The 132,791-nt window shown below is 40.4% G+C and overlaps 1 protein-coding gene across 2 annotated transcripts; it reads left to right on the forward strand.

Annotated features, from left to right (window-relative positions):
* Positions 1 to 35,038: 35,038 nt before the first annotated feature.
* Positions 35,039 to 116,180, forward strand: LOC134538557 (suppressor APC domain-containing protein 2). Of its 2 annotated transcripts, none has more exons than XM_063379979.1 (7): positions 35,039 to 35,116; positions 56,404 to 56,528; positions 66,697 to 67,335; positions 67,950 to 68,047; positions 70,076 to 70,222; positions 75,703 to 75,906; positions 115,838 to 116,180. In XM_063379979.1, the coding sequence occupies exons 2-7, from the start codon at positions 56,414 to 56,416 to the stop codon at positions 115,967 to 115,969; spliced, it is 1,335 nt and encodes a 444-aa protein (XP_063236049.1). In that variant the 5' UTR covers positions 35,039 to 35,116; positions 56,404 to 56,413; the 3' UTR covers positions 115,970 to 116,180. The 2 variants fall into 2 exon arrangements, with proteins under 2 accessions (XP_063236049.1, XP_063236048.1); XM_063379978.1 differs by having other exon boundaries at positions 35,045 to 35,156.
* The last annotated feature ends 16,611 nt before the right edge of the window (positions 116,181 to 132,791 follow it).

Below are 132,791 nucleotides of genomic sequence, written 5' to 3' on the forward strand. Positions count from 1 at the left end.
GCCACCAAAAGATAGCGCCTCAGTCGCGCAGTCACTCCAGTAAGATCTGATATTTTTTATGCCGGACACCTTCGGGTGGGCTCGGTAATTTTCGGCTCAGAGCCTAGCCCCCCTCCCATTCTCTAGAGATCCCGCGCTTATTATATACTGATGATATCCCGCTCTGAAGGGACTTCGATACGAGCCTCCTGACTGGCTGGTACCGTTTGTAACTGCGAACTTCGGCAAATCATCGACATCGCATCGTATATTATGTAGTCTTCTCAGACTAGAGGGATGAAGTCCCTATCTAAAATTAAGAGTAACCAGTCAGTAGTTTAGTTAAAAGTAGAGAAACTTAGTTTTTTTTTTATTAAATCATGAAAACTTCCGTGTCTACCGCAAATCGTGGTTCGGGTTTTCGGAGACGAGACGCCTTCTCCTGAGCGCCAGGACCAACACCCTGTTTTGGTAAGTCTTGACGTCATCCCCCCCTTTAATTTCCCTCGATTGGCCTTTTGCGCCATTTAAGTATACTGTCTGGAAACAGGTCTGATTATTTGTAATTTGGACTTCTGTTTCAGACAGAGTTCCAAGTTTGGGGCAACCAAAATCCTCTGCCAGAACATCTAGAGTCGGATCCTGAGCAGAATCCACCATCTTTAGGCCTACTACCTCGATCACCGTCAACCTACAACCCCAGGTGATACCCGCTTCATACCATTATTTTCTTTGCGAACTCAAAAATAGTGTAACAGCGGACAGTTAAAGCAGTTCGAGGAGAGGAAATTTATATAATGTTTTGCAAGGACTATATGTACAACATGCAAAGTTAGCGATGTTAATTTCATTCATGTTTTTAAATATTGTTATTTTTGTTAAACATTCAGGGCCGGCCCGATAGTAAATAAGTTCAAAGAATATAATATAATAAGTGTAATTGTGAGGAATTTAAGTAAGATCACTTATCCATGAAAAACAGATGTTACTAAGGAATATTTAATCTATAAAAAAGAAAGAACAATGATTAATTAAATAAGGAAGTCTATAGATGTAACAGTTGTTTTTATTTAAGTAATCTATAATAACGATCCCGTTTTCACCTTAGTGTTCGTAGGGAGTCTCTAAATTTGCTTTGTTTACTCCTAGTGTCGCCTCTGTTGTTGACTTTTTATAGCTATTTATTGAGGGCCCCAGTATTCAGAGTTTCCAAATCTTTTTACCTTATTATTTAATTATTCTTTAAGACACTTGGGGTATTACATAGGCAACTGTTTAAATATGCACACTGTATATCCCAGAATTCATTTTTCCAATTGTTTTCAATCCCTAATGCAATGAGAATTCTGATAGTTCTAAGTTTAACAACTGGGCTGTAAGTATCATGGAAATCTACACCTAAGGTCTGAGTAAAACCTCTTGCCACAAGCCTGGTCTTAAGTCTCTCAATTTCCCCGTTTGAGTAGCGTTTCACTTTCAAAACCCACTTACAGCTAATAACATTCTTATCATCAGGCCTTCTTACTATAGTCCATACATTTTGTGCCTTTAGACTTTCAATCTCTGACTCCATAGCTTGCAGCCAAAAATATTTATGTTTACCACTTACAGCATCAGGCACATCTACAGGATTGTTTACATCTGATAATTCACAATTATTTGCGTTACAACATATGAATTCACTGGACATCGTGTTCCAGACATGCCTGTCAATATTACCCACCTTTGATTACCTCCAGGGCACTTACATAAGTTACAACAAGCACACTTTGTGACCTTACGCACCCTTGAGGATCGCCTTGGCAGATGCACATATGCACTCTCTGCAACATTGGTTTCATTTCCCACATCACCTGTATTATTTGCCTGGTTACTAGTGGTAGTGTTTGAGCTGGAACTGTCTAAGAGTACAATGTCAGAATTTACACTCTCTTTCTTTGGTATGTCAATACAATCTGTACATTCACCTGAACATTGCAACAGATCAATGTTCCTTAAAACATTTTCACCTTCTCTAGCACTACTGCTAGCGAACTCTGCATCTGATTGTGCACTGATCTTATCATCACTTGCATCTGCAGCCTCAAAACTATTCAGCAACACAAACATTTCATTTTCAGTTACATTCACCATATTTACTGGGTTAGAAAATTTAATTCTCTTCAAATATCACATTATAGGCAATATTTACTTTCCTTTCATCTGTAATCCAAATTCTGTAACCTTTCCTATGGGATTAATAACCCAAAAACATGCCCGCAATGGCTCTCTGATCTAATATATCAGTATTTTCAACCCTAATCCAAACCCTAAATCCAAACACTTTAATCCTCTGCAACAATTCATTAGTGACTTTTTCACCTGACCATAACTCCCATGGAATTTTGTTAGAGATGGCCTTGCTGGGGCATAAATTTCTTATGAAGCATTCTGTGTTTATGGCCTCTGCCCACAAATACATGGGGGCACCTGACTGTATCAGCATGCACCTTGCAATTTCAGCTAAATAAAAGTCCTATTTTGCATCTCGGCTACACCATTTTATTGAGGGCACCTAGCAACAGTCTTTCTGTGAACAATACCACTAGTTTGCAATACATTTTTGAATGCATTATTATAGTACTCCCCCCCACCGTCTGATTGAATTGCCTTTATCTTAACACCTTGTAGGTTTTCTGCTTCAGTTTTAAGCAAAACAAACTCCTTAAGTGCATCACTCTTTCTAACTAGAAACCCAACAGTTACAAATCTGGAATAGTCATCTATAATAGTTAATATATACTGTTCACCACCTACTTAACATGGTCGGATCTCACCCATTAGGTTACTGTGAATCAGCTCCAATGATTTTACAGTACACCTGTTACTTTTCTTCGGAAAAGGAATTTTAGTCATCTTACCTTTTATGCACACCTCGCACCTCACAATATCACCTGCATCTGTTGATTTGAGAATTTGAAGATCTAGAATTTTTGCCAGTGCTGCCTCATGGAGATGACCAAACCTTTCGTGCCACAATGTGGCTACTCGTAATGCAACTGCGTCCTTCACTCCTTGTTCCTGCTGTTGTTTCTTTGTTGCTACCACATTCCTCGGCTCCCGTTGGCAGACACTCTTAAGTAGGTAGATTCCACCACTTTCTTCAGCATAGAATACTCTTGTCATTTCTTCTGTGTTAGTGTCAATGCCGACTGCACCATTACTGTCAAATTTATATTTACACCCTTACTTGCCAGACATTTTACAGATAGCAAGTTGTACTCTAGGTCAGGTACATACAAGACATCACTTAGTCCTATGGTCCACCCACAACATTCATCTGTCATAGTAATGTGCACTGATCCAACATCCTTTACAGCTACCTCGCCCTTTCCCAGTCCAACACTCCCATTCAATTTATTAAATGTGATGAACGCTGAGCGCAGAGGTGTCATGTGATCTGAAGAACCAGAGTCCAATACCCACATTGTTTGATCAGACTTACCGAATAAAGCTCTGCTGGCAACGCAAACCCTAAACTTGTTCTGGTCACTCATGCCGCCATCCTTCTTTTCTTCGTCTTTCTTTATTGTCGTCAACCTTGATGCTTCATATATTTTCCGTTCTTTGCAGTTGAATGATTTATGCCAAAGTTTACCGCACGAGTACCATTTTACCCAAATTTTCACTTCGACTAGATTTGCATTGTTTAGAGGCGTGTCCCCAAGTTCCACAACTATAGCACTTAAGGTCTAACCTAGGGTATTTAATTTGGGATCACTGTCTTTCATTCGTGGATTACCACATCCATGTACTTCTTAGTGTTTTCTTTATCTCTTGATTGTCCCAGGGTGAATGTTCTTGCATTCAGAGCTCTATCCTCACTTTCCGCTGCTTCCTTTTCTAGCTTCAGCCTCTTCTCTTCCAACAATAATTTGCCTTTCACATTTCTCACATTTATTGCCTCTTCATTCTGCTCTAGACTCCTCACTAGAATTTCATATTTTTCTCTCGGAAAACTTCGTAACATGAACGCAGCAACTGTTTTTTCTGTGAAGGGCATTCCCCCTTCAGCCAGCATGAAGCACCAATTTTCTATTTTATCCATGTATTCTCGCATCGATGTATCATCCCTTTTTTTATAATTACAAAGTTCTTCAAGAACTGTAACTAAATGCATTAATCCCACATTGCAATGAATCTCCTTTATAAGTTCCCATGTTTCTTTTGCCGTCATGCAGAACTTGATGTCGTTTAAAGATGCGTCATCCACCACAGTTTTTATAAAGTACAAAGCATCTTGGTTCTTGTTATACTGTTTGGCTGTCCACGTATCCGCATCTTCTGGGAATTCGTCACTGATGGCTTATAGTATGCTTCTCTGCCCTAAATGAGCTTTCACTCGTTCACTCCAATAAGGGTAATTCGTCTCTCTAAGGATTGGAACAATATTTTGCTCTCTTCCAATTCCAACCGCCATCTTGAATCACACTGATTTACCAACGCCGCGTCACACCATGAAAATACCGAGCACTAATGCATTCACCTCGCCTGTACTTCCCTTATCTTCTGCCGTCAGCACATGCCTGGGCCCATAACCTGTAGTTTTGTAAATGAAGGAAGTACATATACTTCTTGTACTTATTTATTAACCACCGTCATACACAACACAATACAACATTGCTGCTTCCTACATATGGTATATACAATTTATAACACTTGAGACTGCGAAAACATTTTTACAAAAAATAATCATCTGTTAAACCAACAGTAGTACAAAGCAATTCTCAACACATTAAATTTCCCATCTCAACAGTTACAAGCATCAGGCATGTTAATAATTTCTGGTGTTTGCATTCCATAATGAGATTCTTGACTTCATTGTTGCGGTTCTGTCTTTCGAATCGACTTGATATTTCCACTTTTGATAACTTATTTATTTTGTAGAAGCAACAGTTACACAAATTTTCAGTTGGGATGGAATCTAGTTAAAATTTCTTGCATTTCTTGTTGCATTAGAATTTGATGACATCTCTCATGGAAATTAACTGAACTTAAACCAGCTGAAATTAAATCATTATCACACTTATTAAGATCACAATAAAAAAATTACATCAAAACCTTGTTTTAAACACATAGTACAATTTTAACTGGTAGCTGAAGTACTGTTTGCATTATTTTAAAAATTTGGATAGTAAGATATTGTCGAAAACAAAGTTTAATAATTTGGATTAAAAAACAGCTTGTTTTTTTATGTATTGTCGTGTCCTGCATTTGGCCTCGGCCCCCATGTGCGAGTGCTACATGTTCATCCCTGAAACAAACATGGCTGCCCCGACACCGCAGGGTATTTTTTAACTAATCTCTATGCCTAAGCTAGTATCCTGTAAGATGGTGATGCACTCGGCGCCAATAGATGGCGCCTGCTGCAGAATGTAAATAAGTGGGATTCATTGCATTGTTACTCAGGGAAGGAGTTGCCGACCTCCGTAGCATAGTCGGATGCACACCGGCTTACGGTGCGATGGGTCCTGGGTTCGAGTCCCGGGTAAGGCATGGGTGTACTATATATATTCTGATATTTGGTGACAAGTTTAAATTGAGATTCACACTGAAAATAATGACTCTTTGGCCGTTGGCGAAAGCTGTAGGCCACATAATGTATAAAAAAAACTCAGGGAAGGAGAGGGCTTCCCCTCGTGTTGGGAGCATCCCGAGTGTCAGAAATTAGAATATGATGAGGACAGTCAGTAACATCTTAAAGAACATGCTACAAAGATTAAATCTGTAAATATTGATTTTAATGCTAATGACATGTAACTGACTTGTATATAAGCTTAGCTTGCACCAGAGAAATCTGGGGAAATGCATCAGGAATTTGGAAATAGGTGTATTATCCTCTGCTCTCATCTTCCCCGCCTTTGATTCTTTCGACCGAGCAAAAATTGTCTATGCTGCAATGTCCTGGTTTTATGAAACAACTAACAAGTCATTGAACTAGCATATTACCTAGAGGTGGGTTGTTACAGCAATTTTCGGTATCTGTTCCAACCTGATACTGATACAGTAATGTACTAGTTACAAGTATCTGATACTTCTGTATCAGTTAGAGCAGTAGCGATCCCAGGAAGCGACAAGCATTCTCGTTACAGGTTACACATCCCCCGTGCCGTCATCACCAGCGTAAAAAGGTATTGGTGTTTCTGATACATTATTTATAAAAGCCCGGTAATTCTCTACCTCTGTTACTCTCATGCCCGCCTAATACAGCCAGTATCAATCAGTTCAACATTCACTGCAGTTCGTCCTGGCCGTGTATTATTACCATGTACATTGTTGCGGGCTGTCATGCTTTGTAGTTAGTATCTTTATAGTAAAATTAGGAATTGATAAGTGCAGGAAAAAGACCTTATTTGTGTAGAAATTTTTCACGGAAAATAATGAGTTTGCTAATTGTAATTTGTGTAAACAAAAACTGAGTTATAAATCATCATCGACTAATCTGAAGAAACATTTGAAACATAAACATCCAACTGTACAGTTACCTGATCAGAATCAAGATAGTTTAACATCACTATCACTTGTAATACCCCAAGTGTCTTAAAGAATAATTAAGTAATTAGATAAAAAGATTTGGAAACTCTTAAAACTGGGGCCCTCAATTAATAACAATAAAAAGTCAACAACAGAGGCGACACTAGGAGTAAACAAAGCAAATTTAGAGACTCCCTACGAACACTAGGGAGAAAAAGGGATCGTTATTATAGATTAATTAAATAAAAACAACAGTTATGTCTATAGACTTCCTTATTTTATTAATCTTTGTTCTTTCTTTTTTTTATAGATTAAATATTCCTTTGTAACGTATTTACTATCGGGCCGGCCCTGAATTTTTAGCAAAAATAACAATATTTAAAAACATGAATGTAATTAACATTGCTAACTTTACAGGTTGTACATATAGTCCTTGCAAAACATTATATAAATTTCGATTCCTCGAACAAATTTTACTGACCGCTGTCTTAACTGGGTTACACTATTTTTTGAGTTCGTAAATAAAATTATAGAATTATGCGGGTATCACCCGGGGCTGTAGGTAGACGGTGATCGAGGTAGTAGGCCTAAAGATGGTGGATTCTGCTCAGGAACCGATTCCAGAGGTTCTGGCAGAGGAATTTGGCTGCCCCAAACTTGGAACCCTGTCAAAACAGGGTGTTGGTCCTGGCGCTCAGGAGCGGGCGTCTCGTCTCCGAAAACCCGAACCACGATTCGCGGTAGACACGGAAGTCATCATGATTAATTAAAAATATATATAAAAAAATACTAAGTTTCTCTACTCATAACTAAACTACTGACTAGTTAATATTAATTTTAGATAGGGACTTCATCCCTCTAGTCTGAGAAGACTACATAATTCGAGGTGCGATGCCGATGATTCGCCGAAGATCGCAGTTACAAACGGTACCAGTCAGTCAGGAGGCGCGCACCGAAGTAACTTCAGCACGGGATATCGTCAGTACATCATAAGCGCGGGGTCTCTAGAGAATGGGAGGGGGGTAGGCTCTGAGCCGAAAATTACCGAGCCCACCTGAAGGTGTCCGGCATAAAAAAAAATTAGATCTTACTGGAGTGACTGCGCTACTGAGGCGCTATATTTTGGTGGCGAGAAGAAGTACTAATAAATCGACTAGTGACCGACGAGAGCGTCAAGCTAGGGGGTAATGGAGTAACCAGAGGTGCCACCTAGCGGCCTGAGACATAAGGGGGAGAAAGGATGTCATTACCTCCGCACGAGCGCGGTAGTGTCGGCGCTGCCGACGCCCACAAGTGTCGTTAGTGACCACAGCCGTCGCTAGATGTCGTTAAAGTCCAGAATCGTCTCTGCGGCTGTCCAGCCTGAGATGGCCTTGAATTCGGTTAACGTCCCCGTGCGGTCGTCGCTCCTTGCTTCACTTCTGAGAAGAAAGGGTGGTGAATCAGGGGGGGGGGGGTGGCTTCAAAAAACGCATGGTCTGTGGGACGCAAGGCCCACGGAATCCTCCTGTCGTGTCTTGCTGCTAGTGAACCTTATACCGATTCGTGACAGAGTTAGCAGGGCTCAGCACTGCTTCACAAGCTGCTGTAGGCAAAAGTAGTCACACAAAGAAATAAAGTTACCGGCCCCCGACGTGCCTGGAGGCGGGAGAAATATTAGCCAGAATGCTAAGCTAGCATTAGGCTGGGAAAGAAAATCATCTCGCCTGTGAGAACAGAGGCTGAGGACCTGGCCGTAAAGAAAATAAGATGAGAAAAAAAAAAATTTCCAAAAATATTTAAGATTACAAAATTTTAAATAAAACGTGCCTAAATCCCTAATACACGGCACACACTGTCCAGAAGTAGGAGCGATGATCCAGCATCGCAAATACGACACCGTACCTCAGCCGAAAAAAGATTCATCCAGATATAGGAATTCCTTCTACAAGCAGTTCGTTGGTCTCAAACAAGCTGTGTTAGAAAGAACCAATGTGCATGACTGTAAAGTAAGTGATTTTGTTGTAAGAAAACTTGACTTATTGTGTCTGACCGATGTTCCCGAACATCAAACGTGTAAGTTAAGAAAATAATGCAATACTTATTTGTTAAATAGTAACTTAACTTGCAAAGTGTTTTTTTTTATTGATATTGGCACTGCTATCTGCCTGATGTACCTCACTCAAATGTCTATTGATATAGTATGCTCACTAATGTACCTATCTGTTTTTTTTTTAATTTTTAATTTTTGATAAAATCGTAATCTTTTAATGTATTAAAACACTAGTTATTAATTGTTTTCGAAAAAAGAAAGTCCATATGTTGATTACATCTGTTATTAGTGTCAACTGAGAATTTATTTGCATTTTCATAGCTGTTAGGTGCACAAATATAAATATTATATCTTGTATTAATGTACTTTTTAATATTAAAATTTCATTAGTTTTATTATTGAACGAGACGGTGCACGCACTGCGCACTGAGCGTACTTTGATGTGGGACAATAAACAAAACGACTCGTAACAATTTCGCTCTGCGCCTCTCCTTCAACGCCTTCCCCTGCGCTTCCTCCCCTAAATTCTTTCCCTTCTTTATCCCTTATTCGTCGTGCCGCTCCCTCCCCTTTCACAAGCTCCGCCCAAGTGACCGTCATCTGCGATCGGGTTCTGCGCACGCGCATATTGGCCGTGGTGTTGTTCCAGGCGAATTCTAAACTGATACTAAAGTACTTGATACTTGAATAGTGTATTCGTTTGCAGTACCTGATACAGGTGTGTATCAGTTACAAAGTAGCAGGTTGATACTTTGCGACCCACCTCTAATATTACCACATATGCCAGCCCTGCAGACAACTTCTGGTGGAGAAGAAGCCAACAGTTCCAGCTCCTCGGCGCTGCTTTGCGCCGAACTGCCCGGGGACAGCCCTATTACTCGTCACCTGCCAGGCCTACTATCGCGACTACCATCTCGCCTGTCTAGGCTGTGAATAAACACCACTGGACCTCGCTGGGATGTCATTTACCTACACCCAGTGTAGAGTTAATCCCACTGCACCTTCAAGTACAAGATCTGCCAGTGCACCTCGGCCCTTTAGAGGCCAGGATCATGAGGACCCTGTGCAATCTGTCCACTAATGGGAGCAAGCCCTACGGTCATATGCAATCCACCCCCACCGAATGGGTGGACCGGATAGGTCCATTACTACTTGGGGAAGCCTCTAGATGGTGGAATAACCATGAAGGGCTGTATGACACCTGGGAAGAGTTCACAGGGGGCTTCCTGAACCATTTTGGAAACCAGCCAAGACTGGCAAAGCTTACCGTGCAATTATATGGTACCAAACAAAAGGAAGGAGAAGATGTCGAAAGTTTCGTACTACAGAAAAGGAAAATTTATGAGAGGCTACACCCAGAGAGAGACCCAAATTAATTTCTCCCTACCTTTTTGGAGCTGGTGCGGCCCAACCTATGGCCATTTCTGCAGTATCCACCTCCCGAGAATTTATCCGAACTTATGGTTCGAGCCACTGCCATGCAGCGAGACTGTCTCGAAACTAGGGGCACTGTAACATGTAAACCTTGTTCACCACCAACCCCGGTACAAGAATATGCTACCCCCAACAAAAGATTGCCGAAGTGTTGGCACTGCCCTGAACAACACTTTCACCAAGACTGCCCAGTGCTCCGCTACAAACAGTCTGAAAGGAACAGCCTCAACAAAAGTAGGCCCCTGGAGGAAAAAAGTGGTGCCAACGAGCCCTACCCCTACACCGAAGGTAGAAGACCTCAACTCCCAAGCTCGGCTCGAAAGTCGACCGACCCCGAGCATTATGTGCGTACAGCACCACCCACAACAAGAACTGCCAAGAGTCAAGGTGCAACTGGACTCACAGCCCATTCAGACCCTTATCGACTCGGCCGCCACCACTAATTTTGTGTGCGAGAGTGTTGTTCAGATAACAAGGACCCCTATTAAATCCCAACCCCAAATGGCCCAGTTTGCCACCCAAGGATCCACCATGACCTTACTGGGCAATGCTGTGGTTCAATGCTGCATAGCCGATGTGGAGATGGAGATCCCATGTCTAGTCGCAAAGGACCTTCGAGAAGAACTCGTGCTGGGCCAAGATTGGCTCACGCAGCAGCAGGCGACATTGGACTTCTAAGATAAAACTATATGCTTCGAACGAACGTCCCGCCGAACTCTTAACTGGGGCACCACAGTAATGTGTCACTCGAACGCCCCTAATCCAAGTGGTGTTAACCCTAATCCTAGAAGCTGCATGGAACAACAAAGAGACCACGCTATGGTTGTGTTGGCGCAAGGGGACCAGCAGCCCCAAGAAACTCCTTCCCCATGCTCTGCCACAACCAAGCTGAGCCAAACTAACTCAGGCAGTGGTTTTCAGTGGTGCCAGAAAGGAGGAACCCCAAAGGGGAAATCGACAATGCAGTCATGGAGACAGCCACTGAGTGGTGCCTTCATACAGGCAAGATGCAACCAGAATAAAGATCCTTTCCAGACCGAGGAATATGGATTCCCCAGAACAGGATTCGCCTGCAGCCATGGAGACAGAAAACAGATCTGTCAAAAAACCCCGAACCCCAGGAACCTACTAGCCCCTCTCCACCAGGGACTGAAGCCCAGGTTACTGACCTCTGGCAGGTGCGACGATCCAGGCCGAGGCCACAGAGGGAGGGGGCGAATTGTCGTGTCCTGCATTTGGCCTCGGCCCCCTTGTGCGAGTGCTACATGCTCATCCCTGAAACAAACATGGCTGCCCCGACACCGCAGGGTATTTTTTACCTAATTTCTATGCCTAAGCTAGTATCCTGTAAGATGGTGATGCACTCGGCGCCAATAGATGGCACCTGCTGCAGAATGTAAATAAGTGGGATTCATTTCATTGTTACTCAGGGAAGGAACGGGCTTCCGCTCGTGTTGGGAGCATCCCGAGTGTCAGAAATTAGCATATGATCAGGACAGTCAGTAACATCTTATAGAACATGCTGCAAAGGCTAAATCTGTAAATATTGACTGTAATGATAGTGTAACCGACTTGTATATAATCTTGGCTTGTACTATACCCTACTCATATTGGCCTTACTCGCACCGAGCACCCTTCTCGTCCTGGCCCTATTAGCACCGAGCACCATCCTTCTCAGCCACCGAAAATTCCCTCGATCTACTGTCGCGGGTCACTGAGCGACAAGCCCATGGTTTTCCTTCGCTCTCTGGAGCAATAGTCGGGAACTTTTAAGGTGCACCAAGCAGGGCACAAGATCCGATTCGACCCGTCCACACCTGCAGTTCACACAAAACTTCTTCAGCTTCTTATTGATAAGGAGATGGAACCCTTTACCTATCCAATGATGTCGGCCCGAAATGCGAAGACATTATTTCGGCTGCCCCAAGGACTCGACACTCAAGACATTGCGGATAGTCTGGCCTCCCAGGGCTTCCGCGATGCCAAGATCCGGAAACTGGGTGACCTCAAAATCACCCGATCACCGGGATACATGCCGCACTAATTAATAACCCTTAAGGGCAGCACACAGGAATGGGAACTACACACCATTCGCCATATCGGCCCCTTTCTGGTGAAAGCGGAGCGCTACACCCCAAACGGCCCTACTCAATGCTTCAACTGTCAGCGGTATAGTCACTCAGCCCGGGCCTCCTACAGGATGCCTCAATATATTAAGTGTGCCGAATCCCACCTAACCAAGGACTGTCCTCATCCACCGGACTGCACCCCTAAGTGTCCTAACTGCGAGGGCCCTCATGTGGGTGGTTCACAGTTGTGCCCTCGAAGACAAGCTTGGAAACAGGCAAGCATTAAGGCACCGCCACTTGCGTCGAGCTCCCAAGCTCCTATCTTTAAGACCTCAGATTTTCCGGCCATACCATCAGCTTCATTCCCTGGCGAGGCACCTCTGCCACCTCGCACTTCATCGCGTTCTCGAACCACCGTCAAGGGACCTCCACCACCTTAGTCTCCTGTGGTGCACCGACCTCTGTCGACTTCCGGTCTCGAGGCTCCAAAGACATTTGCCGCCAACTTTCGACAAACCAGCAACGTACCTACTCTTGACACTACTCACTTGACTACTGCTCCGATCTCCGACATGTTTACCTTCATGCAGGAACTGCGTCAACTACTAGACTCTTTCCATGTGTTCTTACCCATTGTGAGGGCGGCAGTCCACCGCCTGCACGGTGCATGTACCACCGGTGAGAAATTCCAGATCTTGTTCGAAGTTCTGTGTTCGTTCTTTCATGGACAACACGGCTTAAGGTCGCCACCTGGAACATGTGCTATCTCGCTTGTAAGATGGAGGATCTTCTCGAACTGTTACAAACTCGTCACCCCGACATCGTAGCCCTCACCGAGACATGGCTCACCCCACAACATCGACTGTCACTTCCCGGCTACACCATTTATCGCAAGGACTGTATTGACCAAGGGGGTGGGGTCGCACTACTCGTGCGTTCCTCTCTCCAGCGCCATGCCATTCGGCTGCCTCTTAGGGACACCGTCGAGGCTTTTGCCAACCGCCTGCAGGATGTGTACACTCCGACCACCGTCGTCGCAGCCTACATACCACCTGGGCATCGGTTTCCCATCACAGACATGGTATCCATCCGGCACCTGGACCAGCGTGTTCTTTGGATGGGGGATTTTAAATGCCACTCACCGCCACTGGGGCTGTCCCACAACTATCCGGAGAGGCGCCCATTTCTACTCCTACCTACGTCTCACGCCGCTGTGCATATTTCCCCCGCAAAAGCACACATACTATCCAGCGGCTGCCAACTGCCTACCGATTATTCTTGACCTTTTCATTACCACCAGCAACCTCACGATCACTGATGTTACCATTGCGCGTGTTGGTACTTCGGATCACTATCCAGTTTTCGGCCACATCCACCTTCAACCTCTTTTTCGTCCTACGCCCCCCAGGTTCAACTTCCAGCAAGCTAACTGGCGCCAATTCCAGCAGCTCATAACGGGCGATATAATCCTGGACTTCTCCATCCGTACTCCCCGAGATCTGGACCTTCGGGTCGAACAGTTAGTGTCAGTGATCAAATCTGCGGCAGCAGCCTCCATCTCCCTGAAGGACTCTGCGGTGAGCGACAACCCCCTCCCGCCTTATTTGCAATCACTACTGGACATTCGTAACCGCATTCGCAGACTCTGGCAATGCACACGAGACCCGCTCCACCAGCGTGGCTACAAGATTTTGCGGTCACGCGGTCGAACTCTGTATAAGCGGTGGTGCGCTCTCGAAGAAGAACGCCGACTTCGTGCTATCGCTCGCAGGGGCGATACAGTTTGGGCCTTCGTTCGCCGCCTCAAGGCCTCCATGCCACCTCTGGTGAGCGCACTGCAAACACTGCAGAAGAGAGTGCAGATGCGATTGCAGAGCAACTTGCAACCACCTTTCGTGCTGCTTCCATGTCGCTTTTATCATCCTCCTCATCATCATCGGATGATACACTGCATGCTGCTGAACCCAGGCTCTCACTTGCGCTTCCGCCATTGGCCCCTACACCGGACATTAAGCTTGTCACCCCGCGCGAAGTTCAGATGGTCATTTCGGGCCTACGCACTTCGACGGCCCCAGGTCGGAATGTTATTCCCAATGCTGTTCTGGTGCATCTTCCGCGGGTTGGGATTGTGTACCTCACGAAACTCTTGAACAGCATGATAGTGCTCGCAGTGTTTCCCGCTGCGTGGAAGACTGCCATCGTTGTGCCAATCCCCAAACCGGGCAAACCCCGGAACTACCGGACTCTTATAGACCGATATCTCTTCTCTCGTGTCTCTCGAAGATTGCCGAACGGATTCTCTACAATCGTCTTTCCACCGTGGTGCAAGAGAAACAGTTACTGCCAAACTTTCAGTTTGTCTTCAGGCCTAACCACTCCACGACCCATGCTCTCGCTCGTGATGGCGGCAGACATTCCCCACCACCTCCTAAGGCTTCTTCATTCTTTCCTCTACGGCCGCACCTTTTGCGTTCGTGTAGAGGACTGCGTCTCTCAACTGCGCCGCATTGCGGCCAGGGTCCCACAAGGATCACTGCTCAGCACACTCCTAATTGCTCTTTTCATTCGCCTCATCCCTGTCCCGAGGTTCACGACAATCACGTATGCAGACGACACCGCCTTGATTGCGCACAGCTATACAGATGAGCAACTCAGTCATCGCCTATGTACCGCCTTCGGGACCATCAGTCGCTTCTTTACATCCATCGGCATCGCACTCAACACCAGCAAGACTCTACCTGTGTATTTCTGTCGCCTACAGGATGACCACATGCAACAGATTTCACTCGGTGGTGCTGACATTCTTTGGCAGTCTACTGCCAAATACTTAGGAGTCATGCTGGACTCCCACCTACTCTACCACAACCGCATCAGGATTGCAAGTGGTAAGGTGAAGGGCGCCCTTCACTCCCTCGCCCCGGTACTCAAGCCTGGCACACCACTACCGTTGCCACTGCATGTGAACCTTCTTCTGCTGTACTTTGTACTGCTTCTCACTTATGCTGCCCCCATTTGGACTACCGCAAGGCGAACTGCCTTTCGCCCTCTCTACGTTGCTTTCTACCTGGCACTTTGGCTTCTCCTCGGACTGCCCCGGCGAACTCCTCAGCGCATTTTGTTAGAAGAGGCGAACATCCAGTGCCTCCCCTACTACCTTCGTCGTCAAGTTGGCCATTTCGCCCTCCGACTTCCTGCCCACCACAATCCCCTCATCCGGGCTTAAGCCGTACCTATACCCAGCAGTATCATTGCTCCATTTACAGCGGACCACCTCCAAGAATATTACCCTGTTCAACTCCACGACTAGACGATTGGCGCTCAACAAGCCTCCAAGAACTCGTCAGTGGGTTTTTTACACTGGGACCTCCAATTTTTCCCACTCATCAAGACACCTGACACACAGGAATGTAGTGTTTACCCATGCCACCTAAAAAAGGGTGAACACTGGAACCAATGAAAAATGGCCCCAATGAATTAATAAAGGATTTCCCCAACACTTTTTACAGTCAGTAGCACCATACCTGGTGGGAATGACTCACAATCCTATTAACCTTTAGTCTTAGAGATAACACGCCTCGGACTAATGAAGGCAGACCAAAACAAAAAAAAATTACCTTCTGCTCTCCTCTTCTCCCCTCTGATTCTTTCTCTTTCTCCTTCCTCCAGAGCGGCCTTCGGGATTACGCTCTGGAATCCTTCGCTGGAGCGGCCTTCGGGATTACGCTTTAGCATCCCTATTCCCCTGGAGCGGCCTTTCGAGGATTACGCTCTAGGATCCTCCTCCTGGAGCGGCCTTCTGAGGATTACAATCTAGGACCTTTCCCCTTCCTTGTTCCCCTTCCCAGCAATAGGGCAGGCCACAGTCCCTCTCTGCACGGCCGACTGCCGACTTCCGACTACGGGAGCTGTTCAAGTGACGACTGAGGACGTCACACCCCACCTCAAGCCACCCCAACACTGGACGCTGTTGCCGGGACACGTCAGTATATTATGTGACCACGACTTTATTTATACAATTTTTATGTACATATTTTTTTGGTGTAATACATGTATTTTATTGTAATCTATTTCAATAACATCGACTAGTTTTTCCTATTTGTATTTAAAATGTAACTTGATCTCGACCAGGGATTGGCCTTTAAAGCCTGGTTGGACTAAAGGGGACGATAGAATTGTACCCCCTTGGAAAGGGTACCTTTCATACTTTTGGTGGTGGTAGTGTAGCTGTGGTGACACTGGAAAGGTAACCTTTCATATTTTTTTAAAATGTTTCGGTTTTAATGCCAATATGCACTGGAAAGGTATCTCCTCGGAAAGTGTACCTTTCAGGAGGATTGTCTGTACAATGACACAGCAGAAAATAAACAGGAAAGGTACACTTTTCGATTTCATAAAATGCATAGTATTTTCTGCTTTAAATTCGTGAAAGTTATCCCCTCTAACCTAACCTAACCTAACCTAACCTAACATAACCTAACCTAATCTAATCTAACCTAACCTTTCCTAACTAAAACATGATGGGCCACGAACTACCGAAAGATGGTGTTTTAAGCTCAGTGCTTCGGTACAAAAATAATGCCATAGCAGACTGGAACTGAACTAACCTGGATCCTGTTTATATGTTAGTTTAGTAATAACTGCCTATTTGCATGTAGCTATGTAACGATTGTGCATGCATTTTTTTATATGTTAGTATTTTAAGAGTGCTTTTCTTGTTTACACGACACATAACTAAACCAGTGTAATGATTCTCTGGTTCGGCAGAAGATGCCATTTCGTTGGTGGGAGCATGCTCTTCCAGTCCAGTCTACAACTAGCAATGGTCGAGGTGAGATGCATACACACCCCGGGTACATCATCCAGTTGCATCACCGAAATGAACTTAGCTCTGTTAATGTAATTCAATCTCAATCAATTTTATATTACCCTTGGGGCTTACCTCAGCCGGCAGACTGTTCAATTCAGTATTATTTAACCCTTAGCACAACTTTGCCAGACAGCTAAGCGGTATCACCTTGTGCGAACACTGCGTGGTAAGGTTTCACCTAGCTCAGATCGTGCCGTGGACACTGTGTAACCTAAGGTCGAAGTATAATAAAAAAAACCCGTACTGAGTTCACCATGTTATTTTCTGACCACATGCCATCTCTCTCAGGTATCAGGCATGTGGATCACCTTTAAGAGCACACTGGAGTGTGCAATCATTTTCGTCATGTGTAAGTGTATCCGACGCTGAGAGTGAGCCAGGTCTGTGCGATAATTGAAGGCCCACACGGGTGATGTCGCGCCCTGAGGCAAGTCTCTGCCGGGTCCATGTGCCCTTATCATATGTTAGCGCTCAAATTCACGACTGTTGACAATTTACACCCTCCAGAACCACGACTATTTTAATAGTAGTTATTAATTTTTGTATGTATGTGTGTATGTATATATTTATAACATTCTTTGTACTGGAGTATTTGACTACATAATGAATCCACAGAACAAAGAACAAAAATAAAAAATAAAAAATTGTAATTTTTATTTTTCTTCAGTCCTTCAATCCCATAGTTTGCCTAAAAGTATGTTAAACAATTCATAATATTAATATGCTTTAGTGTGTGTTTCAGCATAATGTTATTTCATAGCTGTACTTTGGTGGCCATGTATTTATTGGGCATGCATAAGTGGTTTCAGGATTATACATTAATTAATGGCTTAACTCAAAAATCCATGCATAAACCCATCATTGGTTGCGTGTTACATTGTTATACCATTGGTCTTGCATGGGAATTTTTCTCGCATTAGCTTCTTTAGTTATAAAAGCATAAATTTGAGAAAATAAAATAATATATATTAATTAGGTACTTGTTATATATACTGTAATTATTTTGTGCTTGAAAATTATTTTATAATACATTAACATTAACATAAGTGTCAAAAGGCAACAGAACCTAAATAAATATAAAAATTTGCTTTTAACTTTTCAGAATTGTGACTAAGAAATGATTTAATATGTTGAAAAAATTAGATTTTACATAATATTAACATATAATATGTGATGTTTTTTTAAAAACACAATATTTATGTTTTGGTTATTTGGGCATGTATAAGTAGAAATTTCTGAGCAGATGGGTGCCACACATTTTGTGTACCCTTACCCTTTTGTGATTTTTAGTTTTTTTCCTCTAAGAGACATTTCAATAGCTCTAATTTAAGGAAATACAGTTCAGCTCTTTGGTAAAAAAAACTAAACTCAATCTGCAGTGTTGCAGTGTTAATATTCATAACTGTTTTCTCAGGTTTCACAAATGGGACTGGTTGTGAAATGAGAAAGTTCTTGCATACTATGCACAATAGTAAACAGAAAGCTTTCTCAAGGTCAACACTGCATCATTCATCGCAACCAATTGGCTGTTGGCCAATGAAAGTTGAAAACTCAGCTATACGAGAACACAAGGTGCTCCAACTAGTCTACAAAAATAAAATAAAACATATTTTAGTGTGAGAAAAATGCTCATAGCATGACCAATGACTGGTTAAGTAGATAATTAATTAAAAAATAAAAAAATATTTTCACTGGTTTAACACTAATTATACATAACGTATCTTTTCTGTACTTAGTTTTCGATTTATTGTGGCTTGTACACATCATACACAACACAACAACCCCTGTCCATCTTCACTCGGCAGTGGTACCAACAAAGGCTATGCACATTTACCATTCTACCATACATAACACTCCTTTCCCCTACATCAGGTTCCCACACTCTACTATACATAATAACACACAGCACATGACACACAATATCACATCACAAAGTCCTTAGTCCATGCTGGTTTCACTGATGCCCTGAGTGGCCTGCCTCCATCATACAAAAAGTCTCCACTTGGATTCTTCCCCTGATGCACCCATGGTGGGCTGAATCCTTTGAACCAAGCCTCCTCGTCCTGGACTGGAAGTGGTGGCAGCAGCCCTGGCGGCCGTGACAACTCTCGAGGCTGGCTGATGTCTTTGACTCCAGCCTCCTCCCCACTGACTGGAAATGGTTATGCCTGTGCATTTCCCTTTTCAGAACTCCTTGTCGGTTCCCACTGATCTGCCCTCTTTTCTTGTGTTTCCTGGGAGCCCCTCGCATCTGGAAGGAAATCCCTCTCACATTCCACTGCTGATGGATACCTCGTTTGCAGATGGTTGACATGCCATTGCAGCCTTTCTCCACCACTTGTTAACACAACATATGATACTGGCATTGTTACCGCCACAATGGTGGCAGCTAACCATTTTTGTCCTTGTCTTGTGTGCAGGGCATATACCAAATGGTTTCGCGCGAAATATCGTGGTTTCGCAGTCAATTTCTTGCTCTTGTCCATCATCTCTTGTACAAAGTCGGGGTGACCTCTATCCAAGCACATCCACAGATGCCTACCCATAAGTAGTTCCGCCGGGCTGGATCCTGTTGTGGAACTGGGCGTTAGGTGTTGAGTCAGGAACAGTCTTGCTATTCGTTGGTGCATATCACTACCCTCTATTCGTTTAAGCATCTCCTTGGGGGTCTGAACCACTCTCTCTGCCTGACCATTCGAGGATGGGTGGTACGGTGCTACTGTGACCAATCGAATACCATTATTGCTGGCAAAGGACTTAAATGCTCCTGACGTAAATGCAGTGCCGTTGTCACTGACCAGCACATCTGGAATTCCATGTGTGGCAAATAGGGTACGTAATGCTGTAATGATACTTCTCGCATCTGTGGAAGAGATCGGTATGACCTCGAGCCATTTGGAAAACGAATCAACAACGACCAGGAACACCTGGTCATGCAGCAGACCAGCAAAATCGAGGTTCAGGTGAGACCAAGGCTGCTTGGCCCACTCCCATTGTTGGTTGGGTGCATTGGGTGGTGCGTGACTTGATGTCTGGCATGTGTCACACTGCTGTACTGTGTGCTCCACATCTGCATCGAGACCAAGCCACCACACATAACTCATAGCTAATGCCTTTGTATTAACCATACCCTGATGACCCACATACAATATTGTCAAAATCTCAGGTCGCCCGGCTGGCGGAATGACGACCCAGGAGCCCCACAAGAGGCACCCCCGGTGTACGGTCATTGTGGTTGCCTCCTGAAGAAGGGAACATATTCCTCCGGTTTGTCATGCGGCCAACCCGTCAAAGCCCAAGGACAGACATGTGATAGGATCGGATCAGCTCGAGTCATCGCAGCTATGTGACATCCGGTCAAAGGTGGCACATTTAATGCTTCGAGAAGAAGGACCTCCATCGGAGCCGGAACATCTACATCAGGGGTAGGCCATGGGATACGGCTGAGTCCATCAGCATTTGCGATGCTGGAACCAGGACTATAGCGAAGCTCAAAATCATAACCACTGAGGATGATACTCCAACGCAGCATGATGTTTGGACTTACCCGGTCTGTCGTAAATAATCCAAGCAACGGCTTGTGGTCTGTGTGGATCGCAAACCACCTACCATATAAGAAGTCATGGAAATACTTGACACCAGCAATGATACTCAGTGCCTCTTTGTCAATCTGAGCATAATGGCGCTCGGTGAAAGTCATTGTACAGGAGTAAAAAGAAATAGGAATATCTTCACCCTGTGTGCTCGTCTGACTTAGACACTCCTAATTGAGATGCATCACACATTAGAATTAGTGGTAAGTCAGGGTCATAATGAGCCAACAAGTAATTCGACGACATGAAGTGCTTGGTCGCGGCAAAAGCTGCTTCATTTCGCTGTGTCCACTCCCACTTTGCTGAACTGCGCAATAGATCATTCAAGGGTTCCACTACATCAGCTTTATCCTTCAAGAAGGAATGATAAAAATTTAAGAATCCAAAGTAGGCTTATAGCTCTTCCTTCTTTGACAGAGTTGGTGCGTTGTGAATTGGCACGAACCTTGTCTGGCGTGGGTCGTAACACACTTTGGTCCACTTTAAACCCTAAGAACGTTACCTCTGGTACTCCAAACTGACACTTTTCTGGTTTAACATGAATCCCAGCTTCCTGGAAACGCTGCAGTACCTGTCGAACCTTGCTACTCAAATCTTCTGCTGATGCACCCTTTACCAAAACGTCATCGAAATATGGAACCACTCCATCTAGGCCAGATAATAACCCTTCCATAAACCGCTGGAAAATTCCAGGGGCGACACGTATGCGAACTGCAGCAGATTAACCTGAAAAAAATTCTGTGTGTGATGATTATCTGAGCCTTTGCAGCATCTTCATCAACTACAAGCTGCTAAAATGTCTGTGGAAGATCGATCTTCACAAAAGTGGTGCCCCCATTCAATTTGGTTAGCAGCTGGTGCACAGGGGGAATGGGATACAAGTCCCGCTGTAATGCCTTGTTCAAGGTGCTCTTGTAGTCCCCACAAATTCTGACCTCCCCATTGTGCTTCATAACAACAACAATCGGTGTTGCCCACTCTGCATGCTTAATGGGTGTATATACACCCTGGGAGACTAGCTTTTCTAACTCCTTTTACACCCTTGGAAGTAGTGCAAATGGAACTGAACGAGGCTTAAGCTGTATAGGTCTGACTCCTGGGTCAAGCTGAAATGATATAGGTGGCCCCTTGAACTTACCCAAATTTTTGCTGAACACCTCTGGAAATTCCTTGATAACATTGTTAGACGCTTCTGAGATATGTAATACACCAATAACTTATATAACCATGGTGTGCATACAATTATTTCCAAGAAGGGAACACTTTAATCCCTTAGCAATGATGAGGGGAAGTGTGCACTGTTGTGACCCATATTGTACCTGGACATTGCAAGAGCCCATCATCTCAATTTCATTCTTACTGAAAACATGAAGTACACATGCTGCCTTACTAAGTGTGGTAGGTGGGCAAGGTAATATCATCTGATAGGCACTGATGCCACTCCCGCTGCCTGTCTAAGTTTTTAAATTGATTATTAATGTTGAAAGTGATCTCAGGGGTTTTAACGGGGGTTCGGCCTCGTGGCTGCATGCAGGAGCGCATCTCTGTTCGAAACCTACCCGGGCTGTTCAGGCCACCCAAGACGCCTTATAAATAACTGGTAAACGATTTTCACGACACTGCACTTTATTCAGAACCGATACACTTATTGGTCCAGGTACTGGCCGCTTCTGTTGTCTAACCGCTGCGACACGCGTATTTCTCTATGTAAACGGTACGCGCGACCAGGATAGGTTGCCAAGTGGTGTACACAGACTTATACAGTGGCCGATTATAAATGTGAATGGCGCGGCGGATAGCCACAGATCTCCTGTGCTGCAAGAACTTCTACAGACAGTTACGTTAACATGGAAAACAGCACATACAAACAGACGTTCCAAAGTTATTTGCAATCTAACCTATGGCGAAATATTAAGGTCCCGAAAAGTACGTAACCCGGTACGCTGGAATCATACACGTTACAGTCACTTATGAATCAGAAAATACTCGGTTAGATTGCATGTTACAAGTTACACATTTACAGACGATGAAAGTTAAAAGGCGAAAGTTAGCGAGTAAGAACTCGACACACGTTGCTAAAAGTCTCCGATGATAACAATTAAGTGGCTGTGAAGCCGAAACTGCGTAACTCAATTACGCTGTCCTTAATCTCTGAACACGATATTACGTAGAAAATGTAAAGTTCCCTGTTGGGATAGAATTAATTAGTTACGAGTCGCACGAAATATCGTGCGACTGGGTGGGGTCGGCGCAGAGCTGGTAAAAGGATTTTAAAACTTACACTATTGCCGATATGTGGATGTAGCGCGAAAGTTGATGGCTCTGCGTTTGCGGAGTGTCCGACCCCTGCGAGCTCCCGACGGTAACTGAGTTCGAGACTGCCCTGCGGCCTCGTGCCTAAACGCGTGGAGCGCGGGAAAACAGATCCGGCCAGTTTTGGGCTTAAAAGACATGTTACACAATATATGATTATAAAACAATTTGACATGATTTCCCTTGAATTAATTATGTTTTAAATTGTTATTAAATTGGTTGTTTTTGATTTGAACAGAATAATTACGTAATTAATTCGGCGCATTGCCACACCCGGCCGGGCGCTGTCGTCGCTTTGGTGTTCGTCGCGGCGCATTTTTACACACTCGGCGGAAATCACGCTCGGGCGTGTTCGATGCACTTAAGAGGTGTTGTTATGACATAACGGCCTGTGCGAACCAGAGGGAACACCGGCGGTCGGCGTCAGTACATTCATCCACTATTGATAGACCCGCACCAGTGTCCTTCCATGTCAATTAACTGATCATTTATAGTTATGGTAGTACTGGAATCCGATGCTTCCGACACTCCTAGATTCCACAGGAGATACACATGGTTCGAACATGTCGTTGGCTATCGCGGGCTGTGGCGCATCCTGTACAGCATTTACCTTGACATTAGATTGCAATTGTGCTGCTTTGGTTCGACAGATTCTCTCGATGTGCCCTTCCTCTTGCAGTAAAAACAATCACTATTCTTAAACCTACACGGAGGTTTGTGACTATTTCCACAGCTTGAGCAAGGGACTACATGCTTAATAAGATGTGCTTTGTTTCCACCAACTTGATCCGGTGCAGCTTGAAGAGACATACGACTTAATTTATCTGTATTTACCACAGATGCAGAAGCCCCTCTGATTTCTCTGGATTTCTGGTAGGCAGCTTCCGCAGCTAGGGCCTTTTCTTGCGCTTGCGCAAACGACAACGTGACTTCAGCTAACAGTCTGCGCTGCACTGCTTCATCGCCTAACCCCCACATAAAACGGTCCCACAAGGTTAAGTCTAATCCTTCACCGAAATTGCAGTGTTCAGCCAAACTGCGCAGCTCCACCACAAATTCAGCAATACTTTCACTGGTATGCTGACATCGCTGATGAAACTTAAACCTTTGAAAAATTTCGGAAGGTTTTGGCGAAAAATGGTGCTTCAAAAACGCGATGATTTCTGAATATGTTTTCATTGCTGGGTTCTCAGGTGACACGAGCGACCGTATTATTGCTTACATTTTTTGCCCACACACACTCAAAAACACTGCTCGTTTCTTCCCGGCTGCTGTTATCTCGTTCGCCTCGAAATAGAATTACAAACGTTCTGCATACACACCCCATCCCTGCGGCCGACTCACATCGAAATTGTCAATGTGGCCTAACAGGTTAGCCATGCCGATATTGCCCCTTGATGAATTATTTTCACTTTCCTCGTCGCCAGTGTTCTATATTTAGTTTTCGATTTATTGTGGCTTGTACACATCATACACAACACACAACCCCTGTCCATTTTGACTTGGCAGTGGTACCAACAGAGGCTATGCACATTTACCATTCTAGGCAATTATCCCTACTACCATACATTACAGCATCTAATACATATCTACTTAAAATCGTAAAAAATAAAATGTCTACTGCACTTTGGTTTAAGACATAGAAATGGTTCCTTAGACACCTTATAAGACACCCACCCAAAAATATCAGCTCTGGCTATGGAAAATTTTAATAATTTATTAAATGCATTAAAATGAATTATTTGTTTCACAGAATGTGTAAATGGGATGTGGAATATTAAGCAGAACAAGAAAAATTACACATTTCAGGTACACATTTGAAATAGTATATGTGGTACCCCTTAATTCTTGTTGGGTAGACTGCTTACGTTAAGTTATTTACTAGCAAAGCGAGGCAGCACCAAGAGAATGAAAGAAGTGTACACCTCGAGTGTCCGTTCTCTTCTACATGTAAGATAGTGAATTGGTGTGCTTTCAATAGTGTTGCATGTAACAAGGAGCTTCAAGTAGTGACTATCATTTCGTGACACACACACACACAAATGAAATGGCGCTTCCTATGTAATTAAGATATTAATTGTACAGCAGTTTACATTACAGACAGTTATTTTTAAAATAACTGTTTTACCCACTTAAATAGTAAACAATTATACTTCAAGATTTTATGGAATGTGTTTTAGTAAAAGAAACTACTAAGATATCTTCAGCAGTTTTAAAAATTTTGCTCACTTGAAAGACTATTTAATATGTAAGGTAAATAGATTTCGTCGATTTTGCCATATTTGCCATAACATAGTGGAGTTATGGTGGTGAAGCAATCAGATCACTTGCTGTTCAAAGCGAAGTACGAACCATGGTGGATTTTATCATGTATCCTCCGATTGGTCATCTCCCCTCATCACACATTTTTACTTCTAACAAAGGCCTAATAGTTATAACTATTCAATAATGGAAAATTTCCTTCCTGAAGGATAAAGTTGTGTTGTCCTTTATTCTGTCGAAGGTAAAGGTAAATCATTTAAGGATCAATCTTCCATGGGAACATTGTGTGGTCTGTGGCTTTCTCATCATGCCACTACATGGCATCACTCTGTATGTTACCGAAGGTCTAGGTGACAAGTTTTCTCAGCGAATGTAGGTCATAATATTGAAAATATTTTCTATTAAAATTGTATTTTATATTTAAGACTTGTCCAATTTCTTTTCAAAATTGTGAAACAATAAATATCTACTGGATTCATCACTAGACAAAAAAAATGTATGTGTTTTTTTTTATGCTGACATCATATATAATAATAAAGACCAGTCTCCACCCCGCCAGTATCAGTCCCTGCTGGCGGTACACACCCTTGAAAAAGTCAAGTTAGTAATTCTGTCCCCAACTTATTAAGTGCTCCGTGCAGTGTGTTAGGCACCTGTATGAGTACCAGTGTATTTAATTTCCGTAAGAATTTAAAGTAAGGTCATAATCTTCACAAAAGAAAGTGTGTCAAATATGTGTGTGACCCCTTTATAGTACCTGATGGTTTGACGAATGCCCTAACATATTTTACAGCCCCGAGCCAGATTTAATATTTAGTGCTCACTGAGTGTATTTAACAATATATAAATAGTCTAGCTTCAGGTAACAGAGTAGCCCACAAACGACGAACAATCTCTGGTTTAACTGGTGATCTTCAAATAAAAAACTACCATATATGTAGATAATACACACATATTTATAACTTCTGTCAGTCGTTTCCCACACAGGTAATTTAACTAAGTAAATTGTAAGATGTTTAGGCATTAAATTTAATGTACGTAAAGCATTTATTAGTGCTTAATGGATGTATAACTCAAGGGCTCTGTCCCCCCCTATCCCGCGCTCACCTCTGGCGAAAGTCTTCAGGAATTCGCGGTACAAGACGGTGAATGTGGTGTGTTGAAGCTGTAATGCTTATATCATTGAGTTCTGTGTGTCGGTAAATCTTATTAATCAATCAAAATCTTTGGGACTAAATTTAACACGAATACCTATACCAGTTTGAGATGCAAGACGTGACCCTCCAGCCATAACTTCTCCACCATGCGACCGCTCCATGGAGTTTTAAAAGAGTACAGAGCTGACTGATTCGAATCGCAATCTTTCTATAGCGGGACGGCCGCCAGAGGGCGTAGACGAGTAACATGAAATTAAACATGTGTTAACAGTGTTTTCAATTTAATTTGTAGATTACCGACTCAGAACATTAAACGTTTGTTTTATTCAGTAGTACTCCACCCAACTTGGGAATCAACCACCTACGTGGAGATGGGAATGCTCAAGGATGCAGTTAGTAGGGCTTCACCACCGAGCTTAGTGAGCCACACTGGGGCTGGGAACCCACACCAACCCTCAGGCTAGAAGTTTGGGCTAACCTGGCATCCTCCTGGACCAATCTCAAATTTAAATTATTTTAAATTACTTCCGTTTCACTAATTTCAACGCTGTTCTTACTCACGAGACTACTGGGCGGTGGCAATGCAAATAAATTCTTTATTAAGCTCACTGAGCTTAAGAAATTATTTGTTAAAAATTTATATTTTCATTTAACTTGTCTTATCATTGCTTTTATTAATTTTCGTTTTTCAAAATTGGATGTAGGCCTACCTGTTAGTTGAAGCGTTAAGGATAAGTAAAGTAACAATTAAGGAGTCGTCTTAATCTTTGAATATATTAAACTTTGTTTTTAATTTGGAAGTGGCAACATTACAAAAGGTAAAATAAATCTGTGGTAAATCAAATGAAATAAGTAATTATGATACATTCGCCTATATTTTAGCCCATACTTATTATGTTTTTTAAGGGCTTATAAATATACTATTTCATCTACTGAGCACATAAAAGATAAAAGTAGGATTTTGCTTGATTTTTTAAAAGGGAAGTAAAAACTTTAAAGGTAATTTTGGGTTCTAATCCACCAAGGCACCGAATGAGTTTCCAGAATCCGAGTTATGCTGTTTTTTTTTTAAATATAAAACCTGTATTTGCCTAATTAATGTGATGTATTAGTGGGTACTTATACTAAGGATTCCTTTTGGTGCATATAAATTTATGTAACAAAGGTACATACAATGGTGGCTCCATGAATTAATTTTGGGAGGGGCTTAACCCAGCAGAGTTCATTCTTATAGAAATTTAAAATTTGATAACATATACAATAACTACTAAAAATCGGTTAAATAAGCAAAAGTTATGAAAATAGTACTTTCGTTAGTATAGTACCAAGAAAGTAGGATAATATTAAATGTTATTTGAGATTTCTCTGGGGAGGACTCTGAAGTTTTGGAGTGGGGCCCGCCCTTGTGCCCCTAGACATTCGCCCCCCCCCCCCCCCCCCCCCTTATCGACCCCTGGATACATCATTGGTTACATCACCATCACTTAAAAAAAAAACGTATGAGGAATCATTCAGTTTGATTGGTATAAATAAATTATTACATTAAGACATTTTTAGCTTGTTGCAAATGTTTTGTTTAGAGTGTCATAGATTCATTTTGGAAACATGGCTCTATTTATTACTAGCGACAAACTGAGATAATAAACCTATTAAGGAGAAATTTGTTTCTGAAAGTGTCATGTTATTCAACCCACTATTTTTTGCTTAAAAATAGACTATTATCTGGAATGACATACCCGACACGTGGAAAAGGTTTTTTTTTTTTTTTTTTTTTTTTTTTTGCATTTTCTACATACAAACACACCAATGCAGTAATCTTTAATATTTTCAATTTTTGCATATCTTCAGAATATTTCAGTTAGTGAAACAAATAAGTGTAGGGAATGCACGTTTCTAACTTACAAGTTGCAAAATAATATTGGAAAGGCTAGGATATTGCTTAAAACTATTCGAGTTGACGCCACCTGTCTATGCTCCTCTAGTCGCACAGACCTTTATGAAACATCAACACCTGCCTAGAAGCGTGTGCGACGAACGCGCACATGCGCGCAGTGTAGTGCATGTGTAAGCAGTGCGCGAACGCTAGAAAGATAGCACTGCTACCGGCTATATTGGCAGTATCACTGTGCTGGGTGTGGTAAGATGCTTCCGCCATACTAGACAAAAGTGTTTATGTATTTATCTTCAAGGGCAAACTAAAACTTGTAACAGTTTTCAGTTACTTTTCTGATAAATACAAATTGTTCAACGTGCAACTGTCGTAAAATTGGCTGCTTCTGTTTTTCCACACTCTGCGCTTTTTAGCGGGAGGCAGCGTCTCCCTCCGGCCCGGCGCTGGGGAGACAGATAGTCAATGTCAAGTGCTCACAGAGGCCGGCAACCTCCACGAAATGCAGAATCAGCACTTTCGCGCGCAATCGGGCATGTAGTAGAGATATCCGCCATGTCAGTATAGTACTGCACACGTTCACAGTCAGCACGACGACATCTATCCCATGAGTAAAGTGTCATGGTTTCATGTATGTACTTTAGTAATAGCTTCAGAGTCTTTGTTCAACACATGAATGTCTGCCACTGTAGAATTGTGCCGCACATCACGTGCACATTCAGTACAATAGAGTTTATGTCTTAGTAAAGTGTTTGGGTATCATGTATGTGCTTTAGCATTAGCTGCGGGGACTTAGTTCCACACGGAAATATCCGCCGCATCATTCGTCGGGAAGAGACCGTCACTAGCAACGTAATAAGTACTGCTACTGGAAGGGGCTGCTTTAGTGCAGAGACATCTATCTGATAACAAAATAGGTCAGGGGCACGATAGCACCACGTATCTCGTGCCAGTGTTAATAAACCACCACATGTTTTGTCCGCCCATTCTTCTCTTTCATTTAAAATGGCATCCTGTGTAGCCTGAATAACCCACAACCAGCACAGGGAGGCAGACAAAGCAGTGTAAAAATGGTGCCGAACTAGTGTGGCCAACCATACGAAAAAAAACAACAGAATAAACCAGTTTCTAATTTTTTTCCCTTAGCAAACAATGACTTGTGTAGGAACAGTCGTCAGAGCGATGTGAAACCGGAGCGAACGCGCATATAAGAATGCCTCAAGTTCCATGCCGGATGCAGCGTGACCGTGGGACCCTCCACCCGCGCACCCGTCACAGCCACGAGATGTCAGCTGACAGCCGTGACACGTCAGACCACCGGGTTTCCATACAGGCTTCTGCAAGACAGGCATGGGGCACAAACTCAGGGGTGAGTGGAGGCGGTCCTCTCTACCCACTCACGCCCTGTCAATGATGTCCCGACCCGTCGCGCGGGCCGGTTGACCGTAATAGCGATGCAGAACCCGGAGGTAACGAATGACATGGACAAGCTGTGGGACACATGTCTACTGTCCAGAGTGCCCATGAGCAATGCAATCACCGAAATGTATACAGGGGTCAGTGCAGAGTGGAGGTCAACCCGGAAAAGTATAAGGGACAGATGAAAGCCATGCCAGCAGGTGAAATGCTGTGGAGTGTCATCAACAACCCGACGAAGTGGCATACTATCACCAGTATGGCAACATGAGGCACCATGTGTTGACAAAGGCATGCGAGTTCTTGAATTTTACGGGATGGTATATTCATGTGTACTGCATGTGAGGACAGAGTGATGTGACTAGCACAAGTTACCATCGTGAATGACCCTCGGCGAGTTAGTGCCTGTGTCAAGCTACCTGAATTCGTAGGGCAGGTGCATGAGGAGCACCAACGACTCCGGTGCCGTATGCAGGGCCAGATCAAGCACCACCACCCATTAGACCAAGCAGCAGTGCCACGCACCATCCATCTAAGCTCCACACTGGGTCATTGGTGAGCAACGCCGAGCACCGGGTGCTACATACAATCCTGGTGCCACCTGAAGAGTTGTACCAAGCACCACCACCACCCATCATACCAGGCGGTGGTGCCACACACCATCCATCCCAGCTCTGCACCAGGAGGATGTGTTGTAACCGCTTGGCCAAAAATGCAGTTCCATTGGACAAATGGACGGAATGTGTCAGCGACCAACTCAAGGGGAGCGTTCAGGACTGGTGGGTCATAATTGGCGAATGTGGAATGGAGTGGGACAACTTCGCAGCACGCCTCGGGGGGTGGTTCAATGATGCGCGTACACATGCACAATGTAAATTCTCCCTGTTCTGCGAGACAGACGACAGATAAAGACACAGAGACCTTCATAAAAACCAAGGTTCAACTGCACCGATGCCTGGCCAATAGAGAAGACATCAGCATGGACATTGTGGTGAAGCTGCGATGGGAGCTGTGCCCGCACTTGCAAGTAATTGTTGACAGAGGCCTATAGGACTTTGTCCAGCTTGTCAAGGAAGTCAAACGACACCTCCGCCTGTCTCCTCGACCATGAGATGCCCCAGACTGACGTCAGGAGACCTTGCTCACAGGGGTTTTGGCAGCTGAGGATGCCCTGGTGGTGGTACCATATGTGGTGTCTGCAGCCTCAGACACCACCATACAGGCAGAAGAGATGCAGGGCCGTGGCGATGTAGCATTGGTCATCCTGAGTCAGCGAGTCAAAGAGACCAGAGGGACAATAGAGGAAAACCCTCACTCAAACGAACAGTGGGACAGAGCCTCGTGCTGCAGGTATTGCAGGGAGGAGACATACCATTGGCATGATGTATGCCCAACCTGGGCCGCACTGAGGCAGACATGCCGACCAGGAGAACCTCTGGTGGTAAATGCCAACTATGGAGAAGAATACCAGTGGGCGACTATTCCTGGATCACGGCACTGGCAATACCAGCAGGGCCTGCACCCACACAACCCAGTCACCGGTCAGACTAGGTGGCAGTGCCACACACCACCTGTCCCAGCCCCGCACTGGGTCATCTGCGAGCGACACCGATCATCGGGCACCACAGAAAACCCTGGCACCACCTGCAGGGCTGGACTAAACACCACCACCTATCAGACCAGATGGTGGTGCCATGCAACATCGGTTCCAGCTCCACACTTGGTCATCAGCAAGCAATGCTGAGCACTGGGTGCCACAAACAACCCCGGTACCATGTGCGGGGACAGACCAAGCACCACTGTCACCCATCATACCAGGTGGTGTTGCCAAGCACCATCTCTTTCCCAGCTCCGCACCAGGTCGTCAGTGAGTGATGCCGAACACCAGACACTACCTGCGACCCCCGCACCTCCTGCGGGACTGGGCGATGCCCTTCTTGTCTGGGACAGGTGGGCGACATGGGGGGACTGCTCATCCAGGTGCCAGTCATGCTAAATGGCCGGCCAGTCCATGCCCTGGTAGACACTGTAGTGAGTCACACATCGTGGCCCATCTGGTACTGGAGGTGTAACTGGAGCATGGCGAGGAATTTGCCTAGCTGGCCACCCAGATGACTTCTTTTCTCATGTCTGGGCATGCTCAAGTAACAATCACTGTTCGAGACATGTCCAGTCAACAGCACTGCTGTTACGGAATCTGAGGGACGCCCTAATCCTGGACCTACCCTGGCTCAAATGGGATGCATCTATAGATGTTAGTGAGGGTAAGCTGCATGTGGGGCGCCATGGTTGCAGGATGCTGTACATAATCGGCCGAGGGTGACGCCCCTACTCACACCTGCTGTCACTTTAAATGACCTTCACAAGGAGGTTTCCCTGAATACGCAATCTTGTTCCATGATTTCTTGGCACAGCATCCCCAGACAAGCTGTGATGCAAACCAGTGATCCAGCACACCATCACAACACATCCCCATGAGCCTCCTTGTCAAGCCGTTCAGTATCGGACCTCATGAACGAGAGGCGATCCAAACACAGATCGCAGAGATGCTGCACCATGGAGTAATCGAGCCGAGCGAGTCTCCATACAACTGCTTGGTGGTGTTGGCAAAGAAGAAGGATGGCTCGCTTCGGTTCTGTGTAAATTTTAGGCCAATAAATTCAATCACCATCCCCCTCCACCACTCATCAACATTATAGACATACTGGCAGGGTTGGTATTTGCCCGCATTTTCTGCTCCCTCGACCTCAAGTCTGGGTACTGGCAGGTGCCCTTCTGCCTCGAGGACCAACCAAAGACTGTTTCACAACGCCCATTGGCCACATGTTCCCATTCTGTGCCATGCAGATCGGGATGATGGATGCCCCCGCGACTTTTCAAGCTATTATGGTGCATGTCCTAGATGGGTTTGTGGGCCAGTTTGCCACAGCCTATCTGGATGACGTGATTGTATGGTAGCCGATGTGGGAGGAGTATGCCCAACACCTTGCCTTCGTCCTCGAGTGGCTGGCCAGACACAGACTAACCTGCGCGCCCCACAAGTGTCATGTCGACATGGTGGAACCGGAGTTCTTGGGGCACATGGTGAACGCGGATGGCTGTCGTTCACTGCCGAACCAGCTTGACTTAATAGAATCTTAATCTGCCCCTCATACCTGCAAACAGCTGCAACAACTAGTGGGCCTGCTGAAATGGCTCAAGAGCTTCATACCAAAATTTTCCATAGCCCCAATGACCGACCTGCTGTCCCCGAAATTGAAATTCAAATGGACCCCAGAATTGGACCGAGCACTGAGTGCTGTCAAACGCTTGTGCCGTGAGTGCCTCACCCTGGCTTGTTTACAGCTCATGGACTACATTTACCTACAGATGGACACCAGCCAGTAGGGCATGGGTGCGGTCCTGTACCAGTTGGGGCCAGAGGGCGAGCAGTGTGTTGTGGAGTAGGCCAGTGCCAAGTTCGGTCTGGCGGCACACTGCTACCATGTGAACGAGCATAAGTGCCTCGTGGTTGTGTGGTTGGTGGGAAGGTATTGGCATCATTTGGAAGGCAGAGCATTCACACTTAGGACTGACAGCCAGTGCCTAGACTCAGTGCAGGGGCGTAAATCGAAATTTACCTGGTGGGCCCTCACACTAAAGAATTTTAACTTCCATGTAGAACATGTGCCATGGTGCGAGGATTAATTGGTCGATGAGCTACCTCATCACCACGATTCCGAGATCGTGTACTACGATGAGGGCAGCTGGGAGAACCTAGTACCACCACCAGGGAATCTGCCTGCTCTGCAGGGGATTGAAATACCCTCAATACTGTTTACCACTCTGCCTTCTGAAACCTCAAACTGCAACCTACCCGACACTCTAGCCGATCTCGCCGAGATCATACAGAAGACACAGCAGGCTGAAAAGGCATTGCATGCAGAGATAGTTGCATGTAAGATGCAACACCATCTGTTCCGAAGGTGCTTTGATGGGGAAATTTACACTGGGTACCAGGGGACATGGACACCTGGTGGATATACATGCCAGACTCTGCCAGGCTGATCAAACTCCATTTTTTCACGACCACGAACTCGCAGAGCACCTAGGCGCTGAGCAGACCCATTAAGTTAACTGCGCGAGAAACTTCACTGGCCCAGGGTCGCCCGAGACATGCGAGATAACTATTCAAGTTGACACCACCTGTCGGTGCTCCTCTCGTCGCACAGGCTGTTATGCTTTATCAATACCTGTATAGAAGCGTGTGCGACGAATGCGCCTCTATGCGCAGCATAGTGCAGGTGTGAACAGTACGTGAACGCTATAAAGATAGCGTCACTACCGGCCATGTTGACAGTATCACTCTGCTGTGACTAGCAAGATGCTTCCGCCGAACTAGTCAAAAGGGTTTATATATTTATTTTCAGGGACAAACTAAAACTTGTAACAGTTTTCAATTACTTTTATGATAAATACAAATTGTTAAATGTGCGACTATGTCGTAATTCTGGCCGCTTCTGCTTTCCCACACTCTGCGTATTTTAGCGGGATGCAGCACCTCTCTCCTGCTCGGCACTGGGGAGACAGGCAGTCACCGTCAGGCCAACAGCCTTAACCCAACATGAAAACAACACCTTCGCATGTAATCGAGCATGTTTTGGAGACATCTGCCACATCACGTGCACAGTCAGCATGACGACATCTACACCTCGAATAAAGTGTCGGAGTTTCATGTATGTACTTTATTATTAGCTGCGAGGTCTTAGTTCCACACGGAAACATCCGCCGCATCACTCGTCGGGAAGTTTCCCTCACTAGCAATGTAATCAGAACCGCCACTGGAAGGGGCCGCGTTCAGAGATGTCTATCTGATAACAGAAATGGCCAGGGGTACTATAGCACTGTGCACCACGTGCCAGTGCTAATAAACCACCACCACCACAAGTTTTAGCAGTGCATTCTTTTCTTTCAATTAATACGGCATCCTGGGTAGCTTGAACAACCCAGTGAGTCCTTCAGTCGGCACGTCTCTGCCTCCAGTCAGATGGCTGGACTGAACCCTGGGACCCACTTTCTTTCCTTTCGGACTCAACCAGCATAGGGATGTAGACGAAGCGGTGTCAAAGTTTCCCTGACATATACAATGCAGATGATCGTTAAGTAATACGATGCAAACATCAAATAATTATAAATGTTTGCTTAGGCCTATAATATTCTGATCTTGCCTAACAGTAAAGTTTGTGTACAAACTACTCAGCAATAAAACCGAAGTATATTTTTTTTTTGTTCCCTTTCGATCTTCTTTTTTGATTCTGGCAACTAAATACCACACAATTTGGCTTTTTTACTTTTCAAATATTCAAATTGCCGTTAGATATCATGCTAATCCAGTGCCAAAATCGTTTGCAGAATCTCAGCGACATACATGCGCATTACGAGAAAAAAAATGGATGTGGATCTGGCTAGCCTGTTTTACCTAAGTTATGATTACGTAACACATAGCAACAAACGACGTAATCTATGCTTTTGGTAAAACAAAATAAGAGCTTGTTTTGTTCCATGTATAATGTTGACAACGTAAGAAAAAAGTGACACTTGTTGCTTGTTGCCGGTAAATGTGATTTTTGTTAGAGTTGTAATTATCATCTTATGTAAGTAGTTTTCGCATCAATTGATAATGTTTTCGAGCTGGAACATATATTTGACCATTCAACTTGTCAATTAGCTGTTTTAGTTTGGTCCAGCTGTTCGTAAATGTAGCATTATTTGCTCAAATAAACAGAAATTACTTGCTATATTGAGATTGTTCTATGAAATTGGCTGCAAATAACAAGTTTATGGTTGTTATTACCTACATGTTAATTTTTAATCCAACCTATTGATGAAATTTGCTACCGGGCTGATGCTCTGTCGCAAGATATTCATTTTAACTCATTGTTTGGTAAACAGACATCTTTCTTGACCACAAATGTGAACACATTTTCGCTCAATTATTACGTTGTGGCTTTTCCATTAATTGAATAATAAATTTGCAAAAGTTGATGTTCTGTGTTTGACCCTGAAAACAGCATTAATAAATTCACACTGGTTTATGAGAGATTACTATTTATAGGTTGCATTACAATATCTGTGCATGGATGCGGCCACCACAATTCTTTGCTTTGATTGCGTTGCTGATCCTGTGATGTTTAGTGTTTGGATATTGTAATGCAGTGGACAGTAAATAAAAATTTAAAACATTGTTAGGCCCTACTGTGCATCCAAATCCCCTAGTGTCAACATTTGACATGAATGTACGTAAGATCAACCATTTTTATTAATATAATACCTCTATTGACTAAAGTAATCCTAAACATGCACACAAGCCCACACAGGAAACCTAAGATTCACAACAGTTAATTCCAAGGCAGCATTCTTACATGTTGAGTTTTTTCACCCTAGTTTTTTTCTCTCTGTTTACATACATACACATAAAATTTTTATTTAAAATTCCATTTACAGGGTATTTGGTTATACGTTGTATGCTGGTTAGTTAAAACAATTGGTAATTTTGAAGGAAAACCACATTTCTGAAAATTAAAAAATTTTAGGAGTTGACCATTTTAAGGTAATATTGTGAGAGTAGTCGGTTCGGATAGGTTAAATACATAATAATACTTTAAAATAGTGGTTGGTAGGTTAGGTAACTTTATCTACATTATTTTATAGTATTTGTAATGTAGCTATACTAACCTAACCAAACCAACCATTCACATGATTTGACAGTATTTTTGTTGTTGTTAAACCAACCAACTATTTAAAAAATTTTATTGTAGCTTGACAATTCTCTAATTTCTCTGTCACAAGCGAGCTGCAAAATTCTGTGAACTTCGGAACGAACTGTTTGGGCTTCCGAATGGACTTGTGTGAATCTTAAGTTTCCCAACTTTCTATGCTAAAGCACGAAGACAGCAGCCACGTCACAGCACAGGCTACCAACTGTAATTTCTCTGAAACCATTAGGGAGTTGCAAACGCTGTGTTGAAAGTAAATAGAGGAACGTCTGTAGTACTGAAAAACACTAGCCTATGTTTAGTTTTATTATTTTATTTACAGGAAAGTCGCTATGTAAGAATTTTTGCAGGATCACTTTATTTCCAAGTCTTTGAGTAGATGTGCAGTCTTCCCACAAAATGTAAACCATATGAAAGTTCATTAGTTTTTAAAGTGGTGATTATCTAGGAGAGCAGTGGATCTGTCAGAAGCAAGTCAAAATTAAATTTTTTTTGTGAAATTTATGGCATTTTTTATAAATCTTTTGGGAAAAAGCATTGCAATATTTCAAAAGTTTAGTGGTACGGTAGGTACCTAGTTTTATCATATTAATAGTTGGTTATGTCAGCTAAATTAATTACATATTTGGTGACTTGATGTAAGTTTTTGGACATACACCATTGCTAAGAACTTTTTCTGTTGAAGAAAAACTAAAAACTAAAAAAATAAATAAAAAAACAAAGAAATAAATAAATAAAACCCCCAAAAAGACAAAAAACACAAAATTAGGCAAAAAATTGCTGTAGTCAACAAGGATATAAACACCACAAAATATTTTGTAACAGGAATATGGTCAACAAAACAAAGAAAAATGTACTAAGAGAACGAAAAAAAAAAAAAAAAAACCAAATGATGACGACACAGAAATAATGAACCCAAGGGTCATTCCATGTCAAATCAACACACCCATTTTACATGACCACTTTGGAATCTCCTCAAATTTTGTATAGTGGTAGTAGGTACTAAAAATAAGAAAAATATTTAATTTTAATTTTTTATCTCAAACGGTTTCCAAAATACAGCTATGTAAAGTTTTCAAAAAAGCGCCCAAAAACGCTGGACGAGCGTTTTTCAAATTGCTCTAGAACCTGTTCTAATTAAGTTAGACAGGTGGGAGTGGTGTCATTTTACTCCATTTTTTATGGGCTTTTTTTGACACATAACACACCATAGGTTGTAATAAAGTTTTTTTTTCTAAACTCAAAATCAAAATTTTGATTTTGAATATATCAAAAAGTGCGTCCCAAAAAATTTTGAAAAAATTCCTACAAGTAGGCTATATTAATGGTAAGCATAAGTTAAAATTTCAAAATGGGCAGATTATGGCTTCATGGTTAAATATTATCTGCAAAAAGGTGAGATTTTGGGAATTTTAATTTGGTAAAGATATTTTACTATGTTCTATTTTACCAACATCAGTAATGCTAATAATTTTACTATCTATAATAAATCTACACAAACATAGGTGTTGGTAGTTATGGCTATGGTTATGGTTATAATAAAACGTTTCAGAAGTTTTCTTTCACTTCGCACAGTTTGCAGAGTCTCTTCTTGAAAAATAACTACATGAAAACTGTAAACTGGAAACTAGAATTAGTTTAAAAATTAATAAACTTTGTTTACGCGGCAATGTAGCGATAATCGAGGGTCGCCATGATGGTATGGTCGTATTTATCCCGACAACAACATCGTGTACCTTCGGGAAAGTTCGTATTGATATTAATTTATTATTGAGGTGACTGTTTATTAGTTAATGTCTTTATATAAGTGGATTTTAAAATATGTAGGTATCATTCAAGTAATTTTTAAAAAACAGTAAAGAATAAGCTAGAAAGTTTTAAGACTAACATTCAGACTGTAATCAATCTGCTCCAGCAGGCAGGAAGGAGAGGGCCTGTGGGGGGAGGGGGCAAGCTTTGCTGACAAGTTGAGACCTACACCTCACAAGAATAGCTCACATAGCAGTTCGTCTGAGTCTGGTGCTCTTGTCAGTAGAATCAGTAGTTATGCTGAGAACAGTGATGTGATAAAGTATTAGTGAGTGTAACTACTAGTAATGTGTGACAGTAGTGAGTACTAATGATAATACAGTTATGTAATGTACATTATACATGTCAATATTTTTATTCAATTAATTATTATTTAAAGACAATTTTTTGTTGAAACTTGTAAATTGCAAAACGGTTTTAATCAATTTTAAATTTTAGACTTTAAAAAATGGAGAAAAAAGTTGTGTTTATTAGATTACAATGTTTTAATTCCTTAAAAAAAGAAAATCATACAGTCAGGGATAAAAAGACATTAAGAAATGTCACATCATGGATGTGCAGTTTATATCCTGAAATTCCAAAGGAAGCTAAAATTTGCAATAAATGTAGGAAAGAAATTACAGCTTTGAAGACAAACTTAAATGCCAATCAACCTGGCCCTTCAGCTAAGCCTTGCTTAGTGGCATTGAATGATGAAATGTCCAGTTCGGATTCAGACAGGGACCCTAACTTTTCTATTTCGAAAATAATAGTAGATCAAATGAATACTTCTCTTTTGGAGCTAGAAGAGTCTCCTATTGACAAAAGGAAAATCCAATCCAAGCAGTATGCAACAACCAAAGCAAGAAAAATTCACTCTGCAATGAAACGAAAACTTTTTGTAGCAGCAGATCCATCATCGTCCAGTCAAGAGGACGATCTTGACCAATCAGTTTTACAAAACCTCAAAGATCAATTTTCCGTTTCAAACAATCGTGTTAAGAAATTAATGATACTTACTTGCCTCCCAGAGGGTTGGGGGATAAGGAAGATTATGAGGGAATTTAATGCGCCAAACTATATGGTAAGACAAGCAAAAAAAATTTTAAAAGAGAAAGGTATATTAGAGACTCCCAATCCCAAGCCTGGTAAGACGCTCTCAGAAGATGTTGTAAATACTATTCATTCCTTTTATCTAAATGATGAAATCAGCAGAGCAATGCCCGGCATAAAAGATTGTGTATCAGTTGTTGAGGCAAATGGAAATAAAACCAAAATATCAAAACGTCTTATCTTGTGTAATCTGAAGGAAGCTTATACTCTGTTCAAGGAGAAATCCCCCCACATTAAAGTAGGATTCTCTAAATTTGCTGAACTAAGACCAAAACAATGTATTTTAGCAGGCAAAAGTGGCACGCATGCAGTGTGCATATGTACTATCCACCAAAATGTGAAGTTGATTATAGAAAATGCCCGATTAGGAACTCTAACTAATGGTGAATTGAAGTCGTACAAGCAGTGTATGGTCAAAATGCAATGCAATCCACCAGCAATAACATGTGTCATGGGTGAATGTGCCGATTGTCCTGGGGTTACACCTATACAAACAATTCTTGAAGATGCCTTTGAAGAAAATTTGATAGAAAATGTCACCTTTCGTCAATGGGTGTCTGTAGATCGTTGCACTCTTGAGACTTTAAACAAATCTTCAGAAGACTTTATCACTTTCTGTTTGGAAAAACTTTCACCTCTAATAAATCATGATTTTATTGCTAAAATGCAGTCTGCTTTCATCAATGATAAAAAAGAAAATTTAAATGAATCAGAGTTTGTGATAAACCTAGACTTTTCCGAAAACTACACAATTGTGGTACAAGACGAGGCTCAGAGCTACCACTGGGCTAATGAACATGTAACTCTTCACCCTTTTGTAATTTATTACAAAAGTGAAGACAAACTTAAACATGTCAGTTTTGTTGTGGTATCAGATTGCTTGGAGCACAATACCGTGTCTGTTTATACGTTTCAAAAGAAACTTATTGAATTCGTGACAAAACATTTCCAGGCATTACCAAAGAAGATTTTCTATTACTCTGACGGGTGTGCTGGGCAATATAAAAACAAAAAAAACTTCATAAACTTGTGCTACCATAAAGAGGATTTTGATGTTGAAGCTGAATGGCATTTCTCAGCTACGGCTCATGGAAAGGGCCCTTGTGATGGGATTGGTGGCACGGTCAAGAGACTAGCCGCTAAAGCTAGTCTACAGCGGCCATATGACAGTCAAATCCTGACAGCCATTCAACTTTATGAATGGGCAAAACAAAATATCAATGGAATACATTTTACCTTTTCAACCCAAGAAGATCATATTGAATCTGAAAAGTTTCTCGAGGAGCGTTTCAACCAGGCTATTACTATTAAGGGTACTCAAAAATTCCACTGTTTTATACCTGAACCATTGAGTCTCTCAAAACTAAGAGTTAAAGTTTTTTCGGAAAGTCAAACTGAAGACACTGTAGCTGTTCAAAAATCACCAGATAAATTGCAAATAAGTGATGTAAATGGCTACATAACGGCAGTGTATGATGAAAAGTGGTGGGTTGCTTATGTTTTGGAGAAGAAGGAAGAAGATGATGAATTAAAAGTAACATTTTTACACCCTCCTGGACCGGCAGCTTCATTTTCATATCCAAGGAAGCCTGATGTGTTGTGGATATCAGTAATGGACGTCCTCTGCAAAGTTGATCCTACAACTCCTACTGGAAGGATTTATACACTTACAGCTGAAGAGACACTAAAAATAACTCAGGCAATGTCAAGTCACAAGTGAATTTGTACTCAGTAAGTAAATGGAATGCCTATTTGTTCATGTACAAACAATTAATACTACCATACACTACATAAACCGTACTGATTTTAGAAATCAACTCTCATTTCAAATATGTTTTACCTATTGAACCCATTGCATGCCCATTTTGAAATTTTGACACATGCTTCCCATAAGTACAACCTACTTTTAAGAATTTTTTCAAAATTTTTTGGGACGCACTTTTTGTTTTAATCAAAATCAAAATTTTGATTTTAAGTTTAGAAAAAAAATTTTTATGACAACCTATGGTGTGTTATATTTCATAAGAAAGCCCATTAAAAATGGAGTAAAATGACACCACTCCCACCTTTCTAGCTTAATTAGAACAGCTTCTAGAGCAATTTCAAAAACGCTCGTCCAGCGTTTTTGAGCGCTTTTTTGAAAACTTTACATAGCTGTATTTTGGAAACCGTTAGAGATAAAAAATTAAAATTTAATATTTTTCTTATTCTTAGTACATACTACCACTATACAAAATTTGAAGAAGTTCTAAAATGGTGAGGTAAAATTTTAATTCAAAGTGTGTTGATCTGACATGGAATGTCCCCCAAAAAAATTCAGCACAGTGGTTAAAACGAAACAAAAACACGACAAAACGAAAAGACGAAACAAACACAATAGTTTTCCAAAACAGAATAGAACGATAAATAAAAAAACCACAAATGATGACAGCACAAAAATATTGAACCCAAAATAATTCAGCACAACAGTTGAAACGAGATAAAAACACGACCAAACGAAAAGACGAAACAATCACAATAGTCCCATTGCACAAATCTTTCAAAGATAATACATATTTGGTATTCATTACTTAGTACAAATGTTTTATTTCAGTAATGTAGCTGACCTAATCCAACAAAACATTTTTTGCAAGAATCAGCAACATGTGCGAACATCTAAATTGGAAAACATGAATAATGAAACCACGAGTTCTAAGAAATACGAATAGTTATTAATTAACTCACCTCAGCAACAACTTCCAACTGTTTGCAACATCAACATTTCAAATGACATGTGAATGTCTTGTTTCAAGTATGCAATGTGGCGAAAATCATATCCTTTCATAAACATGCCACTGGAAGATATTTATGTCTCTTAGATAATGAAATAATACATTTATAGCTTTGCAGTTTTTCAAATTATTACAAAAACTTTCAGTGAGTTACAAAAATTAATTTTCACCTTTTATTACCTTTTTTTAATGTATCCCTCACATATTTAATTACCTTTCAAACAAAAGTGGTTGGTATAAACATAGCTTTTGAGACATTATTTGCCATGAAGGCACACAAGTGGACACACAAAAAGAAAGAATAAACTAAATGATAAACATTGTTACTAATTGTAATTTATTGAAATCATTTACCAGGGCAATTCAATTGTTATGGATGTAACAATTGCACATGTTATACTGTTTTCAATTCATAATAGAAACCTAGTGTAACCCCTCATATTTTTTTTGTACAATAGTCTAGCCTTGCTAGTTATTTATTTAAATTTATAGAATTTTAGCATTGCATAGATAATTGTTATGAATTATTAAGTGGCTGTTACGGACATAACTCAAAGAAATAAGGGAAACACGCTTTGTTTTGGAAACTTTTTAATTTCTGCGAGTTATGGTACTATTTTAGAAAAAAGAAAACATAAACACATTAAGGGCAAGCTTCAAGGTCGCGGTTGTGAATCGTGGTCACCAGATAGTGCTGGGGTGGAGCTGAGAGCGAGAGATCGCAGACAGAGATAAGACCGTGGCAGCGAGTGGGCCGAAGGGTGGAAGGGGGGCGCCGGCGGGATCACGTGTTCATCCGGTGTTGCCAACTCTGTGTCCCACTGAGGAGCACAGGCGCGTGCCTGGCTAGGGGTGGACCGTTAGGCGAGCGACACCCACTCAGCAAAGTTTCAGCACTAGAAGCCCGGGACAGCCGGAATCTTCATTGGGCATCTTATAGAGCAGGATTTTTTTGGAGATGAATTCAGATAATACGACATTGATAACGTTTTTTTTTTAAATTATAATCCTACAACCAATGGTCAGTTAAACTGAAATCTATCGCATGTCACGTTCAAGGATGACGTGCACTTACACGTCCCATAACATAAGCCCCGTCACTCTGGCGGGTTTTCCTACACACACATTTTATTTTAAAAAAATTACAGTAGTCTAGATGCGTTTCTTGAAATAAATAAATATATTATTTTATTTTTATATATTTATTTATTTCAAGACACAAATATTTCTTAAGAAATAAAACACAATGTACATACATATATATATATATATACTTGCTACACATTGGCAATGTAACGAAATGTAAAAAATGAGGACCTAATACAAGGTATTAAAACTTAAGTTTATAAAAGAATTTCCAAGTGCAAGTACAATAGGCAAATCAAGTATTCCGTATCGTTGCAAACTTGTAAACTGAAGTAATCTGTTAATTAGTAGTATAAAAATAATTTATTATAATTAAATATCGTATTCCTTACACAGAAAAAAAAATGTTTTTGGACATTTACACAAAATTCCTTTAGAAATCGGTTGCCAAGAAATATTTCGTAATATTACAAGAGAAAATATAGTAAATTTCTACAAAACATTGTTATGGTTATTTTTGAATTTATGATTTGCGTTTTTCGAAACAAAGCTGGATATTTACTGTCGCGCTTACGAATATTGCAATATAATATTAAAAATCGACTTTTTTGTACAAGAGTAAATTTTTGAACCCTTGGAAAATATAATAATATTTAGCAATTGGACTTCATAATTGTTTATTGTGCTTTTGTATGTGCGCATTTAGTCGTGGAAAGCTATACAGGGAAAAGTTTACAAATAACTTTAACTAATTCAGGTACTGGGACAACCGAAAGCATAAATGCCCAGGCAATAATACAATCCCACATTTGCAGCGATTTGCTTTCGTGCAAATGTGCAGATTTACAAATACTATCTGTAATTTTGTGTGCATGAATATTTCAGTTTGATTGAAAAAAAATTACAGAGTACTGTCTAAGCTTTCCAGTATAAGAATCAATAGTGTTTCAGTCATATATTAGCTGTAACCACGGTAAAGTTAATATGCTTGACGAGCTGTCAACTTTGCAGATGCAGCGTTCCTAAAGAACTATATAATATGTGAACATGGAAATTTTTATAGTTTGTCTTTTATGATCTACAAGCCAGTGCGGACAAGACCTACAAGCAAATGTGGACTGACAAATGACCATATTAGACAAAACAAGGTTGGTTACCAAATCTGTTAGACCTTTTACCTGAAACAGGGACGGAAAGGTAAAAAGAGGCGAAAGAAGTATAGGAATGTATGTCCGGGCACAGGCGCCAGGCGCTGGTGCCGGTGCCTGGTCAATGACCGACTGACCTCTGACGTCACGGCGGTCATCTTGGACTCAAGAATTCCTCAAAATAACTCAACATTCCTCAAAAATGACTCAAAATTTCTAAAAAATTCCCGTTTTTCATGGAAAAATTCCCGTCTTGAGGGAAAATTTACCGTTTTTAGACATTAAAAATACCAGCGGCTAGAAATATCCATATTGAGGCTTAAGCATCCATGTCTACAGCTTCCGATAAGAGCCCGTCTACAATAGTCCGAACCTGTGCGTGGTCCGTGTCCTTATCCGAATGTGAGTGACGTCACATGGTCTCCCCGAAAACTGCCCTGTCCACAATTGCGATGTCCGATGTCCGAATGTATTGATTTCTAAAGTTGTCACCAGAGCGCAGTAAATGTGCCAAACCAAATGTATTTCTTTATTGTTTTGATGCTTTGTAGTTTGAGATTGAACTTATGAAAGTTGTGGGAGTTCAATATTATATATTTATTCGGTAAGGCAAAGTGGCAAATGTAAATGCTAAAAAATCACATTTCAAACGGGAACCGGAAATTCAAATATTGTGAGTGTTCTGTTCTTTTTCTGTGTCCGCAGTACACAGGTTGGGGCAAAAAGTTCAAATTGACGAATGTCTTCGGACCAGGTAGGTTTGGACCTTCGCCTACTTTACGCATAACGTCAGAGGGTCACATGGACCAATCAGCGACGAGTGTCCTTCGGACACAGTTTAGGACATTGCTATTGTAGACGGGCCTTATGCCTCTGACATCATCATTGAATATTTCATCATGTAATATGACGTCACCGTTGCAATTTCCGTTACGGCAGCCATCTTGAAAATCATTATTTATTATCCGATTATAATGAAAAAATTAAATTTTTTTATAAACATAACTTTTTATAACTTTTTAAAATTTTTCATTAAAATTGGATAATAAATAATGATTTTCAAGATGGCTGCCGTAACGGAAATTGCAACTGTGACGTTATTACATGATGACATATTCAATTATGACGTCAGAGGCTTATCGAAAGCTGTAGACATGGATGCTTAAGCCTCAATATGGATATTTCTAGCCGCTGGTATTTTTAAGATCTAAAAACGGTAAGTGGGAAATTTTGAGTCATTTTGAGTAATTTTTGAGAAATGTTAAGGAATTTTTGAGTCCAAGATGGCCGCCGTGACGTCAGAGGTCGGTCGGTCACTGACCCGGCACCGGCACCAGCGCCTGGCGCCTGTGCCCGGACATACATTCCTATACTCCTGGCGAATCGAATCACAGCCAGTATTATCAGCCTGGATAGGCCTATAAATAGAGATAGGTAAATTTCGCGCATTCATTTTGTCGCAAGCTAGTATGAAAACATTTATACTGTTCCACTGAGTTCATTTTTGGGCGATAGTTATTTGGCTACCCCTCTGCGATTCCCAACTAGGAGAAAAAAAAGCAAATCAGGTAGTGGTGATCAACTAGGATAAGAAATCAGCCAAAGGAAAAGCAAACATGGAATGAGCACATGTAAGACATTTAATTCTATCCTGATTCCAGGTTAATTCACGAAATTTCCGAGTCCCTACATAGAAGTAACGTGAAATCAGTACGTTTGTACGAAGGTTCGTATTCACTTAGTCATTTTATCAATTTTCTAGAAGTGGCCATCCAAACCTCATTAAAAAAATTATATTTCCTTTCAGTTTCCCATTACCAAGGAAATAATGATAAATCAGCATTTATTAATACACACAGAGATTTTCAGTAGAGTAAAATTGTGCTTAATGCATAAAAAATAATTATATATATACATATATATACATATATATATAATTACAATTACATAATATATATAAATATATATATAATTATATATAATTAATAATGTATATGTGTGTGTGTTTGTGTGTGTCATTGAAATATAACTTTACTTTGAAAACGATTTTTTTGCGAAACTGAGATCTCACCAAGATAAAGAACTTCGTTTTAAGTTAGTAAGAACTACACATTAACGTAGTTATATGTTTTAATCATTAATTTCAGTTAAGTGTAGGGCATTCTTAGCTGAAACCGATTTACGTTTTTAATATTCAATTGCTGCAAGGAAAAAAAATCTCATAATAATAAAACTTTAATAAAACCTGCCAGAATTTGAATAACTTTCATCCACATATAACTTCACAGCTAAAGTATTACATAATAATTAAAGGTGTTTGCATTGATTTTTAAAAATTATATTCAGGCAATTAATATCAGCTGAGAGTGTGTCAAAATAATTACAAGAAATGTTTTATGTATTTGTGAAACATAAATACGGTTCCATACGTTTCAAAGCTGTAAATTTTACAAATATTTTTCTTTATTGATCAGTAAATGCAGCGATATGAGTTAATCTTTATGAAGGATTTTATCAGAGGATGTGGCTATGACAATGCTCAAAAAATTGGTATTGTGAAAAATGTGTCTAAATCAGAATTAACACAATATTAGATTAACTTTTCTTTAAAAAATGTATTTACCCTCTGCCATAATGTTTAATGCTAATGATTGTACAACTATTGGTAACCGTGTATTAATTATTACATTTACCGGTACTACAAATAGTTATTACGTAGAATGACCACTTCTTAAGTTTCTGCGAAATGTGAACCACAGTTAAAGAAAATACATTAGGTTTGAAAATCATGTTTTATATTTCTTATTTTACAAAGAATTTAAAATAATAGTGACATTAACTCATGCAGTATAATATATCATACAAAATAGAAAAATGAAAAGAAAAATCACATAACTGATAGTAGAAACGCAGTTTATATCAGCATAGAGACCAAAAGACACGTATATTACTGGAACATACAAAACAAATAAATAACTATAATCAAAATAAACAACTATAATCAGTCTTTCGGAATTCATTGTAAACAATATTTTAAAAGGTATGTCTCTACAGAATTAAAATATAAACTTCAGATAAAATTATAACCTTATACAAAACTCATGGACAGTTACTTCCAAAAAATTTTTTTCTTCTCTCGTTTAACTTAATGTTTTCGATGTTAGATCAAATTTGAACACAACAGAACATTTTATGGCAATCGTCCAGAGTTTCAAAGAACAAAAATATCTTACTTCAATTATATTTACATTCATTTATCCCTTGCTTTTTCCGGGTCAGTTTTGACGTCTTGATTGCTTTTTCTCTGCCAAGCTTCTTTCAGCTTCCAAAATGTAGCCTGGTTCTCTAATGTCTCTGTCTATGCTTTGATTTTGCACCACTATCTCAGGCAGAAAACACCTACGATAAAATCTAGTCAGGTTCGGCAACATTTCTGTTTCCCGCATGAGCTCATCTCTTTCTACTCTTTCTACTTGTAAATTCTTACTAACAACAGACATTACCATGAAATAACAGTATTCGCGCTATGTATGTTTAAAGTCCCTTGCAGCTGATAAAAATAGAGGTGTGAACGTTTAAGAATTAAACTTCCGTTTCATTCACACGTAGAAAAAACTTTCTTTTTCTTATTGCAGTTTCTTGGAGCCCTTGGTCAACTGCAGAAGGCACACACTTGATTTCAACAATCGCATTTTCTTCGACCACAAGTCCGTCAGGGCTAGCACTGAAATATCCGTATTAGAGATCCAAAAATAAAACACACTTCTGTACAACTAATCCGGTTTGTGCTTGAAACCTCTGAAAGGCAATATGCTCATTGCGACCACCGTACTCCATGGCCAGTGTCAAAAACGGGGGCGTGTAAAGTAGGTAACTGTTTAACATGATTTGAACAGGACATAGATTCTTTCCGGCGACAAACAACGCCGAAATTACTGACTTTTAACCGCACACGTCTCATTTTGTGCCTTAGCTCACAATCAGCTAGCATTTTGTTCGTTCCACGATATTAGTTCTTTCTCCAAAAGTGACTTGCAGTGATTCGATGTAATCAACATTAATTACATAAGTTGTTTTGTCACAGAAATAATACTTCTAAATATACTAACTTGTGCACCTGTTAGATGTCAGACATGCAATTATAACATGACAATAATATACATTTTTAATACTATTCATTACTATTAAATAAAAATAAACGTTAATTATATAACGTTTTTCAGTCACATTATAGTAAATATAAGACGTGTGTATAATCACAATGGCAGACCATCGGTGAGTGGACAAAAGCGTCACCGAAACTCAGAAATTCTAATTTAGTACTACTTTTAACGTAAATTGATTTTTACATTAAATTAAAATTTTTAATAAAATTTTTGTTTTACATAGACGTCTAAAATAATTTATACATGGTAAAATTTAAAAATGGAATTTCATTAAGCATATTTTACAGAAATATTTCTGGATTAATTTCTCAGTTTCTGTTTTATAATCTATTGTCGCTGACAATAAGTGCCAGCACGTGAAATTGACAGTAAATATTACAAAAAATTATAGACAAAATTGCATCCTAATAAAAATGGTATTTATAGTTGCATATAAAATCAAAACTGTCCCGCATGCATCCGCAATTTTACGGCTAACATTGTCACTAGCACACCAGTGTAATGTATCATTAATAAATTTTCAAACTATAGGCTTATTTTTACGCATAAAAGGAAACGTTAAATTCGTTTGAAATTTTTTTAGAGCAAATATATTTATCAACTCTTACAAATGTTAAAAATTAATTTCCAGGAGTCAGTTTTCAATATTATTTTAAAAGTTTTACAGTAGTTCACATATAAATGTCTCATATCCGCGTATGTATAATAATATATATAACATGTACGTACTTATTATTTTTAGCAGTACGTGCCAGAAGCATTTTCTTTTTTAGCGGATTTCTTTCGCTTTGATAATTGTGGCCGTTTCTTGAGACATTTTGTGCTGCCGATAATCGCACACTGCGTACCAACACTTGATAAACTTCGTTGAATAAGTCACACGTAGTCGAGCGTTCCGAACACTAATACTACACAAGAGAGAATGAGTGACCTTGGTGAGACGCTGGCGTCAATCACCTTTCCCCATCCCTTCCCATCGTGCTCGGTAGCCGAGGGCGCAGCTAGCCACGGGCCTCAACGCCATAAAAAAAATTTCTTACAAAAAGTTATAATTGACAGAATGTGAGTATCGCTAGATTTTTTTTATCTACTCAGCTCTACCAATAATATCAAAGTTTGAAGCAAACAATCATAATGTAATAGTTTGTGCGTCTTCAGAAACATTTCCATTTTCAGGAGAAGCCTAAACCGAAAGATAGCAAAAGCTATTCTGTTATTTTTTAAACTCGTTATTAAAATAAAATGTTATCAAGTATGTGTAGATATTCAGATAGGAATTTGAGATCTGTGTCACAATAAATGTGAAGTTAAAAATTTTAATAAACATTTGGTTTAGACAGGATTGTTTCTATGATGCGTCGGTGTGCATAACAGTGTGGCATAAAATCCTCCTAAATTATATTCGAAAAAACGACCACAGAAAAAGCTATTTAAAATAATGAACAGATTTAATTTGTGAAGACGAACTGCGCGAGCACAATTTATAATGTTTTTAATAAATGCCATCATGCTATCTGTTTTTTCTTTTTATTTGCTGTCCTGTAAAGAGTTAAACACTAACCAGTGAAGTTGTAAACGCAGAACTGTCACTACTTCGCGCGCGCGCGAGGCGTGACAGATGACTAGCCCATGTCCGTCTCCCTGGCTCACAGTCGCGAGGGGTGGGTGACCTTCCAGGAAGGAGCTGGCAACATGGCAGCCTGTCTCCGCGACCTCGCGCGTTATCCTCACCCCCCTGCCACCCCTCGTCCACAACCACGTGCTAGAGCCCCGCGGCCTCAATGTTTCCATTACAAATAACCATCCTGTGACTTTGTTTTTAGAGATAGAGTATCAGCCCGCTGACTTTTTTAAAGAATTCAACTCAGTCAAGGTTTCAGTACAGCTGTTTAAGCGATTAAATGAATAGCCTGAAAACTATGATACTTTGAATATTATATCACATGATATCACCATCTTGAAATAAAAAATTAAAACTTTTGAAGCTATAGCGCTGTTAAAGTCTTCAAAATCTACAACATGGTTTTTGTTTGACGCAGTTATCACAAAAATTGTGGAAATCGCGCGGGAATTTGTTTTGCATGTAAATGCCTATCCCGCGGCCGGAGTGAATTTGGTTGAAGCCCGGCCTTAAGAAAGTTCCAGACTTCAAAATAACATTCTTAAAGTTTAAGTAGTTTCCCTACATTTTTTATTAAAATTTTATTTTTATTTGCTACGGACGTAACATGTGTCACGGACGTAACATTTGTAATCTGACCTCTTATAGATTAAAAATTAACCAAGAAAATCTTATGAATACATAAAAAACAGTGTTACTAAAAATTTATAAAACAATTGTTACTAACATTAAGCAAACCAACGATAAAAAAAAATATTTACTAACACATGTTTAATATCTTAACTTCCTAAGCACATTTTTTTTTAGTTCTCAAATAAAGGAAATAGTTCAGTAAATGTTAAAGTTGCTTATTTTTTCTCTCCAGAGAAATTTGTAATTTCAGTAATTACACTTATCTTGCACATACAACCTTATTTATAGGATTTTAAATTTAAAATAAAGTGGGATGATCTGGAAAGAGTAGCCTTTCTCGAATATCTAGTGAAGGTTCTTTTAGAACACACACAATTTCTGAAATGTCAACATCACATAAATCATGTTTTTCTGGCCATACATACTGCTTGTTTCTAATTTTCTTAAAAATTTAACAGATACAGTTTCTTCAGATTCACCAACAACCTGTCAAACAAAGTTATGTTTAATTCCCCGCTCTGATTGAAATTTTACATTAACCCACTGTCCAAATGACACTGACACAATAGCACTTGAAGTAGTTTCATTTTCTTCATTTGCAGCACTTGCTTCCTCTTCAATTATTCTGAAATTGAAGGTTTTGCCATCTTCTTCCGACAACATTCCACTTGTTACTTTGTATTTATCTACAGTACGAACACAATGCACTCCGTGAGTATTTGGAATTGCTTGAATGGACTTCCAGCGTTCCTCCAACTTTGCACAATGACTAAGAACTTCTGTTGCTGGGACATATATCAAATTAACTTTTAACGTAACAGATTGCGCACACTTCATAAATGATTCACAGTCAGTTACAAATGCCTTTCTAGATTTTACCTTTTGCCACACATGATGTTTCAGCATTCCTCCCACACCATCAACTGCACCTTTACCGTGTGATGTGCAGAAGAAATGCCAATTCAACAATAAGTCGCAGTCTTCTTTTCCAAATGTGATATTTGCAAGTGTGTACATTTGCTTGAAATGCTGACTTGCTCCAACAGAGAAAATATGGACCTGATCCAAGCTGCAGAGATTGGATTTGCCGTCTGCCGCGGTCTCGTGTTCGAGGTCGGGCGCAGGTCCTAGCGGGGTGGCTGGCTTTCTTAGAGATTTCTGTTCCGGGAGGGCTCCAGGCTAGCTCGGTGTCTAACCGTGTGATGGTCGTGGGTTCGTTGTCCCAGCGTGGTCCGCTAGAACCGTCGGCGGTGATGGAATTTGTTTCCTGATTAGGTTGGGTTGTTTAGGTTAATTTACATACACTGTTCGGGTTGTTCTACAGGTCGCACGTCGCGCACGGGAGGTGCGGGGTGGACGTTTTATTGTTCACGATTTACACTGGTTCATTACATTGGGCGCGAGGTCTACTCGGCGGTACATGACTGCCAATGAGGCGTCGGAACACCTAGAAGTTTTGATTACACTATTTTTACAATTACACTTGACAAAACAGCACTCTGTGGTGCTTTTACGTACACGATTACACTGCACACGTTATCTGAGAGGGACACCTGCGTGCCTCTACGTGTGTTTACTTATTAAGTCCTCACGCCAGTCGCAGAGCGTTCGATTAGCATCGGCTAATCTCGTAATCGGTAACTTGCGATGCGCGGGCCCACCTGTGTGGACCGCGGCTCGCTACTAAATTAAAAACACGTTTAAGCTTCGATGTAGCCTGTGCCTGTGCACTGGGCGATTAACTAAAGTTCTGGGGTGGCGGGAGACGGCCCGTACCGTATACTGCACGGCCCCACGTAATGCTTTGTGTGGGGCGTGTTAAATTGACGCGGCTGGGTTAGGCCCTACACCGGAAAAGGACCGGGCGCACACGGGGAGTATTTAAAAAAAAGGTTTTGGTTGTGACTATAATTACCAGATGGACGTTCGGTGAAACAAAGAGATGCTGGCTCCCCGTGGGACGTGCGTCCGTCCCGGTCCGCGAGTCGCGCTGTACTGGTGTCTTGCCCTGGCGCGAGGGGAGGGGTGAGCTCCCTGTCGCGCCAGAGTTTCTAAAGTTCCCTTATTCGTAAAAATCTATATAATTAACTAATTTTAAGTGGCTCTAAATTCACATAATAAAACTTAATGATTAACTTAATATCTATATATGTTTTAGAATTGACATTTAATAAGTTTGTCTAAAATAAGTTTGAATATTAGAGTCAAGCTGGAGACTGTCTGTTTCTTGATAACTACTCCAGTGGCGAATGATAATGCTAATTTGGGGCGGTTTGCGTTACGTCACACGTTTCACTACTGAATCTAGGCTGAAGGCCGCAAGGGTTGCACTCACAGCTGTTTTAGTAGAAAACTACACGTGAGTGACCCGGGCACTCCTACGTCGCACTCTACTAATTAGGGGCTTTTGTTTGTTTTTGATTACTTTATTATTGTGTGGGGAAATTTGTAGGCACGGGGAGTGCATTGCATGCGTAATTAAAATGGTTCGCTATTCTCTACCTTGGGCTGCGGTCCGCTCACTTGATCGGGTGGGCCATGGCTAGGGGTGCTTTCCATTAGCGGAGCCGAGTACTGGCGGGTGCAGGTCGGGCATTTAGGGGGGGCCTTCGGCCGTACGATGTCAGATTTCAAATCTGCAAATATTGTTTGGTTGAAAGCGTGAACTGCTACTTTATCATGATGCATGAAATCTGAAATAATTGCATATGATATTACTCCTGCTTGAGTGTATGCCACTGCTGTGTAGATACTGATTTGACTGTTATTCCAGTGTGCTGTTTGTATCTCATCTTGATGACAAATACTGAAATTTTCACTAAAATCTACTTGTAGAACACAAACAGATTCATTTACTAAATCAGATTTAGCATGTTCAAAGTACATACCCTGCTTTTCCTTCACAAAACAGTGGCTCAGAAATGTTGGAAGTTTCTTCTCCAGCTCAACCAAAGCATCTAGTACAGTACCTTCCCGAAGTTCTTTAACTGTATGCCCTGATGAATCACTAGTCCACTGATACCATTTTGTATTTTTTGTAACAAATTTTCATCAGTTTTTTCAATTGCTTCTTCGTATTACTTCAAATTTCCACACTGCTGGCATGTGCCCAGCATACACGGCTTGTTTTGACGATTACAAACCAATGTCTCAACAAGTTTTCTGCTTTATTGTGGAATATTAGGAATACACTTATTTATGGCACTGAGAAGAAAGTCAATATTAGCATGGTAACTGCATACACAAACATTAGCTGGTGTTTGTGATGAAAGTAGCACATGTTGAGGCCGAAGAGAAGCAAAAGTCGACAGACTTCAGGATATTCGTTTTGAAAGTTTCATACTTCTGACACATTCATGTATAGATACTTCTTTTGTTGCTTTTCTTTATGGATCCCAACTTTTACAGTGATGCTGTCTTTTCTACCACATGCTTGATAAGACATGTCATCTCGCTCATAGTAACCTGTTATTAAATTTCTCGCTGTGTCAGATAAAACATTTGAACCTTGTGGAACTTTGTTTTTTGCCAGCAATCCATGCCTTTTAGCAAATGTTGCCACTACTACTCTCTCTTTCGTAGTGCTTCTAGGTAGTGACCGTTGCACTTTGGCAACTGCTTTTCCCAGGACTGGAGGAGATTTATAAACCTTCATTGGTTATTCCAGTTCGAAATGTGTGACCTTTTTACGGTTATGCTGTTTTCTTACTCTTCTAGAAGATTTGACTGACTCTTCTTTCCTTTGGCTGAGAGATATTTTTTGGCGAGCTGCTCTTTTCCTTAATTTATCTTTTTCCTTAGCATAAGCTTTTTGCTCCTCTGTTTGGTTTTGACGGTGTTTTCTAACACACTCTTTCACAGGTGCAATTTCATTGAAAACCCCTTGAATCTGTAACTAATCAAAAGACTCAAGTTCACATCTTAATAATTAAGTTTTATTAAATTAAATCAGGCCCCATCCAGAATAAGTTGTCAGCAGTTCACAGTCAATTAAATATCATTCATAATGAGCAGCTGTCAACATAATCGTAGCACAGTGATTGTACCAGACATAATAAATATTTTTTCAATTGAAGAAAAGTGTAAAGAGTGGTGGACATGTCTTTAACTGTAAATTTTTTATATGATAAAGGAGTTTGGTAACAGAGAGTACTGTCCAGGATGATTCATTTTAGGTTATGTTGATATGCACATTCTTAATTCTGGATGGTGCTGGATGGGGCCTAATTAATTCTAACAACATTAATACAACATTCTTTAATAACATTTTAAAAATATTTACCTGTGGGTTTTTGTAGGTGAAATCAAACACAAGATTCACTATCAGAAAACGAGGAGAGAACTTGGCACCAAAGAGATCAATCTTCCCTCCAAATTAATAAAAAGCATTGCTGCCAAAATAGATAGTCAAAATATTCCTTCAGTACAGTTTAAATATCCCTGTAATACATGGTTGTCAACATAAGTTATAAAAATTCTTCCTTTTGTGGGATGAAAATATCCTTTTTTTCTTTACTTTAAAAATACTTGTGGAATAATATGTTACATCTGTAACACTGTTTTTTGCAAAAACAAAATTTATTAAATTAAAAATAAAAATTAAGGGATGCTATTAAACTTAAGCCAAAAGAGCAGCATATACCTATTATTAAAATATTTTACTTAATTCAACTGCTATTCAAAGTTATTTAAAAATTATGTTACAGACGTAACATTAAGCACACTGTGTAAGAATATTTCATCTTGACCATATAAAAAATAACATAACTATATAAAAGGTACAAATATAATTAAATAACATCTATCCATAGTGAATTAACCAAGTTCTATTACTACAAACATAATGTTAATATAATTTTTTAATTTATTTATTTATTTTAATTTTTAGGAATTTTTTACCACACATGACATACACTCAAAGTTAACAAACATTTTGCCAACATGAAACATAAAACATTGATGTTGTGCACATTATGGTATATTACAAGTAGGGTTTATTAAAAATTAGGATTTTCTTGTTTTGGTTTCAATTTGGGTGAAATTACCCACCAACAAATTTTATTGTCAACTGAAATTCTGTTTATTTTAGGCCTGTGCGAAGCTTTGACTAAGTGAATCAATTAAAAATCTTTTTAATATTTGATTTGACCTGGCCAGGAAATTTGCTATTCATTTTTTTTAAGCTTCATTTGTGATGCAAAGCTTCGCGTCTGATGTGAAGCTTCATTTTTGTTGCAAAGCTTTAAAACATCGGAAGTCTTAAGATTCATTCATGAAAATATTTAGGTTTTTTGTGTTGTATATGTTTTGCTTGGTTAAAGTTGGTCACTTAAAAAATTAAAAAGTGACAGTTTACTTTTATTATTATTATACATGGTTATTTTTCAATTTTTATTGTATTATATTATATAGGGCCCAACATTCAGTTCAAACATTACAAATGCTAGACTTTTTTTTAATTTCAATCCTCCATTTTTTGAAATAAGATTAATACAGCTTAGCCAAAAACAATAGGTATTCGGAATTTGATTCAACTTCGCAAATATTTCAATCATTCTGTTTGATATTCGCCTATTTTTTTAAAAGTTGTTTCTAAAAATGTTCTTTCACAAGAAGTATTGGTTGGAAATTATGTCAATAAAAGTTTTTGGAAATATACGCCTGATAACATTTATAATTTTTTATTTTCTGATGATGTCAGTTATTAGAACCCAGTTTGTTAACACCTCAGTAAATATCTGTGATTTTTTTCTGAAATACCTTCCATTATGAAAATTATCTTGCTTTTTTTTTTTGCAGAAAAGGAGACATGTCACAAGCTCAGCCTGCAACTCTGGATGGCTTGCCGAAACAGTTTGTGGTGGCAATGCGAACTTTGTTTGATATAATGGACGATAAGAAGACAGGCTACGTAGAGTTTTCCGGTGAGTCATCTATTGCTTTGTCTAAATGTTATGACACAAAAGTTATAAGTAGAAGAAAGTTTTTTTTTTTGACGTGATAATGTCTTATAAATTAATGAATGCCGGCTGCACGCACAAAAAAGCATGACTCATTGTCACATTCCACCTGAGCCGAGCGTGCTAGAACCGGCGAACAACCGTGCGAGAAAATCTTCTATAATATCAAACAGGTTAAGGCGGGCTTTTTAACTAATTGTTCGTGATTATATTTAAACAAATTATTTAAATTAAATTTGCAAAAACTGTAAATAATATTTGAAAATTAAAAAGTATGCAATTTTTCATCAATGTTTTCTTATGACGTTACCTATCACGTAAAATTATTGTCCGTAAACCGACTTTACAGACAACCCCCGTTTTAATGAACATTCTTTACCCTGCTTTTGTTTGTATTTTTATTAGCTTATAACTTATTCAAACCTGGTAAAGAGATAAAATTACACAGTCTATTGTTGATGGGCACCACTCATCAGCTGCATGTATGAAAAACAGTTACCTCTGTGTTAACCTGTTAATGTGGTACATTTAGTTCACTTTTTGATGTCTTTCCAGTGTAGTTTCTGTAAGAAAATTTTTTATCAGTGGTGGAATTTAAATGTTTCTTGCTACTTCCTTACAATTATTTTCACTTGAGAAGTTTTTAACATTCTTGACAAATGCTTCAATTTCAAATAACATTTAAACAAGAATAAATAATTATAATATGCCTAGACTGGACTTAGAAGCCAAAAAGTATAGTAAAAATAATTTTTTATAGCTCTATACATATTATGCCATCAACACATATATTTTTAAACTTCTCTTATATTTTTATGGTTTTTTACTGTAATCAAGCCATTAAAAAATGAAGTTCAATGTAAGGAAAGGTAATGCACTTTGTCATTAAATTATTGTTAAAATAAATGTACAAATGTTATTTTAAAATATAAATAGTGTTAATTTTTGTTCTCTCTGTAAACTTTCATGAATGCTGCCGGCTGCCAGGTTTCTGAAGTGATGTCATTATAGGATTACATTCATTAGCCAATCTCAGAGAATACAGTATGAACAAAATTAAATAAATACTATCACCATCAAGGAAAACTCGCAGCTCAACCCGTATAGTTGCACATAAGGGACAAAATGTTGAGTGATTGAGCCAGTATAGCTGCAAGAAAAGCTCTACGTGTAAAACTCTACGAAATATAATTTCATGTGGGGAATACATTAGTACAGTGAAAATGATTTAATCTGGCATTTTATGGTTTGGTACATTCTTTAAACCGGCATTCTATGGTTCAGCAAATTCTGTAATCTGGCATTTTGTGGCTAAGCACATTGTTTAATCTGACATCGTATGGTTCGGCACATTCTGTATCCAGTATTTTATGGTTCAGTCTATTCTTTAGTCTGCCATTCTATTGTGGCAAAGCGTACTGGGTAAATAAAATAGAACGGGGTGAGTAGGCTGTAGAGCAAATTTATTATGACATAAATGTAACAAACATAGGCAACATGAAAATAAACCAGAGGCTCTGCTACAAGCTTGTTGCTCAAGTAATGATGACAAAAAATACTGCAAATATAAAAGAGGGCATAAATAGTGGGTATTACAAAGATAATGTCACAAAAAAAATTCTATCACTATAAAATTAAAGCCCAAACTAAAACATTGAATCCCAAACTACTAAGAACTGTTATTAACATTGACAACTTTACTGGTATGTATTTGCACTCGTAATTTGTACGAAAACAGTTAGCAAAAAGCAGCTAGCAAAAAGACAATAACAATTATTATAAGGGCTGCGTAAAGATAACTCAAATAAAATATATATCAAGGCACTGTCTCTAGAACCAATAACGAATTGAAGTGCCAAAACCAAATCTAACAAATGAAATCAAAACAAGCAAATAAATACTGAATACTGGTGACAATGACAATGGCCGGGTGACAGTGACACAAATTGTTTACCCCAGGAATTGCAGCTCAGAGTAGTTTCTGCGAAGAGTTGTCATCCTCGCAGAATCACCCCTAGGGCAACTTGTGGTTCGGCGGCTGTGGTATATTGTGCGCTGCCAGGTTGGCAACGCACGTCCGGACACACAGTTCCGGGATGGGAGGCTGGTGATACACGGCCAAACAAAGACTGAGGCGCAGTTTGTACATTGTAATCCCAAGGTTACTACATTGGCGACGAGGATGGGATTGGTTTCTTTGCGTGCATTACGGCTCGTGTAGTGTTCAGAAAGAATGTCGGGGTTTAAAGTTGAAAGTTTTACGCCCGGCGAGGACACGTGGGACTCGTATGTCGAAAGGCTGGAACAGCTTTTCATCGCAAACGGCGTGGGAGACAAGCCAGAGGATCAAGTTAAACGACGTGCAATCCTTATTTCGTCTGTAGGGAAACAAACGTATGAAGTGCTACGCAATCTGTGTGAGCCCAAGAAGCCATCGGAGCGCACCTACAGCGAGCTAGTCACTTTGTTGACGAGCCATTTTTCTCCACGGCCGTCTGTGATTGCCGAGCGTCACAACTTCCACAAGTGTGTCCAACAAGAACAGGACACAGTTTCAGATTTTGTGGTGAATTTAAGGAAATTAACGCGCTCTTGCAATTTTGGTACCTTCTTAGACGCCGCCTTGCGTGACCAGTTTGTGGTAGGGTTAAGGGACAGAAACATTACCCAGCGGCTTTACCTGGAAACCGATGACCTCACCTTCGAAAAGGCAGTAGGCATAGCAGTTCAGCATGAAGCGGCCGTGGGAAATGCAGCCCTTCATGTAAATGTGCCGAAAGTTGAAATTTCACACGGCTCGGCGGAACAGACCGAGGGACCAGTAAATGTACACGTGGTGAAAACACGTTCGCGGGAAGATGGTGTCAAAAACCAGGGCGGGCCTGGGTGTTTGTGCTGTGGAAATGTTACTCATTATGTGCGTGACTGCAAGTTCCGTAAGTACAAGTGTAATAATTGTAAACGTATAGGACATCTTAAACGAATGTGTCCGAACTTCATGTCGACTGATACAAAGGACCGGACCCGTCATAATTATGTTGTGCGTGAAGACCCTGATTGCCAAAGTGTACACACGTCGGACGAGGATTTTGCGTCTGTATTCCAGTTGTGTGGGTTGGCAGCCAGATCACGACCTTGGGTTATGGAGGTGTCGGTGGGGGACGTGGTGCTGGATATGGAAATCGACAGTGGCGCGTCCATATCCGCTATTTCAGAAAGGCTGTATAGGATGCAGTTTTCAAAATACCCCTTGTCTCCGACACGGGTTAGTCTCAAGTCTTACACGAACGGTGTAATACACCCATGCGGGACAATTACAGTACTGGTGCAAGTGAAATCGAGCAAGCCCAAGAAGCTAGATTTGTTTGTAGTTCCAAATGGAGGCCCTCCACTTCTTGGCAGGGATTGGTACGATGCTTTAGAGCTGCCAAAACCGAGTCTCAACCATATCAGGGCCACTTCAGATGAGGACAGGTCAGTGCTGAGTGTCATTACCAAACAGTACCCTGCCTTGTTCGATGACGGTTTGGGTACGTTCATTGGAAGTAAGGTGTCACTGCATGTACGTGAAGGGACAGCACCAGTCTTTTTACCTGCTAGGCCCCTGGCCTTTGCGCTTAAGAGTAAGGTTGATAAAGAGCTAGACAGGCTTCTGGGGTTAGATGTACTTCATCCAGTGTCATTTAGTGAGTGGGCCACCCCAATCGTTCCCGTTGCAAAACGTGATGGTACGGTCCGTATTTGTGCTGATTTTAAGATCACAGTCAACCCTAACCTTATTGTGGAACATTTTCCTTTACCGCGAGTTGATGAGTTGTTTTCCAAGCTGCAAGGGGGGATAGAGTTTTCTCAAATTGATCTTTCCCAGGCATTCCAGCAGTTGCAGGTCGATGAGAAGTCGCAGGAGCTGTGCACTATCAACACGCATAGGGGATTGTTTCGGTTTAGCAGACTCCCTTTTGGAATAGTGTCTTGCCCCGCTATTTTTCAACGCACAATGGAGCAAGTCCTACAGGGGTTAGAAGGTGTTGTGTGTTTTCAAGATGACATTTTGGTAACAGGCGCTACCAAGGAAATTCACTGGCGAAATCTTCATGGACTGTTACAACGTCTGCAGGACTCTGGTTTCAAGGTAAATAAAGCGAAATGTGCATTTTTCCGTTCATCAGTCTCTTTTCTGGGGCATAGGGTAGATAAGGAGGGGTTGCATACGAGTAATGATAAAGTCAAAGCAGTAGTAGATGCACCGCCACCTCGTAGTGTCAGCCAGTTGAGGGCATGGCTAGGTCTGGTTAATTACTATGCCCGTTTTCTGCCTAACCTAGCCACGGTGTTGGCACCTTTACATGAGCTTTTGAAAAAGGGTCACAAGTGGGTTTGGGCACAAAGCTGTGATTCTGCCTTCAAAGAGTTAAAACAGCTGATTGTCTCCTCACATGTTGTCATACACTACAACCCGGATTTGCCAGTTCGTTTGGCATGCGATGCGTCCCCATATGGTGTGGGAGCAGTCCTAAGCCACATCCTACCCAGCGGGGAAGAGAAGCCAGTTGCATTTGCTTCTCGCACCTTGTCGTCTGCAGAGAGAGGGTATTCTCAGCTAGATAGAGAAGCCTTAGCAATTATATTTGGAGTTAAAAAGTTCTTTCAGTACTTGTACGGCCGAAGCTTTACCCTGATTACCGATCATCAACCATTAACACACATTCTAGGTAGCCATTGTGGTATTCCGCAGCTCGCTGCCAATAGGCTGCAGCGTTGGGCAGTGCTTCTTCAGGGTTTCGACTACACAGTTCAGTACGCCAAAGGTGACGCCAATTCGAATGCTGATGGCCTCTCTAGGTTGCCACTTCCAAATGTTGAGCCTTCTTCAACCCAATTTTCATATTTGGATGTTGGAGTGTCAGAGTTTTTGCCAGTGACGCCTCAGGAAATCAGGCGAGAATCTGAAAGGGATGGAGTGTTAGGTAAAGTCATTAGGTGTCTTAGAGATGGTTGGGCCACGCAACTGTCTGACACGCTCAAACCGTTCTATGACAAAAGAAACGAACTTGCACTAGAAGGGGGCTGCGTTTTGTGGGGGCACCGGGTCGTCATTCCCCAAGCCTTGCAGGATCGAGTGTTGCAGGAGTTGCACACCAGTCACTTTGGTATATGCAAAATGAAAGCCTTGGCACGTTCGTATGTATGGTGGCATCGGATAGACAAGGATTTGGAGAGGGTAGTTTCTTCTTGTACCCCATGCTTCCAGAACAAGTCCTTGCCAGACAAGTCAATCCTGCTGCCGTGGGCGTGGCCCGACCGACCTTGGCAAAGAATTCATGTGGATATCGCCGGTCCATTCATGGGAAAGCATTTCCTAGTCCTTGTGGATAGCCATTCAAAATGGCCAGAAATCAGTGTTCTTCCCAGTATTACGTCGGATGCAGTGATAACACAGTTGCGTTGGTGGTTCGCTGTATACGGGTTGCCAGAACAGCTAGTTTCAGATAATGGTGTCCAGTTCTCGTCGGAAGAGTTCAGTCGTTTTTGTAAACACAATGCCATAAGGCACACGTTTTCACCTCCGTATCACCCTTCCTCAAACGGTCTGGCGGAAAACATGGTCAGAACCTTTAAAAACAAACTCAAGTCATTGGTTCACTCTAATGTTCCGCTCAACACAGCCTTACCCCGCTTCTTGTTGAGCTACAGAATAACCCCCCATACAGTCACGGGGGAGTCACCTAGCAGTTTAATGTTCGGTAGGGTTGTTCGTAACCGTTTGTCGTTGCTAGCCCCGTCTGTAGCTAACACTGTTGCAACTCGCCAAATGGGTTCGGTGGTCTCACGTTCCACCCTCAGGAACAGAGCTTTTGATGTGAATGACAGTGTTGGATTTACTGTTTATGCACGTGGGAAACAGAGTTGGGAGAAGGGGGTGGTCGTTGGCAAGTTGGGTCCACTCACGTACAGTGTGCAAGGGGCCAGCGGAGTCACCCATCGCCGCCACCTAGATCAGCTTCGCCCCCTTCCGCCGTTGTCGCAGATGGAGGCAAACACGGTCAGCAGCAACAACATGCGGGTCAGTGGTAGAGAAGCACAGCTGCCACCCTGCCACCAAACGTCCTCAACTTCGGAGCCTACAGGCGGCAGGGCAGCACTGACAGAAAAGGAGCCACAGGAAAACGTGATGGAAAGTGCAGCTGGCAGTGTCCAAAATGAAGAAAGGAGTAGGTGTAGTGATGCGGAAAGCGGGTTTAAGGGGTTTGTGCTAGGGGAAGACAGTGTATTCGTGAGTGGTGATGCCAGTAGTCAACAACGATACCCCAAAAGGAACAGGGTCCCCAAAAAAATGATGAACCTGTGATGTGTGTGAACATACATTTCTAGTAGTACTCTTTGTCCATGTGTCGTTGTTTGTTTGTTCGCTACTATGGGTAGGAGAGGAGTGTGGTATATTGTGCGCTGCCAGGTTGGCAACGCACGTCCGGACACACAGTTCCGGGATGGGAGGCTGGTGATACACGGCCAAACAAAGACTGAGGCGCAGTTTGTACATTGTAATCCCAAGGTTACTACAGCGGCTCTACAAGAGTCTGCCTCCTGTACAACTTATAACTGATTAATCATAGGACAGGACTTATCTAAAGGACACACAGTCTCGTGAACTTCATGAGCTCTAAGTTCCACAGTAATCAAATATTTTCAGGGTAACATCTTTCAACCTTTCACTTTCACTGCCTCTGAAGACTAAGTCCATTTCACCACCTCCAGAGACTTAAGTCCCACTACCTACGTATCTAACATAAGTAATTGTGAACGCCAAAGTAAATTTTATGATAGAGTCCTGAAATTGATGAGTGTTATTTATACAGCAGGACAAAAGGATCTCAAATAAGCGTATCACCTTTTCTCACGTAAACGTAATGTAAGGCTGTTATGTATCTTAGATATCTCTCGTTATTGCCAAGCGCCTAAGTGGAAAGTCCAGATAAAGTCAAGGTCGTTCAGTTGCTACCACTCCAGCACCTCCAGCTTAACAGAATCAACAATTATTACTGCCGACACAGTGCACTAAGTCCTTACCTAACTCGTTGGTTATCAGTCACTAAACTCTGAGATCAAATCAAAATTTTCTATCATCACAAGACACTTTACTCCAAAAATATTTTGTCACAGTGTTCGATGCAAAAATTTCTAAGTCCCACACTACTGGTTACCACAGAATCTCCACACTTACAATAGTGATGGAAATGTACCAAGAGTCCTATTCGTTGAAGACATGAGCGGCACAGCACGGCTACAGACATAGCTTCGTTCTGGAGCGAGGGCGAATGTGGCGGTTGGCGAATCTTTCCGAGGGCTTCTGCTGGAACTCTCCCCTCACTGCAACAGCTCGTGGGGGTCTAGGTATACCCGACCAAGTCGCCCAGCAGCATAACCCAGTGGCAAGATATCCATTTCCAAGTCACTTGACACAAGCAACACTTTTTTTTCGGTAAGCGAGGCTTTTTTCTATCTAGCATTTTTTTTGTTGAGGCCTTGCCATTTGCCTACCTCCCAGGGATGACTCATAGCACTAGCCATATAAAAAATCATTCAGGTCACAAAATACAAAAATGGGGAAAAGATAAGGGGGGGGGGGGGGTGGTCAATAGGCACAACACCATGTTTAGGCACATTCTTTAAACCGGCATTCTATGGTTCAGCATTGTTTAATCTGGCATTGTATGGTTCAGCACATTGTTTAATCAGGTATTCTGTGGTTCGGCACATTGTTTAATCTGGCATTGTATGGTTCTGCACATTGTTTAATCAGGCATTCTGTGGCTCGGCACATTTTTTAATCTGGCGTTGTATGGTTCAGCACATGGTTTAATCAGTCATTCTGTGGCTCGGCACATTGTTTAATCTGGCATTGTATGGTTCAGCACATTGTTTAATCAGGCATTCTGTGGCTCGGCACATTGTTTAATCTGGCATTGTATGGTTCAGCACATTGTTTAATCAGGCATTCTGTGGCTCGGCACATTGTTTAATCTGGCATTGTATGGTTCTACACATTGTTTAATCAGGCATTCTGTGGCTCGGCACATTGTTTAATCTGGCATTGTATGGTTCTGCACATTGTTTAATCAGGCATTCTGTGGCCTGGCACATTGTTTAATCAGGCATTGTATGGTTCTGCACATTGTTTAATCAGGCATTCTGTGGCTTGGCACATTGTTTAATCTGGCATTGTATGGTTCTGCACATTGTTTAATCAGGCATTCTGTGGCCTGGCACATTGTTTAATCTGGCATTGTATGGTTCTGTACATTGTTTAATCAGGCATTCTGTGGCTCGGCACATTGTTTAATCTGGCATTGTATGGTTCAGCACATTGTTTAATCAGGCATTCTGTGGCCTGGCACATTGTTTAATCTGGCATTGTATGGTTCTGTACATTGTTTAATCAGGCATTCTGTGGCTCGGCACATTGTTTAATCTGGCATTGTATGGTACGCACATTCTGTAATCTGGCATTATATGGTTTGGTACATTCTGTAATCTGACACCAATTGGACTTTTTGATGTAAAAGGGGGGGAGGGGGAAATTCAAAGCCAGTGACTACAGCACGAAATAAGGGTAGGTCTAGAATAATGAACAGTTGAGCCATTTGGCTCAGGAGTCACACACGAGCATTCTAGTGGGGGAATTCTTCAAACAGAATAGAGCCAACGTAGATGAGGAGAGTTACCTGCGATGCAAGTGTATTACGTGACCAAACTCACAGTGGTTAAGATCACAAATTATCAAATAATCAACTACTGCACTAGTAAATTCATGCAAAACATGATTTTTAGCACAGTTTTTACTAGACCAAAAAAAAAGTCTTTATGTGCATCAAACAAAATAATATATTAACAAAAATTAAAAAAAATAGTTTCAACATTTAAAGCAACACATTGCATTCAGTTTTTACGGTACTATCTGTCTGTAACGATTCTGTTGTCAAACAAGACGTTAAACTAAAGTAGATAATAAAATAAAAATCCACAGAGAGAAATTTATTGTAATAGTTATTCCTGCACTCATGTAAATATTTTGAAGGGGGCAAAAATTTTATTGTGGGTATTCCGGATTCCGACTGTTGTTATGGGCCTCCTAATGACAGTACTGCTCTGCCAGCATTTTTATTCGACTTAAGAGTTCATTGATACGTTTGGTTCATTTCAGTACAGTCTCTCCTGTTTTCTAGCAGGTTACGTTTCACATATTTCACTTTTCACCGCTACATTTCTGTAATGATTTTTTGAAATAGACCAATGCTCATTTGTATTTTTTCTTTCTATAGCTAGCAGCTTATTACAAGTTGTTTTGAGTAAAATTATCCCATACATTAATTTTTATTTGGTATTCTTATTAAAACTATAGAAGAAAAGGATGTTGTGTGTGGAATGAGGCAGATATCAATGTAAAAAAGGTGTGATTTTCATTTCATACATTTCTTCAATGTGTATTTTAAGTTATTACAGTGAAAATAAATACATATCACACACTATTTTAGCTAAATTCACCAATCATAAGTTTAAGTTACAAGCGACGGAGAATCAAAGTACTTGACTCTAAACAGATCACAAACTGTAGATAGGTTTTGAGATAATTTTTACCGCAGGAGATTTACACGAACCATTTCTTTGGAACTGACATTACACCTGAAGAATAAAAAAAATTTAGTTTGCAGTGGGCAACACAAAATTCCAGTACACATCTTAAAGAGTATAAAAATTTGTTTTAATTATGCATTTTTTAGAGTTGTGGACAGGAGTTCATGCAGTTGGCTGCATTGTTTTTGTGCTTTGGACCTTCGTAACAACTGTTCCAACCACCACCATTGCCACCACCATCAGCATGACTGCTACCACCACCAAGTCTACTACCACCAGCCCCACTCACACAACCTATACCATAGACAACAATAAAACCACACCAGCCAAAAAACCAACACCATCAACTCCCACTACTCAAGACATCACATAAATCATAAACAGTCAGCATTCATCGCAGACACTATCACTACAACCAATTCTTTTGTGACCACTAATGTTAGTGTTCATACATCATGTTTTGACACTGATATTATTTTTGAATGTTTGTTTGTTTCAGAAATCGAGTACAGATGGCAGGATGACGGAACTAAGGGCCTTCCGAAAGGAGTCATTGACAGTTTACAGAAGGTGACACCCCCAAACGGTCTCTTGTCATTTGAACGTTTCTGTGCCGGTTTGAAAATCTGCTTGCTGCGCAACCAGCTGGGCCAACCACACAAGCAGCCGCCCGCGGAGCCGTCCTCGTCCCAGCCCGTCCGCCCGCCGTCCGCGCCCATCCTGGACGTGGACCAGTCGAAGGCCTGGCCGGCCGGCAACACGGCCGCGGTGCGCCCCAACAACGCCATGCCCCAGCAGAGGACGCTCAGCATGCCGCAGCTGCTGGGCGAGAGGAAGGAGAACGTGCAGCCCGACCCGGGCGACCCGCGCAGCTACGGCGGGGAGGGCAAGCCGGCCGGCGTGCTGTACGGGCCGCCCAAGCCCCCCCGGCTGGCGGCCGGGCTCGAGAGAGGCGTGCCGGCCGCGGGCGGCGACAGGAACATGGACAAGGCGGAGATCCGCAACGCGCTCCAGAACTGGCAGATGGGCCTGATGATGGGGGACCATGCCGTCCCGGACAAGCGGCTCGTGTACCCGGTCGTCGACGCCAGAGCGGTCGTCCGCGGGAGCAGGAGTTCCGGAGATGGGAAACCATCAGGTGAGGTGATTCACGTTGTTGTAAACTGGTCAGAGTCCTTCTGCCCGGCTGGTTCTCAGCTGGCTAGCCGCTCAGTGGCTTATCTGACGTTTTAGAGATCTCGAGGGAGAATCAAAGACCTTGACTGTTTAAAACACTGTGCCTTTATTTTACTTGGCATATCCTACATACCTCGAACACTAACCATAACCAGTCGTCACCCAGTTCTTTCAATGAAAAAAATATACACAATATGAGATTGAGGACGTAGTACCATATCTGCCTCTCTATCTCACCTTGGAGTGCGGAATTTGTGACTGCAGCAGACCTCCCGACTAGGTGGTGTCTCAGCAGCGAGCCCGGGCCCCGTCAGTCAGTCAACCAAAGTCTCCATGTTTGTAACCTCAGGGTCCGTGGCAGTATTGACAAGCTCCTGGTTCATTCCCCCTTGCCGCAACAGTGCCTGGCCATGCCGATGTGAGGCAATGCCCCAATTTATTCAAGCTAATGACGCTTATACCTCTGCTTTCCTGTAAGGAAGCAATGATGTCCATCGTAAAAATAATGAGTGAAAACAAGACAAGAGTAGGCACCTAACTCATGCTGTTTTTTTCAAGCTTGTTTGTCTTGTTCAGGTCAGCCGGATCAGGGGGGAATTGCTTACAAGAAAACCACCAGTCGGCGGAGAGAGCCAAGAAGACATACGTTGCAGAACGGCATTGATTACAACATGGTGAGTGAGTCAGATAGATTACTTGAATAGAATAATTTTGATATCCTTAAAAAAGGACAGTTTTGTTGTGTAGTCAAAATTTTTAAGTTGTTGGGGGGGGGTCGGAGGAGAGATGTTTGTTATAGACATGTATAGACGTTTCTTGTCAAACTCCTCGAACCCAATCAAACGTATATGTAATAGTGCTGAGCCGAACCCGGTTCTGATTATCGAAACCGGCCGATATAATCAATATCAGAGTCGTGCACGATTCACATAAAAAATGCAGGTATTAAAACCGATAAATTTGTACGTTTTAATACTTAAACATTGTTTTTTATTACATGATCCCAACCGAGTTTATTTATCCATTTCTACAAAAATTTCGCTAAACAGAAAGAAAAAATATGGTTACAGTCTACAGCGTATGTGTATGCGTTAAAAAATCAAAATACAAAAGTATAAAAAGGCACAAGTAGTTTATGAACTCACTCGGGTTATGCCAGGTATTGTAAAATTTCAACTCGAGGCGTTCAAAAACTGATGCAAATGAAGCTTTGTTTGCGTTGCAGTAACTTTCCAAACATAAGCCCGTGTTTAAGCAACGACGTTGAAAAATGACGTAAATATAGTAACAGCCTTTTTGTTTAATAGGCCTGCAGCGATGCAACACGTCTGTATAGCTAACTTCATTTTCATTAGAAACCGTAATGTAACTTCTTGCAGTATATATATAGCATACACTATTAAAATTGATAGTAGCGAATTTGAAACTGATTCTTCGGTGCCGTTATCACAATAAAAACAAGCTGTTCGGAAGTGATGATGTGTACTTCACGGAACAAGTATGTGCTGTACCAAGATGGCGTCCACAACAATCGAGGGCCAAGGAAGAGCAAGTCATCACAGCGTTGCCAGATGCAACGGCATTTCCACCGTTGCCATAGCTGTAGCAAGGTACAAGCATTCGTAGTGTAGCGGCTAGGTTCTGTTTTTACCTCTTTGTTGTAGTAATTAATCTGCATTTATTAAACATTTTGACGTGACGTCTAATAAATCGATGAACGCTGGCTGCACGCACGAGAAAGGATGACTTATTGTCCCGTCATGCTTTGTCCCGTTGCGCTCATTGTACGCTTGCACCGAATCTATCTCTCTTCCACTCGATTGGAACCACCATCGATTTGACTTTTTCGAGGCACATTAAACTTGAAACACTCCCATTCGTTTCCTACTTTTCCTATCATCGTCCTATCCTTAAGAAAATAACACAGATTGGAAGAAGTTAAATAGCAAACATGTATAACAGTTATAGTTAAAATAATCTGTTCGTTAAAGTAATAAACATATTTGAATTAATGAGTGCAAATAAAAGTAAATTTATCAATGAAATTGTAGATTTCATTTCATTCCTTCTTTGTATCCATACAAAATAGTGATAATTCAATAAAAATGATTCAATTTTATTCATAAAAGTATGCAATCTTTTCATCAATGTTTTGTAATGACGTTGTCACGTTAAACTATCATCCGTAAACCGACTTTACAGACAACCAATATTTTTATAAGTTATATTTAAAGTTATGGTCATTGATTTGTGTTATTGCATTATATTTCTAAAGTAAAATATGTTGGCTTCATCCAACACACTAGTAATAACATTTAGGCAGTATCGGTAATGGAATCGGCAGTATCGGTAATGGAATCTGCAGTATCGGTAAATTAGTATCGGTAGTATCGGAAAAGGCTCAAAATCTGTATCGGCTCAGCACTAATATGTAACATATACTCATATAATAACTTGCAATAGGTGAGTCAGATTTTTGTTATAATAGATTAAATTATATTTAAAAAAAAATTGCTAAGTCCCATACATGTGTTTTTACAACAATGGTCAATTTAAAATGTTGGTTATTAAAATAAAATATATTTGCACTGTATTTGTGTGTGTAACTTATTTATTACTGCTGTACGTATGAATTCACCAGCAGGCTGGTTGTTATTGAGCAGGAAAAGGAATCGTCAGGTGACGTAACGGCATGTTCGCAGCTGAAGAGGATGAAGCAGATCGAACAGGAGAAGGACGTGCTGATTCAAGGGCTGCAAGCGGTCGAGCGAGCCAGGGAGTGGTATCTCAAGCAAGTTGGCACCGTGCAAGAGAAAATGAAGTATTTAGGAAGAATGGGGTCTCACATGGTAGGTACTGTACTAAAACAGGTGTTGGCACAGATGTTACTGTGTTTTCTCGCATAATCGTTGCACATTTTATATTAAAGTCAAGTTTGAAAAGTAGGGGTGCGAAGATTATGGGGAAAAAAATTTTTTTTAGGTAAAGTTGTTCATAAAAACAAATCCTGTTCATGGAAAGTACGTTTATTTAAAAAAAGGTAGAGTATACAATATACAAGAGCACGCCAAACAATTTATATTAATAATTGATGCAACAAAAACCTTTCTTCAACTTTAAATAGAAAAACAAAATCTGTAACCCGAACACAAGCCACTTGAATATGGAACTAACACGTAACTATTGTTGTAGTACACATTTACCACGAAAGAGTGCGGGACATCAAATGTATTTAACTCGGCACTCGACAGAGAGTGCGCGTTGCATGAATCGGCGAGGTATTGATATTCGACTACATGTGCGCGCTCTATACGGGAAGCAACATAACCAAACATGAATGATGCCAACTAGCGCTGGCTACATTTTTATAAGCGGTACACCGCGGCGACGCAGACGAATAGATGAAGGTTATAACATTTAAAAAGTCTTTAAAAGAATATTTACACATCAGACAACTTAGTATTTCCGTTAATTAATTAAGTAAGTGGTAATGTCCGAATGAATATTATATTTCTACATTAAAATACACCATTTTATACGGAAAAGATACCTATACAAAGCGCTCGGAATCTAATAGCGGGACCAAAAACATCATGCGACGTTTACACGAGAAGATTTTTTATCCAAATTTTGCCGCCCAAAATATGGGTGCACGATTATGCGAGTGCAACGATTATGCGATAAAAGAGGGTATTAATAATTTTTATTTTCTGAATTTTATTAATTATGACATTATAAACAGTATTTTGCTTTGAAATGTTATCCATATCTAAGAAACCGAGAACTCTATGTCTATTGTTTTTTGAATGTCAACGCATTGCACAGACTCCTATCAGGACTATAAGTCATGATATTTGTAAATTGAAATTTGGTGTTGAATCCACTGAATTTTATGATCAAACTAGGGGTTTATTTTTAAAAGGCTAATGATAATTTTGGTGCATTAGTTCTCTTAAATACTGAAATCACTTGACAGTGCTGCGGGGAAAATGTGATCACCCTCTTTTATCGCATAATCGTCGCACCCGCATAATCATCGCACCTATATTTTAGGCCGTCAAAATTGGGATAAAAAAACTTCTCGCGTAAACTCGCATGATGTTTTTGGTCCAGCTAGTAGATGCCGAGCGCTTTGTGTAGGTATCTTTTCCGTATAAATATATATATTATAAAGTAGAAATCTAATATTTATTTGGTCATTACCACTTACTTATTTAATTAACGGCAATACAAAGTTGTCTAACGTGTAAATTTTATTTTAAAGATTTTTTAAACATTATTTCCTTTATCTGATTGTCTGCGTCGCCACGGCGTACCACTTATAAAAATGTAGTCAGTGCATCATTCATGTTTCGTTATGTTGCTTCCCGTATAGAGTGCGCGCACGTAGTCGAATATCAATATCTCGCCAATTGAATGCAACGCGCGCTCCATGTCGAGTGCTGAGTTAACTACATTTGATGGCCCGCATTCTTTCTTGGCAAGTGTGTACTACGACACGTTAGTTCACATCAGATTTAAGTGGCTTGCGTTCGCGTTAGAGTTTTGGTTTTTCTATTTAACGTTGAAGAAAGGTTTTTGTTTAATGAATTATTAATATAAATTGTTTGGCGTGCTCTGGTATACTCCACTTTTTTTAAATAAACGTACTTTCCATGTACGGGTTTGGTTTTTATGAATAACTTTACCTAACAAAAAAATTTTTTTACGCATAATCGTCGCACTCCTACTTTTCAAACTTGATGTTAGAATAAAATGTGCGACGGATATGCTAGAAAACACGGTATTTATCTTACGTTTAGCTATTTGGTGGCATCAACCTTTAGAGAAATTTGACATGTTGCTTGCCCAGTGTCTCTGAAATGGATGTAACCTTCCTTACATTAGGACGTACTTGTAATTAATTAGTACTTTATCTTGTTGCAGTAGTTAACTAGTCACCAATGTTTCATTGTTCAGCATCCTGAATTAACTATGTAAAAAATAAAAACCTGTATTTATTAAATGTAGGATATCTTCGATTGTATGTCACACCCTCATTTTCAAAGTTCGAGTCACATCAAGATGAGTCTTAGAATTAAGTGAATTCAGAAAATGCAGGACGTTATTGAACATGAGATAAACCTTAGTTATTTTGAGAGTACAAAAAGGTACAAAAAATGTGCATTTTACAATAAAATAAATTAGGTAATAAAATAAAATGAGTAGAAGTCAGTTGACTTTTAATTATGTTGATTTTGTCATGTGATGGAAACATTACAATTATGTGTGAACCAATGTTTGAAGCTATTGCTGGTAGAGAGTACAGAAGCGTCTTTTTCTCGACCATGTAATCTGTGTGCGTCTAGGAAGGGGAATCGTACTTTACTTCATATTTGTTACTATGTATAATTGTGTGTTCATGAATTTAAGGAGTTCTGCATTTGATCTTCTCGTGGACCACTGAGAAGCAAAGAACCAATGAGTAGGGACCCCAGAAAATGGTAAATAAAAATGGCTCATTTCAGTGTAAAAAAATTACAAAAGCAGTGAAAAAAATTGGTGTAAAAATAAGCAATCAGTAGTGACTAGAGACCCCAAAAAATTGTAAAAAAATTATGCCATTGGCGGTGTAAAAAAAACCTCATAGCGGTACATATAAATGAGGAAAGCAGTGTTTACGAATATGTTATATTGTACATAAAAATACAGTTATAAATAGCTGTTAAATTTTGTATGTGAAAATCTTCTTCACATAAACAGGAAAAATGTAAAAACTTCGTTAAATGATTCATTCGATTAAACATTGTTATACTATTTGTTTACAATACTTCACATATGATACCTAGGTACTACTCATCTCAAGAAAATACTTATTCTCACATGGTACTTTGGTACAGTTTTAAAACCTGTTTTGTAAGTCAGTATTTTTTATACAGTCTCATTTAAAAAAAAAAAAATTGTTGTAAACTAAAGAACACGGGGCTTTACAAAGACTAAACACGCCTTAAAAAAAGTAAAAACATTTGAAATATTCCTTTAAAAATCCTAAGTTACAATACACAGTATTTCAATATCCAAATTCAATTATAGAGTCTATCTCACTGTACATACTATAAATTCTCCTCTGCAGGCAAGTTTGGTTGGTACACAAATGTGTAACACAACAGTTACCATAGTATCTTTCATAGGCACTACAAAGTAGCAGACTCTGCCTTACATCGGCCCACTTTGTATGTCGTTTCATCACACATGAATACAATCTGTTTGCTTTTACAGTATGCCTCACTGCTTCCTTATTTGTCTGGCCAATTTTTGGGACATAAGTTTCTCTAAGAGTGTTGGCTGATGGCAAATCCCCTGCACCTAAAATGTATATATAACTTACAATATACTTATAAATAGGTAGCATTTATAAGGTTATCGCTGAAAATATTAATGGGCTAATTTACCCAAAACAATTCTTAGCCAAACCTAACCTAACCTTTTCAAGATTACTGCATCAATCAGTCAAAAATATCTTGTGGTGTGCTCACCATTTCACAATGCAATCCATCCTATTTGTGTGTTTGTTAATCTGAGGTACTTGCATATTTATTTGAAGTAAGGTAAGTTGGGCCTAAAGGTAAGTTAATTGATAATATTGTAGGCCTACATATGCTTATGAACTTTTATTAGAGGGGGAAAACATTTATAAATAAATAAGGCTAACCTTCTACATGGGTGTTAAACCATTCCCTCATAGCTGGATGATCAGCTTTCCAGATTTGTTTAGATACGGAAGAATGCTTTACAAAATAATTGTCTTTTTTGTTTTGTTTTGTGTGTGTCATTTGCCACATGCTTTTTGCACGTGTCTTTGCTTGTCCAATCAACCCGCATGTTGCAGAACTTGCACATCATAATTTTGTCCCGCTGATCAAAAATATAAAATCCATCCGATTTCATCTCTCTTTCACGATCAAACATTGTCGAAGTTTTCAGCATCTTAGCCATAAATTCAATTGTATCACAAAACTTACAAAATGTGGACGGTAGTTGTAAACACTTATAGATATGTGCACATAAAAATGACTGCCATCTTAGCTCCATGCGATTAAATTAGGTTAGAAAAATTGACACCAGTGCGCCTAGCGGCAGAAACGACCATTATTCAAAACACGAACACTGTGGACAGTCAATTTTGTTATGTTGGCAGTGCGCACATATTGATTGTTGAAATTTGTTACATTTTGTTTTCATTTGAGATGGCAATATTTACTGCTTGTAAACAAGTAATAAAAATATGTGGATTTCAGTAACGTGTCAAAACGAAGATGATAATATCACGGCACTAGTCTTTCAGTCTATGTTTATTTCACACCTATGTTTATGATGGCGTAAATAAATATAACTTGCGACATAAGGACATTATTTTGTGCGGAAAAGCGTGAATTTCGCGCAAAAATTCGTGAATTTCGCGACTATGTCAAAATCAAAGGAAAGTCGCAAAATTTGTTTAAAGTATAAAATTTTCGCGTTATTTCGTGAATTTCGTGCTTCACCATTTTTCGGGGTCTCTACCAATGAGCTACACTGTGCACAAGTTGTGTTTCTTACTGTATTCACAGTCCTCAGCTGAGCACTCTCTTCATTTTATAACTGCTGAGGATGAGCAGAGGAGTAGGAGAAGAAAGTAGGAGTTATAGTGTGGAATGAATACTATATCTGGTGTGAAAATTAGCAATAAAAATGCTTGTCTTTTTAGTTGTTTGTAGGGATTGCAGTGAAGCAATAATAATGACATGGAAATGCAATAACCACAGGCGTGAAGGTTGAGTGGATAGAACACTCGCCACTGGGGTTTGATTCCTCGTGAGGTCGAACCTGGATTTTCGCGAGTGGGAAATGTGGCAGACGTTGCAGTGACCTTTGTGTTTTCTCGGGGTGCTCCTGCTTGCCTACACTATTTCATTCCTTCGCTGCTATCTCATCTCACCTCTCATCTTCTTCAGGCTGGTCTGTCCCTCGGATAGGGCAGCCGGCTCCTCTGATAAGTGTCAGCCCCATTCCATCCACGTAGACCCTGTGTCTCAGGCGGGAAACTACATGTCGATGTTCATTTTTCAAATGCGATGAACCGAGACGGAGGGTGGAGTAATATTTTAATAGTTTAGGGAGTCTCCAGACCTATCTATCATGGTTTAGTAGGTAAGAGCCAATTTCACCATAAACAACAAATATTTTGAGTTTGAAAATAATTGGAACACTCCAAGGCAACCAAAAGTATAAAGGTATTATTTTGTACGTTGGTGGTAGGCGCGAGGAGTGTGTCGGAAGATGCTACGGGACGCGCTGTGTGTGGGGGCAGGAGCAGTGGACGGAGGCCCAGCAGGAGCGACTGGACCTGCAGCGCGCCCGGGTGCTGGAGGTGAACCGCCACCTGGCGGCCCTCGCCGACAGCTGGGAGCGCGGCGGGCTGCCCCTGCACATGAACCTGGCGGTGCACCACCCGCCCCCCGCCCCCCACCACATACTCTCCCGCCTCAAGCAGCAGAACCACCTGCTCACCGAGGTACGTTTATTCACAATTATAGAATATTATTACAAAAAAAATATTATAAGTAAATCTGTCATGATGCAACAATTTTTACAATACAGTCAAACCTCGATTCTACGTACACTCACGGTTCTCCAAAATTTGTCCGTACGACCGAGTTGTACGTACGAACCAGTGAGGCCAAATTGCGTCCATTTGTGGCTACCCCCCCCCCCCCCCCCCCCCCGCAACCTTTTTCCCACCGCTGCCACGGGAAATGAATTGCCGTTGCCGTGTCTATACACGGCACGTACATGTGCCTTCGGCAAACAAGTAAATTTTTTACATGTACGTATGTTTATTATGCTGTAAATATTCTATTCATGCAGAAACAACACTTGAGCTAATCAAACATAAAAATAACAAAAGACTCAACACTATGTTTAGGCCAAAAATACAGCTTACAAAGGCAGTATGGTACGCCGTGTTTTTACATTTTTGATATTTTATATCAATAAAATAATAATAATAAATAACACATAACATATGTGCTCAAATAAAAAAATTAGTGGCTTCTTTATAAATGTAGATAAGATTAGCTAGTAGGCCTAAAAACATCAAGAAAAACGTAACGTTTATAGGCTGCAATGAGCATTTTAAATCGCAAAATATATATATTTTATAGAAAAGTTTATTTTATTTCTAAACATGTATTAATTCAAGCCTAGGCATAAAAGAAGCATAGCAATGGGTATCACACGCTACACACAGCAGAATATTACGTCGCACTTTAAGGCCATGCTCGGTAGTTTTTTTTTCACGTTGGTGCAAAGAACTCAAATAGTTTTTAACAGAATGCCTTGAAATAATTTGAGACTGCGTAAAGTATTACTATGCACAATTAATCGTAGGCTGTTTGAAAAATAACGCACCGTTTGTCAGCAATAAATTATTTTGCGTCATTTTGGCTTATTTTTGTACCAAAATATATGATACTTCGGGTGCAAGATTCTAAAAATCCGTTGGGTTTTTTTGCAACGAAAAAATTAAGATCGGGCCTACAAACGTTGACATATTATTGTCAAACCGTCGTAGCGATATTGTGATACAGATATTATTCTCTGTTCACTCTTAGCTGAGTTTTGAAATAAACAAACACCGTCGTATCACTGCGCCGCGTCAGCAAGTGATAGGCTGAATTCATCTTGCGCGCCAAGCACTAGTTACAACACACACGCTTCAGTACAGGCGGTGCTAATAAAATAATGGAGAAGTAATATAACAGGAAAATGGTGCCGTTTGTTTGGAATAAATCATTTTCAAAATCGCTGCAAAACTACCAGGCATGGCCTTAAACAAAAAATAAAACAGGCCTATTTTTGCACAATATTTCCACTTACCGTTTTAGTTTCATAACATTAGTTTTAAACCTACGCAAAAGTTAAGCATTTCTAAAGTTATATGAAGCATAAACATATTATACTGTCACGGAAAAACTTAACACATTAAAAAAAACATAACGCCTACATTTTTTTTAAACACATAGCACTGACACACAAGCGGGAAATAATCACCACAATAAAAATAACTTATGAAGAAATAAATTGACACTCGGCAACACAAAACTTTAATTCTTATGGAAGAAGTCTACAATGGACGCCTGTTTCTTTTTACCAGAACTGTTTTCTATTAAATACTCTTTGATGTTTTCCCACTGCCTCAAAATATCGGCGCTCGCACTGCTATCAAACATGAAGGTGTTTGAGATAACGTCTACTGCATTAAGAACACTTGCCCTTGTCGGATTTTGCTGTTCTTCACTGTCCAAATCGCAGCTCTCGTCATCAGACGACTGGTTTTTTCCACTGACAATCTCCTCGTCGCCGAGTTCACCCCAAGCTGCCAAGATGTCATCGGCCGTGACGTATTCTTCATATGAACAGTTTGGGGTCAGTTTTTGCCACGTTTTCTCGTCACACGGCCAGGTAATTGTGCCGTGGGCTCGTTGACACTCTGACGTGTTTTGTCTGGGCTCCGATGAAGTGCCTGGTGCGGGCTCCGATGATGTGCCTGGAGTGGGCTCAGACGAACTGCCTGGCTGGGTTTCGGCGGACGTACCACTCGGCAACATAGCAGTAACAGGCATGGGTTCGTCAGGATCACTTGCATTTTCGTTTTCTGGCAGAGTGGCTAAGGCATCTGTATTGTCAGCTCCAAAGTTTGCGTGTCGAAAGCAGTTCGAAATGGTCTCTGGTGTAATTTCATTCCAGCTAGCAACAATTCCGTGTAGGGCTTTGAAAACGTCCCACTTCTTTTGCGGCCGCCCCAGATCCAGAGATAACACCAAGCTGCGCACAAGTTTTCCTTTAAAATTCAGTTTCAACTGCTGGATAATGCCTTGGTCGAGGGGCTGAAGAATGCTGGTGGTTGTTGGCGGCAAGAACACTAGCTCAATGTTGGTTAAATTATCCACAGCTGGATGGGCAGGGCAATTATCAACAAACAGTACTATTTTCCTGTTTCGGCAACCCATACGAGCATCAAAAGCCCGAAGCCACTTGGTGAATACAGTTGAAGTGACCCATGCTTTTTTATTGTGGTCGTAATCACATGGAATCATGTTGTTTTTGAAACCGCGTGGCTTTTTAAACTTGCCTATAACTAATGGCTTCATTTTATCGCTGCCGTCCATGTTGCAGCATACAGGTTGTCTACCGACCCTGGAAAACCTGGAAAAATCAGGGAATATTGTAATCAGGGAAAAATCAGGGAATTTTTGTTTGGCAGGTTGTAGTTGGAAATACGTTTTTTTGTTTATTGATTCGCTTGCATTGACGTAGCCCTCCCATTTTTATTTTTGAATGGCAAATAACGAACAGTTCCCACGTCAAAATTCTTTTATTTACCATCGGATTCGGAAGTGGCATCAAATCACGTGATACAATCTGGTTCAAGCTGGTCTGTTATCCTGCTGACTTGACGTGCTGCAGCATGTGCTTCCCACGTTCAGATTATACCGACAGGTGCATTTCATTTTAAGTATTTATGGATGCCCTCAACGTAAACTGGGCATTTTTGTTAGCTTTGGAAATACGTATTACAGACACTTTTGGTGAAGATTCGCCATCATTGCTAGAAATTGGTGGCTGTGGGCTTCATACGGTCCATGGTGCTTTCAAAACTGGAATTTCTGCTACACAATGGGACGTAGTTAGTTTTTTGAGGCACAGTTACTATTTGTTTAAGCACGTACCTGCAAGGAGGGTAGATTACATTAGAATAACTGGATCAGAGATTTTTCCCAAGAAATTTTGTGCAATCAGATGAACACGGCAGTTGCTGAGCATGCCATGAAAAAGTTACCCCACCTGAAGAAATTTGTTAGTGAAATTTCTATTTCATCTGTCTCTTTCAGTGTAATGAAAAGTGCTCTTGAAGATAATCTTCTAGAAGTAAAATTGACATTCTTCCACTCTTTGGCATCAGAGCTGGAATTGTTTCTTACAATGTTCCAAAGTGAAGCACCCATTGCACCTTTTCTCTGTGAATCACTGGTAGACATTGTATTAGCTTTGGCAGGAAATTTTGTGAAAGCAGAGGTATTGAATTGCTTTAAGGTGAAACACAATGTATCTCGATTGGATGTAGATAACCAAGAAAATCTATTGACTGCTGTGCCGAATCAGTGCTACTTTATGCACGATTTTTTTATTTTCTTAGTTTTACAAAATTTTAAATTTTTTTATAACTTCAATTTTCCTCCTTCGCCCGCTGCTTTCGCCCCCATCCAAACTTGTTCGGTCGAGTGTACTGGCAGGTTAGCTTGTTGAGCAGTATAGTGCTCTCACCGCCGTTTCCCACCAAATTTGCTGGGTCTAGCCGACTACAGGGCTATCATCAGCAACGGTATCCACTGGCCGTCGCGTCTCGTCACGAGTTTAGCGCTACGCGTGACGAAAGTAGCCGCCCTAAGCTTCCCTTGGTCACCTCCACCCCTTCTCGGAGGTGTGCTGAAGTTTGCGGTCTCTAACACGTTTTGGTGTCCTTTTTTCAAGCTCCGCCGCACGTCCCGACGCCTGGCCGGCGAAGTCTCCCAGGGCAGGTCATTCACCGGACATACCCCCCACCCCGTCCTGGTCCACAGCGGTCATCGGCCAGCCGCTGCAATGACCAACCTCAAGGCCAAAATCCCCCCCACTTGCAAAATGACGGCCACCAAGTGCCGCGATGGTCTCTGCGAGACTCCGATCTGCATGCCCACGCCATCTAGCGGCGAAAGGACGAACTAGCTGAGAGCGAGAGCGCACTACTGACCACCCTATCCCCACCAGGAGAAACAGTCGACCTCACACTCAGTCGATAGGTCGCCGGAGCCCTTTTTTTTCTTTCGGAACCATTCGGGTTCCCTTCGGGTTTTCCGAAGCCCCTCCCCTGGACAGGCGACCAAAGACAGCTTTAATTAGGCGAGCCGGCGCCATTTTTGACGATTCGGCAGGCAGCACGCGGTAAGGGCGGATCTCTCTTCGCAGCCCGAGACAACGCGCTTCTGAAAAGTCGTGAACGGCTTTCTCTAAAGCATGTAGTTGGTTATCAACAAGGCCATGTGCCTTAGCACTCAATTTATAATTTTTTTTTTGCTGCCCGAAATAGTTTATTTTTTGAAATAGTTTTTTTGTCTTTACTTATTATTCTTCATGGCGACAGCAATCTTCCGCGTCGCGCATCACCTGGCCATCTCCAGGGACCGACCTGATCTACTCCACCCCGCAGCTTAGGTAAGTTATTTCGTCGCCCCACACACACCTTTTCTTTTCCGGTTCTCGGGGGCTTAACTTCGCCCAACATCAGCCGCCTGTTAACCAACCTAATTTGATGGGAATACTGGTTGCAGGCGGGGATCAAGAACTAGGATGAGAGATTCCGCTCCAAATTCAACTCCCATGCAGTTCATGAGTTAGTTCACCGAAATTCATCGCCTCCTGCAATCGGAGAATTTCTCAAGAGTGCCAGCTTTCAACATATTTTTCCCTGAGTGGAAAAAACCCTAAAATAATTTATAATTCTGAACAACCAGTTTCAGGACACTTTTATTCATTTAACGAGTAAATGTAATTTTTTTTATAATTTGTCTTATGAAGAGCCTGCGCTCTCAATATTCAATGGCCTGTAAAGTTAAGAAACCAAATGACCTTAAATTCAGTCAAATATAACCATTGTTACTTATTATAATATCTCGCCCCGGGGCCTCCCATTTGGTTTATTGTTTAACAATATTTAATGTATTAAGTATAGCAAATAAGGTCAACAATTTTCTTGGTATTTTGTTTCGGCTGTAATGCCATGGGTTATCTTCAGTGGAATAAGGTTTGTAAAGTAGAAATAACAGCAACAAAATCATTAAGTAAATGCCAATGTAAACCAAACCAGATCTTATTATTTTCTTATCCTTGATCACGATCCACATAACTTTACCAAGTTTTAAGGAGGTTAATCATAAATTTTGTTGTGCGTGCGCTGTGCCCCTATGGGTAATGTGTTTAGTACTGTTTCTGCCTGGCGCTTCCACGGCCAATCTATATTTGTTCTTTAGACGAAATTTCATATTGAGCGCAGCGGCACGTTACAAATTGGTAGCAGAGCGTGGTTACGGTTACAATGTGGTAGCAGTTTGTGTGGTTATGGTTACTCTTAAATTGTTAACTGTATTGTGGTTTGATTTATGAGAATGCTTTAAATTTATTTGGTATAAATATTTTTTTTTTTGTTTGTCACTAAGATTTTCGTTATATAGTATTATTGTAAGTCCTAAAACTGGCTTAACTTTTTACTAGTAAATTTGTAAGTTAAAATTTCAGTTAACTTCCAGCGACGTTTTTCTTACGCGGCCCGAGGTCGCCCGCGAGCGTCGGACCCCCAGTTGTGAGCTTATCTTGAGGACGTGTCCCAGCCACCCCTCCCCCGTCCCTGTGCGCCGCTTATCTCTCACGGTGCACGTTCGTGGTGTCGTCTTCAGTTCACCGCCCTGTGCGTCCTGCACGACCTTCGCAGACCACTGTCCGCCCGCCGTGGCCTTGTTCTTTTCTTTTCTCGAGCAGCAGAAGTACCAAATTAATGTTGACTAAACTAATATATTTTTCATTATTTTGGGCACATACTTCCCGACCTGCTGTGGTACTGATGATATTATTAAACTAAGCTAATTTAAGAGTGTCTTATGTATAGAGTTTAAGGTAATTTTAAACAATAAGTTTAAGTTCTACGTGGGTTAGTTTTGAACAATCCACACCAAAAATTTAGTTTATTTGTTTGTATTTGTAAGATTGTACCAACTTCAAAGAAAAGTAATTGCAATCATGCCCACCCCGGAGTACCTCCTCCGTGACGAGCTAACATACGAACTCAAGTTTCGAGGCTTATCAGACCTCGGCGACGTGGCCACGCTCCGAAAAAGACTCCGAGCTGCTTGCGCCGAGGAAATACAACCACACATTACGCACCTCACAAACCTAGACCCGTTGAGTGAGTTTAATTGTGTTTGTAGCAAGTTCTATGACATACACAGCTACATCAATTATGTCGGAGAGGAAGCAAACAGAAACAACATTCTCCGTACGCTAACTCGCTTGACACATATCGGCACGAGGTTTACTAACCTCAAGATACTAGCCGCAAATAAATTAAATGGAATCTACCAAACCGAGATTGACAAATGTAGACAGCAGATCCCTGCCCTATGTTTCAAACTGCGGAGTAAGTTGGACACACTTGATCAAACATCCTTAGAACCTGTAACTGCAGCTGCAGGAGCAGAGTTTCACACTCAAGTACCGCAACCTCCAAAACAAATGGAAACCAGAGGTAGCCCAGTCCCTACACCCCCTCCTTTACCCTCCTCCCCTCCATCTCCACCAGTAACACCACGCCGTGAGACATTTCCTGTCATCACCGCAACAGCCATTAACGAGCAGTTTTCCTCCGCGAGTGTCATGGCGACTGGTGATCACCAGAGCACCAAGGTCACCTACGCCCATCCCAGCCAATCGTTCGCAGCTCACCCTTTCCATCGCCCCAAACCCATATACCTCCCCTCCACCTCACCCGCCATTTTCAACCCCTATCGGCAATTCAGCTCCACATTTTCATCCCTTCAAACCTCCCCGGAAACCCACCCCATCTCCTCGGCCATTGGAAAGTCAGCTTCGCCGCTGCTAAATTTCACTTCCGACCTGGCAGTGACTTTGCCACATAACTTATCCGTGCCACCCGGTGACCGAGTAGAGTCACAACTGCCATACATCAGCCCCGCCACCTCATACCTGCCATTGGCCCCGCAGGTATATCAGACTCAAAATCATCCACCACCTCAACCAGCTCCACCTCCACCCCCTAATCCAGCACCGAACCCGGTACCTGTATTCTCTAACTCAAATCAAGCAGTTGGAGGTAGTTTGTATGCTAAGATTCCACATCCCGTGGAAAGGCTCTTAACTAATTTTAAGGAAACCACAGGATTGGAACCCAGAAATCTAATCGATTTTCTCAAACATTTATTTAGGGTCAAACAAAAGGCTAATCTTCCGGACAGGGAACTGCTGGAAATCATTTTTCCCTTTACACAACCACCCTTGAGTGAGCGAGTTACGCTCGCGATTGAACAAAATTATTCATTTGATCAATTTCACGAAGATATACTAAATTATTTTATTCCAGCCCGTTTGATGACCAACATCAGGTTGGAATGGTACAACAGGCTACAACAAAGAAATGAAGCCTTACCTAATTACATAGCAGACATCAAACTAGCCGCTCAAATTCTTCGGTTGCGAGTGTCTGAGAGTGAGATAGTTTCTAACATACTTGATGGAAATAACCCTCAAGAAAGATCGCGGGCAGTTTTTCAGGCCCGACCACAAAATTTTGCCGAGCTTGATCGCTTGTGCATCTCCAACACAAATGTAGAATACGCAGACCACCAGCGAAATCGAGAAGCTAATGTCTACACCCACAACAATACCAGAATAACAAAAAATAAACAGCAGTATTATAACAAAAATTCGCAACAAAAAACAGCAATGAACATGTCGCTAAGCCTCAAAATAAAGATGAACGGATACCTGTCTGCAGGTACTGCAAAAAACCCGGGCACTACATTGAACAGTGTCGTGCAAAAAACTATCGCCCAAACTATCAAAATTCGCGAGACTCAAAAAAACGTGTAAATCGCTGGCTAGAAAAAATTCTTTCTGAGCCAGCCGCCCAAACAACAGTTAGAAATTTTTCCCTTCACATCGACCCTAATGCAAAATTCGACCAAAAACTTCAACAAAACACAGCTTCCCCACACAGAGAAAAAAATAAACTAAGAAAACAAAAACAAAGGCGAGCTAAGAAAAACAAAGCTCGTCAAGTCAATCAAATGGAACATTGCAACACTGTTAGGCCTATGTGCAAAAGATGTAATTGTCCGCGAACCACGGACAAAAGAACGTGTCATGATATTTTAGCTAATCTACCGACAGTTCTACCCTATGCCAACACAACCGTAGGAAAACAAGAAATCCCAGGACTAATTGACACGGGATCAGTGCGCTCGTTCGTGTCGGGCAAGTTCTTCAGAAAATTACAACAAGATAATATCATTCACAAAACACAGCCCATAGATATACAGTGTTTCACAGCGGCTGATAAGCCTTTGAAAGTAAAGTTTGCAGTTATTGTTAAAATTAAAATTGATTTGTTTTCGTGGACTTTTCCATTTTTGGTAGCTGATGATTTGGCGACTGATTTAATATTTGGTTCTGATTTTATTGCAAAAACTGGCATGATAATTGATTTACAAGCACGTAAATTTCATTTCCAATTTAATAAGCAAATTTTAATTTCCTTTGTATCCCCCGACACGCAGAGTCAGACTCATGTCAACACCCTCCAGTCAGTTTCGAACAGGGAAAACAACGTTTCACTTGCCCATCTCAGTCACGGACAAAGAAAAGAAATAGAAAATTTGTGTCACAGTTTTTCAGACGTTTTAAGTGAGAAATTAGGACGCACTCACTTAACTCAATATGAAATAAAACTTTTGGACAAAACCCCAGTTCGGTGTCATCCGTACCCTCTGTTAGGACCAAAAATGCAGGTAATGCGTGAACACATACAAAAACTCTTAGAAAAAGACGTCATTGAGCCTTCAGCCTCAAATTTTGCTTCCCCAGCCTTCTTGGTACCTAAGGATCAAGGTCAAGGTCACCGTGTCGTTGTTGACTTTCGTAAGGTGAACCAACAAATTGAAGTAGAAATGACGCCATTACCAGATCTAAATTCAGCATGTCACTGGTTCAGTAAAGCCAAATTTTTCAATGTGTTTGACCTTAATTCGGCTTACCACCAAATACCACTAACCCCAGAGTCAAAACACGTCACCGGATTCTGCGTGCCGTGGAATCTCTACCAATACAAAGTTGGTCTAGCCACTGGCGCACAAGTGTTAACACGGCTTCTAGATCAAATTTTCGGCAATCTAAAATTCAAGTCCGTTTTCAATTATTTGGACGACGTTGTCGTTTATTCAGAAACTTTTGAAGAGCACCTCGCTCATTTGCATGAAGTCCTTAAACGACTACGCCATGCCGGCCTAACGGTCAATACCAAAAAGGTAAAATTTGCGGTACAAGAAATTTCTTTCTTAGGACATCTAATATCTAATAGGGGAGTAACCATAGACCCAAGCCGAACACAGGCGATCAAGGATTTTCAGCCCCCTAAAGATGCTAAAGGCATCGCCAGATTTATCGGCATGACAAATTTTTATTCTAAATTCATACCTAATTTTGCTGAGCATGCAGCACCATTGAATGCTCTACGTAAGAAAAATTCAGTCTTCAATTGGGGTCCAGAACAAGACAAAGCATTTTCTTTCCTCAAACAAGCCATAATTAGCCCTCCAGTGCTCCGAATGGCAGATTTCAGTAAGCCGTTCATTCTTCAGACTGACGCCTCCAGCGTAGCCATAGGCGCAGTTCTCTCACAAGAGTTTGATGGTTGTAGGCAGCCTATAGCTTTCGCCTCCCGCACCTTAACGCACCAAGAGAGAAAAGCCTCTTCGGTGTATGAACTCGAGTGCCTTGCTGTAGTTTTCGGCATAGACAAGTTCCAGCCCTATTTGGAACATAAAGAATTTCTGCTGGAAACCGATAATCAGGCCCTTGCTTGGCTTTTGGCTCACCCCAAGCAATTAGGTAAATTAGGACGCTGGATTGTCAAGATTGCTTCTCTCAAATTTAAAATTCAACATATTAAAGGTTCACAAAACATCGTGGCCGACACCCTTTCTCGAATGTTCGAGTCACCTTCCAATTCCTATATTCAGGAAGAAATTCCCATTGCCTGCCACGCATTGCTCACAGATTTTCCGTTAGCCTTTTCGGATTTACGATCCCACCAAAATTCGGACCCGCAACTGTCTGACATAATTGCGCAAATAAACTCAGGTTCACCCCCAAAATACCACAAACTATCTAAGGGAATTCTTTATCGAAGAACTCAGCAATGTAAGAATTTTAAAATAGCCTTACCTCAAAATCTCAGGGACATGATTTTTCAATATTATCACTCATCACCTTTAGGCGCACATTTAGGCTGACGTGCGACGTGCCGCGCACGTCTATAATCACGAAGCCGTCAGCCCCTTCCTTCCTAAACACGTGTGCGCGCCGCCGCCACTGACGGCCGCGACAGCTGTCACCGTCCGGCCACCACTGCGTCGCCCGTTGCCAAGACAACCACGCCGCGTCCTTGGTTGCCAGGCCAACCAGCTGGGTGCGCGCGCACACTCCTATCGGCCGCCACCCCTCGCCTACCCCTCTCTCGCCAGGCCAGCCGAGTGCGCGCGCAGCTTCCCCCTCCTCACCCAGCACCGCCTACTGGCCGCCACCCCTCGCCTACCCCTCTCTCGCCAGGCCGAGCAGGTGCGCGCGCAGCCTCCCCCTCCTCACCCACCTCCGCCTGCCCAGCCGCCTCCACCCGCCTTCCCCTCACCCTCCAAGCCGAGGTCCGTCCAAGTCACGTAGGCCGGCTGGAATTCCTGGAAGCGCCCGTGATTCTTGGAACCCTCGGCCCTTCAAACGTCACGCCCTGGCCCTCAGGAGGGGTATATAAGGCCGGCCTTTGGGCCAGGAAGTCAGTCGGTGCCCTCGTGGCACCACTGGCAGCCGAGCCTCGCTCACCGCGCCTTCAACCGCTCACCGCGCCTTCGCTGGCAGCCGAGCCTGCCAGCCAAGAGCAGAAGACCGACAACCGAGTCCGCGAGTTAGTGTGTATCGGGAGGCTGTCGGTACCAACCGCGAGTACTCGTAATAAATCTCGTACCGCATATCTGAGAGTGTCCTTTCGGGGTGAGGGAGCTCCACGGGGACCTATCCCGCCGCCAGCCAGCCAACCGCCCGCCAGCCAGCCAGCCGCCCGCCTGCCAGCAAGCCAGCCAACCGCCCGCCAGCCAGCCAGCCAGCCAGCAAGCAGGTCAGCCCTACTACTGGGAGACCGCAGAGCCAAACCAGCCGCAGCCCGTAAGTAGGCATTCGACGAGGGACACTGGGAGCCACTTTCAGGGCATCCCAAGGTGGGGGAGAATCCTACCTACCCCTCTCAGGAACCTCCAGCCAGAAGTTACTCGCGCCAGTCAGGCCGATCCCTTCTCACCCAGGCAGCAAACTAAAGATTGGCGCTTAAGGCCATTCTGGAGGAGCCAGAGAAGAGCCAGCCACGCGACAATTAGTGGCGCCCAACGTGGGGCCAACTATAGGACTTGTCAGTAGACGGCCACCCACAGCTGCCCCCTGAGATAACTTACTCATCAGCCAGTTCTGAGACTGCCCAAAACTCAGTGGCGCCCAGAAAACCTATCTTGAAAACACCATGGCTACTGCCAGCCCACAGGGAGATAGCCAATATTCCCCCCAGGCCCTAGAGGCCTCCCAAAAGTGCCCCGCTCCCAGCTGCACAGGAGAGGGGTTGTATTACCTAGAATGCAACACCTGTACAAAGAAATTTCATGGCAGATGCCTAGGCTGGACAGACGAAGCCAGAGACTGGGAGGGGATGGAGTTCAAGTGCGCAGACTGTAGAATACAAGCCCGGAAATGCTCCCACCCCAGCTGCAGAGGCGACGGTCAGGAACGCGTGACCTGCCGAAACTGTGCTAGGCCCTACCACATGACCTGTCTAGGATGGAGGGAGGAAGTGCTGAATATTGAAGGGTTGGAATACACGTGCACCACTTGCAGGACCCAACAACTGGCTAACTCCAGAATTCCGCCCCACCCTGCCATCACAAATGGGAGCGGCATAATGCTTCCAGAGTTTGCAGGAAGATCTCATGAGGACCCAACCGAGTTCCTTAATCAGTGCGAGGGCCAACTAATAGAAGCGGGAATCCCTCATGGGCATTGGCTCCAACATGGGCGACGCCAACTCAGAGGGAATGCGGCCACCTGGTGGAACACTTACGGGGACTTTGTGTCCACTTGGGCAGAGCTACGATCCCGACTAGTAGCTCGATATGCAGGAACAGAGCTAGTAGCAGACCTGAGTCGCCAATTCTATAGCCAGGAACAATCCCCGCACGAAGAAACAGAAATCTTCATACGAAAGAAGATACAAATATATCGGAGATTGCACCCCAACGAACCGGAAGGGACAGGGATCCCCTTCATCATCGAACTTTTACTGCCGAACCTCCGCTCGTTTCTGCGGGCCCCCCGAGCAGAAACAATTGAGGAGCTCGTCGATCGAGCCCGAGCACTTGAGAGGGACCGAATATGCAGACAGCCTCCCGAGAAACCGCCTCCCCGACCACTGCCTGCAAACACAGGACCAGTCCAGAGGGGAGTAATGCAAACCAAGCCACCCGAGCATGTCAGCCAGAATAGGCCACCCAGATGTTGGTACTGCCCCGGATACCACCTAAACAGAGACTGCCCCACACGCAGGGACAACCAAGGGCCAATAGCCGGCGATGGATCCAGGGGACAGCTGCAGAGGCAGGGAAACGAGAAGGCGGGAAGGAACGAGAGGCCGACCGACCCGAGCAAGGCATAAAGGTCTCAACTCTCCACTGCACTGAGCTGGGAGATACCAGGACAGTCACCCCAAGACTTATCGTGGGCATCGGAGAAAAGGAGGTAATGGCCCTCCTCGACTCAGCAGCCTCTGCCAACTTTATTCAGACAGACCAAATCCCTCTAACCTTAAGGGACAGACTTCAACCCTCGTCAGTCAGAGTCTCCCTAGCGGACCCCACGCAGAAAATACATGTTGAGGGAAGCATCGAACTACCCCTCCAAACAAGGATAGGGACACAGCCCGTCAAATTCCTTGTAACTGGACAGATTGAGGAAGAGATGATCCTGGGCCAGCCCTGGCTACACACACAGGAATGCATTTTGGACTTTGGGACCGGGCGTGTACATTTCGGCACAAAGACTCGGATAACAGAACAGTGGTCGGAAGACCAGCCATCAGGGAATTCAACAGAAATAGACAAGGAAGGTGTTAAGCACCAATTGAAACCCTCCCAGGTCATACAGCTCCTGGATACCTTAAACCAGCACAGGGGGCTATTTGAGGACAACGGGCCCCTGCGGCAAACCAGAACCACAGCGCATGAAATTCACCTCAGCTCGGAACAGCCTGTGTATGAAAGGCCAGGAAAGCCCTCCCCAGGGAAACGGAAAATCATTCTCGAACAATTGAAGGAGATGAAGCAGCAGCGGATAGTGGAGCCTGCCAACTCCCCTTACAACGCACGTATAGTTCTTGCCCCGAAGGGCAGTAACGGAATGCGCTTCTGTGTCGACTATCGACCCCTAAATAAACTAACCTATAGCGCGGCCCCACCCATGGCCGATATTGGCCACACCCTGCGGGAGTTGGGAGACGCTCACATTTTCTCAAGACTAGATCTAAGGGCCGGCTACTGGCAGATTCCAGTGGCCCCGGAGCACAGGAAATATACAGCCTTTACCAGTCCAAATGGTGAAAGCTTGCAGTTCAGGGTGATGCCCTTTGGGCTAAAAAATGCACCATGTACCTTCCAACGCCTCATGTCAACAGAGGTGTTGACAGGAGACATGGCAACATTCTGTGTCGCCTACATGGATGACATCATTATTTTTTCCAAGACTTGGGAAGAACACCAGACACACCTGAAGAGAGCCCTAGAACGATTAGAGATGCACAACCTCACCTGCCGCATGGAAAAATGTGAGTTTGGGATGAGTCAGATTAAATACCTGGGGCACCTAATTACGCCAAAAGGGAACAAGCCCCTGCCGGAGAAGATCCGGGCTATCCAGGAGGCTGAGGTACCTAAAACCCCCAAGCAGCTAAAAAGCTTCCTAGGGACATGCGGCTGGCTAAGGGACTATGTACCGAGGATGGCAACAGTGACAGCGCCACTACTACCCCTCTTGAGAAAAGGTCAGAGGTGGGCATGGACAGCAGAGAAGGAGCAAGCATTCCAGGCAACAAAGAAACTGTTCGCCCAGTTGCCCACCCTGCACCGGCCCACGCCAGACAAGCGAATGATTCTGCAGACAGACGCCAGCCTCAAAGGATTAGGGGCGGTTCTGTACCAACGAGGAGAAGACGGACAGAAGCTGATCATCAGCTACGCCTCAGCCACCTTGCATGAAACAGAAACGAGGTACCACAGTAACGAATTGGAATGTCTAGCCATAGTCTGGGCGATTAAGCGTTACCGGTATTACCTAGAGGATGCCCCCTTTACAGTCCGGACAGACAACCAGGCCCTCACATGGCTCCATAGGGTCAAGGACACCAAGGCAAAACTAGCCAGATGGGCTATTTTGCTAAGTGAGTTTGATTTCGATGTGGAACACTGTCCCGGGAAGGAGAACGAGCTCCCAGATGCACTGTCAAGGTTTCCAAACCACTCCCCAAGGGAGGACACCGGTGAAGACGATACAGGAAAAATATTTCCACCAGCCCTCACACCCCGACCTAGAGCTGACGCAATAGTGCTCCTCCAAGCCATCACGACCAAAACAGAAAAAGAACGGTTTCTGAGGGCTCAACAAGGTGATCCCCAAGTTAGGAACCTCCTCAGTCAGTACCCAGACCACTACCAAGAGAAGGACGGGATAATTTGGACCCGCACCTCACCCCGAAGACAGACATGGAAACTATGGGTGCCCCATCCTACAGGGAATCACTACTCTACCACATGCACGACCACAATCAGGCAGGGCATCCAGGCACTCAGGGAACCCTGGAAGCAATAACAGAAAGATACTGGTGGCACGGAGTCACACGAGATGTTAAGGACCACGTCCAGAAGTGCCCAACCTGTGCCCAAGCAAAGGCACACTCAACCCCAAAGCCACAAATGTACCCAAGACGACCAAAGGTAGCATGGGATACTGTAGCGCTGGACTTAATGGGGCCATATCCACGCACCAAACGGGGAAGGCAGTACTTACTGGTAGTCACCGATCTCTTCTCAAGATGGGTCGAGGGATTCCCCATAGCAAAGTCAGAGGCGAAGCACATAATAACCCTGATGGAGAACGAAGTCTTTGCTAGGTGGGGATATCCCAGAAAAATACTCACTGACAATGGAGCCCAGTTTACAGGGAAAGCATGGGAGAAGGCATGTCGAAAGTGGGATGTGGAAAAATGGACCACCCCCACGTACCACCCGCAGGCAAATCCGACCGAACGTCGGAACCAGGAGATCAAGAAAGGAATCAGGGTTCGGATCAAAGATGACCACTCCTCCTGGGACACCCACATCCCCACCATTCTGTTCACTCTAAGGAGGCGGAGGAACGAGGCCACAGGGATGTCCCCAAGTGAACTATTGTTCGGAGAAGGTCTGAAACGGCCAGGGGAATGGAGGTGGACCGAGAAACCACCAGAGGACCAACCCCGATGGGGGAACCCGCAAGCAAGGCAAGAGCAGGCGCAGAAAAATCAGGAGGAATACATCCAAAAGAAATACGCACAACCAGAAAGAAAGTCACCACCCTTGAAGGAGGGGGACCAGGTCTGGGTACGAAACCACCCCCTCAGCAGCAAGGGCAAGCGGTTCTGTGCATCATTTGCGCCCAGATGGGAAGGCCCCACAACTCTCCACCGCATCCAGAACAATACTGGGTGGGTCATAGACGAGGTGGGTAAAATGAGGAAAGTGCCTTTAAGTCAAATCAAGAAAGTTATGGATCCCGATGGCAGCCAAGGTCCCATCACACCTGCAAAAGAGGAAGACGAGGGAGATTTCAGGGGCTTCGAACCAACGCATCAGGCAAAACCTAACGTAACAACCCACTCAGAGGAGTTGCCCCATCCCCAGAAGCTCCGGGTCGACCTAGTGGAAGACCCAGCCACAAAAATCAACCTCAGGGTCTCCGACACTAGTGAAGCCACGGCCACCCGAATGCCGTTCGTCCCGGTGACCTCGACCTGCCCATCACCAGGAACCCAGAAAGGGCAGGCAAGGTCGCCGGAACCCGAGGAGATCCCTTCCCAGGCTGACCAGTCAGCTAAGGACCTCCTGAACCCGTCCGGCCCAGCAGCCAAGGAGAAGGCTGTGGAGCAGATGACTCCACCAGCCAGGACTGCGGACCACCAGGACAACAGCGCACCTCTCCCGGGTATGCCAGTCCAAACCCTGGACCAGTTACCCCGACTAGAAACCCCGAACCAGCAGTCTACCCAGAGGACGGACCCAGTGCCAGCGGAAGCATGGCGCCACCCTGCCGCCAGCCAGTTGCCACCCCAGCAACGAGAGCAGCCATGGCGAGTATGCAGAGCGGCCATCGAGGACCGACCCGGGAGGTACCGGATCGGCCGCCCCCCGCACCAACAGTAAGTGTAGTGAGTGCGCGAATGGCCATTTTTAAACAAGGTATGGGGTCGCAAACCTCATCACCTCAGGGGCTTCGATAAGCCACCTGACCACTCCTGCGTGCGGGTGCAGGATCAACAAAAGAAGAAATAAGCCGCAAGAATGACAAAGATTATAACGATAGACATTTTTCAAACCATGCAATGTATAGCAGTAAGAGCGAAAGAAGAGCTCCACTCTAAGAAATGTACCTGTACCTATGTGGAAATTGTAAATGTTTAAAGCCGACAGCCGTCCCCAGGGAAAGAGAGTGTATATAAAGCTTAAACATGTGTTAGAGCCCAATAATCATAATGTGTATATGTAAATAGAAAGGAACCAACCCAAGATTAAAAAAATTTGTAAACTTGGCAGGGCACACCATGTTTCCAAGGACACTAACGATGATGATGGTGTAGCCTGGGCTCTGGTTCCTTAGCGTGTAAGATAAAGCCTCATCCAGTGTCAAAGATATTTCAAAGATTTCGAACTAACAGCAAGTTTTAGATTTGAGCCCCCTAGTCACATCGGAAAGCAGAGCTTGTTTCTTCCCCCCTATCACCAGTCAGGTAGGAGGGACATGTATCATTTCACCATCATTCACGCCCAACCTGAGGGTCATCCCTGCCTTTACCCGTATCCCCATCTCCCAGAAGACGGAGCACCGTGGAAGGCATCATCCCCAAGACGGAAGGAAGGATGGAGGTACCACCCCGAAGATCAGGCCGCACACGTGGAAAGTGGCTGCCGCCTTTTCAAGGAGAGGGGGTTTGACGTGCGACGTGCCGCGCACGTCTATAATCACGAAGCCGTCAGCCCCTTCCTTCCTAAACACGTGTGCGCGCCGCCGCCACTGACGGCCGCGACAGCTGTCACCGTCCGGCCACCACTGCGTCGCCCGTTGCCAAGACAACCACGCCGCGTCCTTGGTTGCCAGGCCAACCAGCTGGGTGCGCGCGCACACTCCTATCGGCCGCCACCCCTCGCCTACCCCTCTCTCGCCAGGCCAGCCGAGTGCGCGCGCAGCTTCCCCCTCCTCACCCAGCACCGCCTACTGGCCGCCACCCCTCGCCTACCCCTCTCTCGCCAGGCCGAGCAGGTGCGCGCGCAGCCTCCCCCTCCTCACCCACCTCCGCCTGCCCAGCCGCCTCCACCCACCTTCCCCTCACCCTCCAAGCCGAGGTCCGTCCAAGTCACGTAGGCCGGCTGGAATTCCTGGAAGCGCCCGTGATTCTTGGAACCCTCGGCCCTTCCTACGTCACGCCCTGGCCCTCAGGAGGGGTATATAAGGCCGGCCTTTGGGCCAGGAAGTCAGTCGGTGCCCTCGTGGCACCACTGGCAGCCGAGCCTCGCTCACCGCGCCTTCAACCGCTCACCGCGCCTTCGCTGGCAGCCGAGCCTGCCAGCCAAGAGCAGAAGACCGACAACCGAGTCCGCGAGTTAGTGTGTATCGGGAGGCTGTCGGTACCAACCGCGAGTACTCGTAATAAATCTCGTACCGCATATCTGAGAGTGTCCTTTCGGGGTGAGGGAGCTCCACGGGGACCTATCCCGCCGCCAGCCAGCCAACCGCCCGCCAGCCAGCCAGCCGCCCGCCTGCCAGCAAGCCAGCCAACCGCCCGCCAGCCAGCCAGCCAGCCAGCAAGCAAGCAGGTCAGCCCTACTACTGGGAGACCGCAGAGCCAAACCAGCCGCAGCCCGTAAGTAGGCATTCGACGAGGGACACTGGGAGCCACTTTCAGGGCATCCCAAGGTGGGGGAGAATCCTACCTACCCCTCTCAGGAACCTCCAGCCAGAAGTTACTCGCGCCAGTCAGGCCGATCCCTTCTCACCCAGGCAGCAAACTAAAGATTGGCGCTTAAGGCCATTCTGGAGGAGCCAGAGAAGAGCCAGCCACGCGACAAGGCATTTTCAAAACTATTGAAAACATCCGCAAGCATTTCATCTGGGACGGAATGCATAAAGACATAACCCAGAGGGTCAAATTATGCAAGTTGTGCAATTTGAGCAAACCTGCCCAGAAAACACAATTCGGATTTTTGAGTTCCGATGTGGCCGAAAGGCCCATGCAAATCTTTTCATTGATTTTGTGGGACCCTTCCCAAGGTCAAAAGACGGAAATTCGATGCTTCTAGTATGCGTAGATGCATTCTCAAAATTTGTGTGGCTAATCCCTGTTAGAAGAGCCATGGCCGAAATCACCATTCGAGCCCTCCAAAATAATATTTTCAAAATATCCGGGGTACCTTCCATCATTGTTTCCGATAACGCCACAAACTTCAAATCGACAATTTTCAAAAACATGTGCTTTTCACACGGGATTCAGCACGTGACCACGACTCCCTACTACCCCCAGCCTTCACATGTGGAGCGTTTCAACCGAAACCTCCGGTCTGCCTTAATAGCATTCCATGCGAACTCGCAGGATAGGTGGGATTCCAATCTCGTGTGGTTGCAAATGGCTTTCAATTCCGCCAGACATGAAAGTCACAAAACAACACCGTTTGAACTCATGTTTACATACCAGCCCAACACCCCACTCTCTAATCAATGGACGTTAAAAGAGTTACTACCAGACGACCCCAGGAACATTAAGGAAGTCTGGAGTAGAGCTCGTAAAAACCTGAACTTGGCCCACGAGGCAAGCAGGCAACAATATAACAAAAGACGTTATCCCAATCCCTACAGAGTAGGCGATTTAGTGTTGTGCAGAGCACACACACTCAGCAAGGCGATCGACAAGAGATCAGCCAATCTTTCGTATCGCTGGAATGGCCCCTGGCAGATACAACGATACCTCACGCCAGTCACGGTCGCTTTAGCCGACCCCACCTCCGGCGAATATCGCGCGCGCGCGCACATATCTCAGCTGAAGAAAGTGCACCCGAACCTAAAGTAAAGGCACTCTTCCTGTTTTCCTTCTGCAAGGAACAGCGCCAAATTCTTAGGCATGCCAAACTCAACACACAGTGTTGTTATCAAAAACCCTAGGTCATAATTATAAGTAATATAAAAAACCATGGTACTAGTTTATAAGATGTTTAAGTTAAGGAGTATTCAATTAAGATGTCTTGTTTTAAGTGGCGCCACTTATTCAATAAGTTATCTGTAAGTTTTAGCTCTATTTAAACGTTGTAAGTAGTTTACTACAGTAGATCATGGTACAGGATAAGTCACTTAGGTTTTTGGTGGCTCAAGTTGGCCACCCTGACTCCGTCTTTCAGGGGGGAAGTATGTGCCGAATCAGTGCTACTTTAGGCACAATTTTTTTATTTTCTTAGTTTTACAAAATTTTAAATTTTTTTATAACTTCAATTTTCCTCCTTCGCCCGCTGCTTTCGCCCCCATCCAAACTTGTTCGGTCGAGTGTACCGGCATGTTAGCTTGTTGAGCAGTATAGTGCTCTCACCGCCGTTTCCCACCAAATTTGCTGGGTCTAGCCGACTACAGGGCTATCATCAGCAACGGTATCCACTGGCCGTCGCGTCTCGTCACGAGTTTAGCGCTACGCGTGACGAAAGTAGCCGCCCTAAGCTTCCCATGGTCACCTCCACCCCTTCTCGGAGGTGTGCTGAAGTTTGCGGTCTCTAACACGTTTTGGTGTCCTTTTTTCAAGCTCCGCCGCACGTCCCGACGCCTGGCCGGCGAAGTCTCCCAGGGCAGGTCATTCACCGGACATACCCCCCACCCCGTCCTGGTCCACAGCGGTCATCGGCCAGCCGCGGCAATGACCAACCTCAAGGCCAAAATCCCCCCCACTTGCAAAATGGCGGCCACCAAGTGCCGCGATGGTCTCTGCGAGACTCCGATCTGCATGCCCACGCCATCTAGCGGCGAAAGGACGAACTAGCTGAGAGCGAGAGCGCACTACTGACCACCCTATCCCCACCAGGAGAAACAGTCGACCTCACACTCAGTCGATAGGTCGCCGGAGCCCTTTTTTTTCTTTCGGAACCATTCGGGTTCCCTTCGGGTTTTCCGAAGCCCCTCCCCTGGACAGGCGACCAAAGACAGCTTTAATTAGGCGAGCCGGCGCCATTTTTGACGCAGCCCGAGACAACGCGCTTCTGAAAAGTCGTGAACGGCTTTCTCTAAAGCATGTAGTTGGTTATCGACAAGGCCATGTGCCTTAGCACTCAATTTATAATTTTTTTTTTGCTGCCCGAAATAGTTTATTTTTTGAAATAGTTTTTTTGTCTTTACTTATTATTCTTCATGGCGACAGCATCTTCCGCGTCGCGCATCACCTGGCCATCTCCAGGGACCGACCTGATCTACTCCACCCCGCAGCTTAGGTAAGTTATTTCGTCGCCCCACACACACCTTTTCTTTTCCGGTTCTCGGGGGCTTAACTTCGCCCAACATCAGCCGCCTGTTAACCAACCTAATTTGATGGGAATACTGGTTGCAGGCGGGGATCAAGAACTAGGATGAGAGATTCCGCTCCAAATTCAACTCCCATGCAGTTCATGAGTTAGTTCACCGAAATTCATCGCCTCCTGCAATCGGAGAATTTCTCAAGAGTGCCAGCTTTCAACATATTTTTCCCTGAGTGGAAAAAACCCTAAAATAATTTATAATTCTGAACAACCAGTTTCAGGACACTTTTATTCATTTAACGAGTAAATATAATTTTTTTTATAATTTGTCTTATGAAGAGCCTGCGCTCTCAATATTCAATGGCCTGTAAAGTTAAGAAACCAAATGACCTTAAATTCAGTAAAATATAACCATTGTTACTTATTATAATATCTCGCCCCGGGGCCTCCCATTTGGTTTATTGTTTAACAATATTTAATATATTAAGTATAGCAAATAAGGTCAACAATTTTCTTGGTATTTTGTTTCGGCTGTAATGCCATGGGTTATCTTCAGTGGAATAAGGTTTGTAAAGTAGAAATAACAGCAACAAAATCATTAAGTAAATGCCAATGTAAACCAAACCAGATCTTATTATTTTCTTATCCTTGATCACGATCCACATAACTTTACCAAGTTTTAAGGAGGTTAATCATAAATTTTGTTGTGCGTGCGCTGTGCCCCTATGGGTAATGTGTTTAGTATTGTTTCTGCCTGGCGCTTCCACGGCCAATCTATATTTGTTCTTTAGACGAAATTTCATATTGAGCGCAGCGGCACATTACACTGCTAACAATATCAAGTTGGATTATGCAGTATGCCATACCATCAAGAAAGAGAAAGTACCAGAAAAGTCTGTCCTGTTACTGAAAAATGATGTTAGGACTTGTCCAAAGGTCCCTGAAGTACAAACTTACCAAGGGAATTCCCTGCTTATGTCCGTCTGTGGCTTTAAATTCGGGTGTGAGGAAACAGCGTTTGAAGTACAGTTTAGAATGTTGTCTTCAAAACAGGTGGCTATCAGGACAAGAAGCTGATAACATTGAGCAATCATATGAGTTGGTATGTTCCTCGCAAGATTCTGAAGCACTGTTCTCGTCTTTTTCTCGAGAAGACGGGCACCTTGATCACTTGTGGATGCTCATTCTTAAGGCACATGCAGTAGCTGCCAAAACAGGCCTACTAAAGTTTGTGAGGCTGATGTTGGTACTTTCCCATGGAAATGCATAATTCGATAGAGGATTTTCAGTGAATTCTAATCTGCTAACTGAAAACTTGCAGGAAGAAACACTGATTGCACAAAGACAAGTGTATGACTTTGTTCAACGTTCTGGAGGTGTAAAGCATGTTGATATCACCAAGTCCATGTTACAGTATGTAAGAAATGCTAGTTGTAGGCGTAAGGAAACCCAGCAAACAAAACAAAAAGAAAAGGAAGCTACAGACAAGAAGAAGGCAGAAAAAAGAAGAGTTGAAGAGGAGATCAAGGCATTGCAGTTGCAGAAGGCTCGAGTGTTGGATTTGGCTCGGTCTGAAGCAAGTGCAATAGACGCAAAAGTTGATTCACTGCAAAATTGATGGGAGCTTCCTTTTACTAATGTTTTTGCAAAATGTTAGTAAATTTATTTATGGGAAAAAAAAATTTCAATTTTTTTCTTTGGAATTTGTTGCAAAAATCTTGGTGCGCGCTATACACGAGGGCGCGCTATACACGAGTAAATACGGTAATTACATTTTTGTAAAGTCATTAACACTTTGAGTTCCTTCTAGAAAAACTGGCCATTTTAAGCCTTTTTTTATAATTTTTTGATAAAAAATTATTTTAATAATAATTGTGCACTAAACATTTTTTGAAAGTTTGTAACTTCTTCTACAAAACAAAATATATATGGGTACACAAATTGAATTTTTTAATTTTTAGACACATGTCTGAATAGAACCTTTTTTAGAAAATAAAAAAAAATAAATTACAGTAATAATTTTCACTGTATTCACAATGTGTCTATTGAATTTCACTGTTATCCACTTCAAAATATTTCTTTAGTCACCTACAGAATTGTATTATATTAGTACATTATGATGTATAGTTTTTTTCTTGAATGGTACAGAGAAAAACAAGGTTCAATACACATTGCAAGTTTGCACACACTACACTGCCATGTTGTGTCCTTGCGAATTGCTGTGCCAGTCCTTGATCTACCTGTACACCTTTATCCCATAACGACTGGGTTTTTGTGGCATGTATTGTTTGAAGTACAGTCTGCCTCTGTAGGCACACATTCCTTCATCTATTGTAATGTCTTCTGCAACTTGAAATGATGTTCTACATTTCTGACGCAATAGTTCAAGGAGTGGGCGCACATTGTGCAAAGGATCAAACCCAGGTTTGCCTTTCTGTTGCATGTGCTCATTGTCATTCAAATGAAAATTTGCTAACAGTGATAAAAATCTATCCCTTGACATCAAATTAGGGCAAAAGTTGCAGGAAACCACTGGTGTAGTGCTCCAGTGGTCTTTCATATCAGGGTGTTCAGAAATGCTCATGTGAATAATTATAGCAAGAAACTTCTTTTCTTCTCCTAGAGATACAGGCTTCCAACTCGCTAATCTACTTTTGGGTGAGATTCGGTTGAGACGTTTTTTCTTGTTTATATTTTGGCGAGCATACAAATTTGTTTGTTCTTTCATATGCTTGATAATATCTGTATTTATAAAATGAGAAAAAAAATCTAGTGGTGCACTGTGTTCATCAAAATCTGTTTCTGGCATAACTCCAGTTTCCCCTGAATACACATTTATGGAAGGCATCCTATCTATTTCCGTCCATCCATCTTGCCAATCTGTTCTTAATTTTCTGTTTTCTCTACTTCTGCTTCGTACTTTGCTGCCTCTTGTACCTCTGCTACCAGGTCTCCTTTTCCGTCTGTCACAAAGCCTGCCTGTTCTACCTCTGCTTCGCCCTCTGCTTTGCCCTCTGTTTCTTGCCCCAACACCTGGTACTGAACCACTTCTAATACTCTCAGGTTCACTTTCAGAATCGTTTTCTTCATCACTGTATGTGGAAAATAGTAAAGTGAATTAGGATTTCCATGTAAAAAATTTCCTTATGATTAATTTCAATTACTATAGGACTTCATGCGAAATCACAAGCAAAATATGCATGTGCAACAAATATTGCTTTTGTACCAATAAATGTAAGATTCTATATTATATTTATGATTTATACTAAACCATAGCGCAGCAATGTTCATATTTTTTTACTGTTGAAATTAGGAAAACTTATACATACATAAAATTTTTGAAACCATGCATTATACTTTTTATTATTTTCATTGCTATACTTTTTAGTTTTCTATATACAATGATTGCACATCTGCGCAGTCAATTGAAAACCCTATCAGGCCGATACATAAAAACCAATACATAAATATATCCTACCTGAATCTGTATAATCTGAAGATAAACTAAATTCTGGGTCCAGATCACTATCATCACATTCATTTCGCAAGTTACTTTCACTTGTATCACTTGACATTTTTGGTACCTTATTTATGTTTATTTACCACAATATTTATTTATTCACACACAGAAATCCCTTTGGGAACACTGAAGATAGGGAAGCCCCCTTGCACTTTTCAAACCCACAGATTACAGGTAGAGAAACAGGGAAATCCCCCAAAATAATTCCAACATATACATGTTAGTGCTTATAAATACTAAAATTGTTCCATTCAAAATAATAAATAAAAATAAAAAATAAAACGTCCTTAGATAGTAATATTCAAAATTAAAAAAAAAGTTTTGAATTTTTCCTTCTCTCATATCAAAAACAATCCTTACAAACATAAGAGCCTACTATCAGAAAACTGTACCGTTTATTTGTGTACAGCACTAAACTATCGTGTATGTGAAAGCCAGTATGTATAGTACGCAAAAAAGCTGTAACAAATTTGTTTATTTCTTCAACGTCGCGCAGTTGAGAACTACACTGCCACCTAGCATTCGTAGAATGAACTGTCAGGTTGGCCGAAGCAAAACAATTGATTCTATCGGCCCACATTTTCGATTCATATGCGATCCAGCGATGGAATTCAAAACTAAAATGAACAAAGAACTTTTACTGGTAAAACGGCGGACGTAATACTACGACTAGCCAAAGGAAAGTATTTTTAGATCATGGACGGACCAGTACGTCTGTCGCATTTCTCAAAAGAAATCGAAGGACGTAAAATTACGTCCATAGCACTCAAAGTGTTAAACATTTTTGGGGGAAATAAATCTAAATTATTGTATGCTCTAAAGGAAAATTTTAAATGAGAATTTGGAAGTTAAAGAATTTGCATGTAGTATTTCGTCAAACGCATGATATAATTTTTACATTTAGGGAGACAGATTTCAAAGTTACCATTATGTTTTCAATTGCTTTTGAAACAAACAATATTTTACAATGTAATATTACCATGTCACTTCTATTCAAGCATAACACATGATTCAAAGGAATGTCTGAAATTAATAGTGATGGCTACAACAAATACTGTGTTTTATCGCATAATCGTCACACGCGCATAATTGCCACACTGTTATTTTAGGACATTAAAATTGGGAGAAAAAAATTTCTCGCATAAACGTGGCATGATGTTTATAACGGTTCGTTGAATGAAATAAAAAAATTTCTTTCCTTTTCATTCGAGAGTTCTATTGTCCGAAAGACAAAATAACTGCATCCAATCACTTTCAATGTTTTGGTCACACATTCGACACGTATATCTGCCTGTCGAGAAATGCTCGCAGCTTGGGCGATGGAAATTAACGAAAACAAACGTAGCTTAAGTCCTTCAGAAACATCTTATTGTAAGTACACGAGATCAGTGCGGCCTCAAACATGGCCGCACTCAGCGAAAATGAATTTCGCCACGAGCCAGACGCCGGCGTCGGTAGCCGCAATTTCTAATTAAAAAATGGCCAAAAAGTTTCAAAACGACAAATGATTAAACGGCATGGCACGAGCTACCGACGTTAAATTTTCTCTTCCACAATTACTACATGTTTCGTGAGAAGCCACCGAACACGCCCTCCTGGTGCACCGATCGACAGACGACTGGTGAGATCATGGCACTGTGTCCTTCACGCAGGGAGGGCAGTCACATGATGTCACCGACCAATCACACACACGCTTCATTCACACTACAAATCACAAGCCAATAGGATTACGCCACATACATTGAAAACAGTTTTCTATACACAGAGCCAGGGACTTTACATTCTCATTCTCTCTCCCACACCGTGAGACAGCAGTTATCACTTAGTTCCCACGACCAGTGGGGAATCCCTGCTTTTATCTCTGTTGGCAGAGAATCCCAGTGTCTGTCTCTTTCTTACTTACAAATCTCATATCCCTCTTTCTCTCTATTTACATCCGCCACAGACACAGTTCCTTGTTCTAGAACTATTATGCAACACGTTAATGAAAATTAAAAACAGCAATCATTATACAAATTTCTTGACAAAATTAAACTTATTTAGAAAAACCTGAAAAAGTAGGCCAAAACCGGCAAAAATCCAGTACGACGACTTATTTGTGAATAATTACATAAGAAATAGTAATGATTTAAAATGTTTGTTAAAATACAAAGTACCCTCTTAAAACACACAGCAAGTGCAAATATCAACCCTAAAATACATAAAAACTGTAAAAATATTCTTAACAAGACATTTTAAGAAATGTTTACATGCATAAAAATAGTTTAGAAGAAAAATATTTAGCTAGGAGGGCAGGGGTCTTGCAACGTTACATGTTTTTAGTTTCCGTGTTCTTTCAGTAGGTAGTTTTCCCGTACAAAACAATGCATTTTAAAGTTGAAATATAATATTAATTCGGATGTTACTGCATACTTATTTAACTAACAGAAATACGAAGTTGTCTGAAATGTAACTTTTTTTTAAAGACGTTTTCAATTGTTATAACTCTTTTCTATTCATCTTCGTCGCCGCTGTGTACCGCTTATAAAAATGTAGCCAGCACTATAGAGCATCCCACTCTAAGATTGCAGTGTGGAAGTAAATGGGCGCATTCTCTCTCTAACACACACCGATTACCGTTAGTGTTGTCCTTGTTTCTTCGTACGTTGTTGCCAAATATCAAACGAAATTAAAATTTTAATTTTTGGACCAAGCTTTTTTTTATATTGTATAGCATCGATTTACGGATCAGGCAATGCTTATTTTGAAAACTTAAGAATATTTTAAGTGTCAGAAAAAATTAAAAAAATCATAACTTATTCACTGCGAACTTTTTTGAACTATTCCGAGATGTTTCACATCAAAAAAAAACCTACATGTGTATTTCATACAGCTTTTTTTTATTAATAAATTAATGCCTTAGGACGCCACCGAACAAATGTTAAGACAAAAACTGTACAGGTTTCACTTAAATAATTTTTTTGGTACCGTATATACTCGTGTATAGCGCGCCCTTTTTTCCCCTCAAGTAAAGGAAAAAAATAAGGATGCGCGCTATACATGGAAAAAAAAAAAAGTGATGGGGTGAGGCGGGGAGGAGGAGTGGAAGTCGTTAACTGCCGGGTGACGGGTGACGTTTCTGGCCAGCTCCCACACATACGCACAAGCAACAAGGCCTCTCTTTCACACACACACACCCACACACACACACACGCACACAACCTGGTCTCTCGCACACACACGCTCACAGCACACACAGCACACACACACACACACACACACACACACACACACACACACACACACACACACACACGTGCTCTCGCGTCTCTTGTTTATTTTTAGACCTCCCCCTCTACAGAAAGCCAGCGCAGCTAGTAAAATAAAAGAGAGAGAGAGAGAATGTTGTCGCCATTCCCCCTCCAACTTCCTTCGCTTCCTCGTCGCAGCTGCTACCGGTGAGTCATCTAGTCCTCCGCGTCCCGTTCCTGCCTGTCTCCCTCCCTCCCGACACCGTACCAGTTGTGACGATACAGCGCTTCATTATCTTCCGTCTACACAGCAGAGTTTAAGTATTTTCCTGACGCATCACCACACATCAATTTAAATTATCATTTGTTTCATACGTAATTACTTAACAGGTACCACAAAATGTTAGTAAAATTTATTTACGGGAAAAAAAAAAATTTTCTTTGGAATTTGTTGCAAAAATCGTGGTGCGCGCTATACACGAGGGCGCGCTATACACGAGTAAATACGGTATATTGAAATCCATTTTCTCACAAACTCACACATCAAAAATTTGACCAGCTGAAAACTTTTTTTCTATTAAAGATAGATGGGGGACGAAAGCGTGAAAAATGTTCACAATGAATTGAATTAGTTTTTAAAAGCAGCTCCATCTCAATTGCTTCTACAGTTTCCGTGGAAATAGCTGTTAAAGATGTGTCTTTATCAGTACAAGAGCGCGCTGCAATAGAGGTTTCTCTCACAAGCTGCCATCGTAAGAGGAAACAGCGTCATGTGTTAAGATAAGTGGGGTTATGTTCTGCAAGCAATTTAAGATACATGGCTTCCTTAGTGAACCATGTATTTCCTTATACACGCATTTCTGAAAACCAGCCTACCAGTTAGTATCGCGTCTCGCGACGAAGCAACGCGTTGTTTCCGGTGACTCGTTACAGTTATAATTTGGACAAATTATATATTAACATACGTGATTTTATTTTCTACATTTATTTTTATTACGTACATATAAAATATGGAAGACAGAACACCGAAAAGAAATTATATTGGTAGGCTACGCGGGAGGGAGGGCAAGATTGTGTTGAATGTATTTGAGTATTTTTCAAAAAATATGAGCGTGTGCAATGCAATTAAGGAAGCTTCCAAAGCAACCGGCTGTTCCGAACGAACCATTTACAACATAAGGACCCTAAGTACGCCTGGTAAGGTAAAATCAAAAAGGAAAGAAAAACAGAAAAATTGCCGAAAACAAACTTACGATGGCATTGTGCAGAGTGGGCTACGGCAGATCGTTCACACTTTTTTGTTTACTAATATTCCTCCCACTTTAAATGTCATTTTAGCAAAAGTGAATAGTGACGAATCACTGCCAGATTTTTCTCGTACCACCCTGCATAGGTACCTTCACGACATTTGGTTTGAGTATTTAAGAAGAGGAAACATGGCAGCATTCATAGAACGAGACGACATAATTCGGTGGCGGCATACCTACTTGAGAGAAGTAAAAATATTTAGGGATTTAGGAAAACCAATTATCTATACAAATGAATCTTGGGTAAATGTGGGGCTCAGTGTGGAAAAGGCATGGAAAGATACAACAGTGAAGAGTGCTCGGCAAGCAGCCATTGAGGGCCTTAGTTCAGGCCTTAAACCTCCTACAGGACGAAGTGCACGTTTTGCATTAGTGCATGCAGGTAATGAGGATGGTTTTGTTCAAAATGCTGCCCTTACTTTCTTGTGCAAAAAAACACAGCTGACGCTCATGATGAAATAACTGCAGATGGATATGAAAAGTGGTTTGCCGAACAACTTTTGCCAAACACTCCAGACGGATCTGTTATCGTTTTGGATAATGCATCATACCATAGCAGGATGTGTGAACCGATTCCCGTGCAACTTTGGCGTGTGGGGGATATAAGACAGTGGCTCACGGAGAAAAGCATTCCTTATGATGCCAGTATGATTAAGTTTGAATTGCTACACATAGTAGGACGAGAAAGTCACAAGTACAAGAAATACAAACTTGAAGAAATAGCCAAATGCGTAGGTCGAACTGTACTTCGTTTGCCCCCATATCATTACGAGCTAAACCCTATTGAAATGGTATGGGCTCAAGCGAAATCGTTTGTAAGACTGCATAACACAACTTTCAAGGCACATGATATGGAGTCCTTAATAACAAAGGGTTATGACCACGTATCAAAAGAAAACTGGAAATATTATGTACAAACTGAAAAACATGGAAGAAGAGCTGTGGAGAGCTGACGAACTTCAAGATGACGAGGAAAAATTTTTGATAAGTTTAGCCTCGTACAATTCATCCCAGTCATCTCCATCGCCCCAACCCCATTCTTCTGGTCAGCTCTGTGCTACTCTTATGGATGGGGTATCAACATTGGTCAGCGGTAGCGATAGTGATTAAAAGGTATGTGATGTTACTAATTTCTTAATCAAGTTAACGTTACATTTATCGTATAAATTCCTATAAATGAAATGTGTGTGAACAGATTCTTGTTGTAAGTTAAAGTTAAAAAAAAAATCCTTATCGGCACAGCCTAAAGGCGCAGGAAGATTTTGATGATTATATTTCTTTACATTAGAACAAAAAGGGATTTTTATATCCTTAAACCCATATTTTTTTCTTCCCCTTGCAGTAATGGTTGCTACAAAAATATTTTAATTAAATCTTGAACATAATATGTAAAATGTATGAAATAAATACGCAGGAATTTAATAGCGATCATGGTACAAAATTTTGAATTATTTTTCTATCCTTCTCAACACCAAGCATCTTATCAAACATTGTTTTAGACAAAGTTTTGGAAAATAATTATGATTTTTACAAACAATTAAAACAGATTTGATAAGGTGTCTACTAAGGCAGTTAGGTTTTTTTTTGTCCGGTGAAAATTTTTTTCGAACCTATGCAGTTATGGCTGGTCATATCAAAAAATTATTTAGAAAACATTTTTTGGCATTATGTACTCCGAGTAGTTGCGATTTTTCTGTTTTTCAAAAAATCTTCCCCATTTCGACCCAATTGTTCAGATTTTTCCCATAACTTACTCGACCGAGAATTTCCATTACCGTATTTTATTTATCATTTTGGACGGGCTGTAGTTGGCATCATTCATGTTTGGTTATATTGATTCCCGTATAGAGAGCGCACACGTAATCAAATATTGATACTGATATCTCGCCAATTGCATGCAACGCGCACTCTCTGTGTGGTGCCGAGTTAACTACCTTTGATAGCCCACGCTTTCTCATGGTGTGTACTACGATAGTTATGTGCCGACTGATGTTTGCATCACAGTTTTGGTTTTTCTATTTAAAGTTGAACCAAATGTTTTTGTTGCATGACTTATTAATTTAAATTGTTTGGCGTGTTTTTTTACACACTACTTTTTAAATGTACGTACTTTCCTTGAATAGGTTTTGTTTTCATGAATAACTTTACCTAACAAAAAATGCCTTTTTCACATAATCGTCGCATCCCTACTTTTCAAACTTGATTTTAGTATAAAATGTGCTACGATTATGCGATAAAACACGGTAGTTACGTGTGTAAAATGATTGGCATTTAATATAGAAGTAGTTTTTTTTTCAGAATGACAACAACTGTAATGATGCTGTTAATAGACACTTTTTTAAAGTCTTTATAGGATAAAAAATATTAATGTTAAAAAAAAATAAAACTTTATATAATTTACAATGGCTTTCAAAATAAAATGTTTAGTGTATATATAAGCCATATGATTAGTAGGTGAAACGCAACTAATCTGTCTCACAGAGTAGTATGTATCACTCTAGCAACAGTGAGTGATACGCTCTATAGAACAGACACTGGCATCATTGGCATTTAACTATTTTAAGTTAAACTACAGTGTAATTTGTTTAAAACGTTCCCACACAATACAATTTCCCGTCTCATACAATAAAATGTTTCAGTCCCGCCATTTTCTCCATGTAATATGGGTTATTATTTTCCGTGCTAGAGTTCCTTGTAAAATTTATTTCCCATATAAAATAATGTTTTTTAAAGTTTAAATGTATTATTCTTTAGGAAAATACATTTTTCTCATTTAATTAACAAAAATACATAATTTCCGGCTAATTATGTTTACAACATTATTCCCTTACTCACTTCCCTATATGCATATGTTAATTTTTCCCATTCATAATGTTTGCGTTAATAGATGCTTCCCACGTGTAACGTTCAGCGTTTGTGGAAAAAAAGAAAAATAATGTTTATCTTTAAACTTTAAACTCTATTTATAGTTAATTTTTAAAAATTAACTTCTTTCCGAATGATGACAAAATAATTTGAACTTGCACAAGACTGTCGAAACCTTTGCCAGATACGGCACGCTGTTACAAGTGTATTTTTCAACCAATTATCTGCTTGCATTTGTATAGACTAAGAGGCTGTTCCATCTGCACGCCATTTCCCGTATTCAAGGTAGAACATCTGAAAAATTTGCATGGCCGTCGAAACCTGTGCTGGATGCCACATGCTATCACAAGTGTATTTTCCAACCAATCATCTGCTTGCATTCGTATAGACTGAGAGGCTATTCCATCTGCACGCCAATTTCCCTATTCGAGTTATAACACCTGACGAATACACAACAAACCATATTTACCACCGGCCATTACTGTTTTTTTTTTTTAGATTTGTGATCTTTTTAGGTGTGATTTTAAGGTTATCAAGCATAATAAATCTTTAGTGTTGTGGAAAACAGTGCATAATGGCATCTACAAGTAGTGGAGGACCCATTAAACGAAAGGTGTTATCGTTTGAAGAAAAACTGAAAATAATATCAGAAGTTTATGCAAATCCTTTGTTACCAAGAGTGAGTAAAGCAAAAAAAACTCGGGATGCCGCCATCTTCTTTGAACGCAATCATGATGAAACGAGACCAAATATTGGCTACTCATGTTTTGTTAAAGTGTAAAAAAATTAAGATTAGTAAATACAAAGATGTTGAAATTTCACTCTTGGCATGGTTTAAAGAACAGAGGGCACTTGGAATTCCGACAAATGGCCCAATTTTAAGAGAGAAGGCTGTACAGATAGCACATAACCTGGGTGTTGAATTTCATGTTTCAAATGGCTGGCTCGTCAGATTTAAGAACAGAGTAGGAATTGTCTATAGAACTGTAAGTGGGGAGTTAGAGAGTGTGTGATGATACTGTCCAGAGTTGGATAAACACAAAGTTGCCTGCAATTATAATGGTTTTTGAACCAAAAAAATGTATTCAATGTTGATGAATGGGGTCTGTTTTTCAACATGCTACCGGACAAAACCTTTGTTTTAAAAGGTGAAACATGCCATGGAGGCAAACAAAGTAAGGAATGAGTGACAGTGTTATTGGGTGCCAACATGGATGGCACTGAAAAGTTACTATTGCTGGTAATTGGGAAACCAAAAAAATCATGGTGTTTTAACAACATAAAGACATTGCCGTGCAAGTATGCAAACAACAAGTCTGCGTGGATGGCAGGCAGCATTTTTGAAGAGTATGTGAGTGTTGGATGCAAAGATGGGGTGCAAAATCTAATGATATTGCTTTTAATGGATCATTGCCCTGCTCATCCCAAGGAAATATCCAACCTTATAAATATCCCGATTGAATTTTTCCCACCAAATTCAACATCCTTTGACCAGGAAATAATAAAAATTCTGAAACAGCATTTTCTTAAGCACCTTGTGTTACGACTTATAACAACAATGAATGAAAAGTACCAAAACGAGTGGTTATAAAATCAGCATCCTGGACACCATGCATTTTCTTGCTGCTTCATGGGAAATGCTTGACTCAACCATCATTAGCAATTACTTCAGAAAAGCAGGCTTTGGTGCTCAATAAGTTAACGATATTTTCCCTGAAGAAGCATTTGAGGACAGTGAACCAATCGCATGTGCTTCTACATGCAGTGCAAATTGGAAACCTCTTCAAGAGCTTCTAAATTTTTCATGCACCTTTGAAGATTATGTCTCAGTTGATGATGAGGTTCTACCATGTGAGCCACAAACCATCGAAGATTTATGAGCACAACACAAGGATTTAGCTGAGATTGAGACTGGCGATGGTGCCAGCGATGAAGGTGATTCCACTTCCATGCCAACTTACTCTGAAGCACTTGACAACCTGGACAATCTGAGGTTATTTGTTCATGGAACACCAAATGTTTCAGATAGCGTAAGGAAGAGTATATGGGTTCTGGACAATTTTGTGATGCGTCAGAACGAAAATGTGTTGAAACAAACAACTCTTATGCAGTATTTTTCAAAACAGTAAATGTTAGTTTCTTTTGGTGTTTTGATAATTTTTTTTTTAACTTTGCTTATTAAAAAAATTCATTTTAAATAATTCAATTTACTGATATAATTGTATAGTTTTTCCAGCATGCTGACGATAATTGGTAAGTGTAATTTTGAGCTAAGCAGTATGTCATTTGAGTAAAATTGTTTTTTTGAAGCAAATGTATTTCCCTTTTAAGAAATTTTCCCTGTTAAGAAGTCCCTTGAAAAATGTCTAACAGGGTTTTACTGTATTCTCAAAAATGAACAAAGTGTTTACACAATAATTATTGCCTACACTATTTTACAATAGCAAGACTGAAATAAATAGAAAACTCGCTTAAATAAAATGAGACTAAGCCAAGCGATAATATTTTAAGAATAAAATTTCTGAGGCAAACAAAAAAATGACATTTAACTGATCCAACTATTTACATCATTACAACTATCCTCAAATAGTTAGATTGCGTGTAAAACGTGTTAAACTTCAATATTTACCCACAAAACCTCTACCAACGTTAAATGAAACCCCTTGAGTCTGTTGGTGAAAACTGCCTGGACATTTGCCTGAGAGTTCATAGGGCTACCTGTCCCGGGCTCGCTTGTCGAGTCGTCTCTTCCACCAGCACTCTCCAGCCCCAACAACACTCGAACTGGACTGTGATGGCGCCCTTCCAAACAGGAACGAGTTGCCCCGACGTCTGCGACAGGCCACCGCACGTCCACATCCAGCGTGTCCGTCTCTGTCACACTGAAACCAGAGGGCTTGGAAAAATAGTTTCATTGCATACCCTCAACACTCGTACACAATATCTGTAATAGTTGCCTCGGGGTTAGAAGTCACTGTCTGGAAGAAAGTCAAAGTGGGGTATATCGTTACACTGCCATGATATGCCAGCCACAAACCCACCACCGCAGTCACACACATGAGCCACAAGTATTTCCTTCAGAGTTTCTGCTCACTATCTCGTACTTGCTCAGCCAGAAAAAAGTAAAACGTCAACGGCGAGCATTTTCAGACCTCGGGTGCTACTGTCCACCTTCCACAGGTCGCAAAACAAGAGAGCGACTTTTCACATAAAACTCGCCCGACGAGTCCCCAGCTTGGTCCACGAGTTGATGCATCAAATCGCTGACGATTACCGTGTTTTCTCGCTTAATCGTCGCACATTTTATTCTAAAATCAAGTTTGAAAAGTAGGGGTGCGACAATTATGCTGAAAAAAAATATTTTTTGTTAGGTAAAGTTATTCATAAAACCAAAACCCGTTAATGAAAAGTACGTTTATTTAAGAAAAAAGGTGGAGTATACAAGAGCACGCCAAACAATTTATATTAATAATTCATTAAACAAAAACCTTTCTTCAACTTTATATAGAAAAACAAAATCTGTGACACGAACGCAAGCAACTTGAATCTGTGACGTGAACTAATGCATAAGTACCGTGAAAGAATGCGGACTATCAAATGTAGTTAACTTGGCACTCGACAGAGAGCGCGGGTTGCATTCAATCGGCGAGATATCGATATTCGACTACGTGCGCGCGCTCTATACGGGAAGCAACATAACCAAACATGAATGATGCACTGGCTACATTTTTATAAGCGGCAACGCAGACGATCAGTTAAAGGAAATAACGTTTAAAAATGACTTTAAAGGACTTTCAGAAAAAATTAAGACGCCTGGGAAACAAATATGGACTTAAAACAGCATTACGTTCTAAATCTACTATTAAAAGTATTGTTACCAAGGTGAAACCAGCCACAGAAAAATTACAAACTCACAACTGTGTGTACCGTCATTTGGGGTGAAGTTGACCAGTGGGGTGAAGTTGACCATTTTTATGAAATTTGTTTTGTTGGCCTGACACAATCCAGGCAATGAAGATAAAAAATTATGTGGTTATGTTTTAAAATCTAGAAGAGTTTCTCTTGAAAGAAGTGATTTTGGGACTGAAATTACAATTTTAGACATAAATTTAGAAACAAATAAAAACCAAGAACTATTTGTTATGAAGTTATGATTAATAATGTTGCTAATACTTTATTGCTGCCGGGTATAATAAAAAATATAATTGCAAATAAAATTGCTATGTTTGCTGATTCGAGAGGATAGAAGAGTAAGTAAATAATAAAAATTGCCAAATAAATAAAAATTTCAAAGGTAAACTAATTTTATTGAAACTGTGCAGTTTCTTTAGCATTTTGGGGTGAAGATGACCACATGGTCATGTTCACCCCAATGTTTAGTAATTTATGTTGAGAAGTGTCTAATTCAGAAAACAGTTCTGCCTCCTTATAAACTAAACAAACGAGGCCATTATGTGTTCCAAGAAAAAGTGATAGCAGAATGAACTAGAATGGAAATGCAGTTCAATGTTTACTAACATATAGTTTCTATTGTTATTTCCAGTAGCTTACCTGTGGTTGTTTGGTCTATTTTTTTTCATTATTGTAAGGTTTACTTCACATATCACTGGGGGTGAACATGACCAATTACATAAAAAAAAATTAAAAACATCATTAAAATAATAGTAATTTTTTCTTTCAATGACAGCATTTCAGAAAACAACACGTACATAGTTAGATAAATAAACATATTAAAATTTGTTAGCAAAAATTCATTATGAAGATAAATCTGGTCACCTTCACCCCAACTGACGGTATCAGATCCCCTGTGAATGTGGCCACATGTACATAGGTGAAACTGGCAGAGCTCTATCCACCCGAATCAAAGAACACAAAAACAACTGCAAGAAGGGTGAAACCCTAAAATCCAGACTTTCTGAACATACATGGGAAAATAGCCACAAAATTCTCTGGGAAGGCTCCACACCACTCATACAGGAATCCGATAAAATAAAAAGGAAAATCAAAGAATCAGCCTTCATTATTAGCAATAAAAATATTTTCAGTCGGCAGAGCATTGAATTAAAATATATGTGGATCCCTTTGATAAAGAGAGAAACATCCCTGCAGCACAAAACAATAGCCAATACTCAACCTACCATAACCAATCCGCTTTAACTCCATGGTGCACAAACAATGGGGAGACAGCTCATCTGCCATTGGCTGAGCAAGATGTATCCCTTTCTCTGATAAATACCCTCATTTTTCCAGCCCCTACTCAGTTGCACCTGTGTTTTCGTAACATGTGCGTCTCTGCCTGAGGACGGGAGCAGATAGCAGTTCCCGAAATGTCGCTTGTTTCTGTTTTGGAAAAACTGTTGTGTTTGTTTTGTCTTTTCATTTTGTAGTGTTTTTGTCTCGTTTCTACTGTTGTGCAGAATTTTTTTTTTGGGTTCAATATTTCTGTGTTGTCATCATTTGTGGGGGTTTTTATCGTTATATTCTGTTTTGGAAAACTATTGTGTTTGTTTCGTCTTTTCGTTTTGTCGTGTTTTTGTCTCGTTTCAACCGTTGTGCTGAATTTTGTGGGTTCAATATTTTTGTGTAGTCATCATTTGTGGGTTTTTTTTCATTCTCTTAGTACGTTTTTCTTTGTTTGTTGACCTTATTCCTGTTAAATATTTTGTGGTGTTTATATCCTGTTGACAACAGCAATTTTTTGCTTAATTTGTGTTTTTTGTCTTTTGGGTATTTTTATTTATTTATTTATCTTTTAGTTTTTAGTTTTCTTCTACAGAAAAAGTACTTAGCAATGGCGTATGTCCAAAAACTTACATCAAGAAAATTTACACGTCAGACATCTTCGTATTTCTGTTAATTAAATAAGTAAGTAAGTGGTAATGACTGAATAAATATTAGATATCTACTTTAAAACACATCGTTTTATACGGAAGAGATACCTACATTGTGGTGACTCAGACGATCAGATAAAGGAAATAATGTTTAAAAACGTCTTTAAAAGAAAATTTACACGTCAGACAACTTCGTATTTCCGTTAATGAAATAAGTAAGCAGTAATGACTGAATAAATATTAAATTTCTACTTTAAAATACATTGTTTTATATGGAAAAGATACCTACACAAAGCGCTCGGCATCTAATAGCGGGACCAAAAACATCATGCGACGTTTACGAAAGAAGTTTTTTCATCTCAATTTTGACAGCCTAAAATATAGGTGCGACGATTACGCGAGTGCGACGATTATGCAATAAAAGAGGGTACCTTCTTCGCTAAGTTGCTCTCTACAGCACTGCGCTCCGGGTCCCTACTTGACGACAGGGCTAAGTCCGATTTCCGAAGTAACATGTAAGTTGTAAGTTGAACTTACCAGTCCCAGAGACTTAAGGCCACTTTAATTGTTCGATGCGTGCTCGGGCATAGTGACGTTCCTGGTGGTCTGGCTGGGCGACGAACGTGGAGGCGTTCTTCGTGCTCCTTCCTCCCGCACTCTCTGTGCTCTGTGCTCAAATCTTCCTTGAATCGCCCAGAAGGTCCCAGTTACTCCTACTTCGGCGGAGACAAAAGGAGGAGGGGTAGTCAGGTGAGCGGACATGTGGTCACGTGGTCACCCCTACCACTCCACTGCTTCAGCCGACGCACGCGAAACCAGCGGTGATAACTTGCTTGGAGGGTTGGCCACCCGCAGTACACGGGTGTTCGACAGGAGTAGAACCATTCAGGGGTACAAGTTCAAACCAGGGAGAAAAAAAAAACAAGTTGTGGGCAGCGACTAGCAACCATAACAGATGCATGGAAAGTATTATTGTCTCAAATTCTATTGGAGTACAAAAAGGACATTTTCAGTGTCAATGAGTTCGGCCCCTTTTTCCAAATATTGCCTGACAAGACGTTTGTTTCAAAAGGAGAGTCATGCCATGGGGATGAACAAAGCGAGAGGCTGACTGTTCTTGTGGGGGCCAACATGGGTGGGTCTGAGAAGCTTCCACTTTTGGTAATTGGAAAGGCCAAAAATCCACGATGTTTTAAAAATGTGAAAGGTTTACCATGTAGGTACATAAATAACAGAACATCATGAATGACTTGTGGCATCTTTGAACAATATTCGCATTCCCTGGATGCCAAAATGGGAGTGAAGAACAGAAATATTATTGTGTTTATGGATCACTGCCCTGCCCATCCAAAGAATTTAGCAAACTTGAGGAATGTGAAAATGCAGTTTCTTCCTGCTAATTCCACATCAGTGCTGCAACCCATGGATCAGGGTTCAAGGTACTAAAGCAGCATTACCACAAGAGACTAGTGTGCAGACTAATCACAAAAATGAATCACGCAACACCCAACTCTCCACCGTAGAAAGTGTCTATTTTAGATGCACTGCATTTCCTCACGGCTTCTTGGGATTTGTTGGACCGAACCATCATTGCCAACTGCTTTAAGAAGGCAGGCTTTGGAGGCGACGTTGTAACTCCCAACTGATGAAGGTGATGTTGGTGATGAGGTTGAACGATATAGAAGTTGATGTGCCACAGCGTAGTGTAGTGGAGAGATAAAAAAAATGTATTGCATAAAAACCTTCTCCAGGAAAAAATCACTTTGATGTGGCAGCTTTAATGGTGATTGGTCAAACTGTATCAGAGTTTATCAGTGTCATACACACATACCAACATCCATTTATATATATATATGTGTGTGTATGTATATATATATGTATACAATTTCTTATAATTAGTTTTCTACATAAATCTAGAAAAGTAATGTGCCGTGCATTGTGATGCAGCCAGGCTGAGATGGAGATGGCAGTGCTGAGCCGTGTTGTGTCCGCAGGAGGTCAGTAAGAAGAGCGAGCGGATCACGGCGCTGGAGCGGGAGAAGGCATCTCTCCTCCGGGAACTCTACCAGAGCCGGTCGCAGGGCCGCAGGGGGAACGAACCCCAGGATGAGACCGTGTTCATGTAGCGGGTCGCAGTGCTGTCATGTGGTGCACACATGCTCAAATAAGCCCCTTGCTCATGATTAGCATTTGACAAATTACAGTTTAAGGGCCTCGCCTACCTGGGTACACTTAGTGTGCAGAGCTTCAAAAAAAAAAATAATTCCAAAAACTTCTCAAGATATCAACAGCTCATGAGAAATTCGGTTTTCGTATGTCATTACTGTATTTTGCATCTTAAGTTTTGCTATATATATATATATATATATATATATATATATATATATATATATATATATATATATATATATATATATATATATATATATATATATATATATATATATATTTACTATAGATGCCAATATATGCCAATATATATATATATATATATATATATATATATATATATATTGGCATATATTGGCATCTATAGTAAATATATATATATATATATATATATTTACTATAGATGCCAATATATGCCTATATATATATATATATATATATATATATATATATATATATATATATATATATATATATATATATTGGCATATATTGGCATCTATAGTAAATGCTAATTTTTCTGGCCCTACTAATCATGTATGTTAATTTTATAAGAATATCCAGTGACCAAAGTCTAAATACTCACTGAACACCTGACAAAAATGTCTCACCTCATCTTGATCAAGGCTGCAATGTTGCCAACAATTTTATTTAGCTGTGGGACATGAGCCAATCTTTTATTTTTTTGTTAGCCAGGCAGAAAAAAAAATAATTGCCTGAGCTGTTAAAGGAAAAACATTGCTGTGGCAGTCGCTTCACTAGGGTGGTGGGGGCGTATTGTCTTATTGTCTACCCCAGAAACATGGTGGCAGTTCTAATCCATTTTTAATGACTGAGTGGTTGGTTCCCTCCCGGTAAAAATAGCAGGTAGCGGACACCGCAGATGTTATTTATAACTCAAAACAGCGGCATGAAATGCAGCTTTTAAGGCATTCTGCTCTGAGAAAAATGTTTTCAGAATCTTCTGAGTTTTTTTTAATTTTTCCCAGGGATGATATTGAAGAAATTAATCATGGATTCGACTTACTTTCCGAAGCTTGCACATCCCTAATTAAATATAATTTTGGAATCATTATAGCTTCATGAGATACGAGGTGTAAAGCAGACATGAGTTGAGAGCAGGTATTTTAATAGCACTATGGTTTGTTAAAACTAATTAATTTTAACTATCTGAGGTATGAATAGTATTGTTTTAAGTACCCACATACATACTAAGTCATTCATTAGAACTTTCATATGTAATATGCATAGCCTACCAACAAATTTTAATATGGATAGAATTTACATAAATGGTAGCAGAATGCAAACCTGGTATCTCTGTATAAAAGTGCCTTCATTGTGCATTGAATTGTTCAAATATTTGAGTGGCTTTTTGTGTTTGAATGTCAGGGAGGGAGGTTGTGTGTTTGGCATGTTGAAGTAATTGGGTGTGCATATCTGCTGATGAAATACAGAAAATGTCAGATGACATGGAATAAGACAAAGAATTGTGAATTCTTGTTATGTAACTTATTTCACATTTTGTATGTTTATAACTCATTTTTGGAGGCATTAATAATGCTTAGATCAGTTAAGTATTGTTCACAAGTTCAGGAATAAAGTGATAATAGAAATTTATTCTCTCTTGCAAACATTCTCATTTGTGTCTAGGTGAGCTGACACCGTTCAGTTATCTAGCCGATTTCTTGTTAAAAAAAAAGGTATAAATTATTATTTAAAATTTTGTACTATTTATTTTTATTAATGTTTACTTTAACTTAAGTATATATTTTTTTTTCATGTAGGTACAGCAGCAACTGGATAATAAACTTGAAATCATCGTCTGTGATAAATATTGCCTACATGTCACAATTGTGGTACTACTGCCATAAATATTTTTGTAACAGTTGGTATTTGGTTGTTAAGATTCATATTTACACATATTGGTGCTAATTCGATATAATTTGTTGCTGTTTACAGAACTGTAATATTCATGTGGAAGTATGTTGGTTATTCATCCTGATCACACTTATGCAATATTTTTAAGTTTGCAGTTCAGTATAGCATACAAATTAATGCACTTTGAAACTTATTCTTATTTTCTGGTATTAATTAAGTAACTGGCAAATAGTTTCAGCGTGTTTATGATTTACAAAGATCAAACCTTACTACATTTACTACATTCTACAATTTATAATAAAGGCTTGTTGAATACTTGTAAGTAAAGTAAGGTATTCTAATTGAAAAACAAACTAATTGAGCAACCCATGATCACGAGTGATAAAGAATGTAATAATGTTGTTGGAATATTGTCCAAAAGTACAAATATCAAAGTTTTAACAAAATTGGGTTCTGGGTATTGTAGCGTTCTCTGGTCTTCGGTGTTTTAATTCACATTCTACCAAAAGGCGAAATGAATGAATAAAAATAAGAGCTATAAGTTATTCATTGGAGCCAAATATACTTATCATTCATTGATTCATTAAAAATATTTATAATTTCCTGAAAGGTAAAAAAAAAAAAAAATAAAAAATTGTGGTTGGCCCTTTAGGCAGAGTACTGTTGAAATCATCTATTGTACCAATTATTTCTTTTACCTGAGGAACAATCACTATAGGAACGGTTTTTTTCCTTCCAAAAAGTGTTTCCTTCTGTGCACCAGGTAAATAATAATACAGTTCCTAGAAACTTTGTTTGTAGATGCTTTTTTTTTTTTTTTTTTTTTTAGATCGGAAATTTTGGGGTCTTACAATTAGTAATAGTATCTTACCTACGCCGAAATTATTAAATTTTACGATGCACAATTTATTGACTTCTATAGATGTGAAAATGAGGTGCTGCTTGCAATATATTGATGACGGTCGACATGTGTAGGCAAACAAAGTAGATATGGAGCAGGTTATTTAGTAAGGCGGTAATTTTGGTAGTGCCACAAGAATAGGGGTAGACAGTCAAGTCAGTTTGAGGTAAAGTGCTATTCGTCGCAGGTGTGAAGCTTGTGTTTATTTCACATCATCACCGAGCATTTTACATGTCAAAGAACAACCTCTCCTTACTTAAGGTCGAGACAGTCAAACAAATGAAACATGGACCTGTACAGTCCGAGCACTGAATCCTCTTGGCAGAACGTAGGGGTAGCAAACTACAGTAGACTCCCGATTATCCGGATTGATGCCGAAAAACACGGTTAAAGCAACGTCGAAAAAAAATGGTTTTGACCCCATTTAGACAATCTCTGTATAAGGTTGTTCATAATGGTTACTAAAGTGTCAGACGTAATTCACAGAAAAAGTGGCGGTACATATCACTAAAACATAGCCTTATTTTACATCACAGTACTTTATGTCTAGCTGTTGTATAATTTTTAATTTTGTTTGAACGTCAAGCACTGCTCATTTGCATTTATAATTAGACATTACTGTCCAAACATTACGACAGAAAAATGTTACTGCTGTGTTGCGACTGCTGCCTTGAAACTACGCAGGCCAGTAATTGCTCGCGCGAGTCACGGAACAGCCGCGCCGTGCCGAGCGCAGTCCACAAGGGCATGTGGAGCACAAGTACACACGGCTTACAGAGGTGCATTTATAATTTGCTTTACCAGTTTCCAAGTTCATGTTGCATACTAACACTTACCAGCTGTGTGTGTGCACTATGTTGGGCATATTTTTCATCTTGAATTACAGCAAAAAATGCTTTGTCACATCAATAAATCACAAAAATACACATAATTAATTTTTTGTGTTTTTGATTTATGGAAGTGAAATATGGCAGGGTTAAACTGCAAACTAGATGACCCGCACACAGATAATCTAGAGTCTATTGTCTTAGAGGAACTAATGCATCATAGTTCACATTCACCTTATAGCACCTAAATGCAAGTTATACCATGGAATTAAACAGCATTTAACCATTATTTAATCCAATCATAAAAAAAGTAATCTTTTAATGTTTAAAATTTAAGGAATGTTGTTATTTCCGGAAACAAGATTGTACCAAAGTGCATAAATCAGCTCAATTAATTTAATTTGTTTTATTGTGCATCTCTTATTGAATCATTTTTAAACGATAAATGCCTGCCAATTTATTTTTATTGTTCTGAATGTATCTATATTAGAGACCAATTTATTACAAATTATTTTATTGTAAAAATGCAACACACATCTATTACCTCTATTTTGTAAAATACTAAAAAACAGCATTTATAAAAATTAAAACAATAACACCAAAATCTTTTGTTTTAAGAACGAAATTGGACTAAAAATGAAACCATGAAATCATGATCTACTCATCACTTCTTGTGTTTAATTAATTCATTTATCTTTTTAGAAAAACTAGAGGATAATAAGAGGGACCTGTCTTAGAATCGACGGTGTATTAGATTGTAGATTCAATTAAATACCGTTCCTATTCCTTGCCATACACTGTGGTGGCCAGATTGGGTGCTGTTGTGAATTAGTTTGTTGACTTGCCAGCTTCAAATGTTTTGAACTTGGATCCTGACTGCTGCAGTTGCAGTGAAGTGTATTTGCTGATCTCACTCAAGTCTTTAATAACCTTATCACGAGCGCTAAACCAGTGGGATGAAAGGCCTGGCCCACTTTCTGCCAGCTAGTACAGTGGCATTTATCATGCAGACAGTTACCATTTGTCCGGAATGTTATAGAGCTTTGATTTAAATTTTTTTTGCATCCAACAGACCTTGAATATACGTAGTTGATGTATATTTGCATAAACATGTCACAGAAATTAAATTTTTCAGAAGCTTAAAACTGTTTACAGTCTAAACCATCAATCATAGGGCACATTCAGTTATTGTATTACAAAGTAACACTCATGGGCATGGGTTATTTTCAGTCAGTTAACCACATTATTTTATTTTTATTTTATTTTGTTATTGCTAGGTGAATTGTTAGTAGCATTATTTTGTCCCATTAAAGTTGGTGTGTCTGAGTAGTATTGAGATTATTATATTAACTAACATGTACAGCATGAGAATGTAAATTTTTGTGGTATTAAATTATATTAATGCTAAGTGTGTTGCAATAAGAACATATTTGTGATATTTTGTATCTACGTACTGTATTTTGTTACAGAAATATATAATTAAATATAATTATGTTTGTGTTATAACTGAATGTTCCCCTGGTTGTGTTTAAGATAACAGATGTGTTTTAACAGGGGAGTATTGTGGTATTTTATAGGTTGTAATTAATATAACACTGTTAATGTATTCAATTACATTTGATTTTGCATATAAATATAACCTTTCAGTTTTTCATATTCATGTAATACTGGCTTATAATTATGTAAAAAAAAAAATTAATGTACATAGTCTATATGTTTATAGCTTTGTATATTTTGGGTAAACTTAAAACAACAATCAGTCTGTTGGTTATTGTCTTAAGTGTATTATAATTTTGATCACATTTGAAACAATTTGTTACACACAAACACCATTTTTGAGGCTTTTTGTCTTGTTTTTAGAGTAATTAAGAATTTTTAATAAAGTGCCATATTTTGAAATACATGTGTACTCATTACATGTTTGTTTTAGTTTTTTGTATTGAATTTTTTAAATATATAAAAAATTGTACTGTGTACATATTGTTTTCATGTTGGGTCTTTTGTACTTTATAAATAGTGCAGTTTAGTTTTGAGGGACAGAAGACAAATTCTTGTACATCTATTTGCTTTACTTATTTGTTGTAAATTTAGGTCGAGTAGTTAGATTTTTTTAAACTTTAATAAAAATGAAATTTTGTGCATGTTTAGCTGTTAGCTTTAATGCCAAGTGTTTGACTAAACTCCTCCTGTAGATGCTTACCTGTGGTGTTCTCAGTAAGATATCACTCTTAAAGAAAGTTTTCACTTTTTTGAATAACTCTGAGTAGTGATTGGTTGGGAGTCACATCATTGCGATTAAAGACTCAACCAGGTGAGTTGAAGTTCGTGAAAGCTCGGAGTCATAGATTCCAGGTGCACTGTGTTCAGTGTTTATAAACAATTGCATAACATTTTATATACAGTAAAATTTCATTACAACTTGATACTTCATGAATGATGAAAGTACTCTTATAATTCAGTGCTACCAAGCATGAAACATATTTTAGGGATATGAAAATATATAATTTTGAATTTTAAAGTTTTATAGTGATGTACTTTGAAATGAGGTTTCAGACTGTAATTATTTCGTACTATGTTACCTCAATCAATTTTTTGTGTGGGGAAGTGAAAATATTTTGTGTACTGATATAAAATATAAAAATTTACCCTCTTATGTTTGGTTTTCATTAAGAAATTCTGTCATTATGACATGATTATGTTTCATACTAGCCGATACCTCCCCGCTTTGCATATAATTATGTAAAGTAATTTAAAAATTTAATTCTTTGATTATGAATTCCATTATAATATGACAATTGAATAAAACAAATTGCTATCATGAAAATAAAAAAAAAACAATCTCAAATAAAACTTAAGTTGAAAAATCAAAAATAGCTAGATCTTTAAAAAGTTCACGTCTATCATATACTTATGGAAAACTGGAGTGCTTTTTTTATTCTTTGATGATATATAGCCTATTATTTGCATAACTGCATGATCTTGCTTTATTCCAAATTTTGGGATGATCGGTCAAGCCATTTTTGAATATAAACGCACAGACAGACAAAAATTTTAAAAATTGAAGAATTGGGATCAGTGAGAATAAAATGACTTATTTCATGCAAAATTGGTAAAGTTATTACATTGTACAGACAGATTTAGTATAGATAACTCTTTTTTACAGTGATTCTGCTATAGCAAATGGCAGAACCTTATAATTTATTTTTCAAGGGGAAGAGAAAATAATATATATAGAATAATGTTATAATCTGAAACTAAATATTGAGGATATCTTATTATATTTTATTAAACTTTTACTCTTGTGAAGAAAATGTTGGGGCTGTAAAAGAATGTTACAAGTAGGAACTTAAAACAGGTTTCTGATGTATAACTAGGTATTTGGCTGTAATATTTTGATGAAATACATTCCAATATAATGGTTTGTAATATGTTTGCAATGTTTGCTAGCCATGACTTTGTTTGGTGTACAAAATGGTTGAAAAGTAACAATTATTCATTCCAAAAATGTTGCTTAAAATCCGTCCAAGTTACAAAAGTGTAGATTAGTACAGATATTATAAGTTTTTAATTGTAGTTCACTAACAAGACTAGCATTAGTACACAGGTAAATACATATTGTGATGTTTGTAAAATTAAAATTTTTACTGGACACTTAGCCCATTAGGTATAAAATTATTTTCTTTGCCTAAATCAGTTCACTTACTTTAGTGTTGCTTTGAATCATTTGTGGAAATTAAAATTTCCTTCTAGTTTTACTGCCTGTTAGAGTTAGTGAGCCACATTATGAAGTGTCTCCCTAAATTTGTGTTTGTTAAAAAAGAAAGAAGAAATGTTAAATAACACAGCAAAACCTGTACTTTACAAACTCAAGGGACGTGGAGAACATATTGAAAAATGCGGAAAATTGTAAAATCAAGTACGTTAATCATGAAGTTCCTTATTATTTTCTTTGTAATGACTAGGGCTTTGCAAATATCTGTAATTCCAAATATCAAAACAAATAATTAGTTATTCATATTCAATTTGATTTCAAGTACTTACACTTTGAAATAACAATTATTTTTGGTATTTTAAGTGTAGTGAAGTTATAGTACATATGTATGTCACCTCTTATGAGTATCCACATTAAGGTGAAGATTCATTTGTACAATGTGAAGGTGTACATCCCAGTTTCAGTATATTAATGTGCCCTATATAACCACCCAGAGTTTATAACTTGTGCACAGTAAACAGCTGAACTGCTTTAAGTTCAAAAATCTTAAACCTTACTTCAATTATGTTTATAAGTATTTAAAAAAACATTAATGTGGAATACCATCTACAAGTATTTGTTATAAAAAAATATGAATCTTACTATTTGAATTCATTATTTGTATTTGAGTATATTTTGATATTTGTAATCTAATTTAATTAAGCCTAAAAAAAGGGATAGTGTTAGTTTTCCGGAAAAGTATTATTGAAAATTTTTTTTAATGTTTATATCAATCTTTTTTTTCCTTTCAAACTTAAAATTATAAAAGAAGTAGCCATTAGATGGTACAGAAAGACAAAATGTATTACAAACATATAGGCATAGTCTACAGATCTATACCTACTTTTTACAGTACTGGAATGTAATGCTAACGTAAAATTTTACAAGTGGTATTAAGAGTTCATAATAGGTGATAAATATTAAACACTGTTAAGTACATGCATAGCCTACATACAACATAGAAAGATTTTATTACATTATCTTGAGCGAAGCTGCTTTTTCATAGAACAATTTCTTTGAAGGGTCTGATATTTTATCCCAATCAACCACTAAGAACAGACCCTGATTTATTACAAACGGGCCAAATGGGAATTTTCCCAGAGCGCCAGTTTTTGAGGGCCGGGAGAATTTGAGGAACCAGAAAAATGGGACCAAAAAATTTGAGGGACGGTAAAAATAAGTTCTTAACGTACTGTAATGATTTTATTTTCAAAACTATGTCAAGGGGAAATATTAGTTAATAACCATTGCAGTGTGCTTAAAAATGTTAGACCTTAAACCGAATACTTTAGAAATTGATTTAAATTTCTTTTTAACAGTATACAGTATACTATAACTCATGTTTTATGTGGTATAAAACAGCAACAACCATTTATTAAATTTAAGCAAGAAAAAAGCTAAACAGCATATGTCATTGAAGAACATTAGTATTTAGTTGCATTGTGTGCTGTTATAAAACTGTTAATAAATAACCTTGAATTGAATTATTGTAGATTGTTTGGAACTGGAAAAGGAAAAGATTATCTGCCTAGAGCATTCAAAGCATTGAGTTCCAGTATCTATGCTGTGTGTCTAGTGATAGTGCTTACCTGTGGTATTTTGAAAAACTTGAATTTTTGTTTACATAGCCTGTAACATAATTTTTCTTAGATCTTCACATAGCATACCAATGTAAGTGAACCAATAATTTTAATAATATTTTTTTTTTCTAAGATTTTTGTGGGGTGATGCTTGAATTGTAAATGTTACTAACCATTAGCAAAAATTTTTAAAACATATAATTTTGCTGTTATTGATTGTTATTTTATAAATAAAGAGTATTTTATGAATATGATGTGGTGTTCAAGATAAAAGATGTTAAAATGTTTTTTAATAGTTTATTTCAACAACAAAATTTTTTTTTAATAGTGGTAAAAGCCACATTTTACTTGGAACAGTAAACATATTTAACAATATTTTATGTTTCAAGTATATATCAGAAACTGAAATGTAAAAAAATAGACAAGAAAAGGTGTTTTGTCAATTGGGGAACTTAATTATTGTTGCATTTGGCTCAGTATGAATTATGTTATTGCTAACTACATGCTAAAATAACAACCATCATCAATTTTACGAATGGACCAGAATTTTGGTGGTGCATGGTTTATTTACACACATTTCAGTGTTTTGATTTATCGCAATTTACCTGAAAACCTTGTCCATAAGCATTATTGTAGATGGTATGGATTCAGAGCACAATTTTTTTTACCCTTCAATATGGTTATTCCTAACATATGCTAACTGAAGCCCCATGTGACAAGTGGTTCGTAAATCTTTGTAAATTACAAGCGACATTGACAAAGGGCAATCTCCCCTTCCCTCCCTGCACCTTCTGTCCCTAGCTGCTAGCCCGCTACCGACCACCAGTAGGAACGTAAGTGCCCTGATTCCGACCTTTTTTGTCGCTCTTCTCACTAGTAGACAGGTATGACTATTTCAACTTAAAGTAGACCTACAGAAAAATAACACAGGTTCAATACACTTTTAAAACTTATCAAAAAATAAACTGACACGTCATTTAAAGTTGTCTTTCAGCTTCCTTTAGTTCTGTTGTTCTGTCCACTTGCCATACCTCTGAAAGCCTTCAAGGCCACAAGACTGGTACTTTTCCACCGTCTCTTGTCATTCCTCCAGCGCTGCCCCCCCCTCCCCCTCTCCAATAGGATGTACTTCACCTTCATATGCCCTTCTGACATGCCTGGTCTCCCCAGCCTTCAGCACTTCCACCCCTGTCAACTACATTTCCCAGCCACAGATTTCCAACCTAACAACAGTAATAATTCCATTATTTTGAAGAGTTGGGTTTTGCAAGACAAAGGGTCCTTCCATTATTTCATGGACAGAACTGTCTATTCACTTTTGTTAAAGTATTAAAAATAGCTTCCCTGAAAATATTTTTTTGTATGTGGGATTATTTTTTTTATATAAATTTTAGTGTTATATTTATATAAATTAACAAGGCACTTGGTTTGTTATGCATGTTCTTTAACTAAAGAAATGTATTTTTTACTCAAGATTTCCTCTAATTTCACCCAAGATTTGATGTCGCAAAAAATTTTTCAAACTTGCTACTAAAGAAATTTCAGGGTGTGTCTACTTATATTTATAATACAACAATCAAGCATATCATGTATTAATATACTCTTTAAACAGACCTCTGTTAACTTGGGTGTTCCATCTCTTACCCATTATAGATTTTATTATTTATAAATTACTTAATCTCTTGTGAAAAAATATTTACATTTTTCTTAAGCAATTTTTTATTATGCTACCTAGTGGCTGGGTGACTTTTTTGTTGTCTAAATTATGGTACAGCAGGTTGCTGATGAGTCATGTTAAACAAATACACCATTTATTAGGGTAGGTATGCTGTATCTTTGGTACAACTTGAAATTGTGTGGAGGTTAACTTGAAACTGAGAACCGAGAAAACAGTAGAACTGACACATCACTAATTGTTTGTTTTAGAATATGAAGTGTAATGTAAATACTTATACATGTACTTTTTGAAAATATAAATAATTACTAACACAGCATGTATTATTTATTAGCTCTTAGTTGTACTATTACAGTTAACAGCCGTTACTGTTAGTGAGGTTTTCAAACCGGAATTCTGTAGTTTATCACATTCTATAATCTGGCTCCATTTGAGCCAATAAAATTCAGATTTTTTTGGGTGGATTTCGGTTTACCATGGCCACCAGTTGGCATTACTGCACTGCGGGTGTTTTTAGTTTGCTGAGAGTTTATCATTAATTTTGTTTTTTTTTTTTTCATTTCAGTACAGCCTTTACTTCTTTATCGGGTTACATTAATCACATCTGGTATTTCAGTTAAAACTATATTGACGTTCAATGATCTGGCAAAATAACTAATCCGGCACGGCCGTGATTCATGAGCATACTGAAATAAAAGATTCACTGTATCACGATTTGTGCTCGAGTGCTTATCTTTGTTTGTTCTCTCTTTGTGGCAGCAGGACTACAAAATAAATGCTATAACAACTCAGTTTTTCCCCAAACATTTATTACAAAGAAAAATAATTTCAATAACTATTTGTACAAACTTGTTTGGCAATTGTATCACAGTCATATAAATACAAAGTTTTGTAAGTTAACTTTTAAATGTACATAAAATGAATAGTGAACACTTCTAATTGTATACCTAGATGACATTTACAGCCAGCTGAATGCTCGAAAATTGAATAAATATTATAACTAGAGCCTTTTTTGAATGCTCATTGGTTGATGACGAAGTCCCACTTCTTCCCCCTTGTTGATAACTGGATCAGGGTCATCAAGAGCTTTGTAGTACAGTCATCAACATGAAACAGATGTATGTGTGTTTCAAGTCTGCTTGCTACCTGATGAATGCACTAAATAATTTTGTCTCTAGTTATAACCAGTCACATTAACCTTATAAAAAGTGCATACATATTGACTGTAACTTGGTATCCATTTACTTTAATAACTCATGCAGTCATGCCTTACATAGTAACATGAGCAGAAACTAACATGTTAAACACTTGTCTTACACAGGAAGTTGTATAACATTTGAGATGAGTTTCAGGGTACCATCTAGGGGTACTTAACAGCAGTTGATTGGAATCAGTGGCAGAAATTAAGGTACAAACAAACCACTGCTGTGCATGATTTTTTAAAATGGAAAACTTGGCAATTAATTTTTAATGACAAATACTAATGCACAAATAACTGAAACACACAATATGAAACAAACCTGAACAACTGTAAGTTTCTCTGTACTTCTAATGTCCATTTTGTTAGTAAGTATTACATGACAAAGTCTTTGTATAACTGTACATCAATACACAAACGAGATGCTTCCATTACTGCTGCTATTTAATGTTCAAAAGATAAATTTATTGCATTCAGGGTCACTCCGATCTCCAAAATACTAACAAAAAAATTATTTAGGGTTACATTCCAGTGCAGACTATATTTTATCCAAACATAGATGGTGAAAAATTTACTGCAACATTTCACTAATCCCAAGTTGGTAAGGAAATGAGATAAAATAATAAGATTCATATTTCCCACTTCTGGTTGTCGTGTAGTTCTTGTAACGCTACGTATGCTTTAGATTTAAAAAAAAAAAATGCCAGCCTCATTACATTGTAGTGTTTGCAAACTTAAAAGAAAATCAATAACTGACGCTCAAAAAATAAATATTCTTTAATACACACAAATACTATTAAAACTGAAGAAAATACAAATGAACAAATTGGTCTCGTGTACCAAAATGTCTTAAGGAATTGCATTGATGGAAGTATCAATGAACTTGTGAACCTACAAACAAATTGAGACACTGAGTACAACACACATCAATCACTGACAAAATAACACTATGGTTTAGAGAAGGTACAACACCCGACAAGAATATTTCAGAGATCTCCGCATGAACTTGTAATAAAAATTAATTCAAAGTTCTCAAAACAGGCTTGTTGTTCTGGCACAGTTTAATCATTGTTTTGTGTACAATATAATGCCGGCCAATCGTCTTTCAAATTGTGAGTATGTGGGTGAGATTTAAGCGGGTGAGACAGTAGGGGAAGGGAATACATATCAGTGGAGTGCGGCCAAGGAGATTGACAAATTTCCTTGGGCTCTACATTTTTCTATGAGTGCTGTACCTGTTTAAAGTACATTGACAGAGTATCCACATTATGGACATTCATGAAATCCTGTGAAAGTTGTAGAAATTTCTCAGTGATAGAATGTCATGCTCTACCATCATTTACACTGTGAATGCATTTTTTTTTTTTTTTTTTTTTCAGATTGTGTTTTAGTTCACAGTCATACACACTTTGAAATTATGTATGCAAGGTTCTATTTAGACTAGGCCAGTTTTGAGAAAGTTGATGGAGGCTGGATTATCTTTATTTCTTTCAGGAAATTGGCAAATATGTAAATTATTAAAAAAAAATGTGCGTGGAGTCCACATGCGACAGAGATGAAACTTCTTGCTTATTAGGTACCGTAAAGCGAGGTTACTTTGCGCCTACAGGTGATACTTTGCACCACTCACCAAATGACCTATGCTGACATCTAGGGAAGAAAATACAAACTAAATGCTCGTAGTTGCGGAGTTTCTCAACAGGTAGCATTCCCATGCTGCTTTGGAAACTTATTGGACAGCTTCGCAGTGTTTGGTTGTTGAGTGATGTGCTTTTGAACTTTTTATCTAAAATCATGTAAAATTTTGTTGTTTGATCTTTTATGTGTATCGGAAACTTCCGCAAGATATAAAAAGGTAAGGCTTACATTATTTGCTGACTTATTTCATTACAATCCGAGAATTCTATTATTTGCCATGTTGCAGTACACCAAAACTGTACATTCACATATAAAAGACACACATAGCAATAGTTTGGTTAAATTGGGGGGTAGTTTGCACCATAATGTAAATGGTGCAAAGAAACCCCAAAAAAACTTTATGGAAATAATACATGCTATGCACTATTTTGTTGCACTACAATATCCGAATCAGAAAATTAAATGCTCAAACATATTGTTTCTGTTTCGTTGCAAATAAAAATGGTAAGAAAATACCAAAGGAAGCCCGGTAGCAGGTGTTACACAAATTATTCTGTAGAGAAGCTGACCGAATGTTTAGCAGCCATCTGAGATGGAAATATTTCAACTAGGGCTGCTGCAGTGTACTTTGGAATACCAAGACAAACCATCAAGAACAAATTAAAAGGTCATCACACTTCTAAACCGGGAAAGCCAAAAGTTTTCAGTGATGAAGAGGAGAGAATACTGTCAGACTGCATCATTGCCATGAGTGACTTTGGATTTCCTATCGACGAATTTGAATTAAGGTGCATTGTTAGTGCTTACCTGGGAAGGGCGGGGAGTTGATGGAGGTAATATCCATGAATGCAGCTGTAAATTTAAAATCTGGCTTCCGGAAATGTGGAATGCATCCTTGCAATGTAAACAAACTCTTGGAACGTTTGCCAGACAAGACATGTGAAAGAGATAGTATCGAAAATAGTTTCAAAGTGTTTTTAAGCGACAAAAGAAAGAACACAGTGAGTGGGAGCACAGCTGGGAAAAGTATTGCTCATGAAATCAGTGAGGCAGACCTTACTGAAGCAGGCTCCTCAAAGCAAATCACAAAGAAAGCATTGCCTAAAAGAAAAAAACAATGGGCAGAAAAAGAAACGCATGATTCTACCATCTTCAGAATCAGAATCAGAATGTGAGAGCATTGAGCTTAAAGATTCGTCGAGTTGCTTTGAAGAAAGTGAAGAAGAAATGTGTGCCAGTGGACAAAAATGGCTACCTGTAACAAAGTGAAAGGCGAGTTCGTAATTTTCAAGTATGAAGATGAACTATTTCCTGGTTAAATAGAGAGCTGTAGTTCAGATTCAGTAGTACTTAGTTATATCTTCAATGCAAAGATCTGCGAAGTCTTGGAAGTGGCCTAAACCTGTGGACACTTTGGTTTACAATTGGGAGGATGTCTTAGGGTCCATAAAGCCTCCAAATCCAATAAATAATCACTGTTATTTCTCAGTTCCTGAGCTACAACATATTTTTGTTTTTGTGTTTATTTTGTGGTTTTTTGACTGAGGGGTGTGTTCAAGAACCCTTCTTTTGGCTTTCATTATATTATTTAATTTTTTTGCTATTACATAACGCCAATATGCTTACATTGTTGCAGTTTCTTAAACTTATGAATAGAAGGTAATTTTAGATTATTTAATCATGATACACAATATTATGTTAGTGCAAATCAAAACCCTACTGTTTCTTCTTCAGCGAACATGTAAATGACTGTTTAATCTAAGTGTTTAAAACGGTAACAGTTGTGTTTCTGCAAAGCTGAGTACTTACTATGGTGTAATGTTACACTTGCAAGTGATAACTTTGCTCCAGCTTTATTTCCATCGTTGCTTTCCATGCTAGTTGTAAGGTGGTGCAAAGTATCCTCCCCCTATGAGGATATTTTTCACCAGTTTTTGTAATTTTTGTACAAAAAAGTTTTTGTCTCCTCAAATCTGGGGATTAAGTATGATATCTTACAAACATTTACACAGCTGTAAAAAATATTATCATAAATATTACTTACTTACAATAAAAGTAATGCTATGTTTTAAAGAAATTCATTTAAAATCGGTGCAAATTAACCCCACTCGACGGTATATATAGAGATAAATTAGTATTTTTTTAATTGAACAAGAGATATTAATTGAGAATAGTAAGGACGTATGATATCAAATAAAACGGCATCATTTCTACCTCTGCCCTGCTGTCTCCTCTTCTGGCCGTTACAACTAGCATATAGCATGCCACGTTACGTACCTATACACCTCCCTCCACCTCTTTTCCATCTTCCCATTCGACCGCTAGTGCATCACTGAAGCAGTGTTGCCACTGACACACTCTTCCTCTACCAATTCCCCCACCACTAACCTAGCTATTCCCCTCATGCGATTGGAATTTTCGTGACGCTAAAATATTTTAGCCGCCTCAGCAAAGAAGTTTCACTTCAAAAAATTATTCATGAAAATTTGTAATTTTGATCATGTAAAAGTCAGGGAAATTTTAGTACAGTTTAGTGTGGACAGTCTGAGTGACCATGCAGTGCTTGGTGAGCGATACGTAAATACATGCACCAGCATCATTAGGACAATCAATGTTTTTAGAATAGTTGCCCGTGCCATTTGTTACCGTAGGGTTGTGTTGGTCCGTTCTGCGCAAGATATCTGGCCCGCACTATACATCCGATGACTACTGATACAGTAGGTCAGCATTTGTTAGTCATCTGACGGTTTCACATAAATATTTACATTCATTAAAAACAGGTTTTTCTTATGAGAAAAATAAACATTTTTTTACATCAGTTATTTTGGTTCTCAGCATGTTCAAATGAAAGCCATACAACATCCCACTTTCTGCCACTCATGTTGAACCAAAAAGGTTATAGCATAACTTGTCCAGCAAATCTGCCCATCTGACTGGGACTTAACCACAGAAAGGGTATTTCCCCACAGGAAGAGGATTCTCCTTAGAATGTGTGTTTCCCACATGATGAGGATTTACGGTACAGATGGGGATTTCCCACAGAATAGAATTTTTTTAAGTAATAAATTTATTTCCTTTTTTTTTTTTTTTTTTTTTTTTTTTGCACTTTGTCTACAATTCACTAATTAATTTAATTTTAGGGGAGTATTTAGCTGGGTATAATTTACAACTTATTCAGATAATTTAAATGACAATATCTTAATATAAAATTTTTTGTTCCTGTAAATCACAAGAAACATTAATAAGCAAACTATTGTTAGAGTGGAATTAGACCTTTCATTAAAATATTAAGATATTCTATTTAAAATAATTATTAAATTTTTTTTTTATA

The sequence above is a fragment of the Bacillus rossius genome, chromosome 13 (genome assembly GCF_032445375.1).
Source record: "Bacillus rossius redtenbacheri isolate Brsri chromosome 13, Brsri_v3, whole genome shotgun sequence".
NCBI classification, from domain to species: Eukaryota; Metazoa; Arthropoda; class Insecta; order Phasmatodea; family Bacillidae; genus Bacillus; species Bacillus rossius.

What these genes read in the sequence shown, in the direction of transcription:
- LOC134538557 (XM_063379979.1), top strand. Translation starts at nt 56,414, where the DNA reads ATGTCACAAGCTCAGCCTGCAACTCTGGATGGCTTGCCGAAACAGTTT. An exon ending in AGGCTACGTAGAGTTTTCCG is followed by an intron (nt 56,529 to 66,696) that starts GTGAGTCATCTA and finishes TGTTTGTTTCAG; the next exon opens with AAATCGAGTACAGATGGCAG. An exon ending in CGGAGATGGGAAACCATCAG is followed by an intron (nt 67,336 to 67,949) that starts GTGAGGTGATTC and finishes TGTCTTGTTCAG; the next exon opens with GTCAGCCGGATCAGGGGGGA.